We start from the raw sequence: 144,179 nt of genomic DNA, 5'->3' as shown, positions 1-144,179 counted from the left end.
AATCTTTTGATGTGCAGGATATAAAGTAGAAATGTGACATTACTCATATCAGGAAGGAGGAGGATCCAGGAAAACTGAGATTCCAGGAAGAACAAGGAAGGAAGACAAGCAAGGAAGGGGATGCTTGACGTCTACCACAGTCTCGTCTACTTGACTGGATGCATAAGCTATTTATAATATAAATATGAATGAAGATTGTTGTATTTGTTCCTTATTTCCTCGACATTCACTTTCCTGCTGTGGCATTTATTGCTCTGGCTGTGTTTATTGTTCCTAAATGCTCTTCCCAGGCTTGGTCTGTGCTTTCTGAGGTAAATTAGATAAGAAGACAAACTCTTATCTGATGGAATAAGTCCATGACTTACTGGTACAGACCTTGAAGAAGCTGTAATTTCCTGTAAACATCATCTGATTAATAATAGTTCAGAATGATTAAAGATGAATGGGCTGTACAGGAAAGACTCGGGAATATGATTAAATCATTTCAATACTTGTGATGAAGTAAGCTACCCTTACCCATCATCAGAATGACTATTGTATGTACTTACCTGTTGAACCTGTGAATGAATGACTAAAAGAGTAATTAGGGAACAATAGGGTTTTACTTACCTGGGTTGATCCATCTATATACATGTATAAGCTATAACATTGTGCCCACCCTCCAGAGTTCATGTTTTGACTCCTAGTATTCATGTTGAATGCAGCAGATATGGGCAGCATAAAGACCTGATTGACTTGTTATGGCAAGACAACTGGGTTAAAGTTTATCCAAAACAGCAAGGGGTGGTAACAGACAGCTGTGGTGAGTACCCACTGACAGTGGTCTGAGGAAGGACAAGCCACAACAGCTGACAGGTTTGTTGGGCAGCCAGGACTCAGAAGAGCTGCTGTAGCTTAAGTTACATTTTAATACTGGTGAGAAGCTGTTAATCCTGATAAAGATATCCAGTTTAAAAGTGTTAATTGTGGTTTTTAGTTGGTATATTCAGAAATTTTTGGCTACTACCTCATAAAATTATGGAATTTTAGTGGCAAAGTATCACAGTTTCTGCCACCTTTCCTGCATTTCTTTGTAAAACCTTAATGCCGGGCTAGGTTGGGTCCGTTTTTCTGCTGGCATCCTTTATCTATTTTCAGGGTGTCATCCCAGAACTGTCCCATATGCGCTGTGCTGATGCTTTTTTCAGAGTGGTCCCCACATACTGTGACGACACTGAGCTAACTGTGGCTGTTGATAATATGGACCTACCACTTGTGTTTTGCTGCTCATAGATTGCATTTAGGGTTCCTTATTTTTTTTTCTGAGATCTGAGTTGTCACAGAAGGTCAGAGTAGCTAAAATTCTCAGTTCTGCGCTATCCTTGTTCTGTCCACTTTTTCTGTTGCGAACTGCGGATGTTTTTGTGTCTTTAATTAAATAACTATATATAAATTACAAACTATAAACATGTCTTGTACAAACCAGCTGAAGAGCTACAGTAGCTCGAATTACATTTCAATACTGGTGAGAAGGTGTTGATCCTGATAAAGATAACCAGTTAAAAAGTGTTAGTTGTGGTTTTTAGTTTGTGGTATATTCAGAATTCTTTGGCTACTATCTTATGATGGAAATGACAAAGCTCAACAGTAATAATGTAGTCAGCCAGTCCAGCTTGCTAAGTAAGCTAGGACTGGCTTAAATCCCAAACATTGTTATAGCTAGTGTCAAGACTGACCTTATGCAATAAGTGGCGTTTAGCAGATGCTTTTATCCAAAGCGACTTGTTCCTGACTACAATGCAAGCAATTAAAAGTTAAAGGCTTTGCTTAGGAGCCAACAGTGGCAGATTGGCAGTGATGGGGCTTAAACCGGCACCCTTTTGATTACTAGTCCAGTACCTTACCCACTGAGCTACAACCACCCCAAAGCTCTGCACTGTATTTACTACGTACAGTGTTTATGATGCAGCTGAAAACACTTGACTGGTGTATGGCAGGAGTTTTTCCACTTGCATGTTTATGAATATTTATATACATCCATATAGTGATAGTAAATATGTGGAGGTTTTCAAATACATAATTTGAATTTTTGAATTAACCTGTTATATATACTGTATATATACAGTGTATCACAAAAGTGAGTACACCCCTCACATTTCTGCAAATATTTTATTATATCTTTTCATGGGACAACACTATAGAAATAAAACTTGGATATAACTTAGAGTAGTCAGTGTACAGCTTGTATAGCAGTGTAGATTTACTGTCTTCTCAAAATAACTCAACACACAGCCATTAATGTCTAAATAGCTGGCAACATAAGTGAGTACACCCCACAGTGAACATGTCCAAATTGTGCCCAAATGTGTCGTCCCTCCCTGGTGTCATGTGTCAAGGTCCCAGGTGTAAATGGGGAGCAGGGCTGTTAAATTTGGTGTTTTGGGTACAATTCTCTCATACTGGCCACTGGATATTCAACATGGCACCTCATGGCAAAGAACTCTCTGAGGATGTGAGAAATAGAATTGTTGCTCTCCACAAAGATGGCCTGGGCTATAAGAAGATTGCTAACACCCTGAAACTGAGCTACAGCATGGTGGCCAAGGTCATACAGCGGTTTTCCAGGACAGGTTCCACTCGGAACAGGCTTCGCCAGGGTCGACCAAAGAAGTTGAGTCCACAAGTTCGGCGTCATATCCAGAGGTTGGCTTTAAAAAATAGACACATGAGTGCTGCCAGCATTGCTGCAGAGGTTGAAGACGTGGGAGGTCAGCCTGTCAGTGCTCAGACCATACGCCGCACACTGCATCAACTCGGTCTGCATGGTCGTCATCCCAGAAGGAAGCTGACGCACAAGAAAGCCCGCAAACAGTTTGCTGAAGACAAGCAGTCCAAGAACATGGATTACTGGAATGCCCTGTGGTCTGACGAGACCAAGATAAACTTGTTTGGCTCAGATGGTGTCCAGCATGTGTGGCGGCGCCCTGGTGAGAAGTGCCAAGACAACTGTATCTTGCCTACAGTCAAGCATGGTGGTGGTAGCATCATGGTCTTGGGCTGCATGAGTGTTGCTGGCACTGGGAAACTGCAGTTCATTGAGGGAAACATGAATTCCAACATGTACTGTGACATTCTGAAACAGAGCATGATCCCCTCCCTTCGAAAACTGGGCCTCATGGCAGTTTTCCAACAGGATAACGACCCCAAACACAACCTCCAAGATGACAACTGCCTTGCTGAGGAAGCTGAAGGTAAAGGTGATGGACTAAACCCAATTGAGCACCTGTGGCGCATCCTCAAGTGGAAGGTGGAGGAGTTCAAGGTGTCTAACATCCACCAGCTCCGTGATGTCATCATGGAGGAGTGGAAGAGGATTCCAGTAGCAACCTGTGCAGCTCTGGTGAATTCCATGCCCAGGAGGGTTAAGGCAGTGCTGGATAATAATGGTGGTCACACAAAATATTGACACTTTGTCTATAGTGTTGTCCCATGAAAAGATATAATGAAATATTTGCAGAAATGTGAGCGGTGTACTCACTTTTGTGATACACTGTATATATATATATATATATATATAAATTTGAGGTTAAATGTACACTTCAGACTCCTAAAGCCTCATAGGATCAGTTTAGGTCAGCACTAAACTACGTACAAGAATTCATCTTCAGTACTTACAACAGCCACATGAGGGCTCTTGCCTATTTTGCAATCGTCTGATGACAGAGCAGACAGCAGAGTGCCTTTATCTCCATGGAAAAACTAAAAGGTTTATTGTACCTGTGTAATACAGGCATTTACTTCAAAACAAGAACCCTGCATTTAGTTAAAGCAGGAGGAATTGTAACTTGTCCTGTGGCATCTGACTAGCCATTTGTGGCCACGGGAGTTCACCTGTTGCAATATAAATAGACAGCTGAGCATGTTTCCCTGGAACTTTTAGAGTTAATATATTTATATATTTGAATATACTGTATTTGAATATATTTAGTTTTGTTGAACTATAAAACTGAAAAAAAAGATTGTGGCTCGGTGGGTAGCACTGTCATCTCACAGCAAGAAGGTCCGGGGTTCGATTCCCAGATGGAGCAGTCTGGGTCCTTTCTATGTGGAGTTTGCATGTTATCCCCATGTCTGTGTTTCCTCCTGAGCTCCGGTTTCCTCCCACCGTTCAAAGACATGCAGTCAGGTTAATTGGAGATACTTAAATTGCTCTTAGGTGTGTATGTTAAGGTGTAAATGTGTTTGTGTGTCTGCCCTGTGATGGACTGTCACCCTGTCCAGGGTGTTTCTGTGTTCCTTGCACCAATTAAGAGCTGGGATAGGCTCCAGTCCCCCTGATTAGGACCACCGGTATAGAAAGAGAGTAAGTTAAGAAATGACTTTTATAATGGATGCCTTAAAACTGGCCCTATTGGACCTATGGGTAGAGAGAAGTCACCAGCTATATTCACTATTTACAGTTTTATTCACTATGCCAGCGGAATCTAACCTTGGGGTCAGAACCTCATGTGATGTGATCTGTCATGCAATTAAGGTCACAATAGATTTTTTTAAACTAACTGGTCATAGGTCAAATTTGTGAAACATTTTAAACTTAAAATTAGCATCCTTAAATGTAATTTGCTTAGGCTCTTTATTCACTTAATTAACATTATGTAAAAATGACACTTAAAGTTACAGTAGTGGAAAAAAATAGTTGGAAAAATAGCTTATGGGGCAAGCAGTGGTGTTGTGGCAAGTTTAACTTTTTAAATCTTCTACAAAAGGGAATTAGAAATGCCACAATGTGGCGCTCAGGTGGCGCAGCGGTAAAGTACGCTAGCGCACCAGAGTTGGGGTTTCGAATACATCGTATCGAATCTCAGCTCTGCCTTTCCGACTGGGCTGGGCGGCAGCATGAACAACGATTGGCTGTTGTTCAGGGTTAGGGGTAAAAAGTCGGATCATAGGTCCTCATAACTGGTGCAACTGCGGCCCCTTCTGGCTGACTGATGGCACCTGCACAGGGCTGAGGAATAATGCTGATGGGGGTGTGGCCCTCCATACACAGTGCCCGTCAGTGTATGAACTTGACTCGTGCAGGTGAAAAATGCAGTCTGTACTGACTGTACATGCCGGAGGGGGCGTATGTCAGTTAAGAGGTGTCCTCAGTCAGGGGTGAAGGGTCGAATCAGTATAGAGGACGCATTCAGGGTAATTGGACACGACTAGATTAGGGGAGAAAAATTGGGGGGAAAAAAGTGTGGAAAAAAAGAAAATTCAAAAAAAAAAAAAAAGAAATGCCGCAATGTTAAATATTAAAGATCTCATAAAGGTATCAAATTAATAATTTAATAATTTAAGTTGTGCATGGTGATATTTATTAATATTTCTGCTACAGAAATTTTTTTAATTAAGTATAATCCAATAGCCACAAACTTACTGCTATCAACACAAGTTACTTTTCTTTTCCATATGAGCATCTGCTTACAGTCACACCAGTGTTTACAACCTCATCTACCCCATCTGTAGCACATCTGTAAGTGTGGCTTCCATGAGCAGTTATCTCAACACACTTCACAGTTCTTAAAATCAAAACAAAAACTTTTCAAAACTACTAAATAAAACTACAACCTCCATTTCCAGAAAAGTTTGGACACTTTCTATAAATGCAATACAACTGAGTACAATCTGTAATTTGTTAATTTACTCGAAACCTTTATTTAACAGACAAAAGAGAAAATTAATCACACAAAACAGGCTGGGATAGAAGCATGTTTACCACTGGGTCACATCACCTTTTTTAATTTGACTTTTTAATCGTTTGTAAATGGACGCTACTAATTGTTGCAGTTTTGCTGTATACAAGACTTGAGCTGCTCAACAGTCTGTAGTCGCCGTGGTCTGATTCTCCTCTTCATGAAGTGCCAAACATTTTCAATAGTAGACAGATCTGAACTGCAGGCAGGCTAGCCAGGCACACACACTCTCTCTAGAAAGTAACTCGTGCAGAATGAGGCCTGCCATTGTTCTGCTGAAATAGACATGGAGTTTTTGACAGCATATGTCTTTCCAAAATACCAATCTTGCCTCTACATTAATGATCCCGTGTGCAGATCACCTATGCCATGAGCACTGATGCACCCCCGTGCCATCACAAATGCTGGTTTTTGCTCTTTTCATTGGCAACAGTCTAAATGTTCTTTTCATCTTTGGCACATAGAATTAAAGTTCATTCTTCCCAAAAACAAGCTTGGATTAGTGGGTAGAGCTGTGGGCTATCAATTGGAAGATTGCTGGTTCAAATCCAGGCTCTGCCATACATCCCTCAACCCTGTCTGCTTTAGGGCGCTCTGACCCCAACTTCCAAACAGGCTGGAATATGCAGAAAAAGAATGCAAATAAAGGCATTCTTCTAAAATTCCATTTCAATTTTCCAATTGTGTCAGCTAGGGTTGATAAAGTTTACTTAACTTCTGCCCACTCTTTTTTGCAAAACTGCTTTAATTCTTTATTTCAGGAATCTCTTCAAGTGGGGAATTTGAACTTGCTGTACGTTGGATAGTTCCCCTCCTGCATAACCCAATTATGCCTCAGCCCAATGATTAATTTGTACTTTTATAAGATTTTTCTTAATAGTGTGGGTACATTTCCCGAATATCTGTTACTTATTTAAGTCTTGGCACAGTAAAGCAACCTAACACTGATACGCTATACTTACAGTCAAACAGTCAAACAGTCAAAGCTTTGCTAGTCTTCTTAAGTTTAACTTTTTGCTTTTTGCTAAATATAGTGATCGTTTTGTTGTCCAAGTAGTTCAAACTTTACTAGAAATGTCAGATAATGGCTGTCAAATGGCTGGAAAAGTGTGGAAATTTCTATTAAAATGTGCTTTGTTTTCATTTTTATTTAATTTTTTTTGCTTTTTATGTGTTTAAATTTGAAAAATGGGCATGAAAACATAAGATCTTGTTTTCAAAAAATTTAAAGGTTTTGAAGGAAACCCAGCTAGTGACTCTGATTATTCAGAGATGGAGCCAATATGAAAGCAGTGTGTTGAGTGATGAGGAAACAGGCTTGTGTTTAACAGCACACTGTCATTCAGTCTCACCCAGTCTCAGTGGCTTTAGCACTCAGCTGTGACATGAGCTCTAGTTCAGCAGACAGACTGAGGGCACACATGCCACTGTGCTGGTGTAAGTATGGCTTTGTCAGTCAGACTGCATGACAGACCGATGTCTGTTTTACTTTCTACATTTATATTTACATTTTCGGCATTTACCAGATGCTCTTATCCAGAGCGACTTACAGAAGTGCTTCCATAGTAAACATTACCTTACTCTAGTTTAAGTAAAACAGTCCAGGAATTCAAATCTGCTGAAACCCTGTTAGAACCAAAGTGGTTTTTTTTTTTTTTTGCAAGAAATAAATAAGAGCTTTAGTAAGTAAGTACATGTCAGCTTAAGTGCTCAGTAAAGAGGTGGGTTTTTAATCAGACAGCACGAGACTCAGATGTTCGGACAGCCAGAGGAAGTTCATTCCACCACTTGGGTGCCAGTACAGAGAAAAGCCTTGATGCTTGTCTTCCTCGAGTCCTGGGTGGAGGATCAAGTCGAGCAAGACTAGTGGCTCAAAGGTTGTGTGGTACAGAGCGGGGTTTGATTAGACCTCGAAGGTAGCTTGGGGCTGGTCCGTTTTTGGCTTTGTAGGCGAGCATCAGTGTTTTAAACTGAATGCGAGCAGCTACAGGAAGCCAGTGAAGAGAACGCAGCAGGAGCATCTGCCAGGAGGGAGTTGCAGTAGTCCAGCCGTGAGATTACAAGTGACTGGACCAGAATCTGAGTGGCTTCCATGGAGAGGAGATGTTGTAGAGGAGGAACAGACATGCTCTCGTCATGTTGGCTACATGAGGATAGAGGGTCAGTTGGTTATCCAGTACTTTTCCAGTAGGTTCCTTACATTATCAGATGGTCTGATTTGGGAGTCATCAAGAGAGATGACTAGGTCCTGGGTTGGAGATTGATCTCCAGGAATAATTAATAGCTTCTTGCTGAGATTAAGTTTTAGATGATGAGCTTTCTAAAAAAAACATATATTATAAAGTGTAAATATTTATGTCAGACTCCATTTCTGGAGGCCAAGTTTTATTGATAAGTAAAATGTTCAAGTAAAGTAATTTTAAACAAGCCCAGAATCTATTACCTTGGTTCTTAAAACACCCCAAGAAGAGCAAGAGTTTCTGAATTACACAACAATGAGTTTGAGGTGTTGACTTGGCCTCCAAATTCCCAAGATCTCAATCCAATTGAGCATCTGTGGGATGTGCTGGACAAACAAATCTGATCCATGGAGGCCTCACCTCACAACTTATAAGATCTCCTGCTAACATGGCAGATACCACAGCACACCTAGTGGAGCACACCTAGGGGTCGAGTGGAGTCCATGCCTCAATGGCTCAGGGCTGTTTTTGCAGCAAAAGGGGGACCACCATAATATTAGGAAGGTGGTCATAATGTTATGTCTGATCGATGTATTTTTTGGGAATGTGTTGCAGGCTTGATCGGTAGGAATGGACATTGTTTTAAATCCAGTTATTAAATAAGTGTAAATTGGCATTCTGTTTAGCATATTTCAGTACTGCCTATATATACATGTCAGTAGAAATATGACAGATTGAAGATACAAATAGTAGGTGGTGACATAAAAGGAAGTGTGGGTGTGTATGTGTGTGTGTGTTCATGTATGCGTGCCAGCATGTGTCTGAACGTGAGGGTTAACAGTGACGCACATCTTGCCCTTTGTGTCTGTCTACCTCTAAATAAAATGCATGGGGTCATTCATCACCTCTCCTATCCATGTCATGTGTACAAACGGAAATGTGAGGAACATAATTTAAGCAACTGCTCAAAAGTGTTGAAATACAGAAATGACTTATTCAAGTAAGGGTACAATTACCCATCCAATAACAGTGTGATAACGGGTTAAACGGTACAAGTTACAGTACATGCTACAGATGGAGTCAAAAATGTTACATACACTTGTATTGGTCATGTGTTCAAAATAATTCTCTCAAATTAGCATAGCCAACTAGTCTACCACTGCTGGGCACCCCAATCCCGTTCGAGGTGGGTATATTTGCCTGACTCTCCTACGCGTATGCAGTTTATCTTAGTTGCCCATATTTTAGAGGCCAGTCTTGCGCACGGAGAGTTACACACTAAGCTCGGTATTCCTTCACTTCTGTACAGACACCTTGGGCCAGTAACCAGAGTTCTTACATAGCGTTAAAGACCCCAACCAGTTTTAAGTCCGGTCTTTGCTCACTTAGCAGACTAGTGGCCAATTTTGTGTGCTGCAGTCACTGCCAATTGTGCCTGCTAGAAGGCGCCCAGCCAACCGGTAGCAGAGCTGAGATTCGAAATGGGGGAGCGGAATATCACGCTGCGCCACCTGTGCTCCCAGTTATTTTTTACATGCTGGGTTAATAATATAGAAAACCCACCCTGTAGATATGAGAATAAACTTAAATTTAAGATTTAACCCCAGATCCTCAGGATTCTGGTTACATTTAGCACCCGCACTACTAGTTGACTTACTAACTTACACTTAAGGATTAAATTAAAGCAGCTTACTGTCATGTTTTTGAGGGTTGGGGGAGAATAAGAGTGCCATGGTTATGGAAAATCTCCACAGAGACAGTAATTAGATTGAAGTATTAAACCCAGGTTTCCAAGAAATCTGGTGCTGTGCTGCATTCACAATACCTTATAACAATATTGTTGTTAGGCTGCTACACATTACCGCAAAACCAACTGCAGATTGACGTTTATATCTTGCTCTAAATAATATGGAGTATAAGACTGAGCCATTGGTGGATTCTGCTTTTATACATAATCATGATTCCCTCACCTGTTACCAGTTTACCTGCTTATTGTGGAATGTTTCAAAACAGTATAACTTACATATTCTATCTGTTCACTCTAATTTTGTTTTTTAAATTTTAATTAACAAATTACAGTAAAGATGGTCAGTGACCATATTGGAAATTTTTTCTTTGGACTTTCATCAGTTAAATAAAGGTTTAAGAATTACAGATTATTGTTTTTATTGCATCTAAAATATTAATAACATTGTATATTAGTCTGGAGAGGATTGCAAAGTCATCTAGGACTTCAGCTAACCACAGTAAGAAAAAACACTGCCGTCTAAAAACAACACAAAGGCTGGGATCACAGCCCCCAGCCTTTTGCTATTACGTTTTGTGGATTGTTGTAGAGCTGATAAAATGGACAGTGGATGTAGAAACAAGGAGGTGGTTTTAATGTTATTTAATTGATTTATTACACCTGTGAGCAATTGTTGTGGTGAAAACACATAAATAAAAAAAATTAAAAAGGATGTCCCAATACTTTTGTCCATATAGTGTATGTTTATATAATTGTGGGTGCAATACATTAAGAAGAAAATAACTGTCCTTTTGACTACCTCTTTACCTATGAGACCAAATGAGCTGTAATTGCCCTGGCCAGAGTAAATAAACGGCTCGTTCCTCTGTGGTATTTACAGCCCCTGGACGGCACACAAACCCCTTATGACCGCAATTCACCCAGTTCAACTCTTCTCATTTGGTCAAGGCATCTGAATGCAAGAGATCAGTCATATATCTTCAAGAAAGAAAGGGAAAGAGACCAGAGAGGCAGCGGAGCATTTGTAAGACGTTTATCAGCATCGGGGTATTTGCATACGCCCGTGACACAAAAACTAACCACACACAGACAGCAGTGTAACATGCTGACCCCTGTCCACCACCAAAAGCATAAACAATGGGCATGTGAACATCGGAACTGGACCACGGAGCAATGGAAGAAGGTGGCCTGGTCTGATAATTCACGGTTTCTTTTACAACACGTGGATGGCCGGTTGCCATTTATTTAAGACGTTTATCAGCGTCGGGGTATTTGCATATGCCCGTGACACAAAAACTAACCACACACAGACACAGCAGTGTACAATCAAACCAACATACGAACACACCAACGTTTCTGAAAGTCTGTTGCAGTGGTCCTTAACCTTTTTTCTCTTAGACCCCCTTAACATGGGTTATGTTATTTTTCTTACGTTTTTTGCAAGGATGACGAAAGGTGTTGTGTTATTGCTCATGGGAAATTCAATGGATCCTTGATGAAGGTATAAACAATGATTTTGGAATTTTCTGATTTTGGTTGATGTGGTGGGTTTACTTCTGGTGAACTGGTGGTGAAAGCTTCCTCACCTTGGTCTACTTCAGCGCGATCTGCATCAACAACTAAATCGAAAACTTTCATAGTCGCCTTCAAATGCCCATTGCACTTTAGAGGTGGGCAAATCAAATGTGTCCATTCTCAAAGACCCAGCGTAGGCTGGAGGTGATTTAAAATAGATCTAAAGGACATTACAAGTTTCTTATATGTGAATAGCCGTCCCAATAAGTGTGATTCTTTTGAACTCTTCATTAAATGCAATGTAACCCCCTCTTGGCCCCCTGGTTGAGAACCACTGGTCTATTGTACAGTAAGCTATAGAATAAAGATATTGTTAGATGGACTGAACACAAATTTACCAACTAAATAATATGACCAAAACCTGGGCATCCACATTTTTTTTATCATGTCCACACAAATTCTATGTGTTATTGATGCTTTTCCAGTAAAACTTGTATTTCTTTTCCAGTGATCTATGAAATAGGAGCAATACTTTCCCTACTTCATGCCCAACTCCCTCTTTAGCTGTCCTCCGTCTTTCACTTAGTGGCCTCTTGTTGGAATGTGTGAAATGTGGATTAACAGACAGCCTAAACTATTCATGCTGAGCTCAATAGAAAAACCCAGACAGATAAAGAGGAAAAATACTATCTTGCTCACTTTCTATTTCCATTAGATGCAGCTTATATAACCTGGTGTGCTCATTAGATTAACCTAATAAACTGCAACATTTCTTCATCTACAGATTTCTTTAATTCTTTAATTTTCTTTAATCCTTTAATTTACATGGCAAAACTGCTTTTGTGCCGATTCATGCTTACTGGTAAGTGACATAATCAGCAGTACTGTCTGTAGTCCGATTTCTGCGTTGTTCCTGTATAAACTTTTTATGTCAATGGAAAATAGAAATGGGGTGGGTGGGAAGGATTTACCTCTTATTTTATTAACAAAATTAAATGTAGTTGTGAAATTGGATTAAAGAAATGATCTGTATACTGTGCTATGTTATAGGTTTCGCTGTTACAATCTGATACGATGGGACGGCCCTGGGGGACCTCACAGGGGACAGTCCATGTTTTGGTATCCCTGGACCTGATAACAATTGTTTTTGACTGATGTTTCCTTTTTGTTTTAAGTCCTGTAGAATAATAATTCTTATATAATATTTATAATATTGATACACAAATAGTGCTTTTCCACCAAAAGAACCCTGGTTCTTGAACCGGTTCTGTTTGGGTTTCTTCGAACCTTGATGGTTTTTTAGAGAACCAGTTTTGGGAACCAAGCCTGCGTTGTCAACTGTGGGCATTATACAACAAAAGTAAATAGTAGTAACATGATATAGGAGCGTGTAAGTTACCTGAGAGCATTTGAGCTGTTGTTACAGATGTTAAATTTTATGCAAAAAGCATCGCTCAGCTATTGGTGATAAGAAGACGTAGACGTTGTTGTTTTCTTTAGTGCATTCACGTGAGAAGCGTTTTGGGCTTCGCTCTCATCGTGACCCTTGGCGCAAATAGCCGATTTGCTCAGCGCTCAGCTTGAGCGGTGAGGTGAAAGATCACTAAAGTTCCATGACACGAACATCTATTTGTGTGAAATAACCATCAAATCCACTTTAAAATACAATACATATATCTGTGTTTAGCTGGATTAACTTCATGTGTAAAAGCACCCAGACCTCTACACTTCAACTCGCTCACCGATGACATCATGGTTTGCGCTGAAAAACCAAGTATTCTGTTGTGCCAGATTTGAACGCTAGTGTGCTGTCTGGAAGCTCTTTTTTTCGGTGGAAAAATCCGTTCCGCGTCGGTGGAAAAGGGGTAAAAGTAAAACCTCTAAAGCATGTAAAAAGGTGTTTACCATAAATTGCTGATAGTAATAGAAAATGATATTTGCTTTTTTATATCATTTTAAAATGTTGATATATTTTACTGGATTTAGTTTTTTACAAATGTGCCAATATATCAGTAAATTTTTAGTTTTTTAACTCTGGTTTTCAACCAGGAGGCCGAGGCTCCCTAGGGGGCCTCAGTGAGTCTAAAGGGGGGTCCTGTTGCATTAAACTGATAAAAGTAAAAAAGAGTACTTGTGATGTCATATACATCTAGTATAGACTATCTATAGCTTATGTTGGGTCTTTAAGAATAGACAAATGTTTGATTTGCCCACCTCAGTAATGCAGAGGTCAACGGATGGCAACTACTAAAGACTGCTATTGATTTGTAAATGCAGACCTCACTGAAGCAGGCCCAGGTGAGGATGCTCCCACCACCAGTTCACCAGAAGAAAAGCTACTACATTAACCAAAGTCAGAAAATACCAAGATATTTACCTTTATCATGGATTCACCAAATTCCCCATGAGCAAGAACACAATACCTCTTGTCATCCTTGGTAAAAGTTTAAGGAAAACATCATAACCAGTATCAAGGGGGTCCCAGGAGATTTTCTGGAACACTGGGGATATAAAAGGAAAAAAAAAGGTTGAGAACTGCTGATCTAGGTGAGTTTGAATAAGATAAAAAAATTTATTTTTAATTGATATATCATTTTCTTTTTGTTTTAAATCATGTAGAATAATAATCCTAACAATCCTGTACTATTGCATCACTAAAGCACATACAGTACACACCTACTGGCCATTTTATAAGAAACACCAGCATTGCAATGCATAAAATCATACAGTCATAATTCAAGGACTTGAGTTCACATTCACATCTAACATCAAGTCCATAGCATTAGTAAAAGATTTAGAGAATCCTATGAAATCTCTGTGCACAACAGACAAGACTAAAAACCAATATTAAACCCCTGTGATCCTAAATTCCTCAGACGGCACCAGATTAAAAACTGACCTGCTTCTGGAAAAAAATATGAAAAATGGACTCAGGAATACTTCTTTATTAAGGGTTCAGTAAACACAGTTTCTGAATCCAATTTGAAAAGCAGCGGTCTTATTTCAGCAACTTTCAGAATCACTACCAACTTCTCTGGGCTCAAGCTCAGCAAAGATGAATTGATGTAAAGTGGAAATACTCTATGTGTTGTGGTCTGACACAAAACTCTCTACTGTTTTTAGAAAGAATGGTTTTGTTCTCCAGACCAAAAAGGCAAAAAGCCACCTGATTGTTACCACCAGTGTGCAAACTGCCAATAGCTTTCTAATCTGTCTATCTATCTATCTATCTATCTATCTATCTATCTATCTATCTATCTATCTATCTATCTATCTATCTATCTATCTATCTATCTATCTATCTATCTATCTGTCTGTCTGTCTGTCTGTCTGTCTGTCTGTCATATATATATGTCTGTCTGTATGTCTATCTCTCTAATCTATTTATCTGTCTGCCCATCTATATACCTGTCCATCCATTCACCCATCCATCCATTCATCTATCTATTTATGTGTCTTTGTCAGGGACTTCCCTGCTTATTTCAGGAAGATAATACCAGCCCACATTTAGCTTGTGTTACAACAGCATGTAGTTAGAGAGTGTAAATCTATTTATTTTAAAATAAGTGTTTTTAATAAACCTTTGATTTTTGAGTTTTACTTTATTTTGCACGTCTTAACATTAACTGTTACATCCTCCACCATGTCACTCATGAACTCTGTAATTCTTTCTTAACTTTACCATCTGCTTTTAATAGAGAAAAATATCTTTCAGTTTCTTATTCTCTCTCACTTTTCACAAGACACATGGGAACAGAACTCGGAGTTGTTGCATAACATTTTGGCATTATTTTAATGTGACTCTTCACCTCACCACCCTATAATTTGTCTTCTTTATTATGTCCCTTACGTAAACAGCAGTGCTGAAATGGGTCGGAGGACTTGGACAAGAGGACAAGAGGCCAGCTCTTTATGAGTAACTTGAATATTTGAATGAATACTGTGCAGGCTCTGCTGTCCAAAGAAATAAGAGAAAGCACATACCTAATTCTCAGCAGTGTGTCAGATTGTCAGATGGTGCGTTTGCATGCAAGTCCATAAATTTCATTTTGTTAAATCTTTTCCACACTTATCCAATTTTCCTCACAACGATGGGATTTAGATTTGGATTTAGGCTCACAATACACCATCAGTGAGGAATTTCAACAGAATATTTGTTTCTGGGTTTAAGTTAGGTTAAATTGAGTCCAAATACTAATTCATTTGTTCTTTTATTTTTTTATTATTTAAAAAACAGTTGATCCTGGTCTGATTTGCAGTGTGTCCTGTAACACACATACGCATCTATCACTCTATCTAACTATGTACCTGTCTGTCTATCTATCTATCTATCTATCTATCTATCTATCTATCTATCTATCTGTCTATCTGTCTATCTGTCTATCTATCTATCTATCTATCTATCTATCTATCTATCTATCTATCTATCTATCTATCTATCTATCTATCTATGTACCTGTCTGTCTGCCTGTTTATCTATCTGTCTGTCTGTAACACACATACGCACTGTAACACCCATCTCAGGACACCCCACATTTACCCAGGTCCCCAGAAACTTTAAACTGTACAGCAACAATGTTACATGTTACCAAGTGGCACCAGACCAATCCTGACATAAAGGGATTAATAAAAATAAACAGATTATGTATCATTTCATTCTCTTAAGCTGCTTTTTATTCAATTTCACGTTTCTCATGTGCTCATGACAAATCAGCTACGTAAAAAAGCACCCCAACTAACAGTATAAGTCTAATTTTTATTTCCTAGTTGTAGCAATTCAGCATGGTTGTGAAGTTTACAGAAATACATACTTCATACGTCTTTCCTTTGCCCAGAAAAATGATTATACAGAGTATAGGAGCTTTAGTTGCTTCAGGTGGAGGCATCAATTAAATCAAATTAGCCTGTTAGCAGAATACATTTTTGGTAAAAACACACTTACTCACTTTCTAAGCCGCTTATCCAATCAGAGTTGCAATCTTAGGCTTGAGCCTATACCAGCTCTCAATGGGTGCAAGGCACACAGAAACACCACATATTTATATATCTATCTATGTGTCTTTGTTAGGGACTCTATCTATCCATCTGTCTGTCTGTCTGTCTGTCTGTCTGCCTATCTATCTACTGTATATCAAAACAGTTTGAGCAATTCTTGTAATATTTCTAGTATCTGTTTTCCTTATTTAATTTATTCCTGCTATTTTTGCTGTAACTCTTGCTGCCTCATCCATCTACACTGCTGTGCTCATCAGCCGTATCAGTTCGTGGAACACTGCTATTTTCCCCATTAGCGGCGTCTCTGCTTCTCAGTTCATTGGGAATTTTACTGTTTGTGGAACCTTTCCTACCACCATCTTGGATTTCTTTCTTTGTAAGCTGTCCCAGAAACAATGATAGCCTGCCTGTTTCACTTACCCAGCAAATCGTTTAAACCTCAGTGCTGAGTTCTGAGAGTGAAGTTTGAGAGGTTTTTGGATGGTCTGTTTCTGACCATACCTACCAGGGTTGAATCTTTACAGATAAACTGATGCATGACTTTAGCTGTTAAAGATCTACTAAGGATTGGGAATGTACATTTGGAGAAAGTGGTTGCAGTAGACAAATATAAACTAAATAAACACTACATCACTAGACTGTGGATAACTACTACTCGATTTTGGTATTTTATTAATGCATTTACGCCTTTTTCTTCTGATTTTAGCTCAGCCAATTAATCTTTCGTTTCTGGGGATCCCAATCGCGTCCAAAGAGGCTATATTTGCCTGACACGTTCTCCCTCCAAAGCATGCACAGTCTACTGACCCCTTCTTATTTGTCCATACTTCAGTGGATTCAAATCTTGCCACATATTGTGTTTATGTATTATATAAATTAGTAATATATGTCTGTGTGGGTTTACTCCAGGTGCTCCGGTTTTCTCCCAAAGTTCAGACATACAGTCAGGTAAATTGGAGCTACTAAAATTGCCCTTACATGTGTGTGTTTGTGTGTGAATATGTTGTATGTCTGCAATGGATAGGCACTTCTGACAGACAGATGGATAGATAGAGTCCCTGATGAAGACACATAGATAGACAGACAGACAGACAGATAGACAGACAGATAAATACAGTGCATGTGTTTTTGGGATTACAGGATTTGAAGACATTTAAATGCAATTTGCACATTTACTTGACAGCTATGAATAAATATTAAAGGAGTTCCTTTCAAAGTGACTTACTTTAGAAGTACTATATTTTTACTAGAGCTGATTCAAAAAGAAATTAAAGGAAATTGTTCAGGTAAACCTACTTAGTTTATTAATGTCAGGAAGTTTAAATTAGGCTAAAATGGGCACATTTATACAATATGTTAGCATTTTTCCAATATTGACTAAATGTATTTCTGTCTTACTCTGTGTGTGTGTGTGTGTGTGTGTGTGTGTGTGAGAAATAGAGAGAGAGAGAGATGGCATGAGGCCGGCTGGCAGTCATGAATTGGAGTATGCCTCGTAGCGGTCTGGGTCAAACTAAAATTATAGCTTCTGGGTGTGTGAACACAAACACACCGATACACCACAGATCTGGCTCACGATACACATTGGCTTAGAGCATTTTCCAGTCAGTGAAACCTCTGGGAATGTTTACTGTCGTTTTTGGTTTTACGGCATTTATATTTCACAGAATTGTGTAAGAAACAAGATGTTGTAACTCAGTTTCAAAACTACTGTTACTCTGTCAATCATACAAAGATTGCTGACAATTTAAGTGCTTTGGTTCTGAAAGTAAATTTTCCATTCTTGTCTATAAACATTTTAGAAAATCATTATACAAGGGGATTTATAACAATTCTAACCTTGGGATCACCTGATATGTAGATAGAGTTTCAAAAAATTCTTATACACCAACAATAATAAGTTATTGACCAAGTATTGTATGTATATAATAGTTTTTTTGTATTTTCAAGAATGTACAAGTCACACACAACACTAGGGTCCTGGGAAATGAGTATGAATCTAGCTCCAATCACTATCTGTAAGGATTTTGGCCTGTTCTTACTGCCTTCACTACAGGTATTTTGGTTCCGTTTCACATCCTTGACCATGTGTAAAGTGTAAAGTCCTATGATAGATTGCCACTTAGTCCAGGCTGCATTCCTACGTTGCACTGAACCAAATCAACCAGCTACAAAATAAATCATAATGTTATACCAATGAAAAATATACAGTATATAAGGTACATGATTTATGCTTATTGTTTTACTATAAAGGAAAGAACTACAGCTCCCAGGATGCATTGTAAATCATGTTATTAGACTTTGTTGCATTTATCAACCATTTCACCTCAAGGGGCACTGTACAATGGCTGTTGGGAAGCTGCAAGAAGCTTGGATATGCAGAAGAAACATACATGTGTATATGTATAAAAGACATAAAGGCATTTCATCTACCCTATAAGGACTATAAGGACAACCCTAGATTGTCCTTATAGTGCAACTAGTGTGCGTATAGTGATTCATGCATTTTTCCCTATTGTTTAGTGTAATCAATTATGTAATACATTTATAATAAAAAGTTGACACCGTTTGCATGAGTATTTTCCATCATTTTACAATATACTTTACAATTAAGCTAGTCCTATCATGGTAAAAACATTATTAATAATAATAAAGAATGTCTTTGCTTATGACAAACCCTAAATGTCTTTTTTTTTTAAGAAACCCTTACTGTTATGATTAGAGAAATTAGGAATTTGCAATTGTAGTAATGTTACTGAGATTTGCTTACACATAAAATGATGACTGATTTATAAGCAGATCACTGTGTAATGAAAAGGATTTCATTCTTTCTAATGTAAAACAATCTTTGACTGATTGATGACTTTCTTTGGATAGTAATATGGACACGACCTCCAATTATGATGGAACGATCTGATTTATGTGATTGCAGTGACAGGCAACATTTAACCACTTCCCTTCAAAGCTGACCATAATTACTGACCAGCTTACAGGGCCTACAGAGTCTGTGGGAGAGAGAAAGAGAGCGAGAAATGGTAAAGAAGAACACAAATAAAGTACAAATTAAAAAAAATTAACATTTTTTTTTTTGCTTTTGTAAACACTTTACAACAGGTTTCAACATAAATACATCTGTAACTGGCAATGTCAGTGACCAGTTATATGACAGCTTATATCTATAACTCTTACTTTATAATATAGTTATTATTATTGTGTTACAGTCAATGCACATATGTACCTTATCTCCTTGTAAATAACCTCTATTGCACAATTAACTTTTTTTTACTTGAAGTCTGTCAGTCTGACACTTTGTCTGATACTGTACTGTTTTTGTCACTGCTGTATTGTTTATTCAATATTGTTTATTGTTTATATGTTTATATGTTTATATACAGTGTTTGTTTATTATGGCATTTTTAATAGTTATAGTAATAGTCCATGGCACACATGATCTAACAAGGCAAATTCGGACGGCTGTGGAAAAACTAAACAAAGAACAAAAAAGGTAACTAGAGTAAATTTTTTACAGCACAAAGATTTTCCACAGGACAAATAAACACAGCAGGTAGATACATTTAGCACCAGAACTGGTCTTCTAGGTTAATAAAATGTACAAAAATTATGTTTGATTTCTAATAAAAATCCCCAAATCACATAAAACTGATTAACTGAGTTGCACCAAGTAGTATTTTTTCAGCTAGTTACTGGACACAGTGTGGGTCTCCTTTCTGTCATGACAGCTTTAAGTCTTGCTAGACTTTAAGTCAAGCTATTTTACCAGTAAACATCTAAGCCAGCATTTACAATTATAGTGCGGATAAAGTTAAGCTATGAATAATGCTTGAAAGAATCACAATCAAAGAGAAATATATAAAATAAAAACAGAAAAAAAACATTGAAGAAAAAAATCAGCTGCAACATTAAACACTTGAGTCTGAAAAGTCACTAAAAACACAATAAAATCCTAGTGAATCTGAATTTACACTTGCTGACTTCTTAATGGTGTCATTTACTGTGGACAATTCAAGGTGTAAAAGCATAAAGGCGTCATTAGAAGGTCGTATACTCAAACTGCCCAGTAATAAAAGTGAGTATACTATGTATATACGCTCATAGTCTTGACCTCTGAACACCTGCTTTTCTCGAATGCTCCTGCATCCAGCTGTCAGCACAGCAAATTCTCAGACAAAACTGCTTCTATAGGGTAAAAGGGCATTGTTAATATGTCATATTAAAGCTGTCACATCTGCTAATGGGCTCTAAATGTCAGGAAAAAGGCAAAATTACAGGTGCGAGTGATGGTGAGTATGTGCATGAGTGAGTGCTTACCTGTGTGTGTTTATTGGGCCAAGTTAGAGTGAATAAACTAATTAGTGGAACAAACATTTATGAGGAAACACATTTAACACTGTCAGTGCATCACTTTCATTATAAGATATGTGATAATTCGTTATTAAATAAGAACTTGTCAGTGAGAAATCAAACCGGTATTTACTGGCAAGTCATGATGATAAAATGGGAAATATACAATTAAATGTCACACAACAGTAAGCCAGTGGTTATTTTCAGGCAAATACGGGATATTCCAGTCAGAACAGCCATGTATACATAGTAGAGCACAGTGGGAAAGATAAGAAGGCTTATTTAGAAGGCTTATGCAGTCTAAGTCTGGCTTTAATGCTGCAGGAAACACTTGATGCAACGTGGGAATACATGCTATTAAAATGGCCTGTATAGAGCCCTAATCTACACCAAAGAGCACCATTAGAGCTTGAACTCACAAATCCCTCTTTGACTGAATGGGAACAAATTCCAACTGACACACTTTGAAAGCTTGTGGAAAGCCTTCCAAAAACAGTGGAGGCTCTTATACCAACAACCATGAGGGTAACTCCATATTAATGCTTATTGTTTTGGATGTAAAAAGGTTCATGGTTAAGTAAGGTGGCACAGCGGGATATTCCGCTAGCACACCAACGCCGAGATTCTGAACTCCTCGGTTCGAAACTCGGCATTGCCACCGGTCGGCTGGGTGCCATCTGGCGGGCACTATTTGCAGTGCCTGCAGCGGATACTAATTGCCCACCGTATTTGCAGGGTGGGGGCCGGACTATATGTGGGGTGGGATCTTCATACGCTGTGTCAAGCATAATTAAAAAAAACAGGATGTGCTAAATCATAGGGTCTAAATACATTTGTGATTAAGAGATGTCAGTTTTTAATTGGCTGAAATAATTTCCTTTTTTAAAACTATTTTATTTCTGCATTTTCTCCCCCTTTTCCCAACTTAGCATAGCCAATTGGTCTTTCGCTACTGGGATCCACAATTGCCTTTGAGAAAGGTATATTTGCCTGACACATGCTCCCTCCAATATTTACATTTTCAGCATTTAGCAGACGCTTTTTTCCAAAGCGACTTACAGTACTGTGACAGTAAGCAATTGAGGGTTAAGGGCCTTGCTCGCAGTGGTGGGGCTTGAACCAGCGACCTTTGGATTACTAGTCCAGTACCTTAACCACTAGGCTACAACTTACTTACAACAATACATGCGCAGTCTAGCAACCTACAGTGCATTTGTGAGTGAGGCCAGTCTTGCGCATGGAGAGTCACGTACTAATCTCCGTATTTCTTCAATTCTGTACAGACACCTTGGGCTAATAACTAGGGTCCTTACACATTGTCAAAGACCTCACCCCCTTTTTAGTCTGATCTTTTCCCACTCAGCAGACTAGTGGCCAATTTGGTCTGCTGCAGGCACTGTGCAAACCAAGTGTGCCTGCTAGGGGTGCCCAGCCGACCGGAAAGCAGAGCTGAGATTCGAGTTCAGAATTCCCAGCACTGGTGCGCTAGCAGAATATCCCACTGCTCCACCTGGGTGCCCTAAAATTATTTTCTTTAAATAGAAAAACTACCTTAAAAACATTCATTCAGTTTTTTAGCCTGAAAAATAATTCTATTAGTGCTCAGCTTGTCACAATAAAAGCACATTCTGGAGGCACACACACACATCACACAACTTTTTATGAAGCTCTTTCTCTTCTTGCAACTTTATATTAGCAGGAAATTAAGGCAAGAGGAAAACCAAATGTAGGACACTGTTTTACTCGCTTATTCACCACATGAAAAAAACAATGCCCTGTGAAGTAAATGAGCACATGGCATTCACATGCTGTGTCCCTGCCACTTTCAATTTGTGGATGAGAAAACAAGAAGTACAATCCTCAATCTCAGAGCAGAAAGAAAGAAAATGTCCAGATAAGAAAATAAATGGAAGGGTACTTTTTCGGGCACTATTTTACCCCAACAAAACAAATAGGATAGATGATGTCAGAGCAGAGGTCGAACTCCAGATCCAGATTCAATCTGTTTCCATTTGACCCTTTTTTTTTTTAACTCCTAAATCAATCTTTCCCATCTTCTTCTTTTACTTCACCCTGTGAAATGTGATACACTACACTGCCAAAAGTATGTAGACACCCCTCCTAAAAATTGGGTCTGTCTGAAAACCTAGTGAGCTGCCTTGCTGCCTACTGCCTACCTAGGCTGCTGCGTTGAGGGGATTCGAAGACATTGAACTTATTAGGCAGATTATTTAGACGCAGGCGGATTACTAAAATCTGTAACTTGTTAATTAATTTGAACCTTTAACAGGTATAAAGGACAAAGTAAAGATTTTCAGTGTTTTCAATGGCTGGCAAACCCTAATTCTATTTGTGAAATATAAACAAATTTAGAAATTAATGCCTGCGACACACTCAAAAAAGCTGGGACAAAAAGCATGTTTAAGACTAAGAATTATACTTTTTTTAATCATTGAATTGAATCATGGAAAATAAAGTTTTGCAAATGGACTTTCTGCCCATTCTTACTGCATACAAGACTTAAGCTGCTCAACATTCCATGGTCATTATTGTCTGATGCTCATCTGCATGATCTGAGTGTGTGTTGTGCTGGTATGAATGGATCAGACACAGCAGCGCTGCTGGAGTTTTTAAATACCATGTCCACTCACTGTCCAATCTATTAGACACTCCTACCTAGTTGGTCCACCTTGTAGATGTAAAGTCAGAGACGATCGCTTGGTCAGTGGAGTTGGTCATCTTCTAGACCTTCATCAGTGGTCACGGGATAGAATAGAATAGAATAGAATAGAATGCCTTTATTGTCATTGCACAGTGCACAATGAAATTTTTTGAGCATCTCCTTGACGGTACATGTATGTACACACAGACATATATATACACATGTATTTACAAAATAAACATATACACATCTAGATACAGAAATAAACGTGTGGTTTTAAGAACTTTCCAGAAAAGAAAAGAAGAAGAAGGTTATTGCACGGTCTCTATAAATTGCACATTATTTCCTAGGATGTAAAGTTTGATAGTTTAGTGTTTTTATGGCGGAGGGGTAAAAGCTTTTCAGGAGTCTGGAAGTACGGGCCTTGATACTCCTATAGCGCCTACCAGAGGGCAACAAGGAGAACAGGTTGCAACAAGGGTGAAATGAGTCCTTTATGATGTTTGTGGCCCGACGCAGGCATCGGGTTTTGTAAATGTTCTCTAGTGAAGGCAGCTCAGTGTTGATGGTTCTCTGAGCTGATTTGATTACCCTCTGAAGAGCCTTCTTGTCAGCCTCAGAGCAGCTGGCATACCACACCAGAATGCCATGGGTGAGTATGCTTTCCACCGTGCTGCGATAGAAGGACACCAGTAGCTGCTTGGACAGGTTGGCCTTTCTTAGTGTCCTTAAAAAGTAGAGCCGCTTCTGTGCTTTTTTCACTAGAGAGGTGGTGTTGGTGGTCCATGTGAGGTCCTGGGAGATGTGTGTGCCTAGGAATTTGAAATTAGACACTCTCTCTACTGTGTTTCCTCCGATGTCTAAGGGTGTAGGTTCCTCTCTCTGTCTCCTGAAGCTGATGACCATTTCTTTTGTTTTAGAGGTGTTGAGTGCCAGGTTGTTAATGGAGCACCATTCAAACAGTTTGAGGACTTCTTCCCTGTAGGCAGACTCATCTCAGATGCTGCCCACGGGGTACTGTTGGCTGGATATTTTTGGTTGGTGGACTATTCTCAGTCCAGCAGTGACAGTGAGGTGTTTAAAAACTCCATCAGTGCTGCTGTGTCTTATCCACTCATACCAGCACAACACACACTAACACACCACCACCATGTCAGTGTCACTGCGGTGCATAAAAGCATAAAAGGACTACAGTCAGTAATTGTAGAACTACAAAGTGCTCCTATATGGTAAGTGGCGCTGATAAAATGGACAATGTGTGTAGAAACAAGGAGGTGGTTTTAATGTTATGGCTAATCGGTGTATGCACTGATAATAATAATAATAATAATAATAATACATTTTATTTATATAGCGCTTTTCAAGATACTCAAAGACGCTTTACATAAGACAAATAATCAAAACAAATACGTACATACACCATACAAATCATAGTACAAAATCAAAATAGTACATCAACATCAAGAATAATTAAGATAAAAACAAAGAGAGCAGCATAAGACAGTTCATTAAAAATTAGCTAAATTATGAGAGAGAACAACAAATATAGAACAATTTCTTAAAATTAGACAGAAACAGGACAGATTTACATGCAATCAGGAAACTGAAAACTTTACAAGTTTTAGGATCTAGGACTTCACATTTCTGTCGTGATCTAAGTATAAAAACTATTAAAAAGAATAGCAAAAATAAAAGCATTTATTTTGTGTTGTTACAAGTTAAATGCCACTCTGAATAGATGAGTTTTGAGAAGTGACTTGAATTTGGACAGGTCAGGACAATCTCGTAGGTGTTTGGGGAGAGCATTCCATAAAGATGGAGCAGCTATGGAAAAGGCCCTGTCACCCCAGGTCCGGTGCTTGGTCCTAGAGGGTATGGACAGTAGGTTAGCCTCAGAAGAGCGAAGGCTACGGGAGGGAATGTGCTGATGGAGCAGGTCGGTGAGGTAGGATGGGGCCTGATTATGGAGAGCTTTGTGAGTGAATAGAAGAATTTTGAATTGAATGCGTTGAGCAACGGGAAGCCAATGAAGTTTTTGTAGAACAGGTGTAATATGATCACGGGAGCGAGTATGAGTAAGGAGGCGAGCAGCTGAATTCTGGATATACTGAAGTTTTTTTAGGATTTTGTTAGATGTACCATAAAGGATGCTATTGCAATAATCAATTCTGGATGTAATAAAAGCATGAATCAAGGTTTCGGCGGCAGAAAAGGAGAGTGATGGACGTAGACGTGCTATGTTTTTTAGATGAAAGAAAGCAGTTTTGGTGATGTGATTTACATGGCGGTCAAAAGAGAGGTTGCTATCAAAAATTACACCAAGATTTCGGATGTTAGAAGACGGAGACAAAGTGTCATTATCAATGGTAATTTGAAAATTTTTTGTGGTTTTTGCCAGGGTTGTAGGACCTACGATGATCATATCTGATTTTTCACAGTTTAATTTGAGGAAATTAGCTTTCATCCACAATTTCATTTCAGTGATGCAATTTGTCAGAGTGGAGTGAAGTTCAGTATTAATGGATTTGGAGGAGATGTAAAGCTGAATATCATCAGCATAGCAGTGGAAATGTAAACCATGCCGACGTATGATGTCACCAAGGGGGAGCATATAAAGAATAAACAAAAGGGGACCTAACACTGAGCCTTGGGGAACGCCTTGGGACAGTGGAGCAATGGCAGAACTACAATTGTTGATATTAACAAACTGTTGTCTGTTTATGAGATATGACCTTAACCACAAAAGGGCAGTACCAGTGATGTTGACAGAGGATTCAAGGCGGGACAGAAGAATGGAGTGATTAATGGTGTCAAAAGCTGCAGTAAGATCAAGGAGGACGAGAATATTAATTTGTCCAGAGTCTGAGGAAAGAAGAAGGTCATTTGTGACTTTGAGGAGGGCTGACTCAGTGCTGTGCTGGGGGCGGAAACCAGACTGAAATGATTCAAATAGATTATTGGAATTTAGGTGATCTTTGAGCTGTGAGGCAACAACACGTTCCAGTATTTTCGACAGAAATGGAAGATTGGAAATGGGCCGAAAGTTACTCATAATGTTAGAGTCAAGTCCAGGTTTTTTAAGTATGGGAGTAACAGCAGCCAATTTGAGTGATTGAGGGACTGAGCCAGAACTAAGAGAGGAATTGATTATCTCTGTGATAAGTGATGAGATAACTGGAAAACAACCCTTAACAAGTTTTGATGGAGCAGGATCCAAAACACAAGTGGAGCTTCGCATCCCTGTTAAGATCTCAGATAGGTCCAAAAGAGACACAGGTGAGAACTGAGACAGAGGCTGGGTAATAAATTGAGATGAGATAGGCGGAGAAACAGAGATGACAGGGGAAACTGTCAGAAAATTGTGGATATTCTCAACTTTTGTTTGAAAAAATGAGAGGTAAGAGTTACACTTGTCAACTGTAAAGGAATTGGTAGTATTGTCAACTGGTTTGAGAAGTTTATTTATTGTGGAAAAGAGAGTCTTAGGATTTGTTGATCCAGCATGTATGAGTTCGGAATAGTAAGTGGATCGGGCTGCCGTAAGAGCGTCTTTGTAATGTTGAAGATAATCAGAATAAATCTGATAATGTACTGTTAGACCGGTTTTCTTATAAAGTCTTTCAAGCTGGCGTTTACGGGATTTCATTTGGTGAAGCTCAATTGTGTACCATGGTGCGGAATGACTAAATGAAACAAATTTGGTTCTCAAAGGAGCCAGCTCATCAAGACATGAGGCGAGTATGTCATTATAGTAATCGACAAGGTCAGATGAATTACTAGACAGTACAGGACAGACAGACATCTTTTTAACAAGAGAATCTGAGAAAGCAGAGGGAGAGATATATTGAAGATTCCTGAAGGATATTTTACGTTTAGCTCTAGTGATGGGCCTAGTGACCTCAATGTCCATGATGATTGTCAAATGATCAGAGACAGTAAGGTCATGGCTGGACGGCTGATGAACTAGGACACCAGTAGAGCAGACAAGGTCAAGAGTATGACCTTTTTTATGAGTTGGAAAATGTATATGTTGTGTGAAATTAAAACACTGTAACAATTCCAAAAATTCCCTGGCAAATTTACAGTTGTTGTCATCAATATGGATGTTAAAATCACCCATAAGCAGTACAGAGGATGAGAGGGCACTAAGCTGGGTTAAAAAATCTGAAAAATCAGAGAGAAAGGAAGCGTTTGGCTTTGGCGGACGATAAACTACAGCAGTGACCAGAGGAGTAGGCCCTGACAACTTGAAAGCCAGGTGTTCAAAAGAAAGAGCAGCAGGAAAAGACAAAGTGGTTATTTTAATATCATCCCTATAGACTGCAGCAACACCACCACCTCGCCCTTCCATACGAGGTTCATCAATATACGAGTATCCCATTGGCGTGGTCTGATTTAACGTAAAATAATCCAAGGGTTTATGCCAAGTTTCAGTGAGACAGAAAAAGTCTAGTTCACTGTCAGATATAAATTCACTAAGTACAGTACTTTTTGTGTTGAGTGAACGAACATTAAGCAATGCCATTTTCAAGTGGTATTGTTGTGTAGTTGGCTGTGAGGAACGAGGAAGAGAACGGAGATTTGCTAAGTCCACTCCGCGTTTCCCATCCCACTCCGTGGACAGCGTTGTCATGGAGACTACACCGCTACTGGTGTGCAAGGCAGCAGCGCTCTGATGACGTGTTTGCGGAGCGACAGTGCGCACGGCTGACCAGAAGGATGGAATAGCGTTACCGTTTCGAAGATAAACAAGCTTTCTCCGGGAGCCCCTGTGAATATAACGAGGCCGGCGAAGGAGTCCAAGCTGTTTGATGACTGAAATACACGATGGAGTAGTGCAGTTGTTGAACTTCCTCAGCTGGTCAACGGAATAGTTCAACATCGTGCCGATCCCAGGAAAACTCATCCACCGTTCACCACCGGCCGCAGACGCGATGTACAGTAGAAAGAACAAAAAGTATCAAAAGCACAAATAAAAGTATCAAAAGTAACTTAAAAGAAATAGATCCACAAGGTGTGTAAAAAGATGAAAACGAAAAACGATAAAAATACAATAAAATACGGTAAAATACGGTAACGGTAGCGGCAGCCAAATGCGCCAGCGTCCACCATCACCATGGCAATTGATAGATACCCCTATGCCATCACAGATGCTTAAACAGAAACTTGTCTCACCACAGAACGCGTTTCCACTGTCTTTCGGTCCATCTCAGATGACTTTGGGCCCAGAGAACTCGCCGGCCTTTTGGTGCCTTTGGTGGATACTTCTTTTATACTTAAATCTTAATTACCTCACATGTTACCAGTTACTGTAATTGTTGATTACATACTTTTTTGTGTGTGTTGCAGTAGTCACATTCTAATGTTTGTTATTTTTACAACATACAATTAGGTTGTCAGTGGAAACACAGAAGTTTTTTACACAGTTTTTTGTATTTTTATCAGATAAATACAAGTTTAAGCAAATTAACAAATTACAGTTTGTAGTTTTTATTGCATTTTTATTGCAAAGTGTCCCAACTTTTCTGGAAATGGGGTTGATGCATTTCTTGATGCAGCGGTTAAGGGACAATAGTTTCCAAAGGACTCCCAAGCCAATGTGATAGTGATGGGTCATTTGCGAACGATCTGATTCTATTGAACGGCTCTTTAAAATGAATGAAAGGAACTGAGTCGCGTCTCTGGGAGCCGTTATGTATATTTTTTATTTCTGCGCAGTTCTTATCGGCTGTAATCCACACATTCCGCTTCGCATCAGTAGAGGGAATCAATCAGTCATAATGAGAGCTGTTTATTGTCGACATTCAAATCCGAAAACACTTTTAGAATTGCGGAAAGAGCGAGCGAGAGACACCGAGAAACAGAGAGAGAGAGCCGTAACCGAGCTACAGAGAGAACATGCAGAAAATGAGCAGTGCTAGTAGTATAATGACAAATAGTTGAGAAATAAACTATAAACTTGTTTAATTATGTTAAATCTGATTATTTCATGGCGCTTATGTTTTAAAGCAGAAATAAACACAGGCACATCTCTGCACAAGAGAGGATTTTTCTGAAACTTAAAGCAATGCAACCACAGTACGTCTCTTCCCTGTAGTTTTTTTTCCCCTTTTGAAGTAAATCTTTTTTTCTCATTTAAGTGTTGTTTGAATTAGGCCTACATTTAAGGCAAAATTTGCATGATTGTTCATCATTGATATTAATATTGGGGCTGTCTTATAGTTTACCCAGTAGCGCCTCCCGAAGAGCAAAGAGCCATTTTTTTGAACAGCTCTTTAAAAGGAATGAAGCCAAAAGGTCCGGCACCCTGCAAGGAGCCATAATTCCCATCACTACAATGTGACTATCTCAGTAGTGTGACAGTTTCTAATGCACAGACATTGAACAGTGGTTTCCATGTTATTTAAAATGTGTCTATATTTACAAAATACGATCAAGTTGGTTGGCCAAAACATTAACACTTTTTCATTTTGCCAGTTCATTAAATATTTAGGAGAATTAACACATCACAGATTTTCGTATGATCGCCTGTTACAAATTTTTTCTGGAAATAGGGTTTATAGGTAATCCAGTGCCACATTCCAGCTAAACACTGCCCAGAATAAATCAGGCCTGAATTGTGTACCTTAGAGAGCTTGTGTTTGCTCTGTAAGACCAAGAGCTATTAGGGTGATGCAAAGATGGGGGTCATCCAGATCATACTTAATGGGGGTCAAGAGAGAACACCCAACAAATGCACTCGTTAAGGATAAACTTGGACCGGCTAGCTGGTTGGCCTTATCCACTCAGATGACACATGTTCAGGCAAACACAACCAGACAAGTGGAATGCACACTCAAATTACTCCCCACAAACAACACTCAGGAGTAACTAATGACAATTACCAAGCCAAACCTCCAGAGCAAGGCATTTTGAATTTCTGTTTGCCGGACAGTTAAAATATTTGGCCTGTAAACAGCGAGTAATTTTCCCAGGTTGGGGCATGTGGCACTGGCTAGCATTGCATTTGTAATCAAGTAAAATCCAGACTTCATTTGCAGAAGATCTTTTCAGCTAGTTGGCAGTGAAGAAGTTCAGTTGGAATGAGTGGCCTAAAATGAACCATACTTGTAATGTGTTCTAAGGAAGAATGAGGGGGAAAGAAGTGAAAAACAAATACACATACACATATACAACCCCAAATCAGAAAAAGTTGGGACAGTATGGACAATGCAAATAAAATAAAAATGCAGTGTTCCTTACATTTACTTTGACTTTTATTTGATTGCATTTTTTATCTGCTCAACTTCATTTCATTTGTTAATAAACCTTCATTCCTACATTTCAGACCTGCAACACATTCCAAAAAAGTTGGGACAGTAAAGCATTTACCACTTTGTAATGTTGCCATTCTTTGTTTCAAAATTCTCCACATATTCTCTATTGGGGACAGGTCAGGACTGCAGGCAGGCCAGTCCAGTACCCGTACCCTCTTCTTCCGCGGCCATGCCTTTGTAATGTGTGCAGAATGTGGTTTTGCATTGTCTTGTTCAAAAATGCATGGACTTCTTTGGAAAAGATGACGTCTTGAAGGCAGCATATGTTGCTCTAATGCTGCCATCACAGAAGTGTAAATGACCTTTGATAAGGGCACTGACACAGCGCCATACCATGACAGACCCTGGCTTTTGGACTTGTTGCTGATAACAGTCTGGATGGTCCTTTTTGTCTTTGGTCCGGAGTTCACGGCGTCCATTTTTTTGTCCTGGAATGCTGATTCATCTGACCATAATACACATTTCCAGTGTTTGATGGTCCATTCTAGATGCCTCGGAGCCCAGAGAAGTGGACGCCACTTCTGGACATGGTTAACATGCTTCTTTTTTGTGCAGTAAAGTCTTAAGTGAAATTTGTGCATGTAACTCTGTATTGTAGTGCATGACTGTCCCAACTTTTTCTGATTTGGGGTTGTAAATAAATAAATGATGACTCCCATGAAGTGTGTACCAGTAGATGGATTGACTATTTTTTGTGTGTAAGTTGGTGCAAACAGGTGAATTTTATTCAGTCTTATTTAAAAGTTTGAACACCCCTGGTTAAATTCCATGTTGCTTAAAAAAGCAAGCACACATTTTACAGGATGTTTTTATTGCACAATTTAAGGTAGCCATTTTACCTTCTGCATATTTGTTGGAGGTTGGAGGACTGTGGGGTATCCATAGGAAACCCACACGGACATGAAGTATTTATTCTAAACTTTTCACAGTCAGTCATTGGTCAGTCTGGACATATCATGTATCAAACAAACCCTTTGACTCTTTTATACCAGTCTCTCACTCAACTACAAAATTCTCCAACAGCATCTAAAGGTCAGAAGGTATAAATGGACCTTCTGTACCTCTCACGCTATACCACCATTCTCAGGTGCTGAGAACCTACCGAGACTCAGACATACACACACGAAAACCAGGAAAAGCTATAAACCTTGGCCCTAATACGCCTCTTGCATGGCTCTGGCTAAACTGGTAGATGGTCTAAGGTAAGTGACTGTAGGCACAGAGGCAGTGTGAGTCTAGGGCAACACCATCTCAAAGTCATACTTGGAATTTGGAAATATTATATTAATTATGTATTTAAAAAACTATCCCTGTTTCTTGAAATTTTCCAACCAATCTCTCTTCTTTATGTAATAACAGTACTGCCATAATATATTTATTTATGAATTATATGAATGTGGTGCTCTGTATCACCAATCTATAAATGTATTAATACAAAACTCTAGATATTTCTACTGTATCTAATTCTAAATCCTAAAAATCCTTCCATCTGCTCATCCATACCAGTTTCTTCATGACCCATCCAATTTGCCCCCTCCACCTCCACCTCTTTCCTGCCCTAAATCACTCTTTTCAAGGCTATACTCTAGCTCTGCTCAATTGCTTTCAACTCATGGGCCACAGTAAGGCCTGAACGAGAACCAGGGCTGCAACAGGGCTGCACAGCTTTGTGAAGGGTCAAAGCAATAAATTAGGCTCAACACCAACATAAAGGCATGCTGAACACAAATTGAGATCTGGTTTAGATTGTATTTACAGAAACCACACAGTGCAATATTTGCCAGCACCCCAGAAATCACAGGGGAAGTAGTTCTATCAGTATCTTACACACATTTACAAATACAACCGAATATTTATGTGGTGCTAAAAGTAATGGTGTCTCCAGCCACCTGTTTTGATCTGTGTATGGAAACTCTGGGGGTTTTGAAATGTGTTTGTTTCAGTTAATGCATTTTTGTTTCTTTTACAGTTTTTCTCAGTCGATTTGGTTCATTTCTCAGATCAGAATTGAAATTCTCAAAACTGTTCATTCAATCTCCACATCTCCTTGTCACTTGTGCACATCATAATAGCATTTCTCATTGTGTTTCACATTTTGCAAATGCTTTTGTACATTCATGCAAATGGTCATGTACAGTTGTCTGCTGTTTTTTGCATTATCAATTGCTTATGTCATGTTTATCAAAATGTGTTCTACTGATTGTCTGTTGAATTGTCTTACCCTCCAAAACATTTAGGCTTTGGGTCATTGCCTAGGTCATTACATGCAAAAGTGCTGAACATGTTGTCATAATCTCTCAGGCATAATTTGTACATTTCTATGAAACTTTTTTGGTAAATGTTGGTAATTTATCATAAATTGATTAAATTGTTCTCAGGTGAATCTTGGCTTTCAGTTAAGAAGGGGAATTTGTGAAGGTTTAGATCAACCAATGGTCAAACAGCTCTCAACCATAGGACAGAGGTACATCTCATGAACCTTCAATTGACAAACATATATAGACACAAAACATTGCAATATTACAAAGTCTCACAATGGAAAGACAAGGGTGAACAGCCAAGAAGAGGGGTAAGGCTGCGTGGTGGAAGGCTGAGGGGACAAACCAGAGGAAGAGGTAGGAGAGTCCATGCCACTCTAACACCATCAGGCAATGGTTTGCCATTCATTATAGAATGCTGATGGAATTCCTCCCACCCTACTCCCCATTCCTGAACCCAATTGAGTAGTTCTTCTCAGCCTGGAGATGGAAGGTGTACGATCACCAGCCGCACACCCAGATGAACCTGCTGACTGCCATGGATGCAGCTTGTGAGGATATCACAGCAGATACCTGCAGAGACTGGATTAGGCACTCCAGGAGATTCTTTTCACGCTGCATTGCAAGGGAAGATATCCAGTGTGACGTGGATGAAAACATGTGGCCCAACAGAGAGGAGCATCAGGATGTATAGAAAAGAAAGCACTATAATTCCTTAAGTTGTTGTCTCAGGTTGTTTTGAATGTTTAGAGTAAGTTTATAATTTTTTAGTTTTTCCTTTGTGTTATAGAGTGCTGCCAAACAGTTGTCTGTCTTTCCTGAAGTTCTATCAGATTTTTGTCAACAAATTGCAGTGCGAACAATACAGTAAAAGAATATTACTGTATAAATTTGATTCCAGTCCAATTTCTTGCTGTCAGTCTCCCACATACAGTCATGTGTAACTTTGTGTTCTGTGTAAGTTTGTATTTTGTGTGTAACACGTACCATTTCAATTGATATGCCACAGAATGTGCAGCGTTCTTGTAATCAAAAGCTTAGCTAGTTTTCATCAGAATATACTTACAGTGTACACTGTTGCACTGACAACATGACTAAGTATTTTGACTGCCTTGTTCATAGGCAATGACACACAGACTAGACATTCTGATGGCACTGACAAGTTGATTGACATAAATATTTGCTTTTGAAGCACAAACAAAGAATTGTGAGCGAGGTACGTGCTTTTGCAGGTATTTCATTGAGTTTTGCTGTTTGCACTAACTGTTTTGAGAAATGCACTTGTTGTGATGCCAATGTAAATCATGATGTGAGAAATGTACCAAATCGACTGAGAAAAACTGTAATGTATTTCATTTTGGTTAATGCAGCGCTTTTTTAAATGCTGCATTCCTGTTGGTGTATTTGTGTAAATACTGTTGTGTTCTCAGCTTTTGTTTTTCAACATTTTTGAAATAAAGTGTTTTCTTAAATGTGGCAGTTCTGGTAATGTATTTTTGTTCTACCTTAACTGAGTTGTGTTCTCAGCTATAGACAGACAGACAGATCAAAAGACAGACAGATAGACAGAAAAACAGACAGACAGACAGACAAACAGACAGATAGATAGATAGATAGACTGACTGACAGATAAATAGACAGACAGGCAGACTAATAGACAGAAAAACAGACAGATAAAAAAGACAGACAGACAGACAAATAGATAGATAGATAGATAGATAGATAGATAGATAGATAGATAGATAGATAGATAGATAGATAGATAGATAGATAGATAGATAGATAGATAGATAGATAGATAGATAGATAGATAGATAGATAGATACTGTAGATAGAGACAGACAGATAGACTGACAGATAGACAGACAGACACAGAAATGGTGAAAAATGGAGAGCAGTGCATGACTCGGTTCGTGATACTGCTCTTCGTGTGAACCCTTCTTTGGCAAATGAAAAGGAGTGGTGGCAAGTGCACACATGTACTTAAGTATCAAAAGTAATTTGATATTAAATGTACTTAAGTATTAAAAGTAGAAGTAAAAGTAAATGCTGTTAGTATAAATGGAAGCGGTCATTTTAAATATAAAGATTGTTCTTTTAAGCCTGTAAACCACCTTAACAATTAACCTGTTTTCTTCCTTTTATCTGAACATGATTTGTGCCAATTCATGATCATAATCAACTGTTGACATCACCTGTTTGAAATCATGACATTATTTAATTGTTTTTTTAACTTATTACTAGCCCTAAATGTTCCTGTTCCAACGTTTTAGAATGTGAGTCGATGTAAATGTAAGAAACACTGCATCTATTTTATTTGCATTTTCTATACTGTCCCATTTTTTTATTTGGGTAGTATATTTCAATAACAAAAAAATTATTTTGGCATAATTAATTTAAAGCAAAAGTCAAGAGAGTTTAACAAAATGTGTGGCACTTTTATCCCTTTAATGATCTGTTCTACCATTAGTTTAAATCAAAATATTTGAGTAAAATAAGCTGTATTTAAATAATCTTTTTTGGGCTGCATCTACTCACTGAATGGCATGTGTTAACCTAAAAAAATATTGGTCTTCTTACTTTAAGAAAACACCATTTCTAACTTGAAGCCAACAGCTGAAAAATCATTAATAATAAGTTGGATAAGTTGAGTTCTTGTTGAGATGATTAAAGGGTTAAAGACGTGCTGCATGTTCCTCAGCACCATGAATCTCTCCTCTGCCAGTCTAATACAGAAATTATCTGAGGAAATATTTGTTCGCAGGTGAGTTTTAAAAAGTAATGGACGTGTCTTCATGAGTTTTGCAGTCAATGAATTCCAAACAAATTTAATGATTTATGAAACGTTTTATTTGTGGTTCGAATGTAATAGGTAAAAATGGTAGGTAGATATCTGAACAATGTTAATGCTAATAAGATTTAAAAAACCGCTGATGCTGCAGCTTTACTTTGTTAATCATTGTTAACTTACATCAGTGTGTTGGACGGGGAGCTTCTGAAATCTCCATATTTGCGCGTCTTTGGGTGAACGACGCACTTTTAGAAAACTCTGATAGCTTTTAGAGAACGTTTGCACATGCGCATTAATGTGTTTAACCACCATCTAACTCACAAGCGCAGATTCACCAAACCAGCGTGCAGTCCGTCACACATCTCACATCATTTAACTTTCATTTTGTAGTAACGAGTAACGAATTTACATACAGCGAATGTAACGGAGTAAAAGTACACAATTTCTTTAGAAAATGTAGTGGAGTAAAAGTGAAAGTTGCCGAAAATGTTTATACTCCAGTAAAGTACAAGTACTTCAAAAAACTACTTAAGTACTGTAACGAAGTATTATTACTTCGTTACGACACACCACTGGGTACAGATTTCCCGCTCAGGAAAGAGGTGTGCAGCTATACACGTCTAAGTATACACTGGGTCAGCCATTGTACCGAACCCCTGGAGCCAAGAAGGTTAAGGTCCTTGCTCAAGGGCTCAACAGTGTCTGCATGGCAGAGCTGGGATTCAAACTCTCAAACTTTCGATTGATGATAGCCCAAAGCTCCACCCACTAGGCTACCACTGCCCCAAAATATAAAATCAGGGAGTGCAAATGCAGCCCCCCACTATCAGCAAATATGTTAAGATTCCCACATTTAATCAGCACAACCGGAATGCAAAGCCGCCTCTTCCTGGGTAAACCACCTTCTTGATCATGTAAATAAATATATATTTAAATATAAAAATAAATATACTATTAAAAAAAGAGAACAGCGTTTTAAAAGTCTTAAATCTACTTTTTGTTTTTTTTAACACTTTTGTTATGGACAGGAGGCCAAAATACAAAGAAAATTTATATACAGAGAAATTCCAACCTTGATTAATTAACGTTTTTGTAGATTTATTTGTTAATAGTAAAAAAAAAATGAGCACATGTAATGGGCCCAGGGCCCAGATAAATAAGTGAGATTTCACAGGTCTAACGTCAAGACTGCAGCTCAGACGCAATAGGCTGGGAATCATTATCAGCATGATTCATAACCTCTAACTCCCCACTGTATTACAACAACATTTCGCAAGTTTCTTGTATGCAGCTTACACTTATACTTACACAACCGGTCCACGGGAATGAAAGATGAGCTGTCTAATGAATGAAAAACACAGAAGCGAAGAAAAGAAAGCAAGAAAAATACCTGGTTTTATCCACTTAATACATAACAGCCATGCAGACAAGAGCAAGCATTGTGTGCCTTTCATCTTCCATAACAGTTTCCCTCAACCTGGTGACATTTTGACCTTTCCTATGACCCTTGACCTCAAGGGTTACACAGCAATGTCATCTGCCTTGACTTTAGCCTCAGAGTCTCAGAGAAAAAAGAATTAAAACCTGTTAGTTGTAAGTTCCTACTTTACAACTATCTATTTATATAGATAGATTTATGCATTGCTTTCTTAATTTGTTTTATGTTTAATGTACATCAATCAGCCATAACATTAAAACCACCTCCTTGTTTCTACACACACTGTCCATTTTATCAGCTCCACTTACCATATAGGAGCACTTTGTAGTTCTACAATTACTGACTGTATTCCATCTGTTTCTCTGCATGCTTTGTTAGCCTCCTTTCATGCTGTTCTTCAATGGTCAGGACTCTCCCAGGTCCACTACAGAGCAGGTATTATTTGGGTGGTGGGTCATTCTCAGCACTGCAGTGACACTGTCATGGTGGTGGTGTGTTAGTGTGTGTTGTGCTGGTATGAGTGGATCAGACACAGCAGCACTGATGGAGTTTTTAAACACCTCACTGTCACTGCTGGACTGAGTATAGTCCACCAACCAAAAATATCCAGCAAGCAGTGCCCCGTAGGCAGCGTCCTGTGACCACTGATGAAGGTCTAGAAGATGAACAACTCAAACAGCAGCAATAGATGAGCGATCGTCTCTGAATTTACATCTACAAGTTGGACCAACTAGGTAGGAGTGTCTAATAGAGTGGACAGTGAGTGGACACGGTATTTAAAAACTCCAGCAGCACTGCTGTGTCTAATCTACTCATACCAGCACAACACAAACTAACACACATGATCCTCCACCTAAATAATACCTGCTCTGTGATGGTCCTGTGGGGGTCCTGACCATTGAAGAACATGGTGAAAGCAGGCTAAAAAGTATGTAGATAAATATATGGACTACAGTCAGTAATTGTAGAACTTCAAAGTGCTCCCTATATGGTAAGTGGAGCTGATAAAATGGACAGTGAGTGTAGAAACAAGGAGGTGGTTTTAATGTTATGGCTGATCAGTGTATATATGTACACACACAAGGATCATCAAAAAGTTTCCACACTTGTATATTTACAATATTGTACATTGTTCTTAAACATTTCAATCATTTTCTCACACATTTGTTGACAAACTGGAGATCGTCTGATCATCTTTGCTCAACAGAGACTCAGCCTTTCCTGGATGCTGCTTTTGTACCAAACCATGATTACAATCACCTGTTGACATCACCTGTTTAAAATCACATCAATATTTAGTTTTTTCACCTCATTACTAGCCCTAAATTGCCCCTGTTCCAACTTTGTTTGGAATGTGTTGCAGGCCTGAAATGCAGGAATGGAGGTATATTAACAAATGAAATGAAGTTGAGCAGAAAAAAAAACATGAAATATCTCAGGTTCATCCTGTCTGCAATCAAATAAAAGTCAAAGTAAATGTGAGGAACACTGCATTTTTATTTTATTTGCATTTTTCATACTGTCCCAACTGTTTCTGATTTGGAGTTGTATTATTAAATATGATGATATTATAATATATTAAAAGCAGATTGCACAAGTATTTCCAGGATGCGCTTGTCATTAAACGAAACAGCTAGAAATAGTTTGCTTGTTTACCCATTATCTTCTCCAGAGCCGATAAGGCAGACAGAATGATCTGATAAGATAAGATCTGATCTGATAAAAGGTCAAATCTGCATGATGGTTTACTCATAACACAATAATATAAAAAAATGAATCATTTCACTGTCCTCCTTTGGGATCCATTTAGATAATTCATAGCATCATTTACTGTAAATGTGTCTTTTGTAGTTTTAACTAACATGGTTCCAATAAAAATGGTTCTAACTAATGTGCTTCAAAGAAGAACAATAGTTCTTGGCTCTTTAGATATACATTAACTAGTGTAACGATCTGACATTGTTAGCTCAGCTGTTCTGCATCATTTTTTTTTTAGAAATGCGACCTAGAAAGACAAACACAAACCTCCAGTTTTGGCATATCAGAACTAGAAAAACATCAAATGAAGACCAAAAAGTGTTCGAGTTGAGGGCGGCTGTTTGTAAATGAAGGCAGTTGATTTATTTTTTTGTAAACGGCTGGTACAGGGAGTCAACTCACACGAGAGACAGTGGGATTAGAAGCAGATGTGTGGTGACAACTGGAGAGTGAAGGAGAGCATTAAGATCTGGGTCTTCCTGCTTAGGTCAGTATGTGTCAGAATGGCTGTGTGTGGATGTGTGTGTGTGTGTATTCACTTTATTTCTCAGGGCTGGTAACTGGTCTGTTAAGCTAGAATGGTATCTCCTACATACAGTCACAGGGTGGTGGGGGCCTCACAAAAGAGGCACCAGGTGTAACCCTGCACTTGTATTATTAAAGAACCCAGTTGCAGGATCAAAGGCAGAACACTAGTATGGCAGACAGACAGACAGCAGCCAGGAAGGCAGACAGGCAGGCAGGCAAGCAGATAGATAGATAGATAGATAGATAGATAGATAGATAGATAGATAGATAGATAGATAGACAGACGAGCCAAAACATTAAGACCACCCTCCTAATGAGCCAAAACATTAGGACCACATAGATAGATAGACAGACAGACAGACAGACAGATAGACAGACACACAGACAAATAGGCAGACAGATGGATGGACAGACGGACAAGCAGACAGACAGACAGACATATAGATAGATAGATAGATAGATAGATAGATAGATAGATAGATAGATAGATAGATAGATAGATGGATGACCCAAAACATTAGGACCACCCTCCAAATATACCAAAACATTAGGACCACCCTCCTAATAAGCCAAAGTATTATGACATTCTCCTAATGAGCCAATACATTAGGACCACCCTCCTAATGAGCCAAAACATTGAGACCACCTTCCCAATGAGCCAAAACATTAGGACCACCCTCCTAATAAGCCAAAAAATTAGGACCACCCTCCTAATGAGCCAAAACATTAGGACCACCCTCCTAATGAGCCAAAACATTATGACCACTCTCCTAAGAAGTCAAAACATTATGACCACCCTAATGAGTCAAAACATTAGGACCACCCTCCTAATGAGCCAAAACATTATGACCACTCTCCTAAGAAGTCAAAACATTATGACCACCCTAATAAGCCAAAACATTAGGACCACCCTCCTAATGAGCCAAAACATTAGGACCACTTTCCTAATGAGCCAAAACATTATGACCACTCTCCTAAGAAGTCAAAACATTATGACCACCCTAATGAGCCAAAACATTATGACCACCCTCCTAATGAGCCAATACATTAGGACCACCCCTCTCATGAGCAAAAACATTATGACCACTCTCCTAATAAGACAAAACATTAGGACCACCCTCCTAATGAGCCAGAACAGAAGAACACCAATAAAAAGGCCAGTAGGAGAAGCCAGGTAGGTAATCTATTCAGATCTTTAACCAGGCTTATCAGCTAAACAAACAACAAAAGCACTAGCAAACAAATATACACACATGGCATCTGGAAATCAGGGGATTCCGCCATGAGCTTCCCTCAGGTGAAACCTTTGTGAAATTTGGACATTAGGTTTGGAATCTTCTAATTCTATGCATTTAGAAACATGAGGCACAAAAAGAAACATGAATCAGTAAAATGTAATGATTTATTCAGCTTTCAAACAGGAAGCAGATCGCTAAATCAAACTCACAGCTGGAAACAGCAGTGATGTAAACCCCATTAAACAAGACCACTGAGATTGTGCAAGGAATACCAGTCTCCAGAGTCAGCATTTCTCCTTTCCATAAATCTTTTAGTCAGAGTAATACGTAGATGATCACGTCATTCAATTATGAGTTATGTGTGATGTCTTATGGATTATTCATGTTTAAACGGTTGCAAGCGTAATACTACAGAATATGATTCAAGTTTCTTATAAAACAAGAAGCTACATCTGGTGTAGGACTTAAAGGAAATAAAAGAACATATATTATTAGAAAATCAACAGCTTAGCTAAACTTACAACAGTGAACAACTGGTTTTCAGTTAAAAGCTTGTACGAACCAGCTGTTTCTATTCACACAGCTGATGTTGTTGGTTGTTTTAAGGTTGTAAGCACCAGATGCAATGCTTCAAGTAACTATGCATTCAGCAGACACAATCAACCTAAGAGAGAAAAGACTTCAGTACATAGCTCACTTGTTAATGAAGCTGGAAAATGGTTTTCATGCATGTGGGTGCAGCATGAGGAAGACAAGAAGCAGACGAGGTTGTGGTATGTAGCAGCAGCCATGGGCTATCTTTGTTTATACTGGTGGTTAAGGGGGGGGATAGATTGATGAACAGGAGATACATGCATGATCTCTAAAATGCAATAATAATAAAAAAAATCTGTGATTTGTTTATACTTTTCTTCCTTTATTTAACAGAGAAAAAGTACAACCTCAAATCAGAAAAAGTTGAGACTGCATGGAAAATGCAAATAATAAAAACACACAAAGTTTCTTACATTTACTTTGACTTTTAATTGATTGTAGACAGTTTGAACCCAAGATATTTAATGTTTTGTCAGTTCAACTTAATTTCATTTATTAATAAACATCCATTCCTGCATTTCAGGTCTGCAACACATTCCAAAAAAAGTTGGGACAGTAAAGCATTCAACACTTTGTAATGTTGCCATTCCTTTTCACCACACTTAAAAAACGTGATTCATCTGACCACAATACACATTCCCACTGTGTGATGGTCCATACTAGATGCCTCCGACAAACTGGAGATCCTCTCATCATCTTTGCTCATCAAAGACTCAGCCTTTCCTGGTGCAGCTTTTGTACCAAACCATGATTACAATCACCTGTTGACATCACCTGTTTAAAATCGCATCATTATTTAGATTTTTCACCTCATTACTAGGCCTAAACTGCCCCTGTCCCAACTTTTTTTGGAATGTGTTGCAGGCCTGAAATGCAGGAATGGATGTTTATTAATAAATGAAATGAAGTTGAGCAGATAAAACATGAAATATCTCAGGTTCATCCTGGCTGCAATCAAATAAAAGTCAAAGTAAATGTAAGGAACACTGCATTTTTATTTTATTTGCATTTTCCATACTGTCCCAACTTTTTCTGATTTGGGGTTGTAATAAAATGGCCAGTGAGTGTACATCCACAAACAAATCACATGCACTGCACAGCATGCAAACACACAAACTGGACACACATTATCTTATGGCTTGTGCAGACGATAAATCTTAACTAAATAAGAATACAGCATTGAGACTCTAAAAGCATAAAGTGAGAAGGAACCATTCCAGTGTAACTGATGTTTTCCAGATTACCTTCCTGCAACTGTGAGTGCATGAGATACGAGACAGGTGTCCACCAGCTTCTACGTTCACTGTTCCCCTAGGCCAGCGTTAGTCACAGATTCCGCTCATTCTCTCTCTCCTCTTCCTGGAAAATTGGACAACTGTTATCCAAAAAAACATTACGTAGTGGGATTTGGCCCCCTTCAAACCTACCAATGACGTAGCATTAAGGAATGATGAAGTATCAGCCGTAATATGCACCAACACTCCCTAGAGAGAGATTACATAAAACTGTTAGAATATCATATTTCATAAAATTACAGAATAACAAAAATCCTCCTTAAATATCCGTATAAACCCTGTTATAAATTTCATCTGTTCAGCATTTCTCGTGTGATACTAGTTTACGTTTTTTAAGGAGGTCAGTATTTAGTCAGGTTGTGTATGCGTGATCTGAATGTTAAGTTCAATAGAGTATCAGTCAATAAAAAACCCTATCTTTTTCCTTAATACAGTGGTACCTTGAAAGTCAACATTAATTGGTTCTGGACGTATGTATGGGAAACCTGTTAATGCGTTCCATGGTCCCGTGGAACTGCATATATTTTAGGCTTATATAAAATAATGGGGTTGTTTTTGACACTTATACATTAAGAATACCACAAATATAATATAAAACACTAAAATACAATAAAACAGTTACAAATCAATAAAAAATACAATAAAACCTGCACTTTATCTTTACTCCTTTATTGTTTCCTTATGCTTCTTAATCGTATTCCCTTCAGTAAAGGAGCATTCACATAAGAAGCGGTGAAATCAATAGCTTTTGCGCTGACTGTACCGCTATTTCCTAAGGAGTGTGGCGGCGCACAAAGCTTAACGTGGCTTATTGTACTAAAACAGCGAGGAATTTAATTAGTGTAGAAAAAGTATGATCAATAATAATTTAGATAAGTTTAGTGTTCCTGTGTCATTCTTTTAATACATTAAGTCACAGTAAGCTTTTTTTGATAAGCGTTTTAGACTCTGAAAAGCTGATTCTTACAATTTCTCAGCACCCCGAGCTATAACACAAGTTTAAAAGTAAAACAGGTGGAAAATCTAGCTTAACACAGATACATGTGGAGCTTTCAGAGTGAATCTGACGATTATTCCACACAAATGCAGATTTGTCTCATATTCATACTTTGACGATGTTTTACTGCACCGCTCAAGCCAAGCGCTGAACAAAGCAGCTGATCATTGTTAATTTGAAATTAAATAAATAATTTTTTTTTTTAAAGCTGTACATGGTGCCCAGGTGGCGCAGCGGGATATTCCTTGGATATGAACTCCTTGGTTCGAAACTCTCCATTGCCTCCGGTCAGCTGGGTGCCGGTCTAGCGAGCACAATTGGCAGTGCCTGCATGGAGGAATGACTGGAATATGTGGGCGGGGTCTTCCATCGCTGTGTAAGGACCCTGATTGGTGGATAGAGGTGCCTGTGCAGAACGCATAAATGAAAAAGGGTTCCGTTAAGGGCTGTGCGCAGGTTGAAGGAGGCATGAGCAGCAATATACCCACATCGACAGCAAAAAATCGGGGATCCCCCAGCAGCGGAAGACAAATTGAATACGCTAAAATGGGAGAAAATGCATAAAATATATAAAAATTAAAAAAAACTGTACATGTCGAGTGTAAGGGTACAAATTTCTCCATGAAGTATGTCGAGTTTCAAAGATTTTGAGTTTAGGGCACGTAGAGTTACAAGGTTCCACTGTATTAAATTTGCACACTCTGGTTATAAATAATTTTCTGTCTTAAATGTTGCTCAGATAGCACATCTTAAGTATTTTAAAAACACATTTGTGTTTTTCACAAATGCAACAGTACCAAATTATTGTGAAGGTGAAAATGGGAGGTATAAAGTCCAATGATGCGTTCTGTTAATATATCAGATCCATGGTATTGTAACATTAAACTGTTTAAGGTAATACATTTAAATATGATTAGGAATCTTTCATTTTGGTAATTAGTCATGTCAATATGCCAAGCAGCTGCTTGTAAGCCTTGATTCACCAAGCACAATGCCAAGCGTCGGATGGAGTGGTGTAAAGCACGCCACCGATGGACTCTGGAACAGTAGAAATGTGTTCTGTGGAGGGAGTGGCTAATCACTCTTTTATATCTGGCAGTATGATGGATGTGTCTGGGTTTGGTGAACGCCAGGAGAATGTAACCTGCCTGACCGCATCGTGCCAACTGTAAAGTTTGGTGGAGGAGGCGTTGGCCTATAATCTGACAGGTTCTGGCCACCAGTGACAAAGCAAGTTCTTGGAAAGAGGTCAGTAAGAGGCCCCCCAACCACTACTCACGCTCCTCTGCGCACCAAGTGTGTTTACTGGGATATCTCACCCCAGGAAACAGAGACGTCACGGTGCTCTCCCAGTGCATTCCTCTCACGAGGCCCTAAACACCAGGGCGAATTCCCAGAAAACAGAATGCTGACATTCTTCCTCAGAGAAAAGTCATGATATTTATAGAAAACCATCCCACATGAAGCATATCAGTGCTCACAAGTCACAGGTGACTGTTATTAAGAGAATGACAGGTCACAATGTGACTCCATGCTACCACTGCAGGGCAGAATAGGCCACACAGCAGGACATGACACTTAACTGGGTGATTCAGCAGCCACCCCCGTTACACCAGTGGCAGTCTGACCCTTAAATGGTCCTAAACACTGTACCCCAGTCTAAACTAATCCTGGTATAAGCAATGTTGAAAAGAGATTTAAATACCACATATTTACTATTGGCAAATTATGTAAAGCAGAATCTGGTTTAGCAGTTAATGTAAAAAAAATTTCCGCCTTAATGTACAATGTCAAATCAGAAAAAGTTGGGACAGTATGGAAAGTGCAAAAAAAAAAATGCAGTGTTCCTTACATTTACTTTGACTTTTATTTAATTGCAGACTGATGAACCCAAGATATTTCATGTTTTGTCTGCTCAACTTCATTTCATGTGTTAATTTACCTCCATTCCTGCATTTCAGGCCTGCGACACATTCCAAAAAAAGTTGGAATGAGGGCAATTTAAACTAAATGATAATGAGAATCCAAACAGGTGATGTCAACAGGTGATTGTAATCATGGTTTGATGGGCAAAGATGATCAGACGATGTCCAGTTTGTCAACAGATGCATGAGAAAATGATTGAAATGTTTAAAAACAATGAATCTCAAAGAAAGATTGGAAGGGATTTGCATATTTCTCCCTCTACAGTGCATAATATCATTAAATGATTCAAGGAATCGGGAGGAATTTCAGTGCATAAAGGCCAAGGGTGCAAGCTTAAGCTGAACACTCATGATCTTCGATCCCTCAGACGACACTGCATCAAGAACCACGACTCAACAATAGCTGATATAACCACATGGGTGAGAGATTACTTTGGCAAACCTTTGTCAAGCTCTACAATACAGAGTTACATGCACAAATGCCACTTAAAACTTTACTGTGCAAAAAAGAAGCTTTATGTTAACCATGTCCAGAAGCAGCATTGACTACTCTGGGCTCAGAGGCATCTTGGATGGACCATCACATAGTGGAAACGTGTATTGTGGTCAGATGAATCAGCATTCCAGGTCTTTTTTGGAAAAATTTGACGCCATGTGCTCTGGACTAAAGAAGAAAAGGACCGTCCAGACTGTTATCAGCAACAGCAAGTCCAAAAGCCAGGGTCTGTCATGGTATGGGGCTGTGTCAGTGCCCTTGCCAAAGGTCATTTACACTTCTGTGATGGCTGCATTAATGCAGAAAAGTACATTGAGATCTTAGAGCAACATGTGCTGCCTTCAAAAAATCTTTTCCAGGGACGTTCATGCATTTTTCAACAAGACAATGCAAAACCACATGCTGCACACATTACAAAGGCATGGCTGCAGAAGAAGAGGGTACGGTTACTGGACTGGCCAGCCTGCAGTCCTGACCTGTCCCCAATAGAGAATGTGTGGAGAATTTTGAAAGGAAAAATGCAACAACGACGACCCCGTACTGTTGCACATCTTAAGACGTGTTTGCAGGAAGAATGGGACAAAATGAAACACTAAATCACTTGGTCTCCTCGGTGCCAAAACATCTTTTAAGGAATAGCAACAATACAAAGTGGTAAATGCTTTACTGTCCCAACTTTGTTTGGAATGTGTTGCAGGCCTGAAATGCAGGAATGGATGTTTATTAATAAGTAAAATGAAGTTGAGCAGATAAAACATGAAATATCTCAGGTTCATCCTGTCTGCAATAAAATAAAAGTCAAAGTAAATGTAAGAATTTGGGGTTGTAAAGCAGACAGATCTTATCTCAAGTAAAACCTGCATTTTTTCAACAGCAACAGCCTCTTCTTTACAGGAAAGACTTCTATTAGGGTCCTTCTGGTAACTGCTTAAGTCAAGTACATAATTTATCACTCTCAAGAAAGTGCTTCATTATCCAGGATTGGTGTGCTTTGCATCACTCCCGCCAGTTCTTGACACAGCACATGGTGAATCTTATGCTTTTGACAAATAGTTGGTGTACTGATTTTTGGGAAGGTGGTATCCTATGCCAGTTCATTAAGCATAAACATAAGTACCAACCCTTCTACTGCCAGTGTTTGTCTATGGAGACTGCATGGCTGTCTTCTTGATTTAATGCACCTAGCTGAATCTACGAATACTAAAGGGCATCTAGATTTAGTTGGCCTTGTAGCATGTTTCACTTGGTGCATCCTTAGTTGTACAGTTGTACATGTTTTTAAATAAACAGAATATGCTTGGTCTGAGTACAGTTACAATAAAAGAAACAATAGAAAAAGTAAATACATCATTTGTTAATGATTGATTTTAACTGGCTGTTTACCTTTGCTAAAATTGTTTTAATGAATGGATGCTCTTATCCAGAAGTGATGTCAAGTTCTCTGGGTTTGGAAGTACAATAGACCCTTGACTTATGAATTTAATTGGTTCCAAAGGCCTGTTCTTAAGTCAAAATGTTCGTTAGTTAAACCTATTTTTCCCATAAGAAATAATGTAAATAGAATGAATCCGTGCCAGACCTCCCAAACCACCCCCTTACTTAACCTTTCTAATGTCTTAAATGGTCTTTTTTGCTATAAATACAAGTATATTTTCCCTTAAATCTTTAACTATAGAACAGACATTCTTGTAATAAACAATGATAAACAACAATACACAGTAGTAGTACTTTCCTGTACATAAAAAAAACACACATCACATTTCAGTACAGTACGTGTGCTGTACCTTACACCATAATACATTTCTTTCTTTTTTTCAATAGTAATAGATTTTTTTCATTTTCTCACCACTATGCTTTCTCTGCACCTTGTTTGGGGCCACTTTGATATTGAATTTTACAAAATATAAATAAAACACTGGAAAAACACCATCCGCTGAGAGACGGTCGGAGAGAGAGAGAGAGAGAGAGAGAGATGGTGTTTCATTTGCGCGTGAATTTCAGTTCGTAATCCAAAATGTTCGTATGGTAAATGGTTCGTAAGTCAAGGGTCTACTGTATCTAGGATGGACCATCACACTGTGGAAATGTGTGTTACAGTATTACAGTAATCAGTATTACAAATCTTTTTTGGAAGAAAAGGACCATCCAGACTGTTATCAGCAACAAGTCCAAAAGCCAGGGTCTGTCATGGTATGGGGCTGTGTCAGTGCCCTTGCCAAAGGTAATTTACACTTATGTGATGACAGCATTAATGCAGAAAAGTACACTGAGATCTTAGAGCAACATATGCTGCCTTCAAAAAGACATCTTTTCCAAGAAAATGCACTGTTTGTTAATAATCAAAAGTCAAAATTTTTGCTTCCCATGCGCAGGCTGTTTACTTTTGCTAAAAAATGTTCTAAAGAACGGATGCTCTTAGTCAGTCTCTGCTACTTTGACCCCTCTGATGTTTGGAAACTCAGCTTAATAAATAAAAAGTGTTTTTCTTCAACCAGTTGCAGGGATAAGCTTATAGTCCTTTGTTATAACTTGCTGACATTTAAAGATGCATTTACTCAAGAGCACAATGGAATTGCACATACAAACACTTGTAAAAAAAATGTCAGCTCAGACAGCAGAATCCAATCAAGCAAAGCCATGATTACTGTGAGTTAGTCCCAAACATTTACACAAATGTACTTTTATTTTTCTCTAGTTAGTTTTAAAATAATCTTGAATACACATAGATTAACTGTTCCTGAGTTAAACTCTCCACATGACCTCATCACTTTCCCAATTTTTTTTTGTCTATTTCTCATACAAACCACATATGGCAGTAAGATGTTGGAAAGGAAAACACAGAGTGGGTTCAAAAACACAAAGCCCCCAGTAGTACAGTAATGACCAAAACAGATACACATAGATTTTGCAGAGTCGGCAGTTTTGGATTAATGCCCTAGTGAATGAGAGAGATGATACAGAAGAACTCTGTTTCTTCATATAGTACTGGTTTGACTGTGTATTTTGGAATCTGGGCAGCAAACTTGACCTTACAGCTGGACTCATGAAGGCTGCATAAGGGCTGCTATTTGCTTGCAGATGATCATACGCACTACCAGCACAAAATTCTACCATCTCTTTTAAAACACATCTAAAACACAGTATTAACCCAAGATATTTCATGTACATTGCAGATATTTATTGCATTGTAGGCCTGCAACTCATTCCAAAAAGACAATTTAGAGCTAGTAATAAGATAAAAATGCAGGTGATGTCAACAGGTGATGCTACAAGTGATTGTAATCATAATTTAGCAGTATTCACAAAAGGTTTTGAGGAGCAAAGACAGGTAGATGATCTCCAGTTTGTTGACACATGTCTGAGAAAATGTTCTTCAATGGTCAGGACCCCCACAGGACCACCACAGAGCAGGTATTATTTAGGTGGTGGATCATTCTCAGCACTGCAGTGACAATGACATGGTGGTGTGTGTTGTGCTGGTATGAGTGGATCAGACACAGCAGTGCTGCTGGAGTTTTTAAATACCATGTCCACTCACTGTCCACTCTATTAGACACTCCTATCTAGTTGGTCCACCTTGTAGATGTAAAGTCAGAGACGATCGCTTATCTATTGCTGCAGTTTGAGTTGGTCATCTTTTAGACCTTCATCAGTGGTCCCACGGGGCACTGTGGCTAGATGTGTTTTTGGTTGGTGGACTATTGACGTGTTTAAGAAACTCCATCAGCGGTGCTGTGTTTTATCCACTCATACCAGCACAACACACACTAACACACCACCACCATGTCAGTGTCACTGCAGTGCTAAGAATGACCCACCACTCAAGTAATACTGGCTCTGTAGTGGTCCTGGGAGAGTCCTGATCATTGAAGAACAGCATGAAAGGGGGCTAACAAAGCAAGCAGAGAAACAGATGGACTACAGTCAGTAATTGTAGAACTACAAAGTGCTTCTATATGGTAAGTGGAGCTGAAAAATGGACAGTGAGTGTAGAAACAAGGAGGTGGTCATAATGTTATGGCTGATCAGTGTAAGTGGAGGCAGTCATGTCAGCCAAGGCGAGTTAAGTCTAAAGTAATTTTCATAGTAGTGAAATTAGATGTTTAATTTGGATATTAATGTGATGCAGGTGTTCACATACTTTCAGCCTGTTAAAGCACTTTGGATCCAGTGTTTATCTTCAAATTTTTACTATTAGCTGTCACGTGGGAAGAAAGGGACACAAATGCAGAAGCAAAATTATATAAAAAGGTATTTTATTAATTTATTAAGGACAACAGAAAAGGTAAACAGCTAACATAAAACAGAACAAAAACCAGTCGGAAACTCCGATGGGGGCTGCAAACGCAGCTAAATGAAAAATGCCAAAACCGAAACTAAGAAAGCGGGACGCGAACCCGGGTCTGAGGAGTGACTGCCGGGAGCGTAACCACTGCGCTATAGCTGCGCAGAAAAAGGGAGCGCGCGAGCGCCCAAAGCGCTCCGAAGAGAAGGTGGAGGAGGGAACCTCCGCAGAGCGCTAGCCCCAGCACAGCGGTAGGCTAGCGCGGGTCTTGATGGGCGTGCTGTGGGTCGCAGAGCTGAAGCACCCCGATCTGAAACAAGAGAAAAAACAAACGAGTAAAGTTAGGCAGGTACCGAATGCGGATTCGTACCGGGGCTACTACCAGCGCTGAAACACAGTGCTGAGTGAAACTGCTAATGCTAATGTTAGCGTTTAAAGAAACAGCAATACGAAAACTGCCCAGCAACTATAAGAAAGTTGGGCAGCTGTAGACTGTGGATTCGAACCGGGGATGTTGGCGTAACTACCGCTTGCTTTCCGGAGTCGCCACCCAGCGGTTGGAGAATCCAATGTTCAGATTAACTAATGGCTCTGAGACCAAGGATACTACCAGCGTTGATAGACAGCGCTGAGTGAAACCGCTAATGCTAACCGCTAGCGCTTAAAGAAACAGCAGTTCGAGGACTGCGCGGCGTCGCACCACACTAGTACTAAGAAGTAGAAAGAAAATCCTGACTACCTCAAACCTTGCGGTTTTACGCACCCTAATGGCCTAGTGCCACCAGGGGTACCACCTACGGCTACAAACAGTGTGGACGAGCTGCCACAAGAGACCAAAAACAAACAAAGGTGCGACACCCGCTGCTGTGTGGAGCTGGCTTAAATAGTCAGCTCCACAGCTGCGGGTGATCAGCACTAATTGGGAGGCCTGATATAAGAGGCCTTTGTTTCCTGAGCTCTGTAACGTCTGTTTCGCTGGGAACCCGGGGCACGTTCACCAGCTACCACAGACCTCGTTATAGAACCCCCTCCTCTAGGGACAGCTCCTGAGGTCCCAAGACCCGCAGCTCGGTTCCGTCGAAACTCGCGGATCAGTTCAGGGTCCAGGATCTGACGAGCCGGTACCCATGAACGTTCCTCAGGGCCGTAACCTTCCCAATCCACCAAGTATTGGGTGCTACCCTGAACCTTCCTGCTGTCAAGCAACCGGCGGACAGTGAAGGCAGGGGCACCCTGGATGATACGAGGGGCGGGAGGTTGGGGAGGGGGTAAAACTCCCCCGCACATAAATGGTCGGAGATGGGAGACATGAAAGGTTGGATGCACTTTCATGCGGGGAGGAAGCTCCAACCTATACGTCACCGGGTTAATCCGCCTTACCACCTTGAACGGACCAATGTACTTGGGTGCCAACTTGTGTGGGGCACCTCGAACGGGGAGATCCCTCGTTGAAACAAGTACTCGTTGGCCTGGCCGGAAGGTAAGAGCCGGCTGCCGCCTACGGTCAGCTTTGCGCTTCATAGAGCGCTGGGTGGCCACAAGTGCCTGCCTAGCTTTGCGCCAGGCGGCGCGGCAGCGGCGGACATGAAGCTGTACAGACGGGACCGCTACCTGCTGCTCCTGCTCAGGAAAGAGCGGCGGAGGGTACCCGAACTGAGCTTCAAACGGTGACATGCCAATCGCCGAATGATGCAGGGTGTTGTGAGCAAATTCTGCCCACATCAACTTATCCGACCACGTGGTCGGATTCCCTGCCGTCAGGCACCTGAGCATCTTGCTCAGATCCTGGATAAGCCTCTCCGACTGCCCATTCGACTCCGGGTGGTAACCGGAGGATAAGCTGGCCTTGGCGCCAATAAGTTGGCAAAAGGCCCGCCAGCACTGGCTCACAAACTGTGGACCCCGATCAGACACAATGTCTGACGGGACCCCATGTGCTCTCACCACATGATTCAGAATGATCTGCGCAGTGCCCATGGCGGATGGTAGCTTGGGCAGTGGGATAAAGAGGCAAGACTTGGTAAACCGGTCGATAATTACCAATACTGCCGTGAACCCTCTGGACTTTGGCAAGCCTGTCACAAAGTCCAGGGCAATGTGGGACCACGGCCTAGCTGGTATTGGCAACGGATGAAGAAGGCCTCTAGGGCGCTCTCTGGGGCTCTTGTTCAGAGCACACACAGAGCAGGCACGGACAAAGTCACGTACCTGGTTTTCCATCCCCGGCCACCAAAATCTTCGGCGCAGCAAGACCAGGGACTTAGTCACACCTGGGTGCGCCGCAAATGGGGAAGCATGAGCCCACTCAAAAACCTGACGCCGTACGGATGAAGGTACGTACAGTCTGTCAGGAGGTCCCCCACCGGGGTCGGGTTCCGCCCGTTGGGCATCCCGAATGACCTTCGATATGCCCCATGTGACTGGGGCCGCTATCTGGGTCGAGGGGATCACGGGATCAGGTCCGGTCTCCGGCCTAGTCAGTTCCCACTGTCTAGACAGAGCGTCCGGTTTGCCGTTTTTGGACCCCGGTCTATAAGACAGTGTAAAATTGAACCTTCCAAAAAATAAGGACCACCGGGCCTGACGGGAGTTCATCCTCTTAACTTGCTGGATGAATGACAGATTTTTGTGATCTGTCCAGACAAGAAAAGGATGTTTGGCCCCCTCGAGCCAGTGTCGCCACTCCTCTAACGCCAACTTAATGGCCAAGAGTTCCCTGTCTCCAACCGGGTAGTTCCGCTCGGCTGGAGTCAGGCGGTGCGAGAAGAAGGCACATGGATGTAGCTTCTTCCCTGGCCCCACTCTTTGGGACAAAACTGCCCCAGCCCCGACCTCGGAGGCATCCACTTCGACAACGAATGGTTCCTCTGGGTCTGGCAACTGCAAGACGGGAGCAGTTGTCAAGAGTGTTTTTAGCTTGTCAAAAGCTTGTTGGGCCTGCACCGTCCATTGGAACGGACCTTTGCCTGTGAGGTCCGTTAACGGGGCGGCGACTGAGCTAAAGTTCTTAATGAAACGCCGAAAAAAGTTTGCAAAGCCCAAAAACCTTTGCAGTTGGCGTAAAGAACTTGGAGTTGGCCACTTCTCCACAGCAGATACTTTAGCCGAGTCCATGCGCAGGGTGCCCTCAGAAACCACAAACCCCAAACCCCAGGAACGAAACCGTGGGGGAGTGAAAGACTGACTTCTCCAGCTTGACAAACAGATGGTTGTCGAGCAAGAGCTGGAGAACTCGTCGGACATGCCCTATATGCTCGTCGATGGACCGACTAAAGATAAGAATATCGTCTAAGTAAACATAGACGAATTTACCAAGAGTCTCCCGCAAGACCTCATTGATAAATCTCTGGAAGACTGCGGGGGCATTCATTAACCCAAATGGCATCACCAGGTACTCATAGTGGCCAGTGGGCGTAATGAACGCAGTCTTCCACTCATCCCCCTGCCTGATCCGGATCAAATTGTACGCGCTGCGAAGATCGAGCTTTGAAAAAATAGATGCTCGCTGAAGAGCTTCGAAAGCCGTGGCCATCAGCGGCAGCGGGTACCGATCCTTGATCGTAACGGCATTCAGCCCGCGATAATCGATACAGGGGCGCAGGGTGCCGTCCTTCTTGTTCACAAAAAAGAACCCTGCCCCAGCTGGGGAGGAGGAAGGACGGATGAACCCCTGTTTGAGCGCCTCACGCACATACTCCTCCATAGCAACCGTTTCTGGACCGGAGAGCGAAAAAAGGCGCCCCCTAGGAGGAGTAGTGCCGGACAAAAGGTTGATGGCGCAATCGAACGGTCTGTGGGGGGGCAAGTCCTGCGCCCGGGACTTGCTAAAAACCTCCCGTAAATCATGGTATACAGGAGGAACAGCTGCCAAATCCGGAATCGCCATCCTGGGTTCGGACGGATCGGGGCTCGCGCCGGCTTGCAGCAGACACGAGTCCCGACACTGCGTTCCCCAGATGAAGATCGATCCGGTGGCCCAGTCGATCTGGGGGTTGTGTCTTCGCAGCCACGAAAACCCCAAAACCACCTGGAGGTGAGGAACATGAGTCACAAGAAAGGTGATCCGTTCCTCGTGGTTTTCCAGACGCAACGTGAGAGGCTGCGTCTGGTGGGTTATCGGGCTGCCCGCTACAGGTCGACCGTCCACCGCATGGACCGACACTGGAGTTGTTAGCGGTTGGACCTCAATCCCCAGCCTGTGTACCAGATTGATGTCAATGAAGCTCTCCACCGCGCCTGAATCCACACAGACCCGAAGGTCTGTGTCTCCCAGGCCCCAAAGCAACCGGGCCTGCAGAAAAAGACCTTGGACAGGGATGGTGGTTCGGCTCGCTCCCGAGTCCCTGGCTCGAGAGCGACCTACTAGTTTAACGGCTGGCCGGGGTCGGCTAGGCGGAGCCGACACCGTAGGGACGCCAGCGCGAGCTGACCCCAATTGCATGGGCTCGGGATCCAGGACAGGCGGAGGAGATTTAGGAGACGCCTGCGAGCGGGTGAACGGAGAACAGGTGCCCCGTTCCCGTGCTCGCTGGCGAAGGCGGGTGTCAATGGCGGTGGCCAGGACATAAAACTCCCTAAGAGTGGTTGGAGGGTCCCTAGTGGCCAGCTCGTCCTTCACTTTATCAGACAAACCACGATGGAATATGGCAGTAAGGGCCCCCTCGTCCCAACCGCACTCCGCCGCGAGCGTTCGAAACTCAATTACATAGTCGGCGACTGACCGAGCACCCTGGGTGAGCTCGAGTAGGCGAGGACCTACCTCACGGCCCCCCGACGGGTGAAAAAAGGTCTCCTTTATGGCTTCCTTAATGGAGCTTTCCGAAGAGCATTCTGGGGCGTTCTGCTCCCAGAGCGCGGTAGCCCATTCTAAAGCTCGGCCAGTCAACAGGGATATTAGGTATGCAACCTTCGACCGCTCAGTGGGGTAGCGAGAGGGTTGCAGCTCGAACGCAAGGGCACACTGGAGGAGGAAGCCACGGCACCTCTTAGCCTCTCCCGAATACCTTTCGGGAGGCGGAATAGGGGTGTCGCGATTTCCACACACTCCGGAGTGGGTAGGAGGGTGGGTTGTAGAGTCAGGACCGGACCTAGGGGTTGGCAGCTGCTGGGTGAGCGCAGCTACCCGCTGCGCCAACTCGTTTAGGGCCACCTCGTGCTTGCCTAACGCCACCCCTTGGTGACGTAAAACGTCAGCAATGGGTGACACTTCTGCTGCGTCCATGGTATGGTCGCACCTTTCTGTCACGTGGGAAGAAAGGGACACAAATGCAGAAGCAAAATTATATAAAAAGGTATTTTATTAATTTATTAAGGACAACAGAAAAGGTAAACAGCTAACATAAAACAGAACAAAAACCAGTCGGAAACTCCGATGGGGGCTGCAAACGCAGCTAAATGAAAAATGCCAAAACCGAAACTAAGAAAGCGGGACGCGAACCCGGGTCTGAGGAGTGACTGCCGGGAGCGTAACCACTGCGCTATAGCTGCGCAGAAAAAGGGAGCGCGCGAGCGCCCAAAGCGCTCCGAAGAGAAGGTGGAGGAGGGAACCTCCGCAGAGCGCTAGCCCCAGCACAGCGGTAGGCTAGCGCGGGTCTTGATGGGCGTGCTGTGGGTCGCAGAGCTGAAGCACCCCGATCTGAAACAAGAGAAAAAACAAACGAGTAAAGTTAGGCAGGTACCGAATGCGGATTCGTACCGGGGCTACTACCAGCGCTGAAACACAGTGCTGAGTGAAACTGCTAATGCTAATGTTAGCGTTTAAAGAAACAGCAATACGAAAACTGCCCAGCAACTATAAGAAAGTTGGGCAGCTGTAGACTGTGGATTCGAACCGGGGATGTTGGCGTAACTACCGCTTGCTTTCCGGAGTCGCCACCCAGCGGTTGGAGAATCCAATGTTCAGATTAACTAATGGCTCTGAGACCAAGGATACTACCAGCGTTGATAGACAGCGCTGAGTGAAACCGCTAATGCTAACCGCTAGCGCTTAAAGAAACAGCAGTTCGAGGACTGCGCGGCGTCGCACCACACTAGTTCTAAGAAGTAGAAAGAAAATCCTGACTACCTCAAACCTTGCGGTTTTACGCACCCTAATGGCCTAGTGCCACCAGGGGTACCACCTACGGCTACAAACAGTGTGGACGAGCTGCCACAAGAGACCAAAAACAAACAAAGGTGCGACACCCGCTGCTGTGTGGAGCTGGCTTAAATAGTCAGCTCCACAGCTGCGGGTGATCAGCACTAATTGGGAGGCCTGATATAAGAGGCCTTTGTTTCCTGAGCTCTGTAACGTCTGTTTCGCTGGGAACCCGGGGCACGTTCACCAGCTACCACAGACCTCGTTATATTAGCTCCTAAATTGAGCTTCTATCTTTGCTTATCATCATTTATCTTACAGACTTTACAGAGATGAACTGTATAACCTTGACGAACACATGCTGAATACACATCAAACCGCTTGTGGCAAAGCTCTAGCTAAACATACACATACGTGATGTACGTACCATATGAGCTCTTGCTGAAAGACCCATAAGTCACATAAGATTGAAGTGAACGTCTTTGAGGACATGCACCATTATATGTGAAAAATACTGCTAGTCCCAGTAGTCTGTCCATTACTAAAACAAAATCTGTGTAAAAGTTCACCATGACAGATATTTATTCCCAGGTATGGGACTGGTCATTTTTTCCATTTTCAAAAGTAAGAATTTTTAAAAAGCCTCTCACATGCAGTGATGGCATAGTTACCTTTAAAAAGTAACTTAGTCACTTTATTGATTACTTGATTTTAAAAGTAACTTAGTTTATTGATTACTTGATTTTAAAAGTAACTAAGTTAGATTACAAGTTACTTTATTAGTTACATTCAGCAGCTGCCGTAATGCAACTGGAGCTGCGTAGGCGATTGAAGCGGAATAAGAAACAAGAAAGATAACGGGAAACGGAGTCCTCTGTTCACAAGTGTAAGAAAGATAAATAAAATAAAAAATTTTAAGACAAATAAATAACAAAAAGACGATAAATATCCAAAATTTTGGCGAGTGGGGTTTGTAATGAGTCTGTAACTATGGTGATATTACATCATCACGTCCCCATGTGTAGTACGTAGCGGTGTTGTTGGCATACTGCATACTTCTGTACTGAAAGTATGTACTTCTTTACCGGCCGAGTAGTGCATACTTCCTCCAATCTAGTGCATACTCTGTAAGTATGCGATTTCGGACGCAGCTCATGACTTAATTGTCGCATAGGCCAGACGTCACTCTCCGAGTTGCAAAAATTGTAACGCACAGTAATTTGGATAAGTAACTTTAATCTGATTACTGGATTGGAAATAGTAACTCGTTACTTGTTACTGAAAAATGTGGTCAGATTAGAGTAACGCGTTACTAAGTAACGCGTTACTGACATCAGTGCTCATATGCCAGTACAACTTCTATGCTAACCCATCTAAATTGGACATTCTGGTGTGGGCAGTTGTAGCCTAGCGGTTAAGGTACGTTCTTGTTTGGTAATGACTTTAAATAGATCAAGGTGTATCCACATGTCAGCTCATGATTATATGGGAATTTGTGCCCATTTAATCAAAAGAGCATTTGTAACACCTGGTATTGACATTCAGAGGAGGAGACCTTGCTTTCAATCAATGTTCCAAATGTAAGCTAGAATAAATGAAGTTGCTGGAGTTGAGCTCAAGGCTATTGGAGTTCCTCCAATACAAACTCGTCGAACCATGTGTTTTGGACTTCACTTTATGCAAAGATGCACTTTTATGCTGGTACAAGAACAAGAAAAAACCTTTGCCAGACTGTTATCTTAATGTTAGAGGCATTTGATTTCTTTATATATCAGAATCAGAATCGTTATTCTCCAAGTACTAGGTGTACTAGCTGTACTAGAAATTTGGTGTAGGTGTCAGTGTATTTTAGATCAATAAAAATATAGGCAAGGAATAGAGAAATAAATAGGCAGTACATACACAGTACAATACACCACAATAGTATTATATGTTTGTTTACAGTACAAACAGAATAGAGACATAAATACTCTTAGACAGTACTACTTAAGTAAGAAAGTGTGCAATTGAGATAAGTAGTACAATGACAAACCTCCCAAATGAGTGGAGGCAGTCAAAGGGGAACCAAGTCCAAAGTAATTTTCATACTACTGGTATGAGATGTTTAATTTGGATATATTTACATTTACTTACACGATGAGCAATTAAGGGTTAAGGGCCTTGCTCAGGGACCCAACAGCGGCAACGGGGCTTGAACCGGCAACCTTCTGTTTATTAGTCCACTACCTTAACCACTGAGCTATCACTGCCCTATTATATTAATGTCATGCAGGTGTCCACATACTTTTGGCCTGTTAAAGTACTTTGGATTCAATGATTCTCTTTTTTATATTTTTACTATTTGCTCATAAATTGAGCTTTTATCTTTGCTTATCATATTTTTTTTTCTATTTTATTTATGCATTTTCTCCCAGTTTCTCCCAATTTAGTGTAGTCAGTTTGTCTTCTGCTGCTGGGGGATCCCAATTATGCCCGCTAGATGGTGCCCAGCCAACCGGTGGCAACACCGACTTTCAAACCAAGGAGTTTAGAATCTCAGCACTGGTGTGCTAGCAGAATATCCTGCTGTGCCACCTGGGTGCCCTTTGCTTATTATAATTTATCCACAGACTTTGCAGAGATTAATTCATTTACATTTTTGGCATTTAGCAGATGCTTCTTATCCAAAGCGACTTACAGTACTGTGACAGTATACTGTCTAAGCAATTGAGGGTTAAGGGCCTTGCTCAAGGGCCCAACAGTGACAACCTGGCAGTGGTGGGGCTTGAACCAGTGACCTTTTGATTACTAGTCCAGTACCTCAAACGCCTCATTTGAGCAAAGGATGTGGCTGAAACACTTTTTTGCAATAATCGGAAGTGGTGTCCACATACTTTTGGTCAATAAGTATATCTTTGTTTATGCTCATAAATAGGGAGGCACGGTGGCTAAGTGGGTAGCACTGCTGCCTCACAGCAAGAAGGTCCTGGGTTCAATCCCCAGGTGGGGTGGTCCGAGTCCTTTCTGTGTGGAGTTTGCATGTTCTCCCCGTGTCTGTGTGGGTTTCCGCCGGGTGTTCTGGTTTCCTCCCACAGTCCAAAGACATGCAAGTGAGGTGAATTGGAGATACTAAATTGTCCGTGACTGTTTGATATAACTTTGTGAACTGATGAACCTTGTGTAATGAGTAGGGCTGTCAAACGATTAAAATTTTTAATCGCGATTAATCTCAGAATTTCATATAGTTAATCGCGATTAATCGCATTAAAAAAAATCTGTGTAAATGTTATAGAAAACAAGGATTTTTAAGTGAAATGTTACAATTAAAATGGTGAACACATTTTATGCTAAATGTACTTATGTTAAAAACTGCTGGGACAAGAGAAAACTGTAAGGGAGTTTTATTCACTCACATACTAGGCAGTAATACTATCCAATGGTTTGATGGACGTTTCTACACGAAGTGAGTGTGTTTTGACCCTTTGGGGCTTCCATAGTTCATGGACAACGTGCTTGACTCAGCTGTCCGGTATTCTTTACCGTAACAGAATAAGTTAATAAAGTGTTCTGCTCCCGACAACTTGTGAATATAGCGTGTATTTATTTCTTTATTATGCAAGTGCAGATGCTACGACGCTCTTTTACATTATGTTAACAAACCGCAAATGAAAAACGGTGACATGTCCGACATTAAAACGTTGGTTCTACCAGTCAAGTCTCAACATGAACTAGAATTTGCGTTAATGGCACTATTTATCTTAATCGCGTTAAATTGAGATTGCGTTAATGCGTTATTATCGCGTTAACTTCGACAGCCCTAGTAATGAGTAACTACCGCTCCTGTCATGAATGTAACCAAAGTGTAAAACATGACGTTAAAATCCTAATAAACAAACAAGCTTATAAATAATTTGTGTTCATATTTATAAGGACAAAGTCAAAAGACAGTATGGGTGTAAATTTAAAGCAGATGTATGAACTGAACATAGACTAAATAACTAAAACCAAATTGGTTTAATATTTTGTTTCCCAGTACTACATATTTACCAAAATAGAGAACATAACATGACCCCAAAAACTGGAACATCAAAACTAGGCCAATCCTGACTTTTACAAATAAAAGGATGTTCTTGGATTATGACGTTATTACTTTTAAAGCCAACAGGAAATTATATTATATTAGTTTAAAACAGGATAATCCCATGGAATTAAGAAATGTATTATTTCCAGTAAGAGTCACCGACACTGACACATTTACAGTAGGGAGGCTAAATAGTTTTTATGGATGAATGAACTCTCAAACTGGTTTTGCTATACAGTGGATTTCCTCTTTTTAATAGTTATTAATCCTTTAGAGCACTTTTATCTATTGTTTATCTTTAACAGACATTTCTGATTTAGCAAGTCTGATGAGGAGATGTGATAACAATATTACATCTCCTAATCAGTGGAATTTAAGGTAAACGTGTCCCATTCATTGTCCACGAGTTCATCATTTGTTATCTTTGATTGCCACCCCCTTCCCCACACACCCATAACCATAAATCCATCTTACTTCCTCCCTGTCTTTCTTTTTTTTCAGCACAGCTCTCAGGAATGTGCTCAGTTTCCCTAAAGGAAGTGAAGAAAAGAGCCTTGCCCAATCTCCCCTCCTATATCTGGCATGGGGTGGACTGAAAAGACCCTGTGAGTGCTGGATCCCCTTCCTGCAGGTCCCACCCTCGATCCGGCCCGGCTATACAGTTCATTTTGTGCCACACTGGGCCATTTGTCCAAGACTTTTTTTTTTGGCATACTGTTTATGTTGTCTTACTGTGTGCCAATATTTTAATTTCCTCTAAATTAAAGTGCTCTTGTGCAGTCATACAGCAAATGACTCTTAATCTGTATTTAATATAATGGAGGCACTTATTGTAATTCTTTATTAAATATGGACATAAATATTTATTCCACTAGGCTTATCTGGATGTACCTGACAGCTGGACTGTTTAAGGTTATCCTTCAGAATTTGGTAACTGAACACCAGGAACACACACGGGCTGTCTGTCAAGTATAAACTATGTGATTCAACCCAGCAGTCTGGTGGAACTGACCAGGAGTTTGTTGTGAGATAGCAAACAGAGAATTATCTGCTTCCTCAACACCTGGACTATTGGTGGTATACACTTTCTGGGTGTGAGAACAAAATACCCAGCAGTATTTTTTTCAGTGCCACACACAGTCAGGTAACCACAAATCCAACTACCTGTTGTATGCTTCTAATAATGAACAAGTGTTTCTAGAACTTTCTTTCCTTGGAAAAAATGCTAGTTCTTCCATAGTCAGTTTCTAAACTAGCATTTTAGATATTGTTCTGGCTACTGCTCAGGCACTCTTTTTAGTGTTTTAGAACTATATTTTGTGCTCATTTTGCTCAGTTTTAGAATTTTTATCTGTATATATTGTTCTCACCTCAACTAAAGACTCTTGATTACCAAATCTAAAGGTTTTATAACTTTCTGTGTATACATATTGAGCTAGTTGTTTCAAACGGCTAGCTACCCATTTTTTCAGTTTTTAATACATAATTACCATGTTTGGTAATGATACCTCTAGCCAAACTTGCCTACATACACCGACTAGGCATAACATTATGACCACTGACAGGTGAAGTGAATAACACTGATTATCTCTTCATCACGGCCCCTGTTACTGGGTGGGATATATTAGGCAGCAAGTGAACATTTTATCCTCACAGTTCGTGTGTTAGAAGCAGGAAAAATGAACAAGCGTAAGGATTTGTGCGAGTTTGACAAGGACCAAATTGTGATGGCTAGACGACTGGGTCAGAGCATCTCCAAAACTGCAGCTCTTGTTGGGTGTTCCCGGTCTGCAGTGGTCAGTCCTAGTCCTAGGACTTACTGAGCTCAACTCCCATGCTTACTGCACAGGCTCCTCTCTATCTGCTAACCATGGTCCTTACACAGCGTTTGAAGACCCCACCCACATAATCCGGTCATCCCGCCCTAGCAGGCACTGTGGCCAATTAGTGTCTGCTGCAGGCACTGCCAATTGTGCTCGTTAGATGGCGCCCAGCCGACCCATGGCAGAGCCGAGATTCGAACCGTGGTGGGGTGTTCCCGGTTTGCAGTGGTCAGTATTTATCAAAAGTTGTCCAAGGAATAAACAGTGGTAAACCGGCGACAGGGTCATGGGTGGCCAAGGCTCACTAATGCACGTGGGAAGCGAAGGCTGGGAAGTTAATGCTGGTTCTGATAGAAAGATGTCAGAATACAAGGTGCATCACAGCTGTTTTGGGATCAAAAGGGGGACCAACACAATATTAGAAAAGTGGTCATAATGTTATGCCTAATCGGTGTATGAACAGCAACCTTTCTGACTCTTTTCTATTCAACAGCTGGACTTAATGCCAGTTCCAGTCATTACAATTTGGTAATCAAACCCCGTAAACACGAAGACTGGTCGCCAAGGAAACACTTTAAGGATTGAATCCGCAGTTTGGTGTAACCGATTCTACCAGGACATACTGTGAGATAGCAAACAGACAATTATCCACACAGCCTCACCCCACACCTGGACCATTAGATGTTGTATATTTTTGGAGCTTACGCACAGTATACACAGTTGGGAGAATGTGTATGTTTCAGTGAACAAAATGACGAGGTACGTTTCGCACCACCCTGAGCTGATATCCAGACCAGTGGAAAGGAAATGTTATAATAGCTGATGACCGGAGAAGTGTGCGTTCACTTCTCACTATACCACACACAGGTCCAAACTAAACTAATGTATTTTTGTTCCTCACTATTTCCATATGAAGCTCTGTGGGATGTCAGTCATGCACCTTTAACCATGTAGCTGGCATAAGATGACCTGAACACTCTTTTACTCATCCACAAATGTGTTTATGTTCTTACCTTTTCTGTTATTCTGGGCCATCACTATTCCAAACATGCTTCTACTGTGGTGGTACACCTCTTACAACCTTAATACGTAACACTGTTATTACATTATCTTTACAACATTGTGGTTTTCCATTCTATACAAGAGAAGTCTGCTTCAGTGCTGTCTACACTGACATGTATACATTGCATTACACCAAAAAACCCTGTGTAATTATTATTATGAACTAGATTCTTCTCTTTGAACTTGTGTCTGCTTGAACTTCACAATTATTGTGCTGTATTCACATGACCTTTTTCCACTGACTTTGCCATTGTTTCCTATGAGGTAAAGCAGTGCTGTAATGCCGCTTTGAGGCTCATCTTTTACAGCTTGCCACTCATCAGTTCAATCTGATTTAGCTTTAACCAACTTTGCCACTGACCTTCTCAAAGTTCAATGTAGTCAAAAGTGAAAGACAGATGTGGTGGAGAGAACTGGATTCTCACTGTTTTACAAAACCCTGAATTGTTGTATTTCATTTTAAATTAGAACCATGGCATTGTGAGGAAAATTAGAACCATGACATGTAATTTTAACTAGTAAATGGTAAAATAGGACTAGGAATACCAGGTTTACATTTTAATGTGGCTTTTGTTTGAAGCAATAAAGTTTACTTAACCCTTCCATTTCCAAGTATTCAAAGTACAATGATTGCCAGAGCTTTCCTGTTTTAAAGTAGGAGGTTTTTCTATTTTATTTATGAATTTTCTCCCCTTTTCCTCCTGATTTAGCATAGTCAATTTGTCTTCCGCTGTTGGGGAGGGTATATTGCTGCTCAAGCCTCCTCCGACCTGTGTGCAGTCGTAGCGGACCCCTTTTTTACCCATGCTTTCTGCACAGGCACCTCTATCTGCTAACCAGGGTCCTTACACAGCATTTGAAGACCCCACCCACATAGTCTGGTCATCCCGCCCTAGCAGACACGGTGGCCACTTAGTGTCTGCTGCAGGCACTGTCAATTGTGCCCGCTAGATGGTGCCCAGCCGACCCGTGGCAGAGCCGAGATTCAAACCGAGGTGTTCAGAATCTCGGCGCTGGTGTGCTAGTGGAATACACTGTCAATACTATCAGTATTGGCAATATTGTATATTGTTTTTAAGCTTGTCAGTCAGAGGCACAGCCAGCAGATTTTCTGTGTATCATGTAAAACACATACACCGATGAGGCATAACATTATGACCACCTTCCTAATATTGTGTTGGTCCCCATTTTGCTGCCAAGACAGCCCTGCAAATGTGATGCACTGTGTATTCTGACACCTTTCTATCAGAACCAGGATTAACTTCTTCAGCAATTTGAGCTACAGTAGCTCGTCTGTTGGATCGATCCACATGGGCCAGCCTTCGCTCCCCACGTGCATCAATGAGCCTTGGCCGCCCATGACCCTGTCTCCGGTTTACCACTGTTCCTTCCTTGGACCACTTTTGATAGATACTGACCCCTGCTGACCCGGAACACCCCACAAGAGCTGCAGTTTTGGAGATGCTCTAACTCAGTCGTCCAGCCATCACAATTTGGGCCTTGTCAAACTCGTTTAAGTCCTTATGCTCGCCCATTTTTCCTGCTTCTAACACATCAACTTTGAGGATAAAATGTTCACTTGCTGCCTAATATATCCCACCCACTAACAGGTGTCGTGATGAGATAATCAGTGTTATTCACTTCACCTGTTATGCCTGGTCAGTGTAAATGCCCCGGTAAGTGGCAATATGCACCTAGCTTTGCGGTGAGCAAAGAGCAAAACATTTGTAAAAGCGATATTAGGCTACATGTCAATTTTGAGGAAACCTATTATCCAGAAAAGCATTTGATGTCAAAAATGTTGGGACTGAACCATTTATAAAAAGGAACATTGTAAAATGATCTTAAACTAGTAATGCATTTACACTAGGGTATAAAAGACATGTCTAGGACAGACCTGGATCTTTATGAGCAATGACAAAAACGTGTCAGCTAGAAATCCAACAGCGTAAGTATTTTCCCCCTACAACTGCATATCATTATCAAGAGCTTCAGAGATTCCAGATAAAAATCACCATTACTGGGTTGTGAATAATAGCTGTGACTCTCGATCCCTCATACAACACTGCATTAAAAACATGTGTCAGTGATAGAACTGAATCACCAAACTATGCAAACTCATATGTTAACAATGTTAAGAAATACTGGAGATGCTGTCCTTATCCTTACTTAAAACTGATGATTCACGGTGGAAATATGATTTTCAACTTTGCCTTGGTAACGATCCCGATTGTTCTTTTTCTCTTTGGGCTGAAAAAAGCAACATCCAATGTACATCCAAAAACAATTTAAAAGTTGGATTTGTCAGCACATATTTCCACTCAGTGAGTTCATGAGCTTGAGCCCAGAGAAATCAGCAGCATTTCTGGATGTTGTTAATATAGTTTGACTTCCACTTTGTGTAGAATGTGAGTGTTAATTTGCAAGTATTTCTAAGCCTATGTGGTTGTATATTTTACACAGTTATTCAATGCAGTGCTGTCTGTGTGATCAATGGTCACAGGAATTTAATATTAGTTTTCTGCCCTGCCAGATACAGTATGTTACATTTAATACATTTGACATAAATTTTCTCTTTGCATCCTGCTCTACTACATGGTGATGCATATACTGCATCCAGCAATTTTGCCAAATGCAGTGCCCCATATTTACCAAACTCGTCATTGGACTGTGGTTCCTCTTCCTCCAGCTCTACAGTCTAGCCCTTCTCTTCCTCATCTCCTGATAGCTCTAAATCTAATGCATAAATTCTTAATAAAATCTTCTCTGCATTATTCAGTCCACTGCTTCCTTGTATAGAAACAGGGGGTTTGAATGGCATAAATGGTGCCTGAGTTAGAGATATCAGACTCATGTCCCCCACAGAGGACAAAAATGAATTGCTGGGTCTCATGAGGATATTAAATCATTTAATGATGTTAAAGATTGTAGATGTTAAAAATGCTATTGTGTTTTGTAAAACATTGTTCTCAAACAAACCCTAAGCTACTCTTGCATATACTGTATTAAACTGAGTCTTTTGTTAATGCTTTGTTTATACTCAATCATGACAGGATTTCCTGTTACCTGTTCACCAGTTGAATGTTTAAGACAGGTGTAAGACAGGTGTTCTTGGTCTCATCATTGCTTTATCCTAGTCAGGGTCATGGGGGTCAGGTTCTTCCAGAGTCACTGGGAACAATGCAGCAACACACCCCAGACAGGATGGCCATCACACAGCCTAGGCCACCGTCTATCATGTCTGTATGTAGTTGCCTGACTGGCTGATATCACTGCTGTGGGTTCGAACCCTGGATCCCAGCAGTATTTAGTGCTGCACCACCTGAGTGCCTACGTAACATTTTATGATACTGTGTCATAAGTACAATATCACACATCACATACATTGGCTTCCCAACTGTTAGGACTTTGTGCATCCATGCTTTGCCAAGATAGAACTACAGTACAACCCCAAATTTGAAAAAGTTGGGACAGTTTAAAAAATGCAAATAAAATAAAAACACAGTGCTTCTTACATTTACTTTGACTTTTATTTGATTGCAGACAGCTTGAACCTGAGATATTTCATGTTTTGTCTGCTCAGCTTTATTTCATTTGTTAATATACCTCCATTCCTGCATTTCAGACCTGAAACACATTCCAAAAAAGTTGAGATGGGGTTCAGTTTAGGGCTAGTAAAGAAAACATCTCAGGTTCATTCTGTCTGCAATTAAATAAAAGTCAAAGTAAATGTAAGTGTTTTTTGCATTTTCTGTGCTGTCCCAATTTTTTTCTGATTTGGGGTTGTAAATTCTCTAATTTAATTTTGGATGATTTTTTACCAAAAATTTGGTAAATTTTTGGTAAAATTTTTGGTGAAATTCATTTTTGGTGAATTTGATTTTTTACCAAAAATCTAATTCATATTAACCCTTGAATGGTCTACCAAGAAAATAATTAATTAATTCATTTTCTTATACGCTTATCCAATTAAGGTCGGTGGTGCTGGAGCCTATCTCAGCTTTTCAATGGGCGCAAGGCACACAGTAACACCCTGGACTTGACGGGACCAGTCCATCACAGGGCAGACACACATACACACACACCCATTCACCTATAGGGCAATTCAGTGTCTCCAATTAACTTGACTGCATGTTTTTGGACTGTGGGAGGAAACCGGAGCTCCCGGGGGAAACCCACGCAAACACGGGGAGAACATGCAAACTCCGCACAGGACCCGGACCGCCCCGTCTGGGGATTGAACCCAGGACCTTCTTGCTGGGAGGCGACAGTGCTACCCACTAAGTGCTGCTCCAAGAAAATAATGTTTTAAAAATTATTTCTTTGCATTTCTTAGTTTCTTGGGACTATACCAACAACAAACAGTTCATATTATTTTACTAGTGCACACAGTATTTTTAATGATCTTCTATCAAACAGTTGAGATGATCAGAAAAATGATGCAATATTTCATGGATGATTTTTCAGCTGCTAGCTTCAAGTTGACATATACAGTGTATCACAAAAGTGAGTACACCCCTCACATTTCTGCAAATATTTCATTATATCTTTTCATGGGACAACACTATAGACATGAAACTTGGATATAACTTAGAGTAGTCAGTGTACAACTTGTATAGCAGTGTAGATTTACTGTCTTCTGAAAATAACTCAACACACAGCCATTAATGTCTAAATAGCTGGCAACATAAGTGAGTACACCCCACAGTGAACATGTCCAAATTGTGCCCAAATGTGTCGTTGTCCCTCCCTGGTGTCATGTGTCAAGGACCCAGGTGTAAATGGGGAGCAGGGTTGTTAAATTTGGTGTTTAGGGTACAATTCTCTCATACTGGCCACTGGATATTCAACATGGCACCTCATGGCAAAGAACTCTCTGAGGATGTGAGAAATAGAATTGTTGCTCTCCACAAAGATGGCCTGGGCTATAAGAAGATTGCCAACACCCTGAAACTGAGCTACAGCATGGTGGCCAAGGTCATACAGCGGTTTTCCAGGACAGGTTCCACTCGGAACAGGTTTCGCCAGGGTCGACCAAAGAAGTTGAGTCCACGTGTTCGGCGTCATATCCAGAGGTTGGCTTTAAAAAATAGACACATGAGTGCTGCCAGCATTGCTGCAGAGGTTGAAGACATGGGAGGTCAGCCTGTCAGTGCTCAGACCATATGCAACATACTGCAGCAACTCGGTCTGCATGGTCGTCATCCCAGAAGGAAGCTGACGCACAAGAAAGCCCGCAAACAGTTTGCTGAAGACAAGCAGTCCAAGAACATGGATTACTGGAATGCCCTGTGGTCTGACGAGACCAAGATAAACTTGTTTGGCTCAGATGGTGTCCAGCATGTGTGGCGGCACCCTGGTGAGAAGTACCAAGACAACTGTATCTTGCCTACAGTCAAGCATGGTGGTGGTAGCATCATGGTCTTGGGCTACATGAGTGTTGCTGGCACTGAAGAGCTGCAGTTCATTGAGGGAAACATGAATTCCAACATGTACTGTGACATTCTGCAACAGAGCATGATCCCCTCCCTTTGAAAACTGGGCCTCATGGCAGTTTTCCAACAGGATAACGACCCCAAACACAACCTCCAAGATGACAACTGCCTTGCTGAGGAAGCTGAAGGTAAAGGTGATGGACTAAACCCAATTGAGCACCTGTGGCGCATCCTCAAGTGGAAGGTGGAGGAGTTCAAGGTGTCTAACATCCACCAGCTCCGTGATGTCATCATGGAGGAGTGGAAGAGGATTCCAGTAGCAACCTGTGCAGCTCTGGTGAATTCCATGCCCAGGAGGGTTAAGGCAGTGCTGGATAATAATGGTGGTCACACAAAATATTGACACTTTGGGCACAATTTGGACATGTTCACTGTGGGGTGTACTCACTTATGTTGCCAGCCATTTAGACATTAATGGCTGTGTGTTGAGTTATTTTCAGAAGACAGTAAATCTACACTGCTATACAAGTTGTACACTGACTACTCTAAGTTATATCCAAGTTTTATTTCTATAGTGTTGTCCCATGAAAATATTATATATTTGCAGAAATGTGAGGGGTGTACTCACTTTTGTGATACACTGTAGGTTAGAAAGAGTGTTTTCTTAAAACCACAGTGTAATCTGCCAATATTTTATCACAGTGCTGTCATCCACAGAGCAAATACTGCCCATATTTAAATACAGCTTATTTTTACCGTAGTATCTGGACTCAAACCAAATGCTTGAGCAGACCAGTAAAGAGTAATAAACAAAATAGGCTAAAGAACGTTTTACACTTTATAATACACACAAGTGCCAGTTTCTGTGCATGGTACTGGCAAAGACTGTATTTTCTAAAACAACCTTTTTTACTAACATGGTTCCCATAAAAAACACACTCTTCATTTTGTTAGCATAGTATCATCTTGGTCTACTTCCTGCACCACAGCTACAGGCCAGCTTTCTCTATATCTCTGTACAGATAAACACGATTGCAGTACCAGCCTACTCCTTCAGAACAGTTCTAGATGCCACCGCTATGATCTACAAGAGAATCCTTAATACCAGGACCTCCAGCTCAACTTTGGCTCACGTGCACTTTTGGCAGCAGTTTTGACACATTTACAGCTCACTCTGATCCCATGTCTGCTTCAGAGAACCCTTATGTTTGATCGGTTAGGTCCATGCTGGGCATGGGCGTTTCTTCAGAAGTAAACAGTTTTCAGAGTCCCGGCAGGGCTGCAAAAATGTTGTAACAGATCTAGAGCGGGTCTACAGTGGAGAGTTTGACTGGCTGGCTTTTGTACTCTAGCATCCTGCCAAGAACATGAAGTCACCTACTATAATATTTCAGAGTGTTTTGGTCAACACCCCTATTACTGAAACTAGAACCAAAATGTTGTATAATACCTGATCAAAATGTGTGTATGCTGCTTTTAAATATGGGATTTAGCTGTTCAAGGCAAGGTTATAAGACATCTCTGTTCCATTAAGGATGTTCTTTAAATGTCTTCCCTGCTTAAGCTTCCCTGGTCAACTGTACATGTTATTGTTGTAATGTTTGTGTTTTCATCATCATTTAAACTAGATAGGTACTTACATGTAGGTGGCACAGTGGTGTATGACGTGAGTTAGAATCTCAGCCCTGCGATGGAATTGCACCCTGTTCAGTGTTCCTGTATGCGCCTAGTGTTTCCCAATGGAACCAGACCCACCATAAAAGTGGTTAAAGAAAATAAAATGACGAGGCTTTTTTTTTTGTAGCCACACATACTGTACATCGATCAGGCATAACATTATGACCACCTCCATGTTTCTACACTCACTGTCCATTTATCAGCTTCACTTACCATATAGAAGCACTTTGTAGTTCTACAATTACTGACTGTAGTCCATCTGTTTCTCTACATATCTTTTTAACCTGCTTTCACCCTGTTCTTTAATGGTCAGGACTCTCCCAGGACCACCACAGAGCAGGTATTATTCAGGTGGTGGATCATTCTCAGCTCTGCAGAGACTCTGATATGGTGGTGGTGTGTTAGTGTGTGTTGTGCTGGTATGAGTGGATCAGACACAGCAGCAATGCTGATGGAGTTTTTAAATACCGTGTCCACTCACTGTCCACTCTTTTAGACATAGCTGGTTGGTCCACCTTGTAGATGTAAGGTCAGAGACGATTGCTCATCTATTGCTGCTCTTTGAATTGGTCATCTTCTAGACCTTCATCAGTGGTCACAGGACGCTGCCCATGGGACGCTGTTGGCTGGATATTTTTGGTTGGTGGACTATTCTCAGTCCAGCAGTGACAGTGAGGTGTTTAAAAACTCCAGCAGCATTGCTGTGTCTTATCCAATCATACCAGCACAACACACACTAACACACCACCACCATGTCAGTGTCACTGCAGTGCTAAGAATGACCCACCACCCAAATAATACCTGCTCTGTGGTGGTCCTGACCATTGAAGAACAGCATGAAAGGGGACTAACAAAGCATGCAGAGAAACAGATGGACTACAGTCAGTAATTGTAGAACTACAAAGCGCTTCTATATGGTAAGTGGAGCTGATAATATTGAAACAAGGAGGTGGTTTTAATGTTATGGCTGATCGGTGTATGTGCAGCCTATTTAGATGACTGACAGATGGGGGATTTTCTTGTTGAAGGAAACAGGGGTGGCCCTAAAAATCTGCATACACAGATCTAAAATGTGTATGTAGCCCTAGGTTTAAATGGTGTCATGACTGAGTCTGGGTCTTGCTGCCTACTGCCTAGGTAGAGAGGATTGTAATTAGTCATCGATTCTAATTAGACAACGATTACTGTAATTACGTCACCGCAGTTTTTGCTTACTAAGCTAACACAGTTAGCCTCAGGCCTTTCGAACCAATAGGTTGCACAACCCGCTAGCACGCCAGCTAACATCTCCCTCCATACACCTAAAATGTCACTGATAACTCTGAACTTGCAAATAAATTACACTTGTGCACCTTTATACAAATTAAAAATCAATAAGAATTTATTTGCATTTGAAAAGAACTGGTTCGTTGCTCCACATTCGTCCGCCATATTTGTCATTTTTTGTGAGAAAAGTTGTGCCGCCCTGAATGCTGGGATTGCCTTCACCGGTAATGAAGCATTGGATGCTCCCTTGTCATTCAGTCAGATTAATACTTTGAAATAAGGCACCTCATAAGGCAGCATTTTAAGGCATCTAAGAATTCGAACGGCCTTCTTCTTGGGAGTGCATGTATGATGACGTAAAATGCCGTCTATGTAGAGAGCTCACTAGGTTTTCTAACAGACCCATAGATGTGCAAGTTACCATGACTGGAATTTGAACTTTGCCTTAGTAACAATCACGATTGTTCTTTTTCTCTTTGGCCTGAAAAAGACAACATCCATTGTTCGTCAAAAAACAATTTAGAAGTTGGATTTGTCAGACCTCAGCACATATTTCCAGTCAGTGAGTCCATGAGCCTGAGGCCAGAGAAATCAGCAGCATTTCTGGATGTTGTTAATATGACAACATCCTGTTCAGGGTGTTCCTGCCTTGTGCCCATTGTCTCCCATTGAAACCAGACCCACCATGAAAATACATTTTATTTTTATATCTCATATCTATAAATACATATATAGTACTCTACATACACTATATATGTATATGTATATATACATAGTGTTTCTTATTGGAACTAGACCCACTATGACAGTGGTTGCAATAAAAATACATTATAATTATGTCTGGTTCATATATAACACCAGAGTTTTTCAAAAAGTCTTCACACTTTTTAACCATAGGGTCTTCTGATGCACTTTTCCCAGCGTCATACCAACTTTTTATTGCCATCAGCAAAAAATGGTATTGGCTGAGTGCGTAGCCACTGATGCACCACTGCTTTCACATCATCATCACATGAAAATCTTCTTCCCCTTAAAGCTTCTTTGAGCGATCCAAAAAGGTGGAAATCAGATGGAGCTAAATCCGGACTATAAGCTCTCAGAAATGACCACATACTCTGATCATACATGACCATATACACTGATCAGTCATAACATTAAAACCACCTCCATTTTCTACACCTTTTTATCAGCTCCACTTACCATATAGAAGCACTTTGTAGTTCTACAATTACTGACTGTAGTCCATCTGTTTCAATACTTACTTTTTAGCCTGCTTTCACTCTGTTCTTCAGTGGTCAGGACCCCCACAGGACCACCACAGAGCAGGTATTATTTGGGTGGTGGGTCATTCTCAGCACTGCAGTGACACTGACATGGTGGTGGTGTGTTAGTGTGTGTTGTGCTGGTATGAGTGGATCAGACACAGCAATGCTGATGGAGTTTTTAAACACCTCACTGTCACTGCTGGACTGAGAATAGTCCACCAACCAAAAACATCCAGCCAACAGCGCCCCGTGGGCAGCGTCCTGTGACCACTGGTGAAGGTCTAGAAGATGACCAACTCAAACAGCAGCAATAGATGAGCGATCGTCTTTGACTTTACATCTACAAGGTGGACCAACTAGGTAGGGGTGTCTAATACAGTGGACAGTGAGTGGACATGGTATTTAAAAACTCCAGCAGCGCTGCTGTCTGATCCAGTCATACCCGCACAACACACACTAACACACCACCACCATGTCATTGTCACTGCAGTGCTGAGAATGATCCACCACCTAAATAATACCTAATATAGTGGTCCTGACCATTAAAGAACAGGGTGAAAGCAGGCTAAAAAGTATGTAGAGAAACAGATGGACTACAGTCAGTAATTGTAGAACTTCAAAGTGCTCCTATATGGTAAGTGGAGCTGATAAAATGGACAGCGAGTGTAAAAACAAGGAGGTGATTTTAATGTTATGGCTGATCGGTGTATATTACATACAAAACAACCACACAGACAGTTCTGTTGATAATGAGCTTTTTATTTAAAAGCACATGTATTAGATCTAAATACATTTAGCAGAAAAATGCTATGGTTTCATTTGTACAAAATAAGACAGTACAAAAATACTAATAGTGAACTTTGATACATTTGTATGTGTAGTTCTTTTTCAATGCTTATTTAAATGTTTGATAAATCTACAATAGTTTAGTTAGCTAAATACAAAAATCTGTCAATCAATGCTCGTTGAAGCAGCAATTGTAAATAACACAGGTCATGACACATTTTAATTATAGTGGATATATCTAAACATATTCAAAAAATAATATTTTACATAGTTAATTTTAGTGATCTATACATTATTTATATATTTAAAAAGAAAGGGAAAGAAAAACAGCTTGCTGAAATGATAGGACGGACTATACAAGGTGAAGGGTGTGCAACATGGAGGCTTTGTGGCATTTAGTCGGGTACATGTTGTATGTTACGTAAACTAAATCTGGCAGCGCTGTTAGTAAAAACAGTAGACATTATCAAGAGAGAAAAAAGGCCAAAGAGTCATTTAGAGAAAAATAATCCACAGTTTTCTTTAAATTTTTTCTTCACATGGTAAAGTCCTCAGCACAGAGTCGAGGACCAGGTGTAGAAACACATTCACCACACACACACACACACACACACACACACACACACACATATGTGTACATACACAAAACATGGCACTAAGAATAACTGGTGGGATCCCATTACCTAACATGTTAAAGGATGGAAGATCTGCGAGGCTATTTAACTAACACTAACTAACTCCCTGGTACAGTTGGCACCATTGTGAATCATTATATGCTTGGAAATTAAAATAAGTCCATACCAGCCAGCAGAATGGACTCATTTGCGTATCCAGACTGAAATGTGCCAAGTCAGTGCAGTTGATGCGAATCGACGCCGGCAACCTTGGTGCCAAACACAGCTCATCCCTTCCAGAACGAATGCCATCCACCGGGAAACCACGTGTACACAACGTGTAAACATGGCTCAACCATGCTTTCTCAACATCGCACATGGGTGGCTCTCTAAATGCACAGTTTTGACACACTATCCTAGCCTACTCATTAAAATCCTAGTAAAATCTAAATCTGTTGAATCTAGGCGGGTATCTGAGAACAATCCGAATGGGTCTTGTGCTTAGGAGTTTCAGCATAGCATAACAAGGGTGTACGTAGTCCACCATGGCCACACCATGGCGTAGACTTTCAATGGATTTCGAGTAAACACACAAAACCTCATCGAGTGTCCTCAGAGCTGCGCAGCTCAGACAGCAAGTGGTGATGATTTTAATGATTGGATATAGTGCTATAAGTTATTCTTTATATCGTTAATATATATATGCTAGTTACATTGCAGGTACTAGTGTATCATTCCTATAACTAAGGAATTTGTTGTTTTATACTGGTGAAAGGCCTCGGAGACGAGAGAAAACAAAAAGGAAGAGACGCAGGTCACATGACCATCTCTTTTTCGTTGAGTTAATCATCCATCCGTTCATTCATTCATCCAACCATCCATCCATCCATCCATTAGTGCGGCTTTTTTGCTCACCACAGTCTTGCAAAGCAAGTTACAGGCCCACATCGTCCCCGCAAATCTGGGAACAAATTCCTAAATAATAGTTACATTTGTATGATTGCTTTTTTTTTTTGCATGTAAATTAGGCTCAAGGTTGATAATCATATTATAAAAAATAGAGTCTCAATAGTAAAAGTTCTCTGTCTCCTGCTCCTACATTCTACTGTCTGATGAGAGAAAGAGAGAGCAGCAGCTAAAATGCTGCTATTCTTCATTCACAGGTGGCTGTTCATGGTTCTTCAAAGGACAAGGTGGAAATTTAGATATGCTTCCTTCCCAGGCCTCCTCTCAGACCATGTTGTGGTGGTTGTTCCTATCTATGATGTCACCCGAGGGCAGAAGTTCCTTTTTGATTGGCGATGGTGGAGGACTGGCATTCTTGATTTTGGGCTTGAACAGGTCTGACACATAGAATACCTAGAACAAAGAAGACGAAGAATTATGATATGTTTGTGACCTAAGAATCACCTTTAAAACATAAAGATTAAAGAATATTTAACCAATAATGTGCTAGGTAACAGTGCAATATGCTGATATGACAATTTAAAGTTGCTGCTTTATAAAAAGTCCATAAAATGTAAGGTAGGCTTTCACTCTCATGGTCAGAAAAACAGATGTAGTAAAATGCTTGAATAAAAAGGAAAATGTTTACACATACAGGGTGGCTGATTTTATTCTAGAGTTTGATGATAATTCCATGAACATAAAAGCTACAGTGCAAACATTTACAACCCCAAATCAGAAAAAGTTGGTACTTTGACTTTTATTTAATTGCAGACAGGATGAACCTGAGATATTTCGTGTTTTGTCTGCTCAGCTTCATTTCATTAATTAATAAACATCCATTCATGCATTTTTCCAAAAAAGACTTGAAATGCTGATTCAACTGACCACAATACACATTTCCACTGTGTGATGGTCCATCCTAGATGCCTCCAAGCCCAGAGAAGTCAACACCGCTTCTGGACATGGTTAACATAAGGCTTCTTTTTTTGCATTTGTGCATGTAACTCTGTATTCTAGTGCCTGACAAAGGTTTGCCAAACTAATCCCTCACCCATGTGATTATATCAGCTATTGTTGAGTCGTGGTTCTTGATTCAGTGCCGTCTGAGGGTTCGAAGATCACAGGTGTTCAGCTTAAGCTTGCACCCTTGGCCTTTATGCACAAAAATTCCTCCCAATTCCTTGAATGGTTTAATGATATTATGCAGTGTAGAGGGAGAAATATGCAAATCCCTTCCAATCTTTCTTTGAGGTTCATTGCTTTTAAACATTTCAATAATTTTTTCACACATTTGTTGACAAACTGGAGATCCTCTGATCATCTTTGCTCATCAAAGACTCAGCCTTTTTTGGATGCTGCTGTTGTACCAAACCATGATTACAATCACCTGTTGACATCACCTGTCTGGAATCACATCATTATTTAGTTTTAATGATGTGTCCCAACTTTTTTTGCAGGTCTGAAATGCAGGAATGGAGGTATATTAACAAATGAAATGAAGTTGAGCAGATAAAACATAAAATATCTCACTAACTGTCTGCAATCAAATAAAAGTAAATGTAAGGAACACTGCATTTTTATTTTATTTGCATTTTCCATACTGTCCCAACTTTTTCTGATTTGGGGTTGTATAATCTGGATGCTACATTGATAGCATTTGTTTATCTGCATGACATATTTGAATAACACAGTAAATAAAACATGTTTTTTATATGTGAGTCTGAGAAATTAGTCAATGTTACCTCAAGAAATAGACAATATAATACAAACAATATAATAAATAAATAAACAAAATAAAAATGCAACCAATGACAGATTTGTAACCCTTTTTATGAAGTGCAGCTTCATAGTCACATGGATGTTATTACTCTAATCATCTAGCTCCTGACCTCAGCAGCTCAAGTTGACTACTTACTCTGAGCTCATATTCTGATAACAATGGTCCAACCACAACAGTCTCTCAAAATCACAGAGTCAGTCGGGAAGACAAACGTTCCCCATTGTTTACCTAGGCCCCCCTCAAGAAAGTGAGGTCAGAGTGAACTCATCCACCTGATATTAGAAGTGCTGAGAGAGGAAAAGATACGCCTGACCGGCCACGACTTTATGTCCTAATGACTTCATTGGTGCAACAAGAAAACCGGGAGGGGTAGACAGGAAGGCAGCGGACCAAGTTTAAAGGATTCTCAAGGCATTCGGTAGGTCAGAGTGGTCATCTTACATTCCACCTGGACTGGTTTAAAGGGCCAAATGGAGTCATGAAATGCTGCACTTATGAAACTAGATTATTTAATGTGCCTGAAGGAGCTGATGATGGAATAATGAAAACATGGTCTTACAACGAAAAATTCTAAACTTCATGATAGATTGTAATGAATTGGGGCTGGCAGCAGTTAGTTAACCTTATTAGGTCTTAAACGGATCGTATTTTTGAGAATTCTTTCAGAACTTTTGTTAGCGTGAGCTGATCAACCAGGCTGTGGCAAGTACCACCTTCCACACCCATTAATGCTACTGAAGCCTGGACAACAGATGTGCATATTGCTTAAAGCATGGAATAACAAATTCCAATTGGCCAAACAACACACACAAACACACACACACACTTGTATTAAGTATTGTACGAGGGTTCTTTAAAACGTTTCCACACTTTTTAAAACTTTATTAAGAATTTAAAAAACAAATGACATCACTTTTCTACATAGTCACCTTCCGATGTATTTTTCTCAGCGTCGTACCAACTTTTTAATGTTTTTGGTTGAGTGCATAGGTACTGATCACATGAAAATCTTCTTCCCCTTAAAGCTTCTTTGAGCGGTCCAAAAGGTGGAAATCAGATGCCACTAAATCCAGACTATAGGCTCTCTCTCAGTCTCTCAGACACGACCAATTACTCCTCCTCCTGCCCTCACTGTTACCAACCAAAATATAAAAGTGCGGAAACTTTTTGAAGATCCCTTGAACTATTATAGTTAGTTATTTCAATTGATTTGTGCATTCATTTTTTTTATTTTTTGCACACTTTGTCAGAAAGTCAGTGAATATGGAGTGTATACTGGACACACGGAGTGTGTGTGCTCCCTGAAAATCAATCACCATCCAACATACACCTACTCATCACTTTCCATTCACTGGTATTTACACTAGCCAATTTACTGACTGATGGTGGAAAGATGACGCAGGAAAGCAACACAAATACACATGCAGCAGCATACATTATTAATTTGATGGTGTACAAAGTTCTATAATGTCATTGTGAACTGATCATGTTAGTAATTATAGTTAAATATAGCTGTGATTTTTCAGTGCCCATATAACAATAGCAAGTTTAACTGTGATAAATGAAAAGTAGATAAACCAGTTGTCTTTTGGTAAGGTTACTATGAAAATCTTATCAGATGACACTACTTCCAAAGTAACTTTTATTTGTTTTTTTTATTAGAATTTTAACGTCATATTTTACACACTTTGGTTAAATTCATTACAGGACAGGTAGTTACTGGTTACACAAGATTCATCAGTTCAACTTCAGTCATGGACAAATGAAAATGTATCTCCAATTCACCTCACTTGCACGTCTTTGGACTTCGGGAGGAAACCGGAGCTCCCGGAGAAAACCCATGCAGACACAGGGAGAACATGCAAACTCCACACAGAAAGGACCCAGACCGCTCCATCTGGGAATGGAGCCCAGGACCTTCTTGCTGTGAGGCGACCCCCCAAAGTAACCTAGCAACACTGGTTGAGAATTACTTCAGTTCCTCACATAGTGCAAAACACTGTAAGGTGTGACAAATCAAATTAATCAAATTAATGTGGGCAGTTGTAGCCTAGTGGTTAAGGTACTGGAGTAGTAATCAAAAGGTTGCTGGTTCAATGCCAGGTTGCCACTGTTGGGCCCTTGGGCAAAGCCCATAATCCTTAGCTGCTTAGATAGTATACGGTCACAGCATTGTAAGTCATAGTGAAATTTCACTATGAGCAAAGTAAAAAGGTACTGGTACTGTACTAGTATTCAGAAGGTTGCTGGTTCAAGCCACACCTCTGCCAGGTTGCCACTGTTGGGCCCTTGAGCAAGGCCCATAACCCACAATTGCTTAGACAGTATGTGGCCACAGTGCTGTAAGTCGCTTTGGATAAAAGTGTCCACTGAATACCAAAAATGTAAACGTAATACAAATTTTACTTTCCTGCAATGAATTACATGCAAATAAAGATTAAGAGCTAAAACACTTTTTCCAAGTAACTGTATGTTATAGAAAGGATAGACAGAGATGGCTTGACACATGCTTCCTGCCATGACAAAGCTGGGTACTGCCCCAGACCAATGCCAGGGTAAATATATGACCTTAAAATGGGATTTCCTCTTTGGGTCTATGACTGATGACTGGGCTCTCACATGACTATTAGTAACTCCACTAGTCTCTTATAAAAAGAAAACAGAATGGGTTTAGTCAGAGCGCAGAGCGATAAGGCAAGTGAGTGATGACCTTGAAAAGCCTGGCACCGTTTATCTCTGTTAACAGTGGACCGGCAGATCCAGTCTCACCCCCTCACACAAAGAGATCTTTTGGGCTTAATGAAGTCGAGTTGTGTTGAAAGAGCCTCTGTATTGAGTGCTAGCAGCCTGACTGTAGATTACATCATGACATTTAACATGCCATTAACACACTAGTGTAAAGGATATGACATCATGAAAATGAAACTGGAATTCATAATGGTCAGGAATTATCTGGATGGATGTCATCATTCCGCTATAATTGTAATGAAAGATCTCATGCAGATGACTTCATAACAGACAGCCTAACACCATGACTCCTGGACTTTGACCCTGGACCCTGTAATGAAGCTTTATCATTTTGGGAGTACTTCCTGTGGTGAGACTCTATGTGAAAGTGCTCGTCCTCAGCACTCTTAGGTCTTTGTGTTGAAAATGCTTCCTCAGCAGCAGGAACCAGTTTTGTCAGTATGTGTCTTAATACGAGAATGTACTGTTTACGTGTGTGTTTATTACTCTCATTAGGACATCCCAAAACAGAGTTGAACACACTTAAAGGCAGAGTTTAAGGTAAAGGGTCTTTAAAAGGTCTATAAATGGACTTTAGGGGCTTTTAAAGTTAACATTAAGGGAATATCTTCTGTAGATCTGACGGTAGGCTTCAGGCTGTAAAGAATCTAAATCAGTCAGGATGTAATATGCTTTTAGTGTTGATTTAGTTAAGGAGTTGGGTGTCAGAAGCTCTCCGCCTTACAGGCAAAAGGGCACAGACGAACACTGCTGCCTGACTCCTGCATGCGGGACAAACTCCGGACAGGCACCTCCATGCAGAATCAACCGGACATGAATACATGGAGTTGGGGACGCCCGGGCAACAGGAAACTGGCCAACGCCTGACGGGACCGCTGACTGGCGGTATATAAATCCAGATGAAGACAACAACGGTGGATCAGGTGTATTTTGCTGCCAAAACAGCCCTGACCCATCGAGGCATGGCCTCCACTAGACCCCTGAAGGTGTGCTGTGGTATCTGACACTAAGATGTTAGCAGCAGATCCTTTAACTCCTGTAAGTTGCGAGGTGGGGCCTCCATGGATCGGACTTGTTTGTCCAGCACATCCCACATTACCATTGTTGGTGCTTTCAGCGGTGGACAGGGGTCAGCATGGGCACCATGACTGATCTGCAGCTATGCAGCTCCATACACAACAAACTGTGATGCACTGTGTATTCTGACACCTTTCTATCAGAACCAGCATTAATTTCTTCAACAATTTGAGCTACAGTAGCTCGTCTGTTGAATCGGACCACACGAGCCAGCCTTCGCTCCCCACATGAAACAATGAGCCTTGACCGCCCATGACCCTGTCGCCGGTTTACCACTGTTCCTTCCTTGGACCACTTTTGATAGATACTGACCACTGCAGACCGGGAACACCTCAGAAGAGCTGCAGTTTTGGAGATGCTCTGACCCAGTTGTCTGTTCCAATGATCTAGTAACAGCTCTTGTGTATAATCGCTATGCTTATGTATATTTTATTTAAAAATTTATAATTTTATCAATTGTATGCATTAAGTTTGCAGACTTTATGTATAGCTGGTGCTTAATTATTTACAGGTTTTTCCATATAAAATGATGATCTGCTTTACCAGTTTGTATTTTACATTACCTACTGCCGAGAGCCAGGAAGCAGCCACCCACAACATTTTGAGTAATTCACAGTAAAACAAATCTTTGCCTACATGGCAGTAAGATGAAACCCCTAAGCACCCAGACTTTACAGCATTTGACTCACACTTACAGTCAGAAAGGAAATGATGGCATTTATTTGTAACATCTTATGCTAAGGGATAATGGAATTTGACCCCAACTTCATTTTAGAACACATGAGCCTTTTAAATTTTGAAAAAAGGCTTGTACGTGGAGATTAATGGCCCCATCGTAGTAAACCTTAGACATAGTGTTAAAAGCCTAATAGCAGACAGGTCTAACTGTGTGGTCTGCTATAGTGCTGGGTGTGCCAGTTCCTAAGTGGTAGATTTAGGGTGGTGATTATGCCTACAAGTGTCTGAGCACATGTCATACACACTGAGGTGCATCTGCGTAAAGCTTGAAACAGCACTGACACATAAGACTGCTCTCCACTTTTTTGGCTACATATGGACTGCCTGATGTGGTACATAAAGAGAGACAAGGCAACGGACAGACATATGAAAGACACTGATAGGATATAAGCATACATATCTTGCTATACACCAGAGAATAATTAAACTGCCTCAAACACTTATCAGTGAAAAACCAGCAGTCTGAAAAAGTGATCGTAACCCTAAAAGCACTACAGGAACGCTGGGATCCTTGAGGTCAGGAAATGTTGAGCGAGACAGAAAGACAAAATGCAGAATTAGAGAGAATAAAAGAGGAAAAGGCAGTTAGTACATTCCTCTCCAGCTGTTTCCATCTCATTTATGCTCAAATTTATGCAGGAAGTACCTCCAGACGGAGGCATGGCTGGTGCTTAACATCAGTCACGCGCAGAAAATAGGTCAGCTTTGCTTCCAAACGGCTAAAGCATTTGTAGATTGTCAAAACGATAATGAGATTTAAGCCTAGATGAGTACATAGCTATTTTTATTACTAGACTGTGATTAAATACACATCTAAAAGTGATTTGTGATTAAAGTGACACAAATCTTGCATGTCTAAGAGGTTCTGTGTGTTTAAAGGGTTTTATAAATGCATTTATCTTTCCATAACCTGTAACCACAGCTTTTTTAAGGTAAGAGGTACAGCTTAACTCCTGGGCATGCTATCAGATAAACTCAGCTGGTGGGTATAGAAATGGGCAATGACTAAATTGGAATAGAAAAGTGGGTTCACAATATTTTTAAGAAGTATTTTTTCAATATACTGTGGCACAGTTGTAGCCTAGAGTAGGGCAGTTGTAGCTTAGCGGTTAAGGTACTGGACTAGTAATCAAAAGGGCGTCGGTTCAAGCCCTACCACTGCAAGATCGCCACTGTTGGGCCCTTAAGCAGGGCCTTAAGCGTCCACTAAATGCCGAAAATGTAAATGTAAATGTGGTACATTGTAACTTGACGTCCCCTAAACTTGAAATCTTCGAAACTTAATGTTCTTCGTCGAGAATTTTGTACCCTTAAACTTGAGTGTTTGCGACTGCCGTTTTGTTCAGCGCTCGGCTTGAGCAGTGCGGTAAAACGTCAAAGTGCGAATATGAGACGAATCTGCATTTGTGTGGTGTGTGGAATAACCGTCAAATCCACTCCAAAAGGATACACCTGTATCTATGTTTAGCTGTATTTTCCTTATGTTTCACTTTTAAACTTGTGTTATAGCTCGGGGTTCTGAGAAATTGTGAGAATCAGCTTTTTCGAGAGAGTCTAAAAAAAGCTTAACGTGACTAAATGTAGTAAAAGAATGACATAGAAACACTAAACGTCTCTTAATTATTACTTCTCATAAGTTCTCTCCACTAATGAAATTCCTCACTCGTTGTTTCAATACAATAAGTCATGTTCAGCTGTGTGTACCACCACACTCCATAGGAGATAACGGCACAGCCAGTGCAAAAGCGATTGTGCCGCTTCTCATGTGAATGCGCCCTTACTAAAATCGCAAAGGACTACGGTATTCCAAGATCAAGCATCTCCATGATTAAGAAGCATAAGGAAACAATAAAGAAGTAAAGGTATTTTCATACAATGGTTTTTAGTTAGATTTCAGTGTTTTTTTTGTGTTGTGTTATTTTAAGTGTATAAGTGTCAAAAACAACCCCATTATTTTATATAAGCCTAAAATATATGCAGGTCCACAGGACCATGGAACGCATTAACAGGTTTCCCATACATCCTAATAGGAAAAAATACCTTGAAACTCAATGCCTTTTAAACTCATCGCCACTCCCAGAACCAAATGACGTTGAGTTTCAAGGTACCACTGTATCTGCTGCACATAATAGTTTCATGCCAGAGGTTTCTTCCACAAATTAACTTCAATTTTGACCAATAGTACAACAGGGGTACCACCAAATGACTTCCAAAATAAGCTGCAAATAAGTGCTCGGCCATAAAATTTTCATCTAATACTTTTCAACCAACTATAAATCAATCTAACAAAAATGGTCGAAACACCTGAATTAAATAATGAGTCATTATTTTTGTTTAGACAGAATAGCAACGTAAAACTGCACCACAGTGGAGAACATGTTTGTTTTCCTAACTCCCAGTCCCAACTTGGTCCCGACTGGACTTAAGAAGAGCTCTTTGGTATGCCAGACAAAACACAAACCAGCCAAATAAGCACTTCTCTTGACATAGATCAGGCCTTCATCTTGGTGGGTATACAGACTGTGTAGGCAGGCTTAGGCTTCTCCATGGACTGAATAATAAACTCGACGGGCTCCACGTCTGGATTTTCCTTTCATCAGGCTCATGCCAGCAGATTGACATAGAAGGCTGTTCTGCGAGCGGTACTCTTGGCTTCCATCTTTCTAAACCATGTGAGCGGATTGGCTGTAATGAGGAGCAGACGCTTAGCCTGTCAGCAGCTTCACGCCACTGCCAAAGCACACCAGAGCTCACCACTTCAAAGCCTGGTGCTATGGTACCAGTACCAGGCTACAGATCCAGACTACATCGTTTTTATACAAGTTTCTACATAACTGACCTGTCTATAAAAGACAAAATCTTGTAATATGCACCAAATGTGTCTTCCCCCAACACTGGCATGAAAAACATTACATTTTTCAATACACATGTTGTGTGTGTGTGACTTGAGTGTCTCCATACTTATGTTTTTACTGTGGTGTTGGATTTTATTGGGACAGTTATCAAATTTATGTAAAATACAGGTACCTTTCAGTCTTTGTTGCTGTGTTGGTTCTGTTTTTGTATTTGTGCTTTGAATTTTATCTGTCTATCTATCTGTCTGTCTTCTGTTTGTCTATGTACTTATGTCTGTCCGCTATGTATGTGTAGTTCTATCTATCTGTCTGTCTGTATTTCTGTCTATTGATCTATCTATCTGTCTGTCTGCCTATCTATTTGTCTGTCTGCCTATCTATATATCTGTCTGTCTGTCTATCTATCTGTCTGTCTGTCTGTCTGTCTGTCTGTCTGTCTGTCTCTCTCTCTATCTATCTATCTATCTATCTATCTATCTATCTATCTATCTATCTATCTATCTATCTATCTGTCTGTCTGTCTTTTCTATCTGTCTGTCTTTTCTATCTATTTGTCTGTCCGTCTGTCCATCTGTCTGTCCGTCTATGTACGTATGTCTGTATAGTTCTATCTATCTATCTATCTATCTATCTATCTATCTATCTATCTATCTATCTATCTATCTATCTATCTATCTATCTATCTATCTATCTATCTATCTATCTATCTATCTATCTGTCTGTCTATCTATCTGTCAGTTCCCCCAACACTGGCATGAAAAACATTACATTTTTCAATACACATGTTGTGTGTGTGTGACTTGAGTGTCTCCATACTTATGTTTTTACTGTGGTGTTGGATTTTATTGGGACAGTTATCAAATTTATGTAAAATACAGGTACCTTTCAGTCTTTGTTGCTGTGTTGGTTCTGTTTTTGTATTTGTGCTTTGAATTTTATCTGTCTATCTATCTGTCTGTCTTCTGTTTGTCTATGTACTTATGTCTGTCCGCTATGTATGTGTAGTTCTATCTATCTGTCTGTCTGTATTTCTGTCTATTGATCTATCTATCTGTCTGTCTGCCTATCTATTTGTCTGTCTGCCTATCTATATATCTGTCTGTCTGTCTATCTATCTATCTGTCTGTCTGTCTGTCTGTCTGTCTCTCTCTCTATCTATCTATCTATCTATCTATCTATCTATCTATCTATCTATCTATCTATCTATCTGTCTGTCTGTCTTTTCTATCTGTCTGTCTTTTCTATCTATTTGTCTGTCCGTCTGTCCATCTGTCTGTCCGTCTATGTACGTATGTCTGTATAGTTCTATCTATCTATCTATCTATCTATCTATCTATCTATCTATCTATCTATCTATCTATCTATCTATCTGTCTGTCTGTCTGTCTATCTGTCTGTCTGTCTGTCTGTCTGTCTGTCTGTCTGTTGATCTGTCTGTCTGTCTGTCTGTCTGTCTATCTATCTATCTATCTATCTATCTATCTGTTGATCTATCTATCTATCTATCTGTCTGTCTGTCTGTCTGTCTGTCTGTCTGTCTGTCTGTCTTTCTTATACTGTTGAATTATTTAGAATTTGGTACGAGGTTTAAAACCCAGCCCATAACAATCATATCATTTATTGTTAGAATGTTCGTGCCATTACAAAATCAAAAGCAGTTATCTGATTATTGTTATATATACTGTGTATTTGGAAAATGCCTTTAAGTATTGTATTACATATTTCACAATCCTGCCCACCCACTGCATCCTCCTAACATGATTAAACATCCCCTCTATATCAGCTGCATATGATTCTCTCTATTCCTGGATGTTCCTTTATATTTCGAGAACAGCCGACCATATGTTGTAGTGATTCATACCACCAGCTCATGTCTGTGTTTTCGTGTCTTCGGTGTTCACGAGCACTGTATGTACGTGCACTCTCCATACGTTTCCACTGAACTCTGGTTATTAGAGATACTCTAATTGGTGGGTTAAAGTGTTTGCAGATGTGTGCGTGTGAAGAGAGAAGAACAAGCAGAGGGCTGAGAGGGGAGTGGGAAAAATTCCAACACACGGGTCATAAAAAACGCATGGGCGCCTTGATTTTTTAGGACTGAGTGTTTTGTTCTGCTTTTCCTTTTCTTTACTGCTGACTTTTTTTATACATGTTTGTATTTTGGCTCACGGATATTCAAGGATAAAATTATATGATAGTTAAAGGTGAGAAACATTTAAAATTTAAGCTAGTAAAATAGTAGTAGAAGATTATATTGTGGTCCTAAGCTAAGACAGGTTGAGAATGAGATGTCTGGAAAATGCATTGTCAGGACCCCAAACCATTAAAACAACGCACTTGAAAAGTGATCACTGGGCAATATAGTCCACCAGATAACGTGGACAGCCTATGGTTGTAAGAGTTTAAATCCCTACCACACCATAGCTTATTTAATTTATATAATTTAATGCTGTGCTTACTATTACTGTCATTATTCTATTCTATTTAACCCTATTTTATATCCAAACTTGAACCGATGTCTAAAAGAAAAAAATAAAGCTGCAAATTTACATTGACATTTTCAGCATTTAGCAGACACTTTTATCCAAAGTGACTTACAGTAATGTGACAGTATACAGTCTGAGCAATTGAGGGTTAAGGGCCTTGCTCAAGGGCCCAACAGCAGCAACCTGGCAGTGGTGGGGTTCGAATCAGCAACCTTCTGATTACTAGTCCAGTACCTTAACCACTAAGCTACAATGTCCATACAAATCAGGCTTTCTTAAAGCTGGCAGGACTAAATACTGAAGTGAATCAGCAGAATTGACTGTTAAGGTCCCAATCATTATAAATTAGCTATTGTACAAGTGTATTACAGCCTTGAACAGCCGAGACATGTTTCTAACACCATCATTAAAGCTCAGACGGTTATTTAAATAGCTGTTTACTAAACTCTAGATGGTTATTTAAATAGTTATTTACTTATAGTGAGAGCCAGCTGATGGTTGGAAGTCTGGTGTCGTATTTGTTCACATCTTACCCCCAGATTTTGGGATATTATGTGAAAACGAGCTAAAAAGTTGGCAACAACTGAATAAAAATATGGTAAGAAATAAAGTGCTAACCACCGACAAGCAACAGATCTGTTTCAGCAACAGATCAGATGCTCTGCCATGGGTTTGCAGCCACCAAGAAGGTATCTGTAAAAACACTTTCTTCTTAGCATGACTAACAATTTCCATGTTACTGTCTAATCAGAAGCAACGCAAATGAGTTTTGGGGCTGGAGAGAGGGGGTTTAGAGCAGATGAGGACATGGGGTAATGGTGCTTTTATGGTCTTATGCCCTGCTGGCTCTTCAGAGATCTGAGATCTACATGTCAGAGTCTGGCTAAGCTGATACATCTTAGCAGTTCCCAAACAAAACCCAAATCTAAATAAAATAATGAGCAAAATTGTTTCTCTGGCATTCGTCCACTTGCTCTGTGTTTTGTCTTCTTCCTCCAATTTCTTTGCCCAGAGTCAATTTTTTCTTAGCATTATCTGGCTTAGCAGAGCAACTCTGATTGATCCAAGCATCTGGCTCTAGCCAAGCAGACATATGTCACAAGTATTATGTGTAGAGATTTCTTCCACTGTTTCTGGACACGTTTGTAGACAAAAAAGGAGAAAGACAGATACACTCTGGTTGATAGAAGAACGTCCTGGTTTGTGTTAAAACCAGACTTCAAATTTCTGTCCTCACTTTAACATAAAGTAAAAAAAATTACCAAAATAATGCAAACCTAACACTGGGTTCAAAAAGATCAAAGAAAATAACAAAACATGCAAATTCTCTATTGAAAGGCTGTGGGTGTGGGGAGAACATGTCGACTTATAAACCCCAGAGTTGTAAAAAAAAAGCAGCTGAAAGATGGAAAAACAATCCCAGAGCCTTTGGCTGCTCTCAGCACGTGGTTTGTGTTTGTGGGCACGACGTCTACTGTTCAAGGCTGCCAACCGTGTGTAAGTGTGCGTAAGCCAAGACTGGTAAAAATACACCGACGCCATCGTTACATAGTGGCAAGATTTAAACCCTTTGTTCTGTTCTGTCACACTGCTCCAGCATTCCTGATCCGATCTTCACTTATGTTTACCTTCTGTGTGGAGTTCACTCTTTGTCCAAAGAGCTGTTTGCTTAAACGTGTCAGTAGATGAATTGGCCGATTTAAATGAAGCTACATTAGGTGTGATTGAATGTAAATGATTAAGAACTTGTGCAAACACACCTGACATTAGATTGATCCTAATCCTAATCATTTGGTATCCTGAAATACAGTCTACAACAGCAGTGCTATTAAATTAAGACATACACCGATCAGCCATAACATTAAAACCACCTCCTTGTTTCTACACTCACTGTTCATTTTATCAGCTCCACTTACCATATAGGAGCACTTTATAGTACTACAATTACTGACTGTAGTCCATCTGTTTCTCTGCATGCTTTGTTAGTCCCCTTTCATGCTGTTCTTCAATGGTCAGGACCACCACAGAGTAGGTATTATTTAGGTGGTGGATCATTCTCAGTGCTGCAGTGACACTGACATGGTGGTGGTGTGTTAGTGTGTGTTGTGCTGGTATGATTGGATAAGACACAGCAATGCTGCTGGAGTTTTTAAACACCTCACTGTCACTGCTGGATTGAGGATAGTCCACCAACCAAAAATATGTCCAGCCAACAGCGCCCCGTGGGCAACGTCCTGTGACCATTGATGAATGTTTCGAAGATGACCAACTCAAACAGCAGCAATAGATGAGCGATCGTCTCTGACTTTACATCTACAAGGTGGACCAACTAAGTATGAGTGTCTAATAGAGTGGACAGTGAGTGGACACGGTATTTAAAACCTCCAGCAGCGCTGCTGTGTCTGATCCACTTATACCAGCACAACACACACTAACACACCACCACCATGTCAGTGTCACTGCAGTGCTGAGAATGATCCACCACCTAAATAATACCTGCTCTGTGGTGGTCCTGACCATTGAAGAACAGAGTAAAAGCAAGTTTAAAAAGTATGTAGAGAAATAGATTAACTACAGTCAGTAATTTTAGAACTTCAAAGTGCTTCTATATGGTAAGTGAAGCTGATCAAATGGACAGTGAGTGTAGAAACAAGGAGGTGATTTTAATGTTATGGTTGATCATTGTTTGTAAGAGAATGTAGAGGCGATAAATATAAAAGTCACTTACTATGCAGTAGGCCACCAGTGCTCCTTGTACAAAGCCAGCGAGTACGTCAGTAGGGTGGTGCTTATGGTCAGAAACACGGGACAGACCAGTGTAGAAGGCCATCATCAGCAAAGTGAACTGGACCAGTGGCCTCAGCAGACGAGCTCCACGCCATGTAAACCGAGACTGAACGTAAAACTGTAAGACACAGAAAGCAGAAATATTAAGGTTAATTAAATAATGGAAGAAGGTACAGTGTATCACAAAAGTGAGTACACCCCTCACATTTCTGCAGATATTTAAGTATATCTTTTCATGGGACAACACTGACAAAATGACACTTTGACACAATGAAAAGTAGTCTGTGTGCAGCTTATATAACAGTGTAAATTTATTCTTCCCTCAAAATAACTCAATATACAGCCATTAATGTCTAAACCACCGGCAACAAAAGTGAGTACACCCCTAAGAGACTACACCCCTAAATGTCCAAATTGAGCACTGCTTGTCATTTTCCCTCCAAAATTTCATGTGATTTGTTAGTGTTACTAGGTCTCAGGTGTTCATAGGGAGCAGGTGTGTTCAATTTAGGAGTACAGCTCTCACACTCTCTCATACTGGTCACTGAAAGTTCCAACATGGCACCTCATGGCAAAGAACTCTCTGAGGATCTTAAAAGACGAATTGTTGCGCTACATGAAGATGGCCAAGTCTACAAGAAGATTGCCAACACCCTGAAACTGAGCTGCAGCACAGTGGCCAAGATCATCCAGCGTTTTAAAAGAGCAGGGTCCACTCAGAACAGACCTCGCGTTGGTCGTCCAAAGAAGCTGAGTGCACGTGCTCAGCGTCACATCCAACTGCTGTCTTTGAAAGATAGGCGCAGGAGTGCTGTCAGCATTGCTGCAGAGATTGAAAAGGCGGGGGGTCAGCCTGTCAGTGCTCAGACCATACGCCGCACACTACATCAAATTGGTCTGCATGGCTGTCACCCCAGAAGGAAGCCTCTTCTGAAGTCTCTACACAAGAAAGCCCGCAAACAGTTTGCTGAAGACATGTCAACAAAGGACATGGATTACTGGAACCATGTCCCATGGTCTGATGAGACCAAGATTAATTTGTTTGGTTCAGATGGTCTCAAGCATGTGTGGCGGCAATCAGGTGAGGAGTACAAAGATAAGTGTGTCATGCCTACAGTCAAGCATGGTGGTGGGAATGCCATGGTCTGGGGCTGCATGAGTGCAGCAGGTGTTGGGGAGTTACATTTCATTGAGGGACACATGAACTCCAATATGTACTGTGAAATACTGAAGCAGAGCATGATCCCCTCCCTCCGGAAACTGGTTCGCAGGGCAGTGTTCCAGCATGATAATGACCCCAAACACACCTCTAAGATGACCACTGCTTTATTAAAGAGGCTGAGGGTAAAGGTGATGGACTGGCCAAGCATGTCTCCAGACCTAAACCCAATAGAACATCTTTGGGGCATCCTCAAGCGGAAGGTGGAGGAGTGCAAAGTCTCGAATATCCGCCAGCTCCGTGATGTCGTCATGGAGGAGTGGAAAAGCATTCCAGTGGCAACCTGTGAAGCTCTGGTAAACTCCATGCCCAGGAGAGTTAAGGCAGTTCTGGGAAATAATGGTGGCCACACAAAATATTGACACTTCAGGAACTTTCACTAAGGGGTGTACTCACTTTTGTTGCCGGTGGTTTAGACATTAATGGCTGTATATTGAGTTATTTTGAGGGAAGAATAAATTTACAATGTTATTTAAGCTGCACACAGACTACTTTTCATTGTGTCAAAGTGTCATTTTGTCAGTGTTGTCCCATGAAAAGATATACTTAAATATCTGCAGAAATGTGAGGGGTGTACTCACTTTTGTGATACACTGTATGTGTGTAGTGATGAGGTTCTATTATTATTTGTTTATTTATTGGGATTTTAACGTCATGTTCTACACACTTTGTTTACATTATTGACAGGACAGGTAGTTACTGGTTACACAAGATTCATCAGGTTAAGTCTTTAATGCCAAAAACAGTCTTTGGACTGTAGGAGGAAACTGGAGCTCCCAGAGGAAACCCATGCAGACACGGGGACAACATGCAAACTCCACACAGAAAGGACCCAGACGGCTCCACCTGGGAATCAAACCCAGGACCACCGTGCCGGCTCAGTTCTATGATTAGGGTAAGTTAAGTAAATTAATACATAAGCATCTGACTATAAATGTTGCATAGTAAACGGTCCACGTTGGAGCTGTACAAGCAATATCCTGTAGATCTGACTCAAACACACAATCTGATTGGTTACTTAAAGAGCATCAAAGCTGTGAAACTCCACAACCGAACCCTTCTAACCATGTGAGACCACTCAGTTCTAAATAAACCTGCATCAGCAGGGAAGTGGAAGGTCCAGCAGTCATTGACTGTTTCTAGTAAGTGTACAAACATGGCAACCAGCTGTACAAACACAGCAAAATACAAACACGCTTAGACATACATAGTAGGTGTAAGCTTTAAACATGCACCTATCACTCTGATGCTTTTAATACTACATGACCCTTTCAAAAACAGGAACCCTAATTTGTAGCAAGAAACAACAGAACTAAGATGAGAAAGTGATGATGAGGAAAAGGAGGGTGAGGGTCAGTAAACAGATGATGCGGCGAGGCAAAAAAAGAGCCCCGACACTCCCAAACCCTTTGCAGACAGGTCAATGTAAACACCATTTATTTCCTGCCTTCTCCATCCCAACCCCGCACATCCATCGGCAGCTTCCCGAAGAACAACTTCCCGTACGCACGACACCGAGGTGAACTGTTAACTATCATACCCACAAAGTCAGACAGGAACAGACACGGTCTGAAGTAACCGAAGAACAAAATGTCAGACCAAATAAACAATACATTATGGAGATTGTCAGCTTAGGTGTGGACCAAATCAGCTTAGTCTTCCTGAACGATTTGTCATTAACATTCTGGCCATTGTGTTAGTATCAGAAGGAAGGGATCCCTCCCTAAAGATGTGTGGTTTGTAGAGTTTTCTCACCGAAGAAAGTTCTCAGGTGAGGCCAGGATGTGTGCATTAACGCAGCACATACTAAGATGGAAAATACGGAATCCATAGAGTTATTTTACAGTATTTTACAGTAAAGCACTTCTTGGAGGGCCTTATACCAGTGGTTCTCAACCAGTAGGCTGTTGGATTTAATTGAGAAGGGTGAAATAGGCTGTTGGCGTATGGGATATTTCTTGTGATGTCATATAGATCTATTTTAAACATCCTATAGCCTACAATAGGTGTTTAAAATTGGACACACATTTGATTTGCCCACTACAAAAGTGCAAAAGTCAATGGACGGCGTCTATGACTCCGATTGAGTTGTTGGTGCAGATCACTATATCTTTTGTCATCCTTGCTAAAAGTGTGTGGGGGAGGGGAGATTACCAACTCAAACAGCAGCAATAGATGAGCGATCATCTCTGACTTTACATCTACAAGGTGGACCAACTAGGTAGGAGTGTCTAATAGAGTGGACAGTGAGTGGAGTGCCTTAGACTGCCAGTAATAATAGTAATAATCATCATTATCATGGCCAATGTCTGCACGCCACTTAAAGTCTGTAAGCCCAAACTGGCAAATTATGGAAGCAGGGCTATAGAGTCACCAACAATCATAAAGTATATGCTATTTCCAGATAAGTCATGACAAAGTATTAACCATCTGGCCAATGGCGACACAGTGCACAGTGTGTAGTGCTGTCACTTCACAGCAAGAAGGGCCTGGGTTTAATTCCCCTTTATATTTAGAGTCTGCATGTTCTCCTTGTATCTGTGTGGGTTTCCTCTGGGTGCTCCGGTTTCCTCCCACAAGTCCAAAGACATGCAGTCAGGCCAGTTAAAACTACTGAGATTGCCCTAAGTGTGAGTATGTGTGTATGTTTGCCCTGTGATGGACTGACAAACTGTCCGGGGTGTTTCCCACCTTTTGCACAATGAATCAGACTCACTGTGACTCTGACCAGAGTAAAGATGTGGTGTAACAGCCAGTGAATGAATGAAGGAATAATAAATTAATGTTTATTAGGATTTTACCATCATTTGTTTACACTTTGGTAAAATTTATGACAGGATAGGTAGTTAGTAGTTTACAAATGAATGAATGGATGAATGAACAAACCTTGTGGCCACTTTTATTAGTAATATAATGAAAGAACTGCTTGATTTGAATGACTAAATATATTTTAAGGTAGCTGTTCTATAGTGGTTTAAGTTAGCACTTTACTCTACATGTGGGCTCAGCTATCATATAAATGAACTGGAAAATAGGAACTGGTAGAGGACGTAGGAAAATCATCATCATATCACCCTGCGGTGGTACGTATATGTGCAGGAAAATTTACAAGATTTTACATGCAAAAAATAGCCCGCACGGTCCCGTTCTAATCAGATCTGCTAATCCGCCATTCAATACAGCCTGAGGCTAAACAGTGATAAGAAGATAAGTGTGAGTGAGAATGTGTTGGTGGGATGGACGTTAACCAGCACCCTCTGCATCCCAGACAGATTAAATTGCAATCACTAACACTAAGCTATTATCCAGTCTTGTTAGGGCATAAATGTGGGGGCTTACAAAAAACCCAAACAGATATTACTACATCCTGACTCATCCTGACTGGTTTAAAACATACATCTCAGTCTTATTTGTTTCTGAAAGTCTTTCCTACAAGCTTCAACCAGGTTCTTTAAGAAATACAACAATACAAATGAATATCCCAGTTAAGAAGAGGAAATTAGAAGAAGGTCTTTATTTGTTATATATACTTACTGTATATGTGTGTACAGAACAATAAAATGTTTGTTTGGAAGCTGGGGTCAGAGCGCAGGGTAGGCCATTGTACGGCGCCCCTGGAGCAGCCAGGGTTAAGGGCCTTGCCCAATGGCTGCACAACAGTGGCTGCATAGCAGAGCCTGAGGTTGACAATCTGCCAATTAATAGCCCAAAGCTCTACCCACTAAACTACTATTGTCCTCAAAATCAGGGGACAATGAGAACGCAGTTATACAGTCAAGATTCCCACATTTGGGGGAATTCACAGGGGTCAGCACAAATGTCATGCAATGGCTGATCCTTGGTCTGGGTGAACCACCTACTTGATCATGGTCTCGCCAGACAGCATTGATAGAATTAAATATGCATTATTTGCATATTAACCAGATCTCTACCTGAAATAAGGTTACAGGTAAATTTGTATTAAACTGTTAAGATATACAGTAGTATAGGGATCAGGGTTCAAACCTTGCCTCAGGTCATGTCTATGAGGAGCTTTTTGTCCTTTGCTCCCAACCCACCACAACCCTGATTTGGGTTGAATTGGGTCTGGCTATCCCTGAATCACTGGACGCAATGCAGTAATCCATCACCAATCCATCACTGAGCCTTGTCTGTCTGTCTTTAAACATTTCAAAACTGACTAAAACAGACCAAAATACTCATTTCATATGTAGAGTCTTGCCTTGAAAGGTCAATATTAGAGCAATCTCCATTTTTTACTAAATGACTGAATTTATTGCAGCATTTTTATTAGCTCCAAACTCTGCTTTAATGGTTTCTCTACTTTCTCCCATCATTTAACCACTGACATCTCGTAAAAAGCACATATACCAAGTTAAATCGCCCACAAATTTGAATCAAGCAACATTAAACGTCATTGTGTTTTTCTGTCCTGTTCCAACTGAGCTCCAGTATTGGCAGCCAGAGACAACTAAGGGATATTTGAACCCAAAATTATTTAAAACTGCTGACTTGCAAATAACTGTCGATCCTCAGAAAAACAAAATGTACACAGAAGAATTAAAAACAAACGTGTAAGTAAAGTATTGGAACACATTCTCGTGAAAACTTGATGCAGCTTTGCAGAAAGCTTACGGTCCAAAGAATGTGGTCTGTGGAGAATATTTTAGACAATGAGTCAGAAAGAATAGTCATAAAAAGTGAGAAAACAAGTGCTGGAAGTCTTTATGGGAACATCCTGCTATAAAGAGAAAAACTTCACTTGTGGTGGAACAAAACGACTCTTGAGAATGACCTTTCTTTGTGGTCGGCTTTCAGTCCAGAGCCTATTTAAAGGCTACATTTAATGAGACAATCACAATGCATATTAATAAACAGAGCATTGATGTTTAGAGGCTTCATCATAGTTCAGTTTATCCTTCTAATGCTGCTGAAGTCAGATGAATTGTCAAATTGTGGGAGAGCTAACAGCTCTGGCTCTCTCCCCTGCTGGCTATCATTCCATGCTGGAATGCTGCAGATTTCCCTTTGAATATAAACAACTGACCACAAAACAAACAAGTCATGCAGAGCCTTGGGGTAGAATGCACTGATTTACACACACACAGAGACACATTGGAGAGGAATGTAGCACAACTAACCAGCCCCAAACCACATCTCACGGGAAGACTGAGCGTATAAATCTGTATATGAGGCAAAAAAGATCAAACATCAGCAGTTAGGCAGCAAATCTCCCAACCGCATAAAGTTATAGTCCAGAGCTTTCCAACCATCAACCTACAGGATGCTGGGTAGTTTGTGCAACAATTTCACGGTAAGGGGATTGATAGTATAAAAATAAAAATTTGAATAAGTAGCAGACTGGCACCCTACCACTGAACCATTACGGCATATAAACATGTTGGCATGTCTATCAAGATTTAAAGAAGGCTTTTGGAACTGGTAAATAGTTCGTAAAACTGGTAAATAAATGGAATGCATGTATTTTTATTCTTAACAAATGTTTTTCATGAATTAGCAGTGAAGTGGCAGTGATAGCTCAGTGGTTAAGGTGCTGGACTAGTAAACAGAAGGTTGCCGGTTCAAGCCCCGCCACCACCAAGTTGCCACTGTTGGGTCCCTGAGCAAGGCCCTTAACCCTCATTGCTCATCGTGTTCAGCTCATAGTGTAAGTCGCTTTGGATAAAAGCGTCTGCTAAATGCTGAAAATGTAAATGAATTAACTGCATAGTATATATTTACTAGAAGAGTCTTCAGAAATCTGACATAAAATGATGCTGTTTTAAATGCAGAATGGCTTAGTCCTGGAGTTGGAAAATGAATAATTTTATGTGTATCATTTTAATAATGAAATTAGGCGCCCAGGTGGCTATTCCGCTAGCACACCAGTGCCGAGATTCTGAACTCCTCGGGTTCAAAACTCGATGTTGCCACCGGTCGGCTGGGAGCCATCTGGCGGGAATAATTGGCAGTGCCTGAAGCAGATAATAATTGGCCCCCATATCTGTGGGCAGATCTGGGTCTTCATACACAGTGTAAGGACCCTGATTGGCGGAAGAGACGCCTGTGCAGAATGCAGAGGCGAGAAGAGAAGGGTTGTGCACATGTTGGAAAAGGCGTGTGCCTGGGCGAGTATTTTGGTCCAGTAAAGACCTTTCAGTGGACCATCCCTCTTCGCACACAGCAATTCCAAGAGCTGATAACAGAGTGCATCTGAAGACACACTCTTCCGAACTTAGATACAGCTCTGGCCTATCAGGGCTCAGATAAAGTCCGAGTAACGAAGATGCTCCTTGTGGTGTTTGAAGCCCTTGATCTCCACTGGAAGCTGGGTGTGGATATTAGACAAAGTGAGTCCCTGATACTCTTATCCCGGAGTGCGGTGTCACACATACACACAGCCACATAAGACATAACACACTCATCCAGCAGATAACATGCTTTGTCTTCCTGATATGCTCTTTCCGTGCCTGCAGGCGGGTGGATTACCCCATGTGATAAGCGCTGAGTGAAAGAAAACGAACACTCTGACTGGCGCAGTGGAAAATTAAACCGCTATTTTTCAACCTGCATGGTTGCTTTTCGTCTAGTGAGTCTCTGGATGAGCATTAAACCCATGTGTAGTAAAAATTTAGACCCAGTGTTAGAACCTCCTGCCCTGTTTGGGCGGATGCCACTGCAGGTGCAATGGAAAAGTAAAGAGACGAGGAAAGTGGAGAAACAAAAACAGAGAAATTGAACTCATTTGGCTGGAAGAAAGTGTGGAAGAGACCGGTCCATGTCAAACCATTATTTTAACGTCATTCAATCATTTCCAATATGGTGAAATTTAAGTGTGGAATAATATAAACCTAAAATTTGGTAGTTCTTTAATATGCTCATAATAGCAATACAATTACTGACTGTAGTACATCTGTTTCTCTGTATGCTTTGTTAGCCCCCTTTCATGCTGTTCTTCAATGATCAGGACTCTCCCAGGATCACTAAAGAGCAGGTATTATTTGGGTGGTGGGTCATTCTTAGCACTGCAGTGACACTGGTATGAGTGGATAAGACACAGCAATACTTATGGAGTTTTTAAAAACCTCACTGTCCCTGCTGGACTGAGAATAGTCCACCAACCAAATAAATCCAGCCAACAGCGCCCCGTGGGCAGCATCCTGTGACCACTGATGAAGGTCTAGAAGATGACCAACTCAAACAGCAGCAATAGATGGGCGATCGTCTCTGACTTTACATCTACAAGGTGGACCAACTAGGTAGAAGAGTCTAATAGTGTGGACAGTGGGTGGACACTCATACCAGCACAACACACACTAACACACCACAACCATGTCAGTGTCACTGCAGTGCTTAGAATGATCCACCACTTAAATAATACCTACTCTGTGGGGGTCCTGACCATTGAAGAACAGCATAAAAGGGGGCTAACAAAGCATGTAGAGAAACAGATGGACTACAGTCAGTAATTGTAGAACTACAAAGTGCTTCTATATGGTAAGTGGAGCTAATAAACTAGACAGTGAGTGCAGAAATAAGGAGGTGGTTTTAATGTTATGCCTGATCAGTGTATATTATTTTGTCCTACTCCTAGGAGGTCAGGCTTAAAAACAGTAACACGGTCAATTAAACTCACTTTCAACAAGACCACAAAATTGAAAGTAATGACACAGGTTGATATTCTGTACGCTCCCTGAACCTCACTGCATCACAAATTCCATCTTAGTCCTTTGCTGAGAACAGTGTTTGGGTTCTCTCAGCTGTATCCTGTGATTTCCTTACTCTAGCAGCTGACTTGTGTGGTTTGGACACTGCTTTGATTCCTCTTACTGCCTCAATCCAGAACACGAGTTGTGAAGCTGGAGGTTAGTAAAAGGCTAGAAATAACCTAATCACGGGGCAAAATCTTAAGACACGGCTTTGCCAGCACACACAAAACACAAATATACTGCCTAAAGTTGTTAATCATCATGCTGGTTCGAATTTCTAATAAAATACAATGAACTGTGCCCAGGATATTCCACTAGCACACCAGCGCTAGGATTCTCAGCTCTGCTACCGGTCATCTAGGCAACCCTTAGCAGACACAGTTGGTAAGCACAGCCTGCAGCACTGGGTGGTAAAAGACCGGACTAAAAAGGGGGTGGAGGCCGCTCAGGTGGCGCAGCGGTAAAAAGACACGCTGCAACCAGAGCTGGATTCTGAGTACCTCGTATCGAATCCAGCTCTGCCTCACCTGTTCGAGGCTGAGTGGCTGTATGAGCAACGATTGGCCGGTTGCTCAGTTGGGGGGTAGGACAAAGAACTGGATGTGGGTCTCTCTCTGTCAGAATGCGATTACGACCTCTGCCGGCTGATTAGAGGCGCCTGCACAGAGATGAGGAAGAGTGCCCTTAGGGCGTGTCTCTCCGCATGCAACGCTAGGTGGCACCAAACTCATCAATGTGTGGGTGGCAAAAATGCATCCGGCTGCTGCCCATGTTTCGGAGGGGATATGGGTTAGCTTCGATCTCCTCGGTCAGGGTAGGGTTCGGCATAGACAGAGAGGAAGCACGATGCAAATTGAACAATTGGATGCGCTAAAAGGGGGAGAAAAAGGTGAAAAATAAAAAGCAAAAAAAAGGGGGCGGGGTGGAGTTGTCGACGCTCTGTAACAACCCTGGCTAGTAGCTTGAGGTGCCTGTACAGAAGTGGATAAATGCAGAAATCAGTGTGTAACTGGTCTCACACATGAATCAACCGAAGTATGGGCGAATAAGAGCGGGTCGTGGACTGCACATGTGTCGAAGGGAGCATTTGTCCTTAGACGCGACTGGAGTCCCCAGTAGCGGAAGACTTATTGGCAATGCCATTGGTCTCACCCCAAAACTGGTTTGACAAGGGAAAGAAGAAGCAATGTAAGTTTAGGCACAACTGCTAAGACGTGGGAAAAGGACACTAGCTTTGTGTTACCTAGTACCAATGATATAATATGTAAGTCTTGATTTAGTACTGGAGTCTTTGACTTGGACTTACTGTATCTTTGCCCTGAAAGTTAACCTGAAGAGTCTCGCTGATCATTTAAAAAAAATAATGGCAACCACTTTATATAAGCAAGACCTTGTATAAAGAACCTAATTTGATCTTAAGTCCAAACTTGAAAAGCAGATATGACTTAAATCTAAACTTGAAAGCTGCTGACTTGACACTTAAGGCTAGATTTGAACCCGAATGAATACACACTACACCCCATTGAATAGTGCACTGCACACTACAATCAGTGGCCAATAGATATAGTCTCACAATATAGTCTTACAGAATATAATAAAATGTTCTTGGAGGATGCAGGGAGCATGAAAGACCAGCCAGATCAGTTTCTAGTTTCAGACCACATGGAAACTTTTGCACCTCCACAAAATGGGCTGGCAGCTGAAAAGTGAGGCTGAAAAATGTGAAATGTGCAGCTGGCATTAAGAACAAAGGTTTTAATTACACTGCTTCATAGCCACTGGCGACTTCACTGGAGGACTGATCCTCCGCTGATGTAGAGGGAAACTGATAAAATCTAACATAATACACTGTAAGGATGTTTACTATACTCTACCAAATAAAAATGTCTGTGAAAACCAGGACACCTAAGAGCCTAATGGAGTTAACAAGAGAAGATAGTGGGGGGTGAAGGGGATTCCTGGCAGACTGGTTTAAAGCTAATGTAAATAGATAGGAAAAAGTGACAGTAAGGGGTGGGGTCCATATCATGCTGTCACTGATTCTCAGAGAGTAGACAAAGATATTACAATATAAAACAATATATAGCATGTTATGTCTATCAGTGCATCTTGTTTATTACTCCGTGTATTCTCCACCTCGTTACTTAAGATATTTTTTGCTCACTGCTTATTATATACAGTATGTGCACATTGTATGTACACCAATTAGGCATAACATTATGGCCACCTTCCTAATATTGTGTTGGTCCCCCTTTTGCTGCCAAAACAGCCCTGATCTGTCGAAGCATGGACTCCACTAGACCCCTGAAGGTGTGCTGTGGTATTTGGCACCAAGTTGTTAGCAGCAGATCCTTAAACTCCTGTAAGTTATGAGGTGAGGCCTCCATGGATCAGACTTGTTTGTCCAGCACATCCCACAGATGCTCGATTGGATTGAGATCTGGGGAACATGGAGGCCAAGTCAACACCTCAAACTCGTTGTTGGGCTCCTCAAACCATTCCTGAACCATTTTTGCTTTGTGGCAGGACGCATTATCCTGCTGAAAGTGGCCACAGCCATCAGGGAATACAACGTGTTCCCCAGGTAAGCGATGCACACGCACTCGCCCATCAGAACAGGCCACCTTCTTCCATTGCTCCATGGTCCAGTTCCGATGCACAAGTCAGCATGGGCACCCTGACTGGTCTGCGGATATGCAGCCATATACACAACAAACTGCGATGCACTGTGTATTCTGACACCTTTCTATCAGAACCAGCATTAACTTCTCCCGCAGTTTGAGCTACAGTAGCTCGTCTGTTGGATCGAACCACACAGGCCAGCCTTCGCTCCCCACGTGCATCTATGAGCCTTGGCCGCCCATGACTCTGTCGCCGGTTTACCACTGTTCCTTTCTTGAGGCACATTTGATAGATACTGTCCACTGCAGACCGGGAACACCCCACAAGAGCTGCAGTTTTGGAGATGCTCTGACCCAGTCGACTAGCCATCACAATTTGGCCCTTGTCAAACTCAAATGCTTACGCTTGTTTGATTTGATTTGATTTGATTTTATTGAACCATTTCATATTTTATAAATAGATACAATACCTCCTATAAAAAACTGAAACAGTCAGGGATAACACAAAAAGTCCATAGACTTATTTCCATTGTGGTTCCATTGTTCATTTTTCCTGTTTCTAACACATCAACTTTGAGGATAAAATGTTCACTTGCTGCCTAATATATCCCACCCACTAACAGGTGCCGTGATGAAGAGATAATCAGTGTTATTCACTTTACCTGTCAGTGCTCATAATGTATCTATCAATACTTCAACTTTTCTTTGACTTTATAAATGCTTTGAGACCAGAACAACAGTCAGTGACCTGTTTCCTGCCACTGGACCCACCGTGAACATAAATATGATACAGCGATGGTAAAACAGACAATGAATGAATAAATGAATATATTTTATATAACTCATATACCTGCAATAGGTTTGGCTGAAACACTCTCAATAATAGGAACTTTGGGCTAAATAGTGTATAGAAACAATTCCTGGCAATGCATATTAACTGTTTTCTGAGGCTGTCAGTCACATATTAAAAACAGCTCCCCCCTACAGGTCCTCTGTGGCCACACACATCCCCATACCCTGCCACGCACTGCCCTCTCACACACTTCTACCCAATCTCCCCCAAGAGTGGGAACACACAGCTGGCCACATTCATTACCAAACAGGTTCCACTGCCCCCACCTTTTATCTGCCCTACTTCAATGCTTTTAAAAGCTACAGCTAAGAGGGTGGAAGTTCTGGTGGGGCATCTAGAAGGAAATGCCTGAGTGAGAAGAAAAAAAAAATAAAGGCTGAGGCGAGAAACCATGGCGGACCCATGACCTGAGGCGAGACTTGTAAAGTAGGTTTTATAGAGAAAAACAGGTTTCATCTATAATTTAAAAAAAGGAAGTGGGCGGGTAGAAGTGTGGGTGTGGGAAGCAGTTTTGCTAAATATATTTAATTGATTTTTGGGAGATATCTCAATACACAATGTTGCCATTATTGGCATATTAATCTGCACTTTAATGCTTTGTAGGTTATTAAAGATTCACTACTCAATATGAAGTTGTTCTTTCTTACTAATGTAAATTTGCTGTATAGCATATTAGGTGCCCACTCAAACAGATGTGCCAATGTGCTGCCACAGATGAAGTTGTACCATGGAATATGCTCTAAGACTTACAACTATGCTAATACTGGTAATACTGGTTGCTAATATGGTCAAAGAGCTAACATCTGTAAAAACAAAAGAATAATAGCAAAAAAGTCTGCCTTTGGAGTCTACATCTGAAGTGAATACAAGCAAAAGCTGAGTAAGAATAATAAAAGGAAGTATAAATAAAAATGATTAAGGTGTCTAACTGGGTTCCACAGCTGAAGACCAAATCTTCAATGAGGACAAAACACATTTACAGCAGGAGAGCAGTTGCAAGTGTGCATATGTACTTACCACTAGGTACAGCATGGTAAACATGGAAAATGAAGCATGTCCAGAGAAGAATGACTTCCTGAAAAGATAACAAATAAAGACAATTCATTAAACGCCAAAATGTTAGTGAGTACAAACAATCCAACAATACAATTATATTTGTCCTTTTTGTCACAAGTTTCTAGACGTTTCCATTTATCCTAAGAAACAAGCTAAGTTTATTCATATTGGATTCATTGATAAGACCATCAACCTTAAATGGTGCATAAGTGCAACCTAAAACAAACAATATAATTAATTTTTGCTGTTCAAGAGTTTAAAAACAATGTGCTTTTACACCAGTTTATCTGACATGTGGCATTGCACATGATGATCTTTGGCTTGTGTGCAGCTACTCAGGCATTAAAACCCAATTCATATGGCTTCAATTAAACAGTTTGTCTTCTGATGTTGATGCCAAGGACATACAATTTTATGCCATATGTTCTTTAAGACTTAATTAACATTCCTTTTCTGTAAACTAACATGTTTTAAAGCTGAGTTGTTACTCCTAGACATTTTAACTACATCACAGGCAATAGTTGTACAGTCGTGGCCAAAAGTTTTGAGACTCACACAAACTTTGGTTTTCACAATGTTTGCTGCTTCAGTTTTATAATGGTAATTTGTATTAACTCTACACTGTTATTAAGAGTGATTAGATTATTTAAAAATGTATTGCAAAGTCTCTCCTTGCCATGAAAATTAACTAGCCCTGCCAAAAAACATCCTGCTTACATCATTTCAGTGATCTTCTCGTTAGCTCAGAAGAAAGTGTACTGTCTACTGTGGTGAAAATGAAAGAGTATTGACTGGGGTGGTGCTTAAAACCATTGGCTTCTTTTGTTAACCCTGGTTAACTCCAAAAAAATATGTGCAGTCATCATTGCTTTGGAGCTAAACGGCTTCACAGGCAAGGACATCGCTGTTTCTAAGATTGCACCTAAATCAACCATTTATCCGACCATCAAGAACTTCAAGGAGAGGTTCAATTGCTGTGAAGAAGTGCCTGGACCATCTTTTAAGTGCAACTGCATGCAGAGTGAGGCGAGGGCTTTTGGAGGATGGCCTAGTGTCAAGAAAGGCAGCAAAAAAGCCACTTTTCTTCAAGAAAAACATCAAGGACAGACTGACATTCTGGAGGTAATACAGGGATTGAACTGTAGAGGACTGGGGTGAAGTTACTTTCTTTACAAAAGATCTAAAAACACTGAAGCAGCAAACTTGGTGTAAACCAAAATCTGTCTTAAAACTTTTGGCCACGAGTGTAGAACACAAATCTGACTTAATGTTTTAAGAAGGTTGCATCCTCTGATAATACAGGCAAAGCTTGTCTGTAAAGTCTGAATACGTGACAGCATACTGGTTGCCAAGTAGTGCACCAAAAAGTCTAGTCTAATTTTATATAGTTCAAATATAACACAGTTTATCTGGGGCGGAGTGAAGCAGAATGTAGAGTGCAGAGTGTCTTACCTTGCCTCCTGCACCTTGCTAGGGTCACCCAAACATACGTAGTCAGTGATATATCCAGCGGAGCAGTTGATCTGTGAGTAGTTTGGCTTGCATACGTCCAGAAAGTGCGGCCTCAGTCGGCCCACCGAAACCTTAGCGATGTCCGTGAACGACTGGCTGACGGCGCAGCCGAAGATAAAGACGCCCAACTGCCTATAAAGCGCAGAGATATACGGGTTCCCCACGAAAGAGTGCGAGCCCTGCTTCAGGCAATGGATCCTATAGCACTCGCCAATCACAATCTGTGGGTGTGTGGAAAAAACAAGACATTTATGGATTATTTACGTTGATGTTAGCATGTCGGACAACACAATGCAAGTTTAATTGGTGTTTTAAGGGAAATCATTTCATGCAACATTGAAGGATATGTTTAATTACCATGGACCATAGCATGCCGTATGCATCTTATCACCTATACTTTAACGAGTGCAGTGCAGCTCAGCGTTGTGTACGGAGAGACACACCCTGAGAGCATTCTTTTCTCATCTCTGTGCAGATGCCAATCGTTGTTCATGTGGCCGCTCAGCCTTAGGCGGCAGGCAGAGCTGAGATTCGATATGATGTATTCGAGATCCAGCTCTGGTTGCAGCGTGTGTTTTTACCGCTGTGCCACCTGAGCGGCCGAGGCAAAAGCCACTTCTCTTCAAGAAAAATAGGAAATACAGGGATTGGACTGTAGAGGACTGGGGTAAAGTTATTTCAACAGCAGCAACAGCCCCAGAAAAAACTTTCTTATAAGGTTTTTTGTGTGACATACTAAAAGTTAATGCCAAAAGTTTTGTCCATGGTAATAACAGTACACATAAACATTGGGTTAAAAAAAAGAAATCCCATTTAGTTGTAAACAATCCAAACATTCATAATGGTCAGGTCCTAGACATGCATGATGGGTGTTAGATGTGCATGCAGATTAAAAATAAGTCAATAAAACCCACATATAAAACACAGAGAGAGAGAGAGATGAGTGAAAGGAACAGGAGAACAGGTTTATGACTATGAGCATGACCTGCCTCTCTGTAAGTGGTGACATTTAGTGATGACTTTTATGTGGCATAAAATATAGGGTGATCTTTTTATAAACATAACAGCTGTGGATTAGGAGTTGAGGGTTATATTGGTGACTGAATGATGCCCCGACTGTTACATACGCAACTCTTACAGTCAACCAATTACAGCTTAATTGTTACATCTTTAAATGACTGGCTGTGTCTTTAAGTCTATGTCAGACTCTACTGTGGTGAAGGCCTTATCCCTGAGGCTTAACAAATCTAAGACTGGAGACGGTGCTAATTATGTGCAGCTGTGTGTACAGTGTAAACATATACACACCAATACAGACAGACACACACATACACCCAGATTTAATCACTATGCCCAGATCCATGTCATTGCATGTCTTTCTATGGGACGGCTTATAGTTTGGTGCTACATCTAATAGCCTCGTGCTCATGAGTCACATGTGATCCTGTTTCCGATATGCGATAGATATTAGACGTCTTATTGTTCTTCTAGTCTGGTATAATCTGTCTAAAACATACCCTACATACCCATCCGTGCCAGAACTAGATCCTTTATTTTAGTCTTGGGTTGTCACAGATGCTAAGTTAAATCTTGATTTCTGATAAAGTCCAGTCAGCAGCCTAACAGCTGCAGGACTGTGTATTCTGGTTTAGACCAGATCTAATTTGACAGGTTGTCCTAAATAGGTATTGCATGTGAGAAATGTGATTTACACAGATTAGCTCAGACTGATTTAAATCTGGAACCTAATTGTGGATTTAAGCACTAATGATGCCATACCCATGTAACCAAATGTCTACAAGAGCAGCATTGCCCTTTCTTTACTCTATAAAGCAGAATGATGCGAACTAAGGTCAGGAGCAGTCAACTGTCTTTCAGTTTGGAACGAAATAGTTGTGAATGGCTTTATGTTGTCTTGGAGGGAACTTGTTAGCTCTCATCCTCCCAAACTGGTGGCTGTTGTATCCTGTAGGAGTCATTGCCAATTATTTTGAATTCAATATGTCTTAAACGCTAAATGATTCCTTACTTCGATTCTTTTTTTTTTAATCCTGTGAGAGTCATAGGCAATTATTTTGAATCCAATATGGGAGGTAAAAAAGGAATCATTTGTCTTAAATAGCAAATGATTCCTTATTTCTATCCTTTTTTATCTTGCGGGAGTCTTTGGCAATTATTTTGATTTCAAAATGGGAGGTAAAAAAGGAATCATTTGTCTTAAATAGCAAATGATTCCTTATTTCTATCCTTTTTTATCCTGCGGGAGTCATTGGCAATTATTTTGAATTCAATATGGGAGATAAAAAAGGAATCATTTGTCTTAAATAGCAAATGATTCCTTATTTCCATCCTTTTTTATCCTGCGGGAGTCATTGGCAATTATTTTGAATTCAAAATGGGAGGTAAAAAAGAAATCACTTGTCTTAAGTGGCAAATAATTCCTTATTTTTATCCTGCGGGAGTCAATGGCAATTATTTTGAATTCAAAATGGGAGGTAAAAAAAAAAGAATAAATTGTCTTAAACGGTAAATGATTTCTTACTTTGATCCTTATTTGGTAATCATTGGTAATTATTTTGTATCAAATATGGGGGATAAAAAAGGCAAATGATTCCTTATTTTTATCTTTTTTTTTTTATCCTGCGGGAGTCATCGACAATTATTTTCCTTAAATTATTTTCCTTAATTGGCAAATGATTCTTTATTAAATCCTTTTTTTAATCCTGCTGGAGTTATTGCCAATTATTTTTAATCCAAAATGGGAGATAAAACAGGAATCATTTGCCTTAAATGTCAAATTATTCCTTTTTGTATTGTGCGGGAGTCATTGGCAATTATTTTTAATCCAATATGGGAGATAAAACAGGAATTATTTTCCTTAAATGGCAAATAATTCCTTAGTTTTATCTTTTTTTATTTTTAATTTTTTTTTTTTTTTTACGATTTTCTATCTGTAAAATGTAGTTTCCATTAATTAAACATAAGTAATGTTCCACTTCTGGTGATTCATTTCTCAAATTAAACACCAGTTACAAAAATAAATCAATGCAAGAAAGACCATGAGAAGATGTCTAAAAGCAAGAGACCGCTGACCATGATAAACTCGCACAGATTTGATCCTGTTTTCTCTTTGAATGATGGATATTAGTTTAATGGTTCATGAATGGAGTTGTACGTGATTAGGCAGCTACTTATTTCCATAACATTTCTTCTCTACTAAAATATGGTTAATTAGGGATGAGAATCTATATGTATGGGGGAGGGGGGGTTATGATGATATACTGCATATATTATGAGAGGATCACTTACAGGGAAGATGGCAATAAGAATGCCAGCGAGACAGAGCACGGCATCGCTTATGGTTTCTCCGTTTTTATAGGGGTACTGGATGGACTGGTCACTGCAGTAAAACCCGCGGCTGTACGGCTCGATCATGCTAGTTTCAATTAACAGCAAGGGCAGGCCAGCTACAGCGAGACACAGAAAGAGAGGGAGAGAGAGAGAGATGCCTCAGGTCAGTCACAGAGACAAACAGAAAGACAAACGCACAGAGGGCAAGGTGGCACAGCACAGCACGCACGGCAGCCAAGGATCATGGGATACGCCAGGAAAGGTGGAGAGCGTCTGGCATGGAAGGTGGCCTTCAAAAGAGCTAGACACTATCCTAGATTAAACCCTGTGTGGAAATGATTTTTCCTGTTACCTTGAGTGGACCTGGTGACTCAGTGAACTATTCTTTAAAAGGGCATATACTGTATATAGCCCTTTAAAATATAGCATTTTTTTTTCTATATACAGTATACAGTGTATCACAAAAGTGAGTACACCCCTCACATTTCTGCAGATATTGAAGTATATCTTTTCATGGGACAACACTGACTAAATGACACTTTGACACAATGAAAAGTAGTCTGTGTGCAGCTTATATAACAGTGTAAATGTATTCTTCCCTCAAAATAACCCAATATACAGCCATTAATGTCTAAACCACCGGCAACAAAAGTGAGTACACCCCTTAGTGAAAGTTCCTGAAGTGTCAATATTTTGTGTGGCCACCATTATTTCCCAGAACTGCCTTAACTCTCCTGGGCATGGAGTTTACCAGAGCTTCACAGGTTGCCACTGGAATGCTTTTCCACTCCTCCATGACGACATCACGGAGCTGGCGGATATTCGAGACTTTGCGCTCCTCCACCTTCCGCTTGAGGATGCCCCAAAGATGTTCTATTGGGTTTAGGTCTGGAGACATGCTTGGCCAGTCCATCACCTTTACCCTCAGCCTCTTCAATAAAGCAGTGGTCGTCTTAGAGGTGTGTTTGGGGTCATTATCATGCTGGAACACTGCCCTGCGACCCAGTTTCCGGAGTGAGGGGATCATGCTCTGCTTCAGTATTTCACAGTACATATTGGAGTTTATGTGTCCGTCAATGAAATGTAACTCCCCAACACCTGCTGCACTCATGCAGCCCCAGACCATGGCATTCCCACCACCATGCTTGACTGTAGGCATGACACACTTATCTTTGTACTCCTCACCTGATTGCCGCCACACATGCTTGAGACCATCTGAACCAAACAAATTAATCTTGGTCTCATCAGACCATAGGACATGGTTCCAGTAATCCATGTCCTTTGTTGACATGTCTTCAGCAAACTGTTTGCGGGCTTTCTTGTGTAGAGACTTCAGAAGAGGCTTCCTTCTGGGGTGACAGCCATGCAGACCAATTTGATGTAGTGTGCGGCGTATGGTCTGAGCACTGACAGGCTGACCCCCCACCTTTTCAATCTCTGCAGCAATGCTGACAGCACTCCTGCGCCTATCTTTCAAAGACAGCAGTTGGATGTGACGCTGAGCACGTGCACTCAGCTTCTTTGGACGACCAACGCGAGGTCTATTCTGAGTGGACCCTGCTCTTTTAAAACGCTGGATGATCTTGGCCACTGTGCTGCAGCTCAGTTTCAGGGTGTTGGCAATCTTCTTGTAGCCTTGGCCATCTTCATGTAGCGCAACAATTCGTCTTTTAAGATCCTCAGAGAGTTCTTTGCCATGAGGTGCCATGTTGGAACTTTCAGTGACCAGTATGAGAGAGTGTGAGAGCTGTACTACTAAATTGAACACACCTGCTCCCTATGCACACCTGAGACCTAGTAACACTAACAAATCACTTGACATTTTGGAGGGAAAATGACAAGCAGTGCTCAATTTGGACATTTAGGCGTGTAGTCTCTTAGGGGTGTACTCACTTTTGTTGCCGGTGGTTTAGACATTAATGGCTGTATATTGAGTTATTTTGAGGGAAGAATAAATTTACACTGTTATATAAGCTGCACACAGACTACTTTTCATTGTGTCAAAGTGTCATTTTGTCAGTGTTGTCCCATGAAAAGATATACTTAAATATCTGCAGAAATGTGAGGGGTGTACTCACTTTTGTGATACACTGTATATATATATATATATATATATACATATATATATATATATATATATATATATATATATATATATATATATAAATTATGTAATTATATATTTGTATAACACATTTTTAAAGGCCTAGACCTTCCATGCCATTCCAAAGCTTGCCTGGCACCATGCCCCCAGTCAGATGCCCCCGGATTGGGGCACTTACGCTGGCGAGGGGCAGGAGGATGCCCACAGCCATCAGCACAGAAGAGGGCACAGTGCTGCTCTTATAGGAGTAGCGGATGCTGTCGTCTGAGCAGAAGAAGCTTCGCTGGTATGGATGTACCGTAGACTTGTGCAGCACCATGGAGGGCAGCATGACTGTGCAGAACACACACAAACACACGCCACGCCGGGCATGTCATCACACACACTTACCTGAGCCTTCACGACTGTTGTAATCAAAGAATTCTTATACATAGTATTTAGACAGACTAGTAAACCTACATTTCAAAGTGTCTACTAGCATTATATTTAACTAAACTTCAATAAACACATGATGTATGCCTAAACTTAGTGAAAACATTTTATTGTAGGCTAGTGCTTATTCTGTTTACCTGCTAAAAGAAAAGGCTTGATTAGGAGCAGGACAATAGTAGCAGTAGCACTTATCAGCCAATATTGTCAAGGTACATTGTGTTAATGCAGCATTAAGCCTTGAACAATGCAGTCCAGCAGCATTAGGCACAAGCCTTTAGAAAACACTGACCTTTAGAGAGCGCTTTAGTAAACATTTGTTGTACTTACCCAATGTATGATGTTTAATTTCAATATAATCATGTAATGATGCAAAAAAATTAATGTTTGATAATGTCAAGATATCTCTGCAGATAGGGACTGATTTCAGTCCTATTAACAGTAGTTTTAATGTAATGCTTAGTACCAGGTATTAGAGATTAATTAATTAATTATTAAGTCTTAAGTAACTATTTGATGGGTCAGAAGCCTATCCTGAAAACACTTGGCGCAAGGCAGCAATGCAACGTGTACAGGGGACATTTCTGAGTAATTAATCCAGCCTTCAGTTTTTTGGAGGGGAGTGAAAGGTGATCTGAGTTCCCGTAAAATGGTGCCAAATCAAAAAGAGACAGTAACTAAGAAATGCAAAAATAAATACATCAATAAAATCACAGTTTAAACAATGTTTTTTGGACGAAAGTATAGGGACACTCATTTTTAATTTCTTGTGTTTCAGAGAACAATTCCTAACAGGTGTAATAAATTAATCATAGACAGGAAATTACATGTTTCCAGCTTTGCAGCAACAGTTTAGGCATGGTCCATTCCTGTGCACAAAGCAAGGTCCAGTGGTCTGCACAGAACCCTGACATCGGCCCCACTGACCAGCTTTGGAATGAACTGGAACATCAATTGAGGCTTTCTTGACCACCATCGGTGTCTCGCCATATAAATACTCTTTAGACTGAATAAGCACAAATTCCCACTGACATACTTCAAATACTTATAAGAAGCTCTCTCAGAAAAGTGACTACTGTTCTAGCTGAAAAGATCACATAGAGGTAAATCAATTTTAATATTGTTAGTACTGTTGAAATGGGATGTCCAACAAGCTCATAGTCAGGTGTCCAACTACTTGGGTTGTTTTTTAAGAGTTTTGATTCTTGACAAGCATTGTTATCTTTAGGGATGTCCCGATCCGATCTCAAAGATCGGGATCGGGGCCGATCAAGGCATTTTTTAATTGATCGGTATCGGCTTTACTAAACCCGATCGTAATCCCGATCTTTTGTGTTACGTCAGCATGTCCGCTGTGTGGAAATACTTTAAATTGAAAAGTAAAACAAGTCCAACAGTGAAGTGTAACGTCTGCAGTGTGAGCGTTTCACGAGGCGGTGGGAGCAGAGCTGCGTTCATGTGTGAGAGTGTGTGTGAGTTAAGGATCACACCGGTTTACAAAACAACGTAGTGATGCACTCGTTTAATAAAGAAATAAATGCACAGTATATTCACATATTGTCGGGAGCAGAACACTTTATTAACTTCTGTTACGGTACCGAATAGCCGACAGTTGAGTCAAGCACGCTATTTCATGTTCTATGGAAGGCCTAAAGGGTCAAAACACACTCACTTCGTGTACAAACGTCCATCAAACCATTGTCACAATAGAAGCACTTTAAAAACTGGCTTTCCTTCATAACAAAAGAGCCTTTCCATTTTATTTTGGTATTCAGGTTTTACTGTAATGCTTTTAAGTAACTTTTTTTCTTATATTCAAGTTAAGCTGCTACACAGATTTCTGTTCATTTTTAGTGTATCACTGCATTAAACATTTTTTTTCTTTGAATGTAAAGTTTAAAGTAAAACTGTAATTATCTCACTCATTTTGATTGATTTTGTAAAAATACAAAAACATTAAGCAATAGCTTGGATGCAGCATTTTTCCCTACAGCACTGCAGAGCTATTTAGTTGTTAAACATGTACAGTGGATTAATGTGAATAACTGTAATGTACTTGAAGTGCGCACTGTGTGAACAGTATTATCTAGTTCTTATCTAGACAATATCTAGAAAATACAAGTATCGGTTTGAGAATCGGTATCGGATCGGGATCAAAATTAATAATCGGGATCGGAATCGGGAACAAAAAAACGTGATCGGGACATCCCTAGTTATCTTGGTACACCCCTAACAGGTTTGGCCTTGTTAATGAGCCTGTTCAAGATTTCATTATTGGGACGCAGCTATGTAGGGGGAATTTGGATTCAGGACAACATAAAAAGCCACAAAGGATGAAAGACAAAAACAATTCAGATATTGATCTTTGGTGGAGTTACACTTGACATAAATGGTATCATTTTATCATATAATTAACATTTAAAAATAAGACACCCAAACAGCCAGTTGCTTAATTTGTGGATGAGATGTACTCTGAAGAAGCAAAAGCCAAGACAAACTTTTATATATAAACATATAAAAATATCCAAACACCAGAGATGTTCACCATATCAGCACAACAGATTACCCCAGACTGGAGGGTAAGCTTTATGAAACCAGAGTTCTGACCCAACTTTATTACTTGAAGAAAAAAAAGAGATGCCAACGTGGGACTGAAAAGCCATACATGGCAAACTTGTTAAAACGTCACGTGTCCCGCAAACCACGTCAGCTATCACTAAGCAGCCGGCAGGAAAAATAAATCGGGATATTTCGATTAAAGCAAAGCAAACGTTACGGACGTAATATTGTGATGGGAGCTCTTGTGCATGCTTTCATGAGGGGTTGTAAATTGTCTGAACAGCAAGAAAAACAAAGCTGGAACAGTTTTAAAGGGGCGAGAAATACTGGTCTGATCTCATTTTTGTAAGGTTAAGGGCTTGTGACACATCAGTAACTGAAAGCTAACGTTCACTTAGTAGTCCTTACAAATGTTCTTTAAACTTGAAATTGCTCTTGGGAGTCTTTTGAATGTGTTTTTTAAGCAAGATGAAGGCATTTTGGTCCGGCCTGACTTTAAAAAGACACCCAAACATCATTAGAAGAAGTATGCCCTTATTTGTCATATGAGGGATCTTCAAAAAGTTTCCTCACTTTAATATTTTGGTTGGAAACGGTGAGGGCGGGAGGAGGAGTAATTGGTCGTGTCTGAGAGACTGAGAGAGAGCTTATAGTCCAGATTTAGCACCATCTGATTTTCACCTTATTGGACGCTCAAAGAAGCTTTAGGGGAAGAAGATTTTCATGTGATGCATCAGTGGCTGCACGCTCAATCAAAACCATTTTTTTGCTGATGGCATTATAAAGGTACGACGCTGGAAAAAATGCATCAAAAGGTAAATATGTAGAAAAGTCATTTGTTTTTGAAATTCTTAATAAATGGTTAAAAAAAGTGCGAAAATTTTTCGAAGAACCCTCGTATATACATATACAGGGGTACAGTACAATTACACTATTTTTCCGCATATTCCAGCTTGTTTGGAGGCTGGGGTTAGGGCACAGGGTCAGCCATTGTACGGCGCTCTGGAGCAGACGGGGTTAAGAACCTTGCTCAAGGGTCCAACAGTGGCTTCATAGCAGAGACTGGATTTTAACCGACAATCTTCTGATTAATAGCCCAAAGCTCTACCCACTAGGCTACTACTGTCCATTAAACCTGATCCAAACCACAATCCTGTATTCAATATATTCTGTACCATGACTTCCCCCCAAACCTGGCTGAAGCTTTGTCCTTGTCTGCAAGATAGAACTCCACCTGCATAAACAAAGTATGTGTTTGTAAATGCTGCGGTGAGGAAGCACAGTCAGAGGCGAGATGAAGCCTTGATGAGGGTTACTTAGTTCAGAGACATGGATGTAGTCCATATGAATAAGTTGTTGGCTGTGAAAAAAGCATGAATAGGCACATCCCAAGCTTGTTTAAATTCGTCCCACATTTTTTATTATATCCCCTTAGAGAAGAAAGGAAGAAAAAAATAGTCCTCTTATCATTCAGGACTAGTGATTCTAAGGTTAATAATATACACCAAATAAAAACAGAGCTGCAAGCATCGGATGCTCCTTCGTTATTCAGTCAGATTACCACTTCGAATTAAGGCACCTTAGTAGGCAGCATTTTAAAGTATCTAAGAATTGAGACAGCCTTCTTCATGGGAGTGTGCATAAGATGACATAAAATGCCGTCTATGTAGAGAGCTCACTAAATTTTCAGACAGACCCATATGCTTTTATAAAACAAACTAACACCCCCCTCCCCTGATGTGGATTTCAGACTAGGGCTGGCTCGATACCACTTTTTAATGTCCGATACGATGACGATGCCGATACCGATACCAATCCGATACAGTCATTTCTCCTCTCAAACAACTAAGCAGTAATAATACATGTCTCAATGCACCATGGTTAAACTAGCTATCTAAATAACAATGCTCAGACTGTGAAACAAATATTCTAAAGGAATAAATACAGAACCTACAACATCACACTTCTGCAAAACTGCTGTTTTTATTCATGACACATCTCGCTTTTACGACGTGTCGTCCAAAGTTTCTACAATTGGAAGATGTGGATGTCAATCAAACGCGATGGACCAATTAGAATTGAGTCCGTTAAGAGTTCTGTCACGTTTTAAGATTATTAAACCCTGCTGGATTTTGAAGAGGACGTCTGTGGCTAAACAGGAAATGGTGTAGTTTGTTTCATTTCATAACACTAATGGATTAATCATTGAGGATGTGAGATATCTCCAAGACGGGACAGTACAGGTTTTCTTTATCTCAGTGAGCAATTTATCATTTAAAAACAGTGTTTTTAGATGTGGCAGTAGTAGATGATTTTTTTAAATGCTAAAAGTGTAAGTAGATTAGTGTTTCAATTTCTGAATGGCTGTTGCAAGATGCACCTTGTTACGGCAGTTGCCGAGTGAGCTGGTAATAAACGTTGGAACGTATCTTTGTGTGTTATTTGCTTTACACACAAACAATGGCCTTATTTACATTAAGTGTTATTTACATTAAGCAACAGTATCGGATTACATGTTTTTTTCTCCTTTCGATATCTGATCCAGTGAGTATCGGATCGGTGCCAGCCCTATTTCAGACCTGTGGGGAAACACTGCACAGGGTGCAAAGGTGCATTCCGATGTTTTTCACTGTCGTTCTCTTCTCAGATTCAAAGACCAAGCAGAATACTTGGTGGTCAGAGAAGTTCCACCACGCATCGACCTATCAGACCTGTCAAACTATTAAGTTACAATTAAAAATTAAAAGAGAGAGTTCATTTGTTAAAAGCCTGACACAAAAGGAATCAAAAGAGCGCTCTATGAGAAAGCAGATCACAGTTTTAGTGTATGTGGGAACTACACTGACCTCTCACTGGGCCTTCAAAACAAGACCCGCAGCAGCATGGGAGAATACAGAGTGTCCATCAACCACAAAGCCTAAATAAGCCTGAAAAGAGTGTATGAGTGAGTGTGTGTGTGTGTTTGAATGTGCACATGCCACTTCACCAAGTGTTGATGAAAGGCCCTCTGTATGTCCCCGTTGGGCCAGCCTCGCTATGCCAGCCTGGCATTGTCCTACTGTTCATGCCATCACCATGAGAGCAGAGAGGTATGTGAACATCCTGCCCATGCCATTCCCCACTTTGTATTTTTTCCTCTCTCTTTCGGGACACACTTAAATTGCAGGACATGAGCTAAAAGCAGTTGTGCGTGGTAAATTAATGAAGGGTAAATGAGAGATTCGCAGCAGATGTCATGAATAAACAGGCTCACACTTGTCCTGTGGCATAGTTGCCACTAATACAGAAAAATTGAGAGCACTGGTTTTACATTTTGACAATGCTAGTGCTGTACTAGACCAGACTGCAGCTTCAGTCTCAATTGGAATTAAGAACCAGCTGTCGGAAATGAACTTAAATGACATTTTTAACCAACAGCATTAATCAAACAATAACTTCTTTGTTGGATATTTATTCATTGTCTGTTTAACCACCGCTTTATCCCATTTAGGGTCACTGTGGGTCTGATTCACTGGGCGAAAAAGCAGGAAACACCCCGGACAGGTCGCCAGTTCATCACAGGGCAAACACACATACGCACACTTTTAAACAGAAAGGACCCAGACTGTTTCACCTGGGAACCAAACCCAGGACCTTTTTTCTATGGTATTTTACTATTTTTGGGCTCTTTCGGCCAACTGAATTAATATTTTAAATTGCTACGAGTATCTTACCTAATTTTCAGGTTCTCATTCTACCAGTCAATTTAAAAATCAAGGCAACACTTACAAACTGCCTTACTGATAGCAACACCCATGATCTTATGTTTTAACTACACTGTGTAAAGTCCTCATATTTAAACATTTCTTTATCACTCATATACAAGGTTAAATGCATGAAACTCTATTGAACTATGAACTATATTAATAACTTTATTTAAATGCCTGTTAACACCAAGTACCATTTTTATTAAGTGTTTTATTGTTATTTTAAAGCAAAGTACTATTCAAACATTATTTTTATTATTTTTATATTATTGTTAATTAACGGCAAAGTACAATTCAAACATATATTATTATTATTATTACTATTATTTAGTGTTTTGTTGTTATTTTATAGCAAAGTACTATTCAAGCATATCATTATTATTATTTTATTGTATTGTAATTTCATTGCAAAGTATTATTCAAACATTTTATTTTTATTATTTTATTGTTATTTTACTGCAGAGTACAATTCAAGCATATTATTGTTATTATTATTGTTATTATTTTATTGTAATTTCATTGCAAAGTACTATTCAAACATTTTATTATTATTATTTTATTGTTATTTTGTTGTTATTTTACTGCACAGTACAAGTCAAACATTTTATTATTATTATTTTATTGTTATTTTACGGCAAAGTACAATTCAAGCATATTATTATTATTATTATTATTATTATTATTATATTGTAACTTTATTGCAAAGTACTATTCAAACATTTTATTATGATTATCATTATTTTGTTATTTTACTGCACAGTACAATTCAAACATTTTATTATTATTATTATTATTATTTTATTGTTATTTTACTGCACAGTACAATTCAAACATTTTATTACTATTATTATTATTACTATTATCATTATTATTATTATACATACCTGGCTATTCTCCTTCTTATGCTTATTATTATTATGACAGCAGAGCAATGACAATAATGTTGAATCTATCTGTCTGTCTGTCTGTCTATTTATCTAAACATTTTATTTTAAAAACTAGTGTATATGTTTTTCTGTACATACATACATCTACATCCCTGCATTCTTCCTACAAAAAGTACAAACCTAAAACACATGTATGTGCTGTCTGTGCTAAAATCTGGCATTAAAAGATGAGTCCAACATCAGTGACTGACCTCAGTAATGCTATTTTGTGTAAATAAGCACAAATTCCCAAAAGCCCACCCCAAAATCTTGTGTAAAACGATCCCAGAGAAGTGGGGGTGGTTAAATCCACAACAGGTAAAGCTGCAACATATGTATGTATGCCCAAGGTCTAAAAAGCTTATGGTGATGTGTTCACATATGTTTGGCCATACATTGTGTTTAACTGACAGCTGATGACATGCGAGTACAACATTACAAATATCACAAGCTTTTTGGCAGTGTGTTGTTTTAACTAACCATCAGGTCGAGTGCTTTGTGAAAGGCGAGAGCAATTTCCCAGGAATTCTAGTATTTTCTTGGCATAAACAGTTCACTTATCAGTGAGCTGCCTCAAACAGATCATTTAGCTAAAGCCTAATGAAAAGCAACTGGAGTCAAAATGCTCTGAAGTTTCATCTTGGGGTTTCCAAACTAACACATGTACCACACACACATACAACAACAATTAGAAGTGGGTGGCAAAGCACAGCGTCGCGAAGGAAATTTCCTATTTTGGTTATCAGATGTGTGCACGCTGCGTCCGTTAACGAAAACAAAGAATAAGCGAGGGCAGTCATTATGGTCTGCGCAAAACTCCGGATAGCATGGCACAGATACCAAAATGGCATTTTGAGGTGATGTAAAAAACAGCTGGAATGCCTTTTTTTGTCATATATACATAACATATACAATTCTTTTTCAGCATAGCAGCTTCATTGGAAACTGGGGTCAAAACGCAGTGTCAACCATTGCACGGCGCCTTGCTCGAGGGCTGCAGGGCAAAGCTGGAATTTAAACCTACAACCTTCGAGTTGGTAACCCACTGTTCTACTTACAGTTAGGACCAAATACAATGCAAGCAAGTGAGTGTTAAGGGTCTAGCTCAAGGGCCCAACTGTGGTGGTATTGGAAATTGAACCAGCAACCTTCTGATTACTAGTCTAGTACCTTAACAATTGAGCTACCACTGTCCATTATGTAAATGGAAGGAAAAACTCCTATTGTCTATTTTCAGCTAGTTTTTAAGACTTTTAAACCTACAAAGCACTGCTGTCACTGTTTTAGTTTTAATGTGGGTGATAAACAACATATTGATTATTTAAAGCCCATAATCTGTATAATGGACGTTCCCTTTAAAAAGTGAAAGGAGGGCGCCCAGGTGGTGCAGTGGGATATTCCGCTAGCACACCAGCACCGTGTTTCTAAACTCCTCGGTTCGAAACTAGGTGTTGCCACCGGTCGGCTGGGCGTCATCTGACGGGCATAATTGCCAGTGCCTGCAGCAGATACTAATTGGCCACCGTATCTGCAGGGTGGGGGCCGGACTATGTGTGGGTGGGTCTTCATACGCTGTGTAAGGACCCTGATTGGCGGAAGAGACGCATGTGCAGAAAGCAGGGGCGAGAAGAGGAGGGCTGTACACGTGTCTGAAGAGGCTTACACAGCGACGTGCTCTCCTTGGATGCAATCTGGTATCTCTCAGCAGTGGAAGACAAAATTGAGTGTGCTAAATCAGGAGGAAAATGGGGAGAAAATGCATTAAAAAATCTGTGATATAAGGCTAAATGCATTGTAGTTACTGGAAATCAATAAGGAAGTGTAACTGGTTTATTCAGACCCTTTTTAGCTGAAATTAGTGTTTGTTTATGCTAAGTAATTAAACAGAATGCTCAATAATACATGCCAGTTATTTGTTAAAGCTTCTACAAACAAGCACTATGTTGTCCTGAAGATTAAGAATATAGAATGCTAACTCTGACAAGATGTATAGAACTGTCAAGATTTCAGGATGCCCATATTGAAGGTCTTTAACACTCGACAGAATTCGTTTAACTCTGGATAATAAAATTAGCATTAAAACTAGATTGATGATTCTTAGATGAGAGGATTTTCCCAAAGGGCGTGAAAGTGCAACGGTCCATTGTGAGGAGTGCTGAGGAAACCCACGTACCCATGTTGCTCGGACTCCACAGAAAACGTAAAGATTGGCAAGTGAGTAGATTACAAAGGTATAGACCTTAAGCCTGAGTCAATCAACAGCACACATGCATATAAACGTATAAAGGGACACGCAGTCGAATTCGGGGTTCTGTTAAACAACACAAAGACATCACTGACAGCAGTAAGACAGATCAGCTCAGGGACAGAGGTCAGCCGCGCTGGCATTTCCGCTTAAAGCACAGAAATAACAATCACAAAGTAAAAAAAAAACAGATTCTGGACTTTAATAGAAGACCAGCAACAGAAGTTGAACCCACTCGCAGACAATATAAACACTCACGTTTTGACCTTGAAACTTGCCCACGGTGATGCTGACTGTGCTACAGGGGCATACAAAGATTAAAGACGCTGACAGCCAATCAAACCTGTCAACGCTATGCAAGCAAACCATCAGAGAACGTAGCTTGAACGGCGGATAAGCTGGCTAAACTTATTCTAGAGTTCCTTCTTTAATTCTTATGAATCACCCTGTGTAAATGATTTAAGATTAGTGGTGTCACTTCAACAGTCTAGTCAACTAGTTCTAGAGATGCTCAACTGCCAACTATTTTCATTTATCCAAAGCGACTTACATTACAGTTTTCATGCTGAGCAATTGAGGGTTAAGGCAGTGGTGGGGCTTGAACCAGCGACCATCTGTTTTTCTCCCATTTTCTCCATGGGGATAATCGAAACCCTTTTCCACCCATGCACTCTGCACAGGCACCTCCCACAAGACCCCTCCTACATATTCCGGTCATCCCTCCCTGCAGGCACTGCCAATTATGCCCGCTAGATGGCGCCCAGCCGACTGGTGGCAACGCTGTAAAAGTGCTCGATGTGCGCCTCTTAGGAAAGCTAAGCGGCACGGCCACACTCCATAGGAAAGAAAGGCACATCTGGCGCGAACATGGTCTTGCCGCTTCTCATGTGAATGGGTCCTAACTCTTACCCCTTTCCCTTTGCATTAACAACGATTGGCTGTTGTTCAGGGTTAGAGGGTAAGAAAGTCGGATCATAGGTCCTCATAACTGGTGCGACTGCGGCCCCTGCTGGCTGACTGATGGCGTCTGCACAGGGCTGAGGAATAATGCTGATGGGGGTGTGGCCCTCCGTACACAGGGCTCGTCAAGTGTATGAACTCGACTCGATTCGACTGATCTGTACTGACTGTACGTGCCGGAGGGGGCGCATGTCAGTTGAGAGGCATCCTCAGTCAGCGGTGAAGGGTCGAATCAGTATATTCAGGGTAATTGGACACGACTAGACTGGGGGATAAAAAGGGGGGGGGGGAGGGGCAAGTTTAAGGGTACAGTTTTCTTGAAGGAGTTCAGGAGTTTAGAATCTCGGCGCTAGTGTGCTAGCGGAATATCCCGCTGCACCACCTGGGCACCAACTAGTGAAAGGAACTCTACTACCTGTTTACTATTAGAGCCTATTAAATAGACTGATTGACAGAGTGATAAACTGTAATGGCAGCTTGTGAGGCCAATAAAAATGAGCTTAGCATTCAATGCCATTTACAACTTTCTCTCAGACTTCTTCTTTGCCCAAGGGCGACCCTGTACCCGCGGTGGAGAAATATGTTTCTACCAATTCTGCTGACGCATGCAACAAGCAGTCTGACATACTTTCTAAGAAGTAAAAGGAAATGTGTCACACTAAGTATTAGTTTGCTATATTAATCATCACTCGTTTTATGTGGGTTTGTGCTTGCTTTAATCTTTATATCGTGTTCGGGTCAACTCCTTATATGGCTGTTTCTTGTACAGTCATACCCTAAACTCGAAATCTTTGAAACCGGATGTCCTTTGGTTCGGCATTTTCTTTTTTCCCCTTTTTCTCCCCCTTTAGTGCATCCAATTGTTCAATTTGCATCGTGGTTCCTCTCTGTCTATGCCGAACCCTGCCCTGACCGAGGAGATCAAAGCTAACCCATATCCCCTTCGAAACATGGGCAGCAGCCGGATGCATTTTTACCACCCACACATTGATGAGTGTTGTGCCACCTTGCGTTGCATGCGGAGAGACACACCCTAAGGGCACTCTTCCTCATCTCTGTGCAGGCGCCTCTAATCAGCCGGCAGAGGTCGTAATCTCATTCTGACAGAGAGAGACCCACATCCGGTTCTTTGTCCCGCCCCCCAACTGAGCAACCGGCCAATCGTTGCTCATACAGCCACTCAGGCTTGAACCAGTAAGGCAGAGCTGGATTCGATACAATGTACTCAGAATCCAGCTCTGGTTGCAGCGTGTCTTTTTACCGCTGCGCCACCTGAGCGGCCCGGTTCGCCATTTTTTCATTAGGTTTTATTTTATACCCAATTGCGTTATGCTTCCTCTCTACTGGAGCTAACCCCCGCCCCGAATGAGGAGAGCGAGACTGTCACACACCCATCCGACACATGCGCAGTAGCCAACTGCATCTTTTCATATGCTGATCAGCTTTGTGCACTGAGAGCCATGCGGAGGTCGTAATTTGCTCAGTTATGAGGAGTCCCTGTCCGGCTTGTCCTACCCTATGAACAACAGCCAATCGTTGTTCATGCAGCCGCCCAGCCCAGCCGGATGGCAGAGCTGAGATTCGATACGATGTATTCGAAATCCCAGCTCTGGTGTGTGTTTTATTGTATTTTTATTCAATTGTTTTTTATATTATATTTGTGGTATTTTTCAGTGTATAAGTGTCAAAAACAACCATGTTATTTTACATTAGCCAAAAATATATGCAGTTCCACAGGACAATGGAACACATGTCAGGTTTCCCATACATCCTTATGGAAAAAAATACCTTGAAACTCAACATCTATTAAACTCGACGCCACTCCCAGAACCAATAGACGTCGAGTTTCAAGGTACCACTGTACATGGGCTGTCCAATTTGGAATGTGCCCATTACCTATACTACTCAAATATGGGTCAGTGCAGTCAATACATTCATTCATTGTCTGTTTAGCACCACTTTATCCTATTCATGGTTGCAGAGGGTTGAATTTACTGGGTGAAAGGTGGGAAACACCCCAGACAGATTGGCAGTCCATCATAGGGCAAACACACATACCAACACATACATTTAGGAGGACTTTAGTATCTCTAATTAACCTGACTGCTTGTCTTTGGACTGTGGGCGAGAGCTCCTAAAACAAACCCACACTCCACCTGTGAACCAAACCCAGGACCTTCTTGCTTTGAGGCCACGATGCTACCCACCTAGCCACTGTGTCTCCCATGCAGTCAATACCCTACTTATTAAATTGAACTTCATTATAAAAAGACCACTGTCCAAGTAAAGACATAGAGAACAGTACACTTGATGCCAAACAGTGACCAGTAGTGAGATATAAGCTTTTTAGCTTAGTGGCATAGCCTAGTATTGTCATCAGTACTCCTCACAGAGAAGGGGTTTGTGTAGAATTAAGGTTTCAGCTTTACTGATTGGTTTGTCAACAGCGATCGTTTGGAGAGGAGGCCCCAGGGTCAGGGGTGAATCCCCAGTTCGAAAGCCTGACAAAGGGGGGTGTGAGAAGCCCATGAATAAGGGAACACAGCGCTGTGGGAATGGCCCTTCAGAGAATGAGTGGAGTACTGCCAGACCTCATCAGCTTGTGCCAAGGCAGCCAGGCCAGAATATATTTGGTGTGAGAGAGTGAGAGAAAGAGAGAGAGAGAGAGAGAGGAACAAATTCATTAATTACTCAAGGAAAGAGGCTGGAAGAGAGAATGGAGGAGGAGGCCAGAAACCATCCTGTAATATTCTAATATTCAGATATGCTCAACCCCCACCCCAATGTAACAACATAAAATGATAAACAAACATATTCCACTAACTAGCTTTGCATAATGTTAGAATCCATCAGTGTTCCCATCAGTTAGTGATAATGGTGGGAATGTTTTAGCATGAAGGCACTATGGTCGCTTGGTGGGTAGCACTGTTGCTTCACAGCAAGAAGGTCCTGGGTTTGATTCCCAGGTGGAGAAGTCTGGGTCCTTTCTGTGTAGAGTTTAAATGTTTCTCTTTCCTCCGGGAGCTCCGGGTTTCCTCCAACAGTCCAAAGACATGCAGTCAGATTCATTGGAGATACTGAAATTGCCCTGGGTGTGAATGTGTGTATTTATGTGATGGACTGGCAACCTGTCCAGCGTGTTTCCTGCCTTTCGCCCAGTGAATTAGACCCATCATGACCCTGAATAGGATAAAAGCGGTGGTAAAACAATCAATGAATTAATGTTTTAGAATGGCACGACCCCCCCATGTTTAGTTCTGATTTCATAATCATTTTATAAACATTTATTAATCATCACATAATAAAAAGCTACATCAGAGGGGGTTTAAAACCCTTCACACAATCTTTTGCCTATAATCTAGATGGCATATATTTAGGTCTGCATGTGTGAGAGAGTGTTACCGATCCTGCGTTTTATAAATATGCCCCAGCACTCGCTTCCCTGTCGTACCATGCTAAATTCCTCAGGAGTCAGAGGTGCATCTTAAGCTGGCACGGAATGTGCAGAGTATACACCAGTGGCACACACTATCACTTCAAACTGAAATTAATGCTCTCACTGACCCCTGTCCTATGAACTATAAACACAAAAATGTGTGGCCTTCCCGGTACGCTGCCTTCCTGGTGGCACAGGCACTGACCCTTACATAAACACAACACACACGTGCTCAAAAGTACGTACATATTTCACATTGTTATAGCGTTATATTTATCTTTTTGGCCGAAATAATAAAAATAAATAGCAGAATCCTGTGATCTGCTATGCATAATACTGAATCTATATGATATAGTAAAGTATATCTAGTATAAAACATGATAAGCGTGTGTTATTACTAAAACAGCTTGTCGTGCACTAGTATGCAAATAGAGACCATTTAGCAGCAACTCCCAGTGGAACAAGGCAGGAAATTATATGGGTGTTACCTACACCGTTCAGCCATAACATTAAAACCATCTCCTAGTTTCTACACTCACTGTCCATTTTATCAGCTCCACTTACCATATAGAAGCACTTTGTAGTCCTACAATTACTGACTGTAGTCTATTTCTCTACATACCTTTTTAACCTGCTTTCACCCTGTTCTTCAATGGTCAGGACTTTCCCAGGACCACCACAGAGCAGGTATTATTTAGGTGAAGGATCATTCTCAGCACTGCAGTGACACTGACATGGTGGTGGTGTGTTAGTGTGTGTTATGCTGGTATGAGTGGATCAGACACAGCAGCGCTGCTGGAGTTTTAAATAACATGTCCACTCACTGTCCACTCTGACCTAGTTGGTCCACCTTGTAGATGTAAAGTCAGAGACGATCGCTCATCTATTGCTGCTGTTGCTGTGAGTTGGTCATCTTCTAGACCTTCATCAGTGGTCAGAGGACGCTGCCCATGGGTTGCTGTTGGCTGGATATTTTTGGTTGGTGGAGTATTCTCAGTCCAGCAGTGACAGTGAGGTGTTTAAAAACTCCATCAGCATTATCCACTCATATTAGCACAACACACGAACACACCACCACCATGTCAGTGTCACTGCAGTGCTGAGTATGATCCACCACCCAAATAATACTACAGAGTAGTGGTCCTGTGGGGGTCCTGACCATTAAAGCACAGGGTGAAAGCAGGCTAAAAAAGTATGTAGAGAAACAGATGGACTACAGTCAGGAATTGTAGAACTACAATGGTAAGTGGAGCTGATAAAATGGACAGTGAGTGTAGAAACAAGGAGACGGTCATAATCAGTGTATATACAATGACAATCAAGCCATTCATTCTTTCATTCATGCATTCATTCATAATCCTGATTTGAATACTTCAATATTGAGTGTTTGCCAATCCCGATCCTGATCCGAGACAGAAGTCCTCACAATAACCAAGCCAGCTTTTGCAAATCAATTTCTGATAGGATTTGGCATGTTTGACCCATATATGCCCTGATTTCAGATCTGAAAATCCCTAATAATAATCAATTAAATAAAAATCATTGCATAGTTTAGTTGTTTCATGTCTGCTATTGTTACTGATACAATTTCTCTCACAGACACAGAGAGCCACTCAACATTGTCCAAACAAGCTGCTGAGCTCAGCGTAGCTATTGACAGTGTCATACTTTCCTTTCTCGGTCCCTCAAAATATCAAGCGTGATGTGGGGTCAGGGCTGGCCACAACCTGCTCACACACATCAAATTCCCCTTACAAATATCAGCACCAGTACAAGTCTCTATATTTATATTGAGACACTATAAATATAATATGTAAATCTACCTAGATTTAAAAATAGACCTGATTTTTAATCACACTGCATTGAAGCTGCTCTATTTTTACATTTTTGATCCCTATACCACCCACTATGAGTGCTTGTCGAATGCCAGCGAGGGACGTGTTTACCTAAGAGAGAACGTGGGCGTGCATAAATATCATTTACTGTGGTTTCCTTAGGGTAAATAAGGTGCCTCATGGTTTACCCTAACATGTCAAAGTAAGAGTCAGGGGACTTAAATTGTGAAACTGCAAACCCTAATTTGTCCCATCAGGAGGTCTGTAAACACACTTGAGTTTTACTCGTATGACCTTCACTATTTATTCTTCAAATTGGACCTTTTATGTCTGTTATCTTTGTTTATCCATTTTTCTTATTTGAATAAATCAGTCTGAAATTGAAATGTGTTGTGTGAGCAAAACAAGTGGTTTGGTTAAGTCAATAATTAAAAAAAATCATTCATTCATTGTCTGTTTTACCACCACTATATCCTGGTCAGTGTTACATTGGGTCTGATTCATTAGGCAAAAGGAAGGAAACACCCCAGACAGGTCACCAGTACATCACATAGCAGACACACACACTTAGGGCAAATTTAGTAGCTCCAGTTGGCCTGACTGCATGTCTTTGGACAGTGAGAGGAAACTTGAGCTCCGAAAAAAACCCCACACAGACACGGGGAAAACATACAAACCCTACAGAGAAAGGACCTTAAGGATTCAAACCCACCTTCTTGCTCTGAGGAGAAAGTGCTACCCACTGCGCCACTGTGCTGCCCCAACAAAATAACTTGTTTTTGTATAGTCAGTTAGGGACAATTATTCCTAATCAATTTATGACAGTATTAATTGGACTATTATTTTGTTATAATTGTTGTTATTATTACAATTACATCAATGGGTGCTTGCTTGTGGAAAGACTTCTCAGAAGAGTGGAGACTATTCCAGTTGATAAGTTGACTGAACAACTTCATGCTGATACCCATGGTTTGGGAATGGGATGTCCAACAAGTTTATGATTATACAGTATATTCACATACTTTGACCCACAGTAAGGTACTGGACTAGTATTCAGAAGGTTGCTGGTTCAATCCCCACATTACTGCCAAGCTGCCACTTTTTGACCCCTGGACAAGGCTCTTAATCCTCAATTGCTGGCATGGTATTTGGTCAATACAGTGGGTCACTTTGGATCAAAATGTCTACTAAATGCCATAAATGCAAGACATAGATAGATGGATGGGTGGATGGATGGGTGGGTGGATGGATGGATGGATGGATGGGTGGGTGGGTGGATGGATGGATGGATGGATGGATGGATGGATGGATGGATGGATGGATGGATGGATGGATGGATAGATAGATAGATAGATAGATAGATAGATAGATAGATAGATAGATAGATAGATAGATAGAGTAGTTTAACAAGCAAAATAAGAGAAACTAATACAAATACAAATTAAGCAAGTAAATAGGGTGTAGCGAATATACAACATGCATATATACAACGTATGGTATGCAAAAAAAACAGTATGTGCAAATTGTGCATCTGGTACATGTAATAGAAGCAGTAGTGTATCTATTCTTATAAATATTATGACATGTTCGCACTGAAACCCTGAGGCTACAGACTGAATGCTCAACAGTACGTAGACAATTAAGATCCTTAGGGGACTGGTAGCGCAGTGATTAAGGTACTGGAATAATTATCAGAAGGTTGCTGGTTCAGTTGCCACTGTTGGACCCCTGAGTCATAATTTTAGTTGGTTTGGATAAATGCTGCAAATGTAAATATAGATTGAGCTAACAAATACACTGCTGGACAGTCCCAAACACACACACACACACACACACACACACACTATTAAAAAACTGTATCCAGCCATACATACATCATTGTTCATGCTACTCGTCTAACTGTAGCTTTAGCTGTCTGCTTTAAATGAATGTGAATTGCTATGTATAGCAATGGGTATAATTTTACAGCCACAGCAGACACACTTTCTCTCTCTGTTGTTTCAATTTTGAGGAACATAGATGTTACTTGCTTTGATAAATTCATGAACTAATGAACCAGTATGGACACATATTGTTTCCAGTTCCTGTTTGTGGTCAAGCCCAGACAACCACAGCTTTGCATAGCACAAATAATATTTGGACCGGGTGGACAAACTGGGGATTGTGGGAATACAAAAGACCGTGCTTAAACATACATCCAGTTCAAAAATCCACATTTCCTGGACTCATACAGATAGCTAGTGGGTTACTTACACACTCATTCTCAGTTTGTCCCCATCTGCATGCTTAAGTGACACTTTACAGTGATCTCTAAATGGAATTCACAGTTCTGTCAAAACATAACAGCATTCCTTTTTTTACACTCAGAACAAGTGAGATGAAAGCAACATTACTGGGTTATTTTCAACAGTCTTGCCTTGTTTTGCATCTTTCACACATGCAGCCTTTAAATGGTAATTTAATGGGTTGCGCCCATTAACACATTAACCATAGAAGTCCTGGCACTCGCATAATAGTTTTACAATAGAATTTGTGTTTAATGTTTTTAACATTAATTCTCTCCTCTAAATGCTCATTATTGGACTAATGCATTGCCTTATAAAAGTATTAAGAGGTGAAAATAGAATAGAATGCCTTTATTTGTCATATATACATATACACTGATCAGCCATAACATTAAAACCACCTCCTTGTTTCTACACACACTGTCCATTTTATCAGCTTCACTTACCATATAGGAGCACTTTGTAGTTCTACAATTACTGACTGTAGTCCATCTGTTTCTCTACATACCTTTTAGCTTGTTCCCTCTGTCACCACAGAGCAGGTATTATTTAGGTGGTGGATCATTCTCAGCACTGCAGAAACACTGACATGGTGGTGGTGTGTTAGTGTGTGTTGTGCTGGTAGGAGTGGATCAGACACAACAGCGCTGCTGGGGTTTTTAAATACCGTGTCCACTCACATCATATCATACTAAATTATCTTTGTATTCATACTAGGTCTTATACATGTGATATACATCAGTCTATTTGAGATGTAAATTCCAGGGTGTAACTTATTGGTTAAGGAACTGGACTAATAATCAGATGGTTGCCAGTTCAAGCCCCACTACTACTATTAAGTTGCCACAGTTGGACCCCTTGAGCAAGACCCTTAAAGTGAACTGATATCATAATGCTGTCTACCTATCTATATATCATATTAAATTAGCTTTGGATTTGGACTAGGTCTTATAGGGCAAGCTGTAGTCTAGTGGTTAAGGTACAGGACTAGTAATCATAAGGTTGCTGGTTCAAGCCCCACCACTGCAAGGTTGCTGCTGTTGGGCCCTTGAGCAAGGCCCTTAACCCTCAGTTGCTCAGACTGTAACTGTAATTTAAGTCTCTTTGGATAAAGGCGTCTGATAAATGCTTATCCAGGTTTCTTATCCAGGTGAGATACATCACCCCACTTGGGATGTAAATCTTACTGGTAAAGTCCCAGACAAAAATGCACTTCAAAGGTTTTGCCTCTTTAGTGACCCAGGGGTGAGAAGGTTTTAACACAGATAGGCTAGACACAAACACAAGAATGCGGAACACCCAAAACCTAACCCAACACAGACAAGACATGCGAGAGGGGGTGGCTGAGGTGGCTCTTGGCCTTTTGTGACATAGACGCGGTTTGTTAAACAGATGCCCACACATGATTTCAGAATCCTTATTTCAGAACATGCACTTGTGAGCACACATACACACATGCTCCGGTTTCACAAAATCACATTCCAAAAACCACCCTGGAATTATAAACCCGCTCAGAAAACTGAGAGAAACTGTTCTGTACAGGCTTAAGTGGGATAAACAGCATGACTCCACTATGCCCACTGTTTCGATCCAGCACTTTATTCAGCTAGTCTACACACAATACCTTATTTACCGAAACAATGGATAATAGAATGTAATCACAGCCAGTGGGAGGAAACATAATGCAATAAACCTCACTGTAAATAACCGAATTATTCACTGTCTCTGTAGACAAGTCACAAACAAAAGCAGCAGGAGGGTGCTACAGTACATCCTTCCACAATCTCACCGATTTCCTATTGTTCTGCAGTACGGTTAGAATGCAGTAGTGAAGCGCATATGGTCTTGGTCAACTGGTGGCTGATAACCCTGGCTCACCAAAGAACGCATGCTGAGGTATTTAACAAAAAACAGAGGTACGTTATCACTACGCTGCTCCCCTGACGTCTGCAATCGGATTTGATAACAGGCATCGAGTAGGCTATACGATTTAAACACACCCACATAAGCCCATCTGCCTGCAGATGGTTTCGACTCATAAATCCTGATGCTGAGTCATTAAATCACATGCAGCAGTCATGTACATATGAGACAGAGTGGTTTGTTGAGTAAAAGACAACCTGAATCATCATTACAATGTCTATCATGCATTTACATTTGCAGCATTTAGCAGATGATTTCATCCAAAGCGACTTACAATTATCACTGAATACAATTTGAGCAATTGAGAAGTAAGAGTCTTGCTCAGAAGCCCAACAGCAGCAACTTGGTAAAGAAGGGGCTTGAACCAGTAACCTTCTGATTGCTAGTCAAGCTCTTAAACACTGAGATACCTAAAAAGAAATTATGCAATTCACATCGTACATTTACATTTACTGCATTAAGCAGACACGACTGACAGTATACAGTATTTTTAAGCAATTGAAGGTTAAGGGCCTTGCTCAAGGGCCCAACATTGGCAACCTGGCAGTTTGAACCAGTAACCGCTAGGCTACAATTGCCATTGTATTTACGACATTTAGCAGATGCTTCTATCCAAACTGACTAACAATGGTTACTGAATACAGGGCTTAGTTTAGTTTGTTCTGAACCACTGGACGGCACCCCTGGAGCTAACATATGCTTCCATTAAAAAATGATGCTCATGCTACTACTGCTACTACTGTGGGCATCTAAACGCTGTCGCAGAAATGTCTGGCTGGTATACATACGTCCAGAGACCCCACAATAGGATAGTGCCTCTATGATAAACAAAGGGATGTCAATCCTTTGTCTACGAGTGGTGCTAAATGCACACGTCTCAATTGAAGGGCACATTTTTCAATGTGTCCACCTGTTACTATTATAAATATGTATTTGAGCCGATATTTGTGTAAATATTTCTATTGTAAAACAGTCTTTAAGTACTGTAGAATTATATATTGCCTGCATATGCTATGTATTATAGCCAAATTTATTGAAACTATGGTGTTAATACATAGAAAAACAATCCCATTTAGCCTTCATCATAAGTCAAACCTAACCATTACACAGACGAGATCATACAGTAATTTGTAATCAGTGACCATGGCAGCCCATTTGAAATGATACTACAGTGTAAAGTTGGCATTAAAGACAATTGTCTGGTTTTGATGTGGTTTTATGGCAGCTATTATAAAACTAGTAGTGCATCCAACTCACAACGTCCAAACTCCTCTAACTGCCTAAAAAGTTCAGTTACTTTGCAAGTGTATTCATTATAATTGATTATGAATTATATCAAGACATTATTGACACTTGTGGCAGCAGCTAAGGGCTAATCATGATATTGATTAGTTGTAACTTAGTGATTAAGGTAGCCTAGTGGTTAAGGTACTGGAGAAGTATTCGAAAGGTCGCTGATTCAAGCCCCACCACTTCCAGGTTGCCACTGTTGGGCCCTTGCGCAAGACCTTTAAACCTCAATTGCTTAGACAATATACTTTCTTATAGCACTGTACGTCGCTTTAGATAAAAACGTGTGCTAAATGCTGAAAATGTGAACGTAAATATTAGTCATAACTAGAGATGTAACGATACACTCTACCCACGATGCGATACGATTCACGATACTGGGTTCACAAAAACAATTTTTTACCGATTTGTTTATAAAAGTTTCTTTTCATTATTTCTCTTTAAAATAAAATAAAATACTGTATTTGTGCTTATCTTTTATTTATCTAAATAATAAATGCCTTTTTATTTCTAAGCTAGGTACAAACTATGCCAAATAATGCTTATTGTGTTTTGCTTATTCTAAAACCAATTCAACATTATATAAATAAATGAATAATAAATGAATAATACAAATAAAGAAAGTATCCTCACATAAATAAATTCAGCTGGAAAATTCCGAACCTGGCAACCCTGTAGTGACGTCAACCAGGCGAGGTGAATAGTGCTAATGCCCTCTGCTGTTTAAAGTGAATATCTATTTATCTTAAATGAATAACTGATTCGAATCGTGGCACATCTGCACCGATTTTCAACTGTCTTGTGGTGCATCGTTACATCCCTATTCATAACATAAGGTCATTTTAAACAAGGCATTATGTTATGTTATTACACAAGTTATGAATAAATCTGGGCATAAGGCATATGGAAACTAGAGTAAGCTTGTTACTATAATACGTTTAAAAATTAGCATTGACACGCTGACTTAATAATAATTACAACTGTCACTACTTGAGGACATTGTTATTTTACTGAATATTAATTGATATGGCAACTTCAAGCAACATCAGATTCACATGGTTATCATTTTTGAAATAATAAAACCTAAACGTTCCTATTCTGAGCAAAATCACACAAAACAGCACAACACTCATTCCAAATCATTCTGTCTCCAATATAGAGTAACCAATAGTGCACATAGCAGCACAGTATAAACAATACTTCACGGCCAATTGGAAAGTTTTCTGTGTAATCCTGGTGTTTCAGTCCTAAATTATGTCCCCCGCTCTGGTGGAAAGTGGTTTCTAATGTGTACGTTTCAGTCATCTCTGCCTGCGATCTGCTCATCTCGCTGGCGCCTGGCTGATGTCGTCTCTGTGTATGTTAACCCTGGCGTGTTTGCAAACATACAGCTTAACTTGTAAATGCGCCAAACGCCCCGGCACCGGGACTAAAAATAATACAGACAAATAACTACACAACATGAGGGATTGAAATATAGCTTCTGCATTGTTTGACCGCTGGCAGAACTCCTCAGAACTTCTCCACGCCAGCTTCGAATGAAGACGGATTACTCGTCAAACAAATAAGCAACGTTCTGACTCTGAAGTGTAACGTTAGCAGGATAATTGACGAAGCTTCAGCGTGGACTTATAGTAAAAGGACTTCATCAGTCATTTGCCAGACCAGGGTTTCCTGGATACCGTGTCAACTTTAGGTTGCAATTACAACCTGGTGAATGAGGAAAAAGGAAGAGGGAAAGAATGCACTAGAAAGACGCTTTGCACTCAAGGAACTGGTCTGTTAAAGAGAGAGGGATTAGGTTTCACAGCACAGCTGGCCACATCTAGGGCAAAGAGTGGAAGAAATATAAGGAGGGCGAGTGAGAGAGTAAAAATTGGGCGAGAGAGCAAAACAACCTTTTCCTCTTCCCACCCTTTCCTGAGTTTAGTTTTGAATAATCCCGGGCCAAAAAATTATACCAGATGTCGCATTAGGAGCAGCGACGGTGCTGACCTGCAGCAAAGTATTCGAGAAATTTTGGAAAATATTTACAGACGTGGCAGATTTGCTCCGCGGTGGATTGAGGGGTTAACACGGCCGTGCTAAATAAGAGAACGTCCCACAGGTTCTCCAGTATGTTATAACTCTACCCAGCATGCCTGTCTTTACCTTTCTACAGATCAGATTCATTATAATTAATTATGAATTATATCAAGACGCTATTGACACTTGTGGCTAGGGATGTCCCGATCCGATCTCAAAGATCGGAATCGGGCCCGATCAAGGCATTTTTTAACTGATCGGTATCGGCTTTACTAAGCCCGATCCTAAGCCGATCCTTCGTTTTACGTCAGCGGTCAAGCAGGTGTCGTAAACAGAGAGTCCAACAGCAAAGTGTAATGTCTGCAATGCGAGCGTTTCATGAAGCGGTAGTAGCAGAGCTGCGTTCATTACTGTAGAATTTTACTATTTATATGGTGTGCGAGTCAAAGATCACTCCGGTTTACAAAACAATAACTTTTAATCCGACTATGAAAACTTCAGGACCATAACGTACAGCGTTACCATGTTACAAGACTGATTGACATCTCAGTATTAAGCACTCTGATTGGCTTAGTTACAACATGCCTACAAGTACGGTGGCTCATAAACAAACCAGATATCATTTAACCAAACGATCTACCAATTTGATACGGCACCTAAAAAATAAACCCTCAGCCGAATACAGCGAGTTTATTATTATATGATGAGAAGAGGAACCGGCTGTCCGCTAACACGGCAGAGATGCTGATTTTCCTCAAAAAGAACCTTCCCTTTATTTTGAGTGTTCTAGTTTTCCTACTACAATGCTGCACTAAGTTTGTTTACTTTTATTTTGTAAAAATAAAAGAACATTAAGCAATAGCTTGGATGCAGGCAATTTTTTCCTACAGAACTGCAGAGCTATTCAGTTGTTAAACATATACATTGGATTAATTTGAATGACTGTAATGTACTTGAAGTGTGCACTGTGTGAACAGTATTATCTAGTTCTTATCTAGACAATATCTAGAAAATACAAGTATCGGTTTGAGACTCGGTATCGGATCGGGGTAAAAATTTACGATCGGGAACAAAAAACGTGATCGGGACATCCCTACTTGTGGCAACATCATATATGGCTAATTGTAATAGTTGTAACTTAGTGGTTAAGGTAACCTAGTGGTTAAGGTACTGGAGAAGTAATCAAAAGTCGCTGGTTCAAGCCCCAACACTGCCAGGTTGCCACTGTTGGGCCCTTGAGCAACACCTTTAAACCTCAATTGCTTAAACAGTATACTGTCTTATAGTACTGTAAGTCGCTTTGGATAAAGACTTGTGCTAAATGCTGAAAATGTGAAAGTAAATACTAAAATTGTAAAATATTTACAGACGTGGCAGGTTTGCTCCACCGTGGATTGAGGGGTTAACATGGCCATGCTAAATGAGAGAACGTCCCACAGCTTCTCCGGTATGCTATAACTCTACCCAGCATGCCTGTCTTTCCCTTTCTACAGATCAGAGAGAAGTTATGAATGGCCGAAAATCAAAACTGCCAATCCTTTTTTCTCTTACTTTGATCACAGCCTAACCCAGGTGGGGAAAAAAAAGAACCAGGTGGTTCTTGTGTTCTTTTAACTTTTAAAACCCCAATGACCACAGACAGGCACCCCTTTCACCTTAAGGCATAAACAAACAATCACGTGGTAGAGTCCGGGTCTTTAAAGTTTCCTGAAGTCAACTAGGTGCCTAGATGAGAGTTTGAGTTGTTCTCTTGCAAAACTGGTTAAAATTCAAAGACTGTGCTCGAGCCCAAGCCTTGAATGGCGTCCCAGATCTATTGTGTCTTTAAAGAAATTCAACGGAACACAATGGAGCTTAGGTGAGGGCTGTTTTTAGAATGTGGCTTCCTGTGAATGCGCCAGCGAGCATGGTTCTCCATAACAAACATCCCATAGGGGATCAAAGGTCATTACGCATTCTAATGCTGCAAAAACAATTACAGTTCAACTTTCCCCCACACACCACCACCACTACCCTTCAGAAAAAAATATAAGATAAACCAGTCATGCTAGATCACCAGAACACCACAGATATAGTGTGAAAGGGAGGGTGGGAGTAAAAGAGGTGGCTTTGGCATGTACAGGAATCCAACACCCCTACCCTGACCGTACTAGATGTAGGGGGTGGGATTAATCTCCAGGAATGAACCTCTAATGCTTTACTGTGCTATTGTATGCTAATGGGCAGGCCCAAGCTACACTCTCTTCGCAGGAGCTCCATGGGAGACCAGGCTCCTTAGACAGAGATCTGCCCTGACTGCTCGCATTCGCAGATTTACTTTGACACTGCTGAATGAAGGCTGTTTCATGCTTCCACAGACAGAATGATAAGAGAGATATGAAGGGTCTAGTCATCGGGGCATCTTGAAATGTCTTTAAGTAAGCTTAGTCAACTGGGATTCTTGTCTGATCTTGAATTGATGGGTATACTATGGTGGAAATGCTAGCACTGAAGTGACAAACCAGTTAAAAAGATGACAAGTCCATTTCACTTGACTGTACAAGAGAATGTATGATGAATGTCCAGCATTAATGTATGGGAAAGATAGATAGCACAGCTCCTCTGCATTTACAGATTTACTCCTGCTTTGATGATAGACTACAGCTACATTTTCCAATTTCACATTCCGAATTATAAAGATATCAAAGTTCTTAAGAGTATCTGGAAGTATTTAAAGGCAACCTGGCTTTTGGTCTTCTAAACAGCTGCGATTCTATTCCTTGTAAGAGGAAAAACTAGACCGCAAGTCCTGTTGCCTGGATTGCTACTTGCCATGAGCGAATATTCACACATTATAATACAGAGGAGACAGCACGCACCAGATGGAACCCCAAGCATCCAGCATCTTCTGCACAAAGCCCATTCAATAGAACATTCTTCAAGTAGCCCACAACCTTGCAGGCCCCCTCTCTGAGTCTCCATCTTAATGAGTCTCTTCTCTTTCACAACACCATCCTCCCCGCAATATAAAGCACTGCAACCACCCCGTCTTTAACATCACAAAGAGCGTGGTAGACGGTGCCCCGCTTTTGATGCGCACAGTCCACGCCAGTGCCAACCTTTAATTGGGACAGGAAGTCGGTTTAAGTGGAAGATTCGCTCCATATGTGGTTTTACGCTGTTTGTGTCGACACAAACCACATATGAGAGTCTCGTTTTGGTTTGTTTGAACGTTCATGTAAAACAAGCACTATAAAATCTTTGTATATGTGTGTGTCAGCTTCAATTAGAAAAAAGATATGAATGGAGGGGGTCTTGGGAAGCGTACAACATGAACATGTTGTCCCTGCCAAGGATTCATAGCAGCCACAAAAACAATGGTGTGCAAAACATAGTTGGCACCTATGCCAAAGCTGCACAAATAATGTAATATAATGCAAGTTGTGAAAAAAAGAAGCAGCTGAAGCCACTTTATTCAGATTTTACCCATATTTTAGCCATTCTTGTCCACATTCCCATGAACAAAAAGGCCAGAGGGGCACTAGGGATGCCTCTCTGCTTTGAGAGAAAGCTGATATGATGCAGGGTAGGGGTTTGAAAAGAGATTTGGCAACTGAAGAGGGGATTTGAGGAGAGGGTGCTGGAGGAATGTGTACTATTGGGATAAAGGTTTGTTAATCCTTGAATACTGACCCACATTTGGGAGGATACGAATTAATAATTCTGGGTAAGAACAAATATATTTCCTCTTACATACAAAATGTACATACAAAACTGCTACAGTCGCAAACAATACTTTTTCTGTGCCAGATCCACCTGCAACAGTAAATTTAATTCACTATACGTCAGTCAGTCGAGATTAAGATACTAGGTATGAAGCTCTAGCATTGGGTTAAATAGTATCTCATCCAGCATACTACTCACTGACTGACACTGGAGATAGCTAACAGCATTAACTCTGTGATGGTTTCCAGGCACAAAACAATAAGAAGGCAAATCCAGGCTTTCACCACCCTTCAGACAGTTTGTAGGAGTGCCAGACTGGATTGTTTGCCTTTTAATTGGTCTGTTTTAACAATTTGTTGGAAGGAAACATAAAAAGCTAAACCAAACAAAACAAACTTCTACTTTTGTGAATTCTAAATGACTGATTTGAGCTGGAAAAGGCCAAACCAATTTGGCAACTTTGCATTTTGAGATGCAACTGTATGAGGAATATTTTTGTACCTTAGAAACTATGCATGTCTGTGCAAACAAAACTTGATCGCTCTAAAAAAAAACAACAAATTAAGTTTTCTATTCAAATGCACTTGCTAATCATTTTTCTATCTTCAATATTTAATGTATCAATGGTTGTTTTATTGCTTTTACATAAATATACATGCACATATACATACGAAAGTATATTTTTAAATTAAAGACTATTTACACATTACTTACACTGTACATGGGGTCATAGGTGACATGATTTTTATAGATTAAATGACTTTGTTGCTGCACCAAAATTGTATTCTGTGTTATCATCTTACTATATATGGTGTGTATCCTGCCCTACGCCATAATGTGTAGCAAAATCTAACCACAACATAAACACGTGTGACAAAAAAACATACAAATTAAGTGTAATAAAAGTGTAAATAAATTGTGCAGGCAATACAAATGAACTCAGGAATATTTTCTACTGATCACCAAATGAATCTTGGCTAATGGAACCATTCTGATGGGTGACTGATTAGTTTGATGATTATTAAAATTAAGTACACCACATGCTATGACCTTATCACTTCTTTCTCACTTGTATATACTAAACAAATGAAGCAGAATCTGAAAATGAAGTTCTGAACTAAATTGATGTTGAATCTTGATGTTCTTATAGATACTCAGATAAAAATTAATTAATTTGTTAAATAAAAATATAATTGTACATATAATTGTGTATATATAATTAAAAGTCCAATAAGGTTGATTCTGAATTTCAAAACTTGAAAAGCTTCCAGACATCCACCCAAAACTTTAGCTAAATTAAAGAACACACCAATTCATTTGCTTAATTAAATTAGTGTTGATTAACCTGGTACTTTGTGAGTGAATAAGTTATTAATGCTCAGATTTATTTTCCCCAACTTCTGACTCTAGGCTGTCTTTAACAACTGTCAGTGCCAAATGCTGCAATCCAATTGTACCAACGCTCCTTGTGTGGAACTAAAAAGATAAATAAAAGCCTGCTGTTTATCATTAAAGTGTTAGAGCACTAAACAATAATGTTGAACTAGCAGGGCATTGTGTGTCCGGCCCCCGATAAGCACCTTTCTAACGACCCTTGTATCTGCCTATACAGATAATGCACAACTTTACACTTCCCAAGTGTCAAGCGCTCCAAGCGTCTAAGTGATGTGAAATTTGCACTTTACAGAGGGGATCTCAAATAGATTTAAATATCAAAAACCACTAAGTGTTGCTTTGATCACAGTCATTGCATAGTAATAAATACAACGTAAATATGGAATATTTTAATGTATGTGTTATATTTCATGATAATATATGTACATCACTTTTCTAAAGGACATTTTTAGTGGAAATGACTACACACTATGTGTGCAATTTTTTTCACTTAATTTTGTTTGTTTTAAATATCAAAAGCCAGCAAGTGTTGCTTTGTTCACAGTCATAGATGCAAAATAAATATAGAATATTTTAATGTATGTGTTTTGGTTTACGATAATATATGTACATCACTTTTCTAAAGGGAATTTTTATTTTTTTATTTGTGTGCAATTTTTCACTTAGTTGCATTTTTACAAATTTTGTTTCTTTCATACTGGGGCGGCACGGTGGCTCGCCTCTCAGCAAAAAGGTCCTGGGTTCGATTCCCAGGCGGAGCGGTCCGGGTCCTCTCTATGTGGAGTTTGCATGTACTTTCCATGTCGGTGTGGGTTTCCTCCAGGGGCTCCGGTTTCCTCCCACAGTCCAAAGACATGCAAGTGAGTTGAATTGAAGATACTAAATTGTCCATGACAAAATGTGTTTGACATTTAAGACTTGAACTGATGAATCTCGTGTAAGAAGAAACTACCTGTACTTTCTTGTCCTGAATATAACCAAAGTGTGTAAAACATGATGTTAAAATCCTAATAAATAAATAAATAAATAAATACATATCAAAAGCCAGCAAGTGTTGCTTTGTTTACAGTCAGTGCATAGTAATAAATGCAAATAAATATAGAATATTTTAATGTATGTGTTATGTTTTACGATAATATATGTACATCACTTTTCTAAAGGAATTTTTTATTGCACTATGTGTGCAATTTTTTCACTTAGTTGTATTCTTACAAATTTGTTTCTTTCATACTGGGGCGGCACGGTGGCTCGCCTCCCAGCAAAAAGGTCCTGGGTTCGATTCCCAGGCTGAGCCGTCCGGGTCCTCTCTGTGCGGAGTTTGCACGTTCTTTCCGTGTCTGCGTGGGTTTCCTCCGGGGGCTCCGGTTTCCTCCCGCAGTCCAAAGACATGCAAGTGAGTTGAACTTAAGATACTAAATTGTCCATGACAAAAATGTGTTTGACATTTAAGACTTGAACTGATGTATGTAACCAAAGTGTGTAAAACATGATTTTAAAATTCTAATAAATAAATAAATACATACCAAAAGTCAAGTGAGGTGAACTGAAGATGTGTTTGACATTTAAGACTTGAACTGATGAATCTTGTGTAAAGAGACTACCTGTCCTGTCGTGAATGTAACTAAAGTGTGTAAAACATGTTAAAAATCCTAATAAATAAAGAAATATCAAAATCCAGCAAGTGTTGCTTTGTTTACTGTTAGTACACAGTAATTAATACAAACTAGAAATGCAATCAATACATGTGCTGCCAAAAGAAGCGCTCTCTAGATCCCTGTTTAATCCTATGGGTGCATTTCATGATGGGGTTTATGCTGAGTTGAAAAATGCGTTTACTCACAAGCAAACTTTTGCTCTGTTAGACTCACCTAATAGAAGACAGAAGATATCCAGTACTATCAACATTTTTCTCTTTTTGGTGCTGGTGCCGTTGTTGTTGAAGGACGATGTGCCGCCGTTTCTCGTTTCAGTTGCCATCGCTTTTTCGTACATGTAAGCTTGCATGCAAGATCCGATCTTCTCTTTAAACCAAATCTGATCTCACAGACACAGAGACACAGAGAGCGCCTGCCAGTCCCACAAACTCGGTATTAAGGAGGTGTCAACAAAGTCCTACAAAGTAAGGAAGAATTCCAGATATCCCTTCAAAACGTGATCGACTTTTTTCAGTTCATTCAATCACCTGCAACCAACGCAAACGCAAACTTGATTCCAGTTGTGAGATCACGTGTATTACAGGGTTCTCGCTGGAGCTTTAATAACACTACTCCAGCTCTCACTCCACTTTTAAGAATCTTTGCTTGCTCTGCTCCTCCTGTTTTGTCCCTGGACTGTTGGTGTTGAGAGAAATGAGAGGAAAAGCTCGGCCCCTTTCCCTCCCCCTGCTCCTCCTCACATGCAGTGCCTGACCAGGGTCGTGCTTCAGTAATGGCGCGCAGTGGAAAGTGCTGCATGTGCTCTGTCAGGATTACCGGCACCAGTGCAGCTCAGTTTAAACCCAGCATAAACGAGTCTGCATTGGTTTGTTATGTAATGCTACACCGGAAAGAGGTTGTGAAATCATGTTCACCTTAAATCTCAGATGTGTCATAACAGATCGATGTAGGCATGTCATTACAAATAAGCGCAGTGTCTGATAAGTTTATGCAGAGTAGACAAGTTTAGTCATGTATTTTCGCTTATACACATCTATTATACAACCCTTCAAGTATATAGTGGTAGGTCAGCAGTTAATGCCAAGTTCACACTACACGACTTTCCAAGTCGTCAGGTCGCTGTACAGTTCACACTACACGACTGATCGGCGATAGGGGGTTTCACACTACACGATCCATCGCCAACTGGAATCGCAGACGAGCAGAGCGAAAATCAGGGCAAAAATCATGTAGTGTGAACTAGGCATAAGGTACCGGATTAGCAATCATGAGGTTGTCGGTTCAAGCCATCGCCAAATTGCCACTGTTGGCCCCCTGAGCAAGGCCCTAAACCTCAATTTGCATCAAGTAGCTTTGGATAAAAGCGTTAGCTAAGTGCCATAAATAGAACGCTTAAAGATAGTCATTTTGATTACCTGATACTGAATTTATTATTTAATTCATTCATCCATTCATTTACTTCTTTTCTCTTAGACAACTATTATACAACACTTTAAGAATAAAGCTTGAAGATAGTAGTTTTGATCACCTGACACTTTATTCATTCGTTCATTCATTCATAAATTTTTTTTCTCTTATGCCAAGTTTACACTACACGACTTTCTGATTTGCCGAGTCGCTGTACAGTTCACACTACACGACTGAATCTCTTGCACTCGGGAGTCTTTCAGTCGGTGTATATTTCACACTACACGACTGATCGGCGATAGGGGGTTTCACACTACACGATCTATCACCAACTGGAATCGCAGGCGAGCTTCTCTGCTCTCCCAAATATCGTTTTGACACGAAAACAAACGCGAGAAGTGACGAGGGGTTTAATGATACCACGTCCAAAAATGCACGTCAAGAAGTAGTGAGTGATCAAAGTTGTTTGTGCGCTGATGTGCAGCGTAAAATCGAGGAGGAAAAATAAATGAATCTGAGTGGATTTGGCTGCGCGAACAGTTTGGATTGTTCTATAGTAAGTTGGAGGTTAATTAATATTTTTGCAATTAAATGTTGGTGTTTTGTAGAGAACGTGTGTATGCCGATGTATTCTGATATAAACTATATTACGCCCCTGTCCCACCTGTTTACACTCCTCTCCCGCGTTTCTCCTCACGCTGTATCTTGCGTTCTAATTGGCTGTTCGACACAGCATTCACTGCCAGTCGGGCAACTCAGATCAGATATCTGACATGCTAGAAATCTCGATCCGGTCGCCAAGTGCTCGGCAAACGCCGAGTTGCTCCCGAGCCGGCAAATCTAGCGCCGACCAGTCGCCGAGCGAAAATCAGGGCAAAAATCGTGAACTACGCATTAGAGACATCTATTATACAATCCTTTAGGAATAAAGCTTAAATATAGTCATTTTAATCACCTGACACTTTATTCATTCATTCATTTATTTATTTATTTTCTCTTGGAGGCATCTATTATACAACCCTTTAAGAGTAAAGCTTAAAGAAAGTTGTTTTGATGAGCTGACACTTCATTCATTCATTCATTCATTCATTCATTTTTTCTCTTAGAGACATCTATTATACAATCCTTTAATAATTAAGCATTCATTTTTTGTCTAATACATTCATTTATTCATTCATTCATTGTCTGTTGAACCACTGCTTTATCCTATTCAGGGTTGCGGTGGGTCTGATTCACTAGGCAAAAGGTAGAAAACACCCTGGACAGGTCACCAATCTATCACAGGGCATAATCATCATATAATCATCATTATCATCATCATCACTTGGCCCCCCCCCCCAATTTTCTCCCCTAATCTAGTTGTGTCCAAAAGGACGCCTCTCAACTGACATACGCCCCCTCCGGCCCGTACACTCAGTACAGACTGCATTTTTCACCTGCACGAGTCGAGTTCATACACCGACGGGCACTGTGTACGGAGTACTGTGTGCCACATCCCCATCAGCATTATTCCTCAGCCCTGTGCAGGCGCCATCAGTCAGCCAGCAGGGGCCGCAGTTGCACCAGTTATGAGGACCTATGATCCGACTTTTTACCCCTAACCCTGAACAACAGCCAATCGTTGTTCATGCTGCCACCCAGCCCAGTCGGAAGGCAGAGCTGAGATTCGATACGATGTATTCGAAACCCCAGCTCTGGTGCGCTTGCGTACTTTACCGCTGCGCCACCTGAGCGGCCATGCATTCACTTTCTTATGTCTAGTGGCAGTTTAGTGCCAGTTTACCTCCTGCAGGTTTATTTATTTATTTCAATTGCTGGAAGCAATAATAATAATAATAATAATATGTTGTTGTTGTTGCACAGCTTTTAAAACCTGGGATTGATTCTTGCTTCTGTTAACTGTGCACAAGTGCATGATGGAGTAAATATGTAATTGTATGTGGTCACCTATTATTATTGTTATTATTACTATTACTATCACTATTATCAGGAGTAGGCTATTGTAATGCTATGATAAGGTGCCATACCACTACTACTGATATTATTATTATTATTATTATTATTAATAATCATGTGCATAAAGTGTAAATTAAAAAGTCATGACAATTATCTGTAAAAAAATGTCCTGCAAGGTGACACTGTCTTCTAACTTCACTGTGAGCTAATATCTTTTTTATACTGTGATCCACTACTGCCATCTAGTGCCCAAGACATGTAAAGTGTCACCCCAACGTTCCACCAAACCCGCTTTACACAAACTTGTTGACAACAGGTGGAATTGGGTTATCAGGATGCCTTGCCCGTCCAAAAGGGACAGAAAGTTTGAGTCTGCTCTAAGGATTTTGAATAAGTTA

The 144,179-nt window shown here is 40.4% G+C and overlaps 1 protein-coding gene across 3 annotated transcripts; it reads right to left on the bottom strand.

The window, feature by feature from the left end:
- Positions 1-73,520: 73,520 nt before the first annotated feature.
- On the bottom strand, positions 73,521-141,074 carry plpp3 (phospholipid phosphatase 3). Of its 3 annotated transcripts, none has more exons than XM_063002163.1 (6): positions 140,632-141,074; positions 110,183-110,337; positions 104,490-104,770; positions 102,999-103,056; positions 89,521-89,697; positions 73,521-75,520 (listed from the first exon to the last, which is right to left on the bottom strand). In XM_063002163.1, exons 1-6 carry the CDS (start codon positions 140,765-140,767, stop codon positions 75,392-75,394), a joined length of 936 nt encoding a protein of 311 aa, XP_062858233.1. In that variant the 5' UTR covers positions 140,768-141,074; the 3' UTR covers positions 73,521-75,391. The 3 variants fall into 3 exon arrangements, with proteins under 3 accessions (XP_062858233.1, XP_062858232.1, XP_062858234.1); XM_063002162.1 differs by lacking the exon at positions 110,183-110,337 and adding an exon at positions 107,859-108,016; XM_063002164.1 differs by lacking the exon at positions 140,632-141,074 and adding an exon at positions 120,168-120,247.
- Positions 141,075-144,179: the final 3,105 nt, after the last annotated feature.

This window comes from Trichomycterus rosablanca, chromosome 9 (genome assembly GCF_030014385.1).
Source record: "Trichomycterus rosablanca isolate fTriRos1 chromosome 9, fTriRos1.hap1, whole genome shotgun sequence".
NCBI classification, from domain to species: Eukaryota; Metazoa; Chordata; class Actinopteri; order Siluriformes; family Trichomycteridae; genus Trichomycterus; species Trichomycterus rosablanca.
This window is presented reverse-complemented; position numbering and strand designations above follow the sequence as displayed.

Coding starts and splice junctions, on each gene's coding strand:
- plpp3 (XM_063002162.1), bottom strand. CDS start 140,767: ATGCAAGCTTACATGTACGAAAAAGCGATGGCAACTGAAACGAGAAAC. Junction 103,057..104,489: donor AGCAAGGTGCAGGAGGCAAG/GTAAGACACTCT, acceptor TTATCTTTTCAG/GAAGTCATTCTTCTCTGGAC. Junction 89,698..102,998: donor TTACCATGCTGTACCTAGTG/GTAAGTACATAT, acceptor TGTGTCTTACAG/TTTTACGTTCAGTCTCGGTT.